Raw genomic sequence first — 144,179 nt, 5'->3', positions numbered from 1 at the left:
GGGTACAATTCTGACAGAACATTTGAGAAATTTGCAGAGAAAGTATGATTTTATCTATACTTGGTCTTCCAAGCAACTGTTTCGCAACCTTGTCTCATCTGTCCCAGTAGGACCCTATACTGTAAGTCAATTCTGGGTCACCAGAACTTCTTCCTTTCCCATTTTTATTTGAAGCCAAAAAATGTTTTAACCATAAATATGTATTTTTTTCATTTGGTCAAATAAAAAATTGATATATAATCTAGAGTAAAAGAAGCCTAAAATGATTACAATAAGCATATAACTGTAGGTATGAAGAATACTTTGTAAAAATACCTTAGAATCTAATCCTATCAATTTGTCAGCAAATATTTGTGCAATTTTGGAGGCATCTGAATCAGAAAATGATTTAAAAATTAAATCCTATATTATCATGAAAGTGATCAATGAGAAATTGAGCAGAGACATTGTCCCAAAGATAAGCTTGAATAACCATCCAATCATGTAAAAAATCATTATAAGCTAAATCAGTAACGCAAAAAGTGATTGAATTTCAATCACAACACAAGGTAATTTTTTATTGTAAAGATAGATATTTCTTTCCCTAACATCCCACAGTTTTCTTAAGTACATCAATCCCTGTCTGAAGCCGAGTGTCTATTTGAGTTTGCTCTATCCAGAGTTCATGAGAGTCTTTATGTCATTGCTCTACGAAGTGTTTTGTCTGCCAGAACATTTGTAAAGCAATACCAGCCACAGAAGCAGTAGCAACAACAGCATTAAGATTAAAAGTTACAGCTCTTACTATACCTAATATGTGCTTTGTTCTTTTCAATATCTTTTTGAAGAATTCTACAACAATATGATCTAGAGGATTTTTAGCCCCAAAACAACCCAAGTTACATGCAGCCAAATATGTGTATGCTTTGTGATATCATAAGTGATTGATATGAAGATTAAACTTAACAGAAGAAATAATACTTAAATACAATTGACAATCATAACAATTCCAATTGTAAAATTAATTCTTCCAACTAAAAATACATGTGGTAGTGACACATAAGCAATAACGTTAGTACTTTTAAGCAAGGTAAATTTATAAGTAGAAGCAGATTAGTGCTGTTGCAATAAATGAACAATTAAAAAGCTAAACAAGTGTTAAGGCAGCCATGATCTTTCAAATATGCATCTGAATTGCAATAGAGTCTGTGAGTTAGGTGATGCGATTATCACTACTTCCTCCATCTCCCCATGCCAGAAGAGAGCTTCCAGTTATAGTTTCATTCTCAGCCCAATTAATTCTGGTAACATTAAGCAAATCACAAGTGGTAATATTTCATTCAGAACTAGTGTTAATAAATTGAGTATACAGGCCCTAATTGATCCATTTATTTTGAATTATTTTGCCACATTTGCCCAAACAAGTCTTCCAAATAAATGGCTGATATTTTAAACAATAATATGTAAAATCTGGACATAAAGGCTATGATAATTCATAATTTTTAATAATATTGTGCCAGGTCTGATTAATGGACCATGCTGAAAGTCTTGAAGATGAATATGAGATCGCCCTATTTTAATACCAGGTTTCAACCAATGCTAAAATCCCATTGAAAAACAAGGACCATTTCCAAAACATATTTGCTTTCTATCATCAATATAAGTAAAATTATATGAGGTCCCATTAAAATTATTCAGATAAGTCAAGTCATTCCACAGAGGAGACAGGATACTTATAGTGGTATACACTAACAAATCAGTATCTCTCCAAAAGACAGGCTTAAACATAGGTGTACAAGGAACATAAGCACAATAACTTACAGCTGATTCCTGAAGAGAAAAGACAATTAACAGAGCACATATGGCCAGAAAAATAATTTGGCTGTAACCGTTCTTTTGGACTGCTGGACAATAATCTGACCATAGGGTACAAGAGATTTCACCTGACTCCAAGTTGGCGATCATGGTGAAGACCAATATTGTCAAGATTGCTTCCATGAATATAATTTTACCATGGTCATTATTGGAATGTCTTCTTCAGGATCCATAATTGTAGAAAAAAGGTAGGTATACATGAAATAGAGTCACCCATAGTGAGCATGAAGTATCTTAAAACTAGAGAAAGTAGAAGTACATTGGCTCATCTGGATACATAGCTCTATGGCATAGCTGTAGACATTCTCAAGGATACCCTCTGTACTAAGATAACAATTATTTTTAAGATTTACAAATGTCAAACTTTATAAAACAGACTACAGGTAAACAGAGCAATGTAGAATGATGTGTGATGGGAGTGTCCCTTCGGTATGCTGTGATTACAATGATTGAATAAAGAAACTGCTTTTGACCTATAGAAGGGCAAAACATAGGTAGGCAGGGAAAACTAAATTGAATGCTTGGAGAAAGGAGGCAGAGTCACAAAAAAGTCATGAGGTCCAGCTAGTGCCAGACAGAATATTTCCCGGTAAAACAGGTCAATGGAGATGGGGTAAATTATTATTTAAGAGCTGGTTAATAAGAAGCTAGAGCTAATTCACTGAGCAGTGATTTAATAATACAGTTTCTGTGTGATTATTTCGGATCAGAGAAGCTGGCAACAAACAAGTGTCCTTCTTTACAACAAATTGGTGTGCACGTGGCCAACTAAAATCTACTTAAAACCTGAGCGAACTTGGAAAGGGATTCTAGACACAAAATAACATGGATAATCATGGCTTCTTTTTAGCCAGCCTTTTTTTGGTAGTTTACTGCAGATCCTTTAAAAGCAGTTTTCCTGATTCAGCAATAGCAAAAACAAAACAACAACAACAACAACAAAAACCACCATTTTGAAATGTTGGCATCTGGGTCAGTACTTCTAGGGCAACCTCTGGCTCTTTCCAGAGAACAAGTATTTAAATGGTTTTTGTAAGCACTGTGTTACAAACTGCTTAATAGCTTGACATAGATAGAGTCACTGCATATTTGAAACTGGGCAATGTCAACAGCTTGCAGAGGCAGAATGTTCCTAACATATACATGAGAAAGAGAGTCTATGAAAATTAGTAAATAATAATAATAAGTCAGATATTGTTCTCTTCCCAGGATTACAGCTCTCAGGAACTTCTCCTGTCATCTGTGTAGCAAAGCATTTCTTGCTTCTGAAACTACTGGTTCTCTTTAAACATGTGACATCCCTGTATCAAGCTTGTGTGTTCTATATATGCAAGGAAGATAATTCACCACAGGGTTCAGTATCTGACAGAGACCAGGGGGATTATGCTATTTCTTCTCCCCTGGGAGATCCATTGTGGGAACTACAAAGACACTGCCATTTTAATCATGAAACCTTAGGGTCGCTTAATATTTCAACCGGTAGAATAAGTACATATTGTCCTTACTTCTACCCATGTTTCTTTATGGTTCATATAGTATAGCCTATTCATGATATCAGGCAGGTCATGGGATTTCTTGGAAACCAATTAATTTTTATGTCAGAGTTTTAATTTATACTACCCTTGAAAATAATTAAATGACCAGATTTCATTGATTTGCAGTATATCATTTTGTATGCTTTGAACCAGTGCAGATCTTACCTTTTGTCTTACCTCAGACTCTAAATTCCTATGTCTGATAATAAATCTGAGACTTGAAAACTTTGGTACTTTGGAATCATCAAGCAACTATGGATCTGTTGGAATCTTTCTGCCATCATTTATTTTTTTTAACTTTTTTTTAATTGAGAAAAGAGAAAAAAAAACAAATTTCCTCCTCCTCCCAGCCTCCCATTTCCCTCCCCCTCCTCCCACCCTTCTCCCCCTCCCCCCACTACTCTCCCCCTCCCTCTCCAGCCCAAAGAGCAGTCAGATTTCCCTGCCCTGTGGTAAGTCCTAGGTCCTCCCCCCTCCGTGCATTTCTAGGAAGGTGATCATCCAAACTGGCTAGGCTCCCACAAAGCCAGCACATTACGTAGGTTCAAAACCCCGTGCCATTGTCCTTGGGTTCTCATCAGCCCTCATTGTTCGCCATGCTCAGAGAGTCCAGTTTTATGCCATGCTTTTTCAGTCACAGTCCAGCTGGCCTTGGTGAGCTCCCAATAGATCAGCTCCACTGTCTCAGTGGGTGGGTGCTCCCCTCGTGGTCCCGACTTCTTTGCTCATGTTCTCCCTCCTTCTGCTCCTCATCAGGACCTTGGGAGCTCAGTCCAGTGCTCCAGTGTGGGTCTCTGTCTCTGTCTCCATCCATCACCAGATGAAGGTTCTATGATGATATGCAAGATATTCGTCAGTATTGCTCTAGGATAGGGTCATTTCAGGTTCCCTATTCTCAACTGCCCAAGGAACTAACTGGGGACCTCGGCTTGGGTATCTGGGAGCCACTCTAGATTCAAGTCTCTTGCCAACCCTAAGGTGGCTCCCTTAACTAAGAACCGTGCTTCCGTGCTCCCCCATCCAACCTTCCGTCATCCCAATCCTCCCCCTTTCCCAAGCCCCCCCCCATTCTCCCCCTCTCCCCCCTCTCTCCCCATCTCCCCTTACCTCCATCCCACCCCACCCCCAAGATCTCAATTTTCTCCCCGGCAATTTTGTCTACTTCCCACAAATGTATGTTGCTTTCTGCTAGGGTTTTGTTGGAGACAAGAAATATCAGAACATAGTACTGAAACAAATAAGTTTCTGTAGAATTTTGTCGACATCATTGTGTTTATTCCTAACTAGTGATTTTTAGCACCTCTTATGAGAGTCAAGTGATGCTCAAATATATGAGTATATCAATATGTCATCAGAATGCAGTTCATTTCTCCATGACTCTGTCAGAATGAGTTAAATTACTTTTCTATAAGTGTCATCACTTTGGTCTCAGGTTCCTGGCCATTAAGCAGTGAGGGGTATTCCTTCCAACTAGTCACCTTACTCATAATCCTTTAAATTACTTGATTTCTATCCTGATACTTTTGGCAACTATAAAAAATATATATGAAGATTGCTTGATAATTTGTTATCATGCATGTTGTTCATGTGATTGAGGAATTTTGTCTCTGCTAATTTTATTTTGTTAATGTATAGGATAGCTATAATTCATGTCTGATGTACTCAACTCATTAAAGGTTCTAAATAGCAGGAGATAGATTTCTGTTCTGTGATGACATAAGTATGTTTGAACTTCAATATAAGGTTATTTCCATCACATTATAAGTTGCAAGCATATTTTTGAAATGGTCTATGAATCTCTGTTTTGGCATAATATGCATGTGGTTTTCTAAGAAGCAAACTGTATAACACCTTACTGGCCCTTGAGCAAGAAAACTCTGATATCCCTAATTAATATGAATGGTTCAGTTTTCATAATACTATCTAAAATTACTATGATGCATTTCAGTCTTTCAATTATTTATATAGGTTTATGAATGTGTATATGTGAGTTTGCATATATATATATGCTTGTGTACACTTCTCATGTCATACTTTAGAATTTCAATTGTGAGTACAGTATATTATTTCATACTTCTTTCAGTTTCCTCCTGCAATAAAATATATGAACTACAAAATGTCAGAATAAATACAACTGCTTATTAGAATTATTTTATTTTGCAAAAAGAAATGTATACATAACTTATATACACTCTGTACACATTGTGGCAATTATGTGTATCCATTTTTAGCATTATCATTGTGTACTTGAAAAACTATCATTGTTATTGTATCTTAGAATCAGATTATTTTTATTCTGAATCTAGTATTTTCCTTGGCTGTTCTCCTAAGTGAAGGAAATTGAGGAAGTTCTCCATCTGTGTTGAAATTACAATTTGTGATGTCACTAGCCTCTTGGGTTTTTTTTTTTAATTTTTGTGGCATTGAAGTTTTCTAAACTTTTGATTTTTAGTACCTTGTCCTTAATAAAAGACACTAGAATCACACAGATATCCTATTTTTTATGACATGAAATTGTGTCTGACCTCTAGTAGTATTATTTTCTGACTGTAAGAAAAATGGTGATTTGTATGGTTTGAGAAGGTAGCAATGGAGGAAACATTGTAAGATTTTTGTTATTTGAAAATATGGATAATTTTGCAATATTGCTGTAATATGGGGATTTTTTCTTTTTTTTAGACAGGGTTTCTCTGTGGTTTTGGAGCCTGGCCTGGTACTAGCTCTTGTAGACCAGGCTGGTCTCGAACTCACAGAGATCCGCCTGCCTCTGCCTCCCGAGTGCTGGGATTAAAGGCGTGCGCCACCACCGCTTGTGGATATAAAATAAATATTTATAACAGAATAAGAAGCCATATTCCTTCATAGAATTTGTAGATGAAGATTCTGCTTCTTGGCTCATTAACTCCCTGGCCACATTGAATTGGTTAGCTTGTTATATTGGGCACAGAATTGCCTTCCTGTTCATGACATGTATCTGCATTACTGGAAAGAGTTAGAGTAAAAAATTTGAAGATTTATTTTGGTATCAAATAAGCCATAATGTGTGAAAGGCTAATATATTGATAAATTATGAAGAAACCCGTATACGTCACATAATTGACTTGATATTTTATAGTCCTGTTTGCTGAAGTTTTGACCTTAAAAAATGTAGGATAATTAGAATGAGATAAATATTATATTAATGGCTTAAGGAACTGTATCTAAGATACTAATAGTATAACAAACTGCTCTAAGTACCATATTTTTAAGAAGAACAATGTTATAACAAAATTTTATCTAATTCTGAGGGTTTCTATACCTGATATTCTTCAATGGGATTCTTGTTGATGTTTGTGTATCATCTTTTATTCTTATAAAAGAATGGTAAAGACACTGGCATCTGTATATTTTTAATCATTCTGTATCCAATCTAGAGTTTCTCTTTTTTGCTATCTAGATTTTTTTTTATTGAACTTATATATGGTTCTTTGATCATGAAAGACTAATTATAAATTCCCTGCTAGTTGCAGTTTAAAACTATACAGATTAACACATGTGTTGACACAAGGCATTAGTGGCTGTATCCTCCTCTCATGGTTCCCTGAAAGTCTAGCTTTATGCCTGAGATATCAGGGAGTCCTTAATGTCTCTGTAGCTAAGAGAAGGCATTGGGTTTATACAGACTACTAGTAGACTGTTTCCCATTGTTCATTAACCCCATTTAATTTTTTTTCTTTTTCTTTTTTCTTTTTTTTATTGAGAAAAAAAATTTCCGCCTCTTCCCAGCCTCCCACTCTTCCCCCCTCCCCCCTCCTCTCCCCATCCCCCCACTTCTCTACCCCTCCCTCTCAAGTCTGAAGAGCAGTCAGGGTTCCCTGCCCTGTGGAAAGTCCAAAGTCCTCCCCCCTCCGTCCTCGTCTAGGAAGGTGAACATTCAAACTGGCTAGGCTCCCACAAAGCCAGAACATGAAGTAGGATCAAAACCCAGTACCATTGTCCTTGGCTTCTCAGCAGCCCTCATTGTCTGCCATATTCAGAGAGTCCGGCTTTATCCCCTGATTTTCAGTCACAGTCCAGCTGGCCTTGGTGAGCTCCCAATAGATCAGCCCCACTGTCTCAGTGGGTGGGTGCTCCCCTCGTGGTCCCGACTTCTTTGCTCATGTTCTCCCTCCTTCTGCTCCTCATCGGGACCTTGGGAGCTCAGTCCAGTGCTCCAGTGTGGGTCTCTGGCTCTATCTCCATCCATCGCCAGATGAAGGTTCTATGGTGATATGCAAAATATTCATCAGTATGGCTATAGGATAGGATCATTTCAGGTTCCCTATCTTCAGCTGCCCCAGGAACGAACTGGGGACCTCGCATTGGGCACCTGGAAGCCCCTCTAGGTCCAAGTCTCTTCCCAACCCTAAGATGGTTCCTTTAATTAAGATATGTGCTTCCCTGCTCCCCAATCCAACCTTCCTTTATCCCAATCACCCCGTTGCCCCAAGTTCTCCCCATCCTACCCTTCTCACTTTTCTCTCCCCATCTCCCCTTACCACCCTCCCACCCACCCTTAAGATCCCGATTTTTTGACTGGCAATCTTGTCTACTTCCCCTACCCAGGATGATAGCTATATGTTTTTCTTTGGGTTCACCTTCTTATTTAGCTTCTTTAGGATATCAAATTATAGACTCACTGACCTTTATTTATGGCTAGAAACCAATAATGAGTGAGTACATCCCATGTTCATCTTTTTGGGTCTGGGTTACCTCACTCAAGATAGTATTTTCTATTTCCATCCATTTGCATGCAAAATTTGAGAAGTCATTGTTTTTTACTGCTGAGTAGTACTCTAATGTGTAGATATTCCACACTTTCTTCATCCATTCTTCCATTGAAGGACATCTAGGTTGTTTCCAGGTTCTGGCTATTACAAATAATGCTGCTATGAACATAGTTGAACAAATGCCCTTGTCATATGGTCAGGCATCACTTGGGTATATTCCCACGAGTGGTATTGCTGGGTCCAGGGGTAGGTTGATCCTGAATTTCCTGAGAAACCGAAACACTGCTTTCCAAAGTGGTTGCACAAGTTTGTATTCCCACCAGCAATGGATGAGGGAACCCCTTCCTCCACAACCTCTCCAGCAGAGGCTGTCATTGGTGTTTTTGATTTTAGCAAATCTGACAGGTGTAAGATAATATCACAAAGTTGTTTTGATTTGCATTTCCCTGATTGCTAAGGAGGTTGAGGATGACCTTAAGTGTCTTTTGGCCATTTGAACTTCTTCTGTTGAAAATTCTCTGTTCAGATCAGTGCCCCATTTTTTAATTGGGTTAATTAGCATTTTAATGTCTAGTTTCTTGCGTTCTTTATATATTTTGGAGATCAAACCTTTGTCAGTTGCAGGGTTGGTGAAGATCTTCTCCCAGTCAGTGGGTTGCCTTTTTGTCTTAGTGACAGTGTCCTTTGCTTTACAGAGGCTTCTCAGTTTTAGTAGGTCCCATTTATTCAATGTTGCCCTTAATGTCTGTGCTGCTGGGGTTATATGTAGGAAGTGGTCTCTTGTGCCCATCTGTTGAGAGGACAATAATCAACTTTATATGCAAAAACAAAAAACCCAGGATAGCCAAAACAGTCTTATATAATAAAGGAACTTCTGGAGGCGTTACCATCCCTGACTTCAAACTCTACTACAGAGCTACAGTAATGAAAACAGCTTGGTATTGGTATAAAAACAGAGAAGTCGACCAATGGAATCGTATAGAAGACCCAGATTCTAACCCACAAACCTATGAACACCTCATTTTCGATAAAGGAGCTAAAAGTATACAATGCAAGAAAGAAAGCATCTTCAACAAATGGTGCTGGCACAACTGGATGTCAACCTGTAGAAGAATAAAAATTGATCCATATCTATCACCATGCACAAAACTCAAGTCCAAATGAATCAAAGACCTCAATATCAGTCTGAGCACACTGAACCTGATAGAAGAGAAATTGGGAGGTACCCATTTAATTTTCTATCAAGGGCCTCGTAAAAAAGCCATACATGTGTTAGCAGCACTCACCCTAGAAGCCGGCTCTTATTAGAGCCATTCCTCTGTTTGACCTTACGATTGAGTTTAGCAAAGGAAAGTTGTTATCACAAAACTGCTTTTGGCTCCAGTTTTGGGTGGTTTGTCTCTTTTTTAATACTTTTTTTTATTCCTTATGTTGAATGTTTGGTCCTTAGTAGGAGTGCCATTTGTAGGTAGAATATTTTATCCCACCACATGGTCCCAAAATCCACAGAGAGACTGTTATTAATAATAAATGCTCTTTCAATGGATCAGGCTTGTTACTGGTTCCACCCTAGATTGTAAATCCTTCTTTTCTTATCTAGGCTATGCCATGTGAGTTATTAACTTTCTCAGTATAACAAGTTCATGTCCTTTCTCTGTAACACCTCACAATACTGAGACTCCTTCCTTTTTTCCCCAGGAGACCCTTAGTCTGGTTCTCTCAACTAATTTTTCATGCCTACGTATGAGCCATGAAGCTTATTTATTAAAAGGAATATTGTTCACCATGGTCCTGACTTTTTCATGCACACGCCCTTTTTATTGAATTATATTTCTAAGCCTACTGAGACATACATTTCCATTCTTGCCTCTATTTAAGAAGTTTCATGATAAAAATATGTTCATAAAAATACTTGGGTAATAATTGCTGTGTATGTTTAGTTTAAAATATCTGTAATTATTCCTTAAATATTTCATTTATAAAGCAGTGTATGCTAAATTTTGTGCCACAGGTTTAGACTCGATCTAGCTGCCTTAATATATAGCATAAAATTTAGAATATATCATATGCATTTGGAAGCATATCAACATGAAAAATTTGATATGTACTCTCAAGAGATTATAAATATGACTCTACTTTATTTGTTAATAAATCTAAAGAGTGTAGGTACCTCTGACTAAGAAGCTGTCAATGAATCAATTTCAAATTGCTTTGCAGTTAGATGCTATGCTAAGTTTCATTGAAGGACCAGCGTTTTAAGTATATCTGTAAAATTGCTATGTGTAGTTTGAACTCAGAATATAGCAACATCTAAAATAGGCATTTTATGTTTCCCAACATTTATATCAAAAGCTTTTTCTTAAAATGTCCACTAAAATTTTTACCTTAGTCATGCTGCCCCTCCCATTCTGTAATATGATATAACCACAGCAACACAATTTCAAAGAGTAAAATTCCCCTGATGATTAATATTTAAATGAAATAAAGAAAATCTGGTAACCAGAAAAATTACATTATCAAGTTTTCTATTTACCTCATTGAATTATGCAAGGAATTCACAGTTCAATAATAGTAAGGTGTATGAAATATTGCTTTTGGCTTTATGTGTGGTTTACTTGGTAATTTAAAATAACACACAGATTAACACAGGTAATAAAATTCAATATATGTCATGCCTTAGCTCCATTATTAATTGCCAAAATTTATCTGATTCTGAGTTGGCTTATAAAGGAGTTTACTTTATATCATTCTTAGTCCATTGAAGGTGTAGGGATGTTAAAGGAATAGTACTGCATTTTGCTTATTACTGACATTTGTATAGCCACTGTTCAGAAAATAGAATTGAAAGCTGGAGGAACACAGAGGACCATATAATAAATAGGAAGGAATGGTAATACAGTGAACTTTAGAGTAAAGAACAGTGTTCTATTTGGGTTATACTCAAGAATGCTACTTTATGTTTTGCTTTTAAATATTTACTTTGGATAGTAAGGCAAAGTCCAGTCTTTACTATTATTATTTGAAAATACGTAAACCTAGAATATATTTTTATAACCTTCATAGTCAAAGTCATGCATGCTGGTATTATCTGATTCCAGGACACAAGAGCACTATGGTAACAGGAAGTTATTCAAGTATACACTATCAGCTAGGCTAGATTGGCAAATCCCAGCTAAGGATAAACAAAACATATTTTAAATCTGATAGTTTTAATAAACAACTGCACCAAAGTAGTTGTAAATAATCTATTTTTGAAAAGCATCTGCATCAAATCAGTATGTTAATGATATATATGATTCAGGGTCCTGGCTGACATGTTTGTCCATACTGGAGAAAAATGGTGAAAATTAAGACAGAAATCCACAAGAGACAACAGATAGAACTGGGAGGTCATCCAGTGAATATGTGATCTGCCTCAAATATATTATTCAAAGTTTTTCTGCATGTTTGGTTTTCCACAACAGATAGTCTCCATTTGAAGGCAAGCTACATCTAGTTTACTTTTAATTCTTTGAGTTGTACTAATGGGCTCTGGGCCCCTAAATTATTATTTGTCCTGCATACATCTTTGCTCTATTGCTAATAACCCTTGTACTTTCTCTCCTCAGCAGGTACCTTCTCTGAAACTAGCTTGCTTGAGAGATACACAACAAATTCTGAGTGTTTGCACTACTCCAGGAGGTCTCTGCATCATTGCTAGATCTAAACCAGCCCTTGTGTAGGAAGAGGAGTGTTCTTTGATAATAGGAGATTTACAGAGTTTCAACTTCTGTGAACGTAATATTATTAATCCCTCAAGCTTTTTAGCTCCTGCTTAATTTTCTACCAGTTTCTACTTCTCAGCATTTTTCACCAGAAGCAAAGAACTTGAGAGTTCCTTATTCTTTTACCTAGCAGCTTCTTCCTATAGCTCTTTAGGCACAAACTGATCATAGTCAAACACTACTGTACATGTTTTCTCATCTAACAGCCCCTAAAGTAGATAGGAGTGTCCTATCTCACTTCTGACCATTGCAGGGGTAACTAATTTTTACCTATCATGGTGCAAATCCAAATTCTTCCTTGTAAGGCCCCACAAATTTATAGAATACATTGTGCTGAATCCCGGTATAATGGTCTTGGATTTTCACTTCAATTGTTCTGTTTCCAAGATACCATCCTTGGTAAATCAATGGCAGAGCTGCTCTACAAATTCTAAAAATTTCTGTTCTTGAAACTGTTACATATGAGCTACTGTAGCTTTTAAAATATCGCCAAGTAGACTTTGGGATCTCAGACCAGTGCTCTGATGTGGGTCTCTGTCTCTATCTCCATCTGTCACTGAACAAAGGTTCTATGGTGATATTCAAGATAGTCATCAGTCTGACTAAGGGACAAGGTCAGTTCAGGCACCCTTTCATCCACTATCCAGGGTCCTAGCTGAGGACATCCCCATAGACAACTAGGAACCCCTAGAGAGTCAAGCCTCTTTCCAACCCCAAAATGGCTCCCTTAATTAAGATATCTTCTCCCATGCTCCCATATCCATCCTTCCTCCATCTCAATCATCCCACTCTCCAATGCTCTCCCCAACACTCCCCTTCTCCCTTCTCTCTTCCCCTCTCCCGTTTCCCCACCCTACCCCCATCCCCATGCTCCCAACTTTTGTCTGTTGATCTTGTCTGATTCCAATTTCCAGGTGGACCTGTATATGATTTTCTTGGGGTTCACTATATTACTTAGCTTCTCTAGGATCATGAACTATAGGCTCAATGTACTTTGTTTATGTTAGAATCCACTAATGAGTGAGTACATATCATATTCATATTTTTGGGTCTGGGTTATCTCACTCAGGATATTGTTTTCTATTTCCATCCATTTGCATGCAAAATTCAAGATGTCACTTTTTTTTAACCACAGAGTAGTATTCTAATGGGTAGATGTACCACATTTTCTTCATCTATTCTTCCATTGAGGGGAACCTAGTTTTTTTCCAGGTTCTGGCTATTACAAATAATGCTGCTATGAACATATTGAAAAAATACTTTTGTAGTATGATTTGGCATCTCTTGGGTATATTCCTAAGAGTGGTATTGCTGGATCCTGAGGTATTTAACTTCCAATTTTCTGAAAAACCACCACACTGATTTCCAAAGTGGTTGCACAAGTTTGCATTCCCAACAGCAATGGATGAGTTTACCCCTTATTCCACATCCTCTCCAGAATAGGCTATCATTGGTGTTTTCGATTTTATCCATTCTGACAGGTTTAAGATGGTATCTCAAAGTTGTTTTGATTTGCATTTCCCTGATAGCTAAGGAAGTTGAACACGACCTTAAGTATCTTTTGGCAATTTGAAATTCTTCTGTTGAGAATTCTGTGTTCAGTTCAGTACCCCAGTTTTTTAAACTGGGCTATTTAAAATTGAAACGTCCAGTTTCCTGAGTTCTTTATATATTTTGGAGATCAGAACTTTGTTTGATGTGGAGTTGGTGAAGATCGTCTCCCATTCAGTAGGTTGCCTCTTTGTCTTAATGACTGAAATTTCTCAGTTTCAGGAGATCCCGTTTATTCATTGTTGCTCTTATTGTCTGTGCTACTGGTGTTGTACATAGGAAGTGGTCTCCTGTGTCAATGTATTGCAGGGTACATACTTTCCCTTCTATCAGGTTCAGTGTGGCCGGATTTATATTGAGGTCTTTAATGCATTTGAACTTGAGCTTTGAGCTTGATGATAGATATGATCTATTTTTATTCTTCTACAGGTTGACTTCCAGTTATGCCAGCACCAGTTGTTAAAGATGCTTTCTTTCTTCCATTGTATAATTTTAGCTCCTTTGTCAAAAATCAGGTGTTCATAGGTTTGAAGATTAATATCCATGTCTTTGATTAGTTTCCATTGTTCAACATCTCTGGTTTTATGCCAATACCAAGCTGTTTGCATTACTGTGTCTCTTAATATAGTTTGATGTCAGGGATGGTAATGCTGCCAGAAGTTCCTTTTGAATAGGATTGTTTTGACTATCCTGGGTCTTTGTTTTTGCATATAAAGTTGATTATTGTTCTTTCAAGGTCTGTGAAGAATTTTGTTGGGACCTTGATGGGGATTGCATTGAATCTATAGATTGCCTTTGGTAAAAATGCAATTTTTACTATGTTTTTCCTACCAATCCAAGAGCATGTGAGGTCTTTCCATTTTCTGGTATCCTCTTCAATTTCTTTCTTCAAAGACTTAAAGTACTTGACAAATAGATCTTTCACTTCCTTGGTTAGTGTTACTACAAGATATTTTATGCTATTTGTGGTAATTGTGAAAGGTGATGTTCCTCTGATTTCCTTCTCTGCTTCTTTATGCTTTGTGTATAAATGGGATATTGATTTTTGAGTTTATCTTGTGTTCTGCCACATCACTGAAGGTATTTATCATCTGTAGGAATTCTCTGTTAGAGTTTTTGGGGTCACTATGTACACTATCATATCATCTGCAAATAACAAATATTTGACTTCTTGCTTTCTAATTTGAATCCCCTTGATCTCCTTATGCTGTTTTATTGCTATTTCTAGAACTTAAAGTACTATATTGAAGAGATATGGAGAGAGTGGGCAGCCTTGTCTTGTTTCTGATTATAGTGGAATCACATTGAGTTTCTCTCCATTTAATTTGATATTAGCTGTTGGCTTGCTGTAGTCAGGACCATGAGGGATTGGTCCACCCACTGAGACAGTGTGCTTGATCTAATGGGAGCTCACCAAATCCAGCTGTACTGGGACTGAACAAGCATGGGCACAAACTGGACCCTCTGAATGTGCCTAACAATTGGGGCAGACCGAGAAGCCAATGATAATGGCACTGGGATTTGTCTCTAATACATGTTGGCTTTTTGGAATTGTAGTCTATTTGGATGCTTACCTTTCTAATCTTAATTGGGGGGGGGTCTTGGACTTCCCACAGGACAGGATACCCTGCCCTCTCTTATGATTGGAAGGGGAAGAAAAAGGGGGAGGGTAAGTGGGAGGGAAGTGGGAGAAAGAGAAGAAACAGAAATTGTTAATGATATTTTTTATAACATAAACAGAAAATAAATAATAAAAAGTTAAAATATCTCCAAGCAATTGCACAGTAAGTTAACTACTCATTTTCTGCCTCATTACAAATTGATTTACAACTACAATCCCATGTTATTCAACACATGTTCATTCTTAATTTTTTTCCAAACACTTATTTTTTACTTAACAGCTGTGGGATTCTCAACTTGCAGTATCCATAATGCTATACCACCATACTCAAGCTTCACTTCTGAGGAGCCATCACTCAGGGTCTTGGCTGAATTAATCCCAGTGGGGATTAAGATTAAGATAGGAATCAACAAGTGAAAATCTATACATTTTATAGGACATTCATTGAATACTGTTATTTGTCTCTAGTTCATTATTCATAGTTCTTATGTACCTCAATATAAAATTGGTGTGAGGCAAGACTTCTTTGCCATGATATAAAGAACAAACAAAGTAATTTCATCCACACATCTCCAAAGAGAAAGTAACCACACACTAGCCAAAATACTCTTTTTCCTTGGCACAATGTTCTGTAACAACACTTTAGGTCAAAGCATCCTAACTTATACACTTGAAGGAGCAAGAGTAGGTCTGAACTCTCTGACCTTTGGACACATTGGAAAGCATTTATATAAGCACATGTGAACTCATGAATTCCAAGTAATAGAACAAAATGCTTAATTCTTTTTCTGTATCAAAAATTCAGAAATTCCAGCATTCCTGATCCTTATTAGAGTGAGATCACTGAGAAGGAATATTAGATGTTTTTTTTTCAAGGATGTTTGCAAAAATTGGCTACTAATTTTCCAGTAGGTAGATTCATACTGAATGACAACAATTCGCTTAAATGAACTGAGTTGTTATTAAAGAGAGAAAAGAATACAATCTTCAGATGTAATAGTGATTTTGGAAATTGGGCAGTAGTTTTATAATTGGGATGTGATGGATTTTTTTCACAAAATATTTGTATATTAATATAGGAGAAGTAATTTTCAATGGTCTGAAAAGATACCAAAATGTCAACTGAGCAGGAATTATATGAGCAAGGGAGGTTGGAGATCTTCAGAAACTTACATAGAAGAGAACCAAGCTCATGGGAAATCATGAACTCTATACTAACTGCTATGAAATCTGTATTCCACAGACCTAGGCTATCTGCTTGTGGGAGATAGATGTAAAGCTTGGTCAATTTAAGGGTTCTGGGAAGGAGACCAGTACTCATTTCTGGTACAAGATCTAATTTTTAGAGACAATTACCTAAGTTTGTATATCTAACTCTTCTTGATATGGTAGGGTTTGAAGTGCCTCAGCTTAATATGTCAAGCTATGTTGCCTCCCCATGGGTGACCTATCCTTTGGGAGGAATTGATGAGGATGGACTGTGGGGAGGCAAGCATGGGGAAGAGAGTCTGTGGGAGAACTTTATTTAGAATGTACAATGAATAAAAAGTAAATAAAAAGAAAGCAATTACATAATCACATCTTATCAGAGATCCATTAATATTATCTTTTAAATTCATTACTAACATTTCAAAAAAGACCAGCAAAGTCACTGGCACATGCATATTTATAAACATACAGCAGTCTGTCTAGAGTCTTTATTTTGTCCTGAACTTTCTTTACTGCACATTTGCGTTGTTGTTGATTAGATGAGACAAATGTGATACTACAATATTAGTTGCAATTTAACACTGCTCAAAGTAAAGCATGTGCTATTGCATGGCGTTTGTAGTTGGCTCCTCACCTTTGTATGCCTCTGAGATGAGCTACATGGCTGAGGCCTCAGGGAGCCATGATTATCACTGCACCTCTGGGACATTATTGGGTCCATTCTTACACTGAGTAGCATACAGCCCACTGTTAATAAACATTATAAAGTATTTGATTGGAGGACCACTTAATAGAGCTATGCTTTCGGTAGTCACCAGCACCCAGCTCATAAAACACCTCACAAAGAGCCATTCCAATGTTTTCCACTTGCGTTTATCTTAGCTGAACAAAAACATGTATTCAGAAGACACATTTGATTCAATTTTTTTATTGCTTAGAAACTTTGAGATACCTATTTTTTTGTTTTATACTAATTAGGTTCCCTACATCAGAATGTCATTAGTAGATAGAGTTTTGTTTTCCCCAGGCAGTTCCTGAGTAACTAATGAGAAAAAATATTATTATTTCTAAACACTCAGCAAATAGCTCAGGTTATTACTAGTTTACATGTACATTTTAAATTAATTATATTTCTTATAAGTGCTCTGTCATGTGGATTGGTAGCTTTTCTCAGTATAGCAATTACATCTACTTCCCACAGTTTCTCATGATCCTGAGACTCTTCCATTTTCATAACTACTGTTTTGTCTGTTTCTTCAACCTAAACTTATCCTACTTAGACAATATCCAGGCAAAATCTTTCTTAGATCAATCACAATGACATATAATCACACAATATAAAGGAATATTCTGTAACCTGTTCTTGATTAGTTAATATCCTCTCTCTTTTTATTACATTTTATTTATATGCTGATGTAGACATAAATTGCCATTTTAGCTACCCACTTGTGAAATTTTATGATTACATTTATTCATAATAGTGTTAGTATGTATTATTTTATATGTACTCTTAGCATAAAATATCTATGTTTTTTCTTATATATTTCACTTACTCAGCAGTGATGTCATCATCATGTCTACAAGCTGAAGATCGACCACATAGACATTGAATTTAAACATGCCCAGATGATTCTTAATATCTTACCACAGAATTGGCTATGATCTACAACCGCCTTACAATATGGGATAAATAAACAAGCTCGTTTACTTAGTCAGGCTTCTCTTCCCATTTTGTGACATGACATAAGCAAACAGTACAATTTCAAAGAGTAAAAACACTGTGATTTTGTTTCCAAGGAGATAAAGAAAGCCTAGTAAAGGGAAATATTACAGTACTTATATTTTTCTGTCTACAATCCGAAATAATTCAAAAGCCAAAACACATTTAAATAAGAATAAGTCATATGTAAAGGCTCTCTTTTGCTTTTTAATGTATTTTGTTGCTTTTTTTATATATGATATACCTGGTACCTTAAAAAGACATATCACTAACACAGGCAATTTCATTAGGCATTATTTTACTTCATTTGATCATATCATCATTGCATTTTTTTTGTTCCCACTATATCTAGACTTTGCTAGATAGCATTCCAGAGAATGGGTTCCCTAAAATCAGAACATGCAGGATGAATCAATTTTGGTCCCGCTGGTCCTGGGCCCACAGTCTGCCCGAGTCATATAACTCTCTCTCACATTCAGAGTGATTAGTTTTTAGTATCCTAGTTCCCTCACTGTCAGGACAGAGATCCTAGGCTACCAATTGCTCAGGTTAGCTGTTTCAGTGGGTATTCCCATCACGACCTTGATATCTTGCATGTATTCTTACTACTCGCATTCTTCAACTGGACTTAGGAACACAGCCATGTGATCAACTGTGGATCTTTGTATCTGCTTCCATAATTTGCTGGATTTAGGTTCTATGATGATGACATTTAAAATTGTCATCAATCTGACAACAAGGAAAGGACAGTTGAAGCACCATTTCCACTATTACTTAGGGCCTAAGTTGTGGTAATCCTTGTGAATTCCTCCAATTCTAGATTTTAGCTATTCCCATAATATTTCTGTCAATGAATTTAACTTTTTACTTTTCCTTCCCCAATCTTTACAATCCTGTTACTTCCAGTTCTTTCCTCTTTATTTTTCTCTTTGTACTTACTTTTCACCACACCCATATTTTCCCATTTTTTCATGATATTTTTCTTTTTCTTCTTCCCAGGGTTATCAGTTTTTTTTTTTTTTTCACTTAAGGTTCCCCTTATTCCTTAGCTTCTCTGTGGTCCTGAGTTATAGGTTCCATATTAGATGCTTTATAGTTGTTGTTCACCTATGATTAGGTACAAACCATCCTCATAATTCTGGTCTAGGTTACCTCACTTCTGATGGATTTTATAATTTTATACATTTGACACCAAATTTCGAAATATCTTTGTTTTTACTGCTGAATAGTTCTTTATTGTGTAAATGTGCTCACATTGTTTTAAAATCTATTTTTGGCCAATGACCATGGATTTTCTTCCATGTTGCTTTTATTAAATTACATGCTTAAGGATTATAGAGGAAGAACACAGACATTTGCCTATTTCTGGACATTATTATCTACTATTAAAAAAAGATAATTTAACATTGGTATTTACAGAGGACCATATCATATTTGGTGAGTTAGTAAAATACAATGATCTTAGAGTGGTTAACTGTGTGTTCTGTAATTTATACTCATTATATTAATTTTTATGCCTTCACAGTTACATTGAAAACTGAGACAGTCGGGAATATTCTCATTTGGAAATTTGCAAACCTGGAAGCCATTTTTAGAAAATTTGTTTTCTAAAGCTGTTAAGCTGGTATTGTACAATTCCAGGACATTAGAGAAATGTGGTAACAGGAAGTTTTCTGATTATTCATGGCCAGCTAGGCTAGAATGGCACGTTTTAGTCCCAGGAAGAAATTTATCTCAATTGCACAAGTTTTAATAAATACCTGCATTAAATCACTATTGATTAAAATGTAAGCACGTTTTCCCTAATCAATTTCCAACAACTGTAACTAAATGCATAATCCTTGGATTATATCCAGTGTTCAAAAACACAGTATGCATAGAGGAAGGACAGTGAAGCCAAACCCTTATTAGAATAGCTATTTGTAGTGTTGAGCTAATTGAGAAAGAAATTTAGAATTATTATCAGCATAGCTTTCCATGTAGGGCACTCATGTACCAATATATGATTTCTAATCAATGGACATACAACTTCCTTAAATATATTCTACATACATTAAAGATTGAAAAATATGGTTCAAATTTAATAGTGATTAAGAAATTTTGAGAGGAATTCTAGTATTTGGAATCTAGTGGATTTTTAAAACAAATATAAATTTATATCAAGAGAAGATTTTATGACTATTAATTACATATGATAAGAAACATTATGAAAGTCGCTTTTTGCAAAGGTGGGGGTGTAAATACCTATAAGGACTTTAAACAGGTGAACATATATGTTAACAATATAAATATATATAATTTTTTTTCAGAAATGAATTAACGGAAATTCATTTTTTATCGTTAAGACACCGTGGGATAATTTATTACAGTCATGACTATTTCAAGAGGGCTTGAAGTCAACATTTCTTTCTACAATCCATCCATCTCCTTATACAACATTCTAATGGACTTAAATATATTATGTATTGTAATCCAACTAAATGAACCATTTTAATCATATATTTATATATTACATATAACATGCAGTATATAAAACATAATTAATTATATCTCAACTACATAAACAAGGACACATATAAAACAGACAAAAACAGATCACAAAGCATATGAAGTCAGATGCACTTGACAGTGCGAAGTCACAATCAAAGAACCAAAGATAGGAATGGAGGCTTTCATGTACACAGTTAGAATCTAGGCAAAGGCTGCTGTAATGTCGCTGTGGCAACCAGTTATAATTAGCCAGGTTTGTCTGTTGTTAACTGGAAGCAAAACAAAGGTTAAATTACATTTTATCCTGTGTTCCCTTTAAATGGCTCCGCTTCTTTTTACAACACATAGGGAGGGGGGAGACTCAGCTCTGGATGAGATCACCACGTAAAAGAAAACGCAGTCCGGTGCTTTCTTGTCCTTCATTTGAGATCTCTCTTCTTATTGGTTCCTAGATAACATAAAAAGGTCTGCACTGAGGGATTTTGCCAGCCAGTCTCCTGGCTAAAGTCCAGCGTTGAGCTGGAATTTAGTCAGGAGATTGGCTATAAACAAACTCAGAAAGAAAATCAGTTGCGGAGACCTGCAGGATACAGAAACAATAGAGACCCAGTAAAAGCAAAGAATTTCTGAGATTCCCCATGCTTCTGCTAAGAGTCACCTGTTCCTGTCTGCCATGCAGAAAATGTGCTCGAGTCTCTGAAGTCACTGCTTCAGCCATAGTATCTGTGATTTTTTCTTAGCTTTTGATTATTCATTTTCTGTAATCAAATTTTAGTTTGGGAGTCTCTTCCTGACAGAAACCGGAAATGTATTGATCATATCAACCATTGGAGGACCCACTATGATAATAGCTATATCGGAGAATAGCTTCTGGCATCTCAGAATCTGAAAATTTCAAGTGGCAGATTCCACAATCAGTGTGTTTAGGGAATAGGATATGACATTTCTGAATGTGATACCAGAGAGCTGCAATTGGCAGCGAAGAACAGTAATCAGCCAGCTGCAGGCAGAAAAGCTGGATTTCAGGAAGATAGGCTGGATACAAACCCAAGAAGTAGAATATATGATCAATTCCTAATTACCTTTCAGTGGTTTCCCCTATGATAATTGGATTCTTGTCTGAAATAAACTGCATTTTTTCCCTGTCATCCACTTTCACGTTCATTATTTCTTCCGGACCACACATTGAAATGGGAGGGAGAAATGAGTCAGTAGCTCTGATGGACATCTCCATGGTTACCACAGGATTTGTTCCTATTGGTAGAATGCAGATCAGTCTCCTCATTGGTTTATATTCCAGGAACAATTTGAAAGCACAAACTCCTGATGTCTGAGGCAAGGAGAGCTATTAACACTTTCAGCATAGCAGGTCCTTATTAGGCGTGGTCTGGCTATATTATATTTCTCAGATGCTCATCTCAGTAACCAAAACCAGATTGTATAGCACTAAGTAGTAGTCAATGTTAAACTATTACATATCAGCCCGTAGGCATATTTTGGTGTCACCAGAGATGGTCCCATTGGCTGTCACAAGTATGGGTGCTGGATATGTGAGGGAATGAGGTGTCAGAAGAAAGATAGACATTATCGGAGTCACTTGGAATCATAGCAGGAAAATTCTTGAAAGAAAGACAGCATTTGTTTGGATGCTATTGGTGCAGGACTAAAAGACAGCTAGGAAGTTCATGGAAGGTATCCATCATAAAGCAATCTAGAGGAAGACAAATTTATCCCTTGTGAGGATAAATATTTATTGCAACTTTTCGCTATGCTTTCCAATTTAACATAAACAGCCTAGGAATAACCATATCCTTATTCAGTTGTATGAAACCACCAAGAGTTGAAGAACTAAAGTTTTGTACAATTAGGACCTATGAAGAAAATAAGTAGATACTCAAGAAGTAGACGCCTAAATTCATCCCCATTGTAGTTTGAGTGTCTTAAAGGTAGAGAAGGTAGTAGTATTTTCATGTCTCATCTAAAAACACAAGTTTATGGCATAGCTGCAGGTATTCTTAATGTTATTCTCTGTACTAATATAACAAATGTGACTAAGATTTACAAAAGCCAAACTACATAGAAAAACTAGAGGTACACCTAGTGATCTAAGCATTCTGCACATATGTTATTAAAGAAAAAGAAGAGTAGCCACATCCAAATCTCTCAATTCATGCATTGGTGGGAGAAATAAGGAGTTCCATTGATGAGATCTAGGTGATGGATGTTGTTAGATTGAGTTAAATTAATTTGAATTTACACTTCTTATCAAATAGAGCATCATATTTTCATGTGCATATAACACATGAAAATTATATGTCAGAGATATAAATAGTGACAATACATAAGAACTACACATCCTCCAGAAGATCATGCCTATATAAAACTTAGTTTGTAATTAGCTTTGAATATTCTGACACTTTCTCAGAACAGGTGACTGTGAAATTCACAAATATTCACTATCTTCTGTATCATTGCAGGCCTATTTTTACTTTTTTAAATTTTATTATTATTTGATATGCATTGGTGTTTGACCCTGAGTGACCTTCTCTTCACAACACTGAGTTATTTCCCATCTAGTTTCAGAAGAAATATTTCTCGTGAGTTTCTGATGATGCACAAATATATAGGTATGAGAATATGTGATTAGGAATCAGGTTATTTCTATATGATCCCAACAGAAATAAAAAAAAATTCTGTATAATTTTGTAATCATTTCCGTCCTAGTTTCTAGTTCATTAAGATGTGTGGGTTATTCTTCCCAAACCGTGCTCTTTTATCCTCATAATTACTTCATTTCACCCTTGATTTTTGGGTCAATTTGATAAAAAAATATCTGAAGATTATTCTTGATCTTTGCTTTTGTGCCATGTTGCACATAAAAGTGAGAAATTTTGTTCCTGCTAATTTAAGCCACTATCATGCAGGTTTAACTTCAGTCATATCTCATGTATTCAATTCCTGTGAAGCTTCTAATACCAATAGAGAGATTTCTGTTCAATGAGGACATAAATGGTAGGAACATCAAAAATGGATTATTTTCCTCCTTTTTTGAGGTGCAAATCTATTTTTGAAATGCTTTTTTATCTTGAGTGTGGAATTAGAGGAATGCACTTGTCCAGGAAGCATATCTAATAACAATGTATTGTCACTTTTGTTAAAATATTCTCCTATTCTTTCATTGTACAGGAGGTACACTTTTCATAATATCTCACCAACTGTACTGTGACATTTTCAGTTCCATTCAAATATTTATATAAGTTTATGTATCATATATATATATATATATATATATATATTGGTTTCCTCATACACACACATAATTTATTTATTTATTAATGGATACAATTGCTTTATATAATTTACAATTTCATGTATAAGTGCAGTATTTATATTAAATCACAATTCTTCCTGCTACTTTCAATAAAATATCTGCACTAGAAAATGTCAAATAATACAACAATTAATAAAGTTATTTTACATTTTGTGCATACACAAATGTATACACAATTATCACAAACTGTATAAAGACTATGGTGATTGTATGTAATCATTTTAGCTTATCATTTTAAATTTTAAAACTATCAATATTATTGTAAGTAAAAGAAGATCTTTTATGATTTGTCATGTTTTTTTTATATTAATATGATCTGATGTGATAGGTGATGTATGCTGTGAGTTGGTTTATTGCCATTGACTAATTAAGAATATGCCTTCATCCAATACCTTTACAGAGTAACCCCAGGCTGAAAGAAATAAGAGAGTGAGTAGACAGATTCTGGGAGAAGCCAGTGTAGCTACTGCCAGTGGAAAATTGCTCAACTGGTGCCTACAAAAACTTTGCCAGTAAGTTATGGAAATAATGAACATTGGTTATGAATATTGGTTAATTTAGGATAAAAGAGCTAGCTACAACACACATAAAGTGGGCAATTGGGGAAATAGTGTGCAAAGAATATAGTTTCTTAGTTATTATTTAAGTAAGGGCGGTCATGGAATGAACTAGCAACTTGGTCAAGTATATGCACGTAAAACCTGAGAAGGATGAAAAAGGAATGCCAGACACAAAAAGATATATTTATGCAAGGCTTTTTGGTAGTAAAATTTTGGGGGGTGGGCTCTGTTTGCTAGTAGAAAGCAGAGGCATGATTTTTTTTTCTTTCAGAGAAGGCTTCCTGACTCAGTGGTAGCAGAAAATCTTCAAGACTCAAAATAAGCTAAAATGGTTAAGAAGACTGTGTTAAGAAAGCTTCCTGGTTCATGCTAGTTTCAGGATCAACTATAATTCTTTCTGGTGGTCTTGCTACAGTGCATTTAACTGGGGTTTGTGAGCAGAGTGCTACAACTTACTTAATGGCAACACAGACCTGGTGAGACCAAGTTTGGATCTGGGTCTCAAAGAAAGGCTCTCAGAGGCAGTAAACATGCCTTCAGCATGTTGGACTGATTGGAACTGACAGGCTAAATGGCAGAGTTAGTCCTAGCCATGCCTGCTTAACATTTAAAAATGCTTCTGGTCAGAAAACAGTTAAAGCTATAAAAAGAAACAACACATTGAAAAAAAAAAACAAAGTCTTTAAATAGACAAAGTATACATAGTCATAGATTAACTCATAATTAAGTCATATAAAGACAAAATAACTCATAATTAAGTCATATAAAGACAAAATAACACAGAGAGACTGGATTATGTATGTTATTGTGTATTATTTTCGACTGTGAATGAGCTAAGTGCAGAAATACATTTCATAGTATGTGGTGCTAATCTAAACCAAGATGCATGCTTTAAAGGTATCTTGATTTCAAAATTTGGTTCTAGGTAAGGATATGTTGCTTTGGAAAAGAGGTTCTACTTCCTTTCCAGAGACGATGAAAACCTGTGGATTTCTCAAGACTAATGTGATTCATTGGAAAAAGATACATTTAAAGTTCTAAATAAACTCCTCCAAATACTTTGCCCAATAAACAACAGGAAGAAGTTAGGAAAGAATTATGACCAAATTCAAAAATATTTTTAAAAAATTAGGTTACATTTAAAGGGTGATATGCTATAGAGATATGGACTGGTATAGATTTTGGCTTATTATTATACATTTAAGATCAATATTGTTAAATATATTTTAAATTATATGTATTTATATATACATATATGTTTCTCATCTTGATTAAGGTATTGTATTGCGCAGCTAGTTTAAAATTAATGTATTATTTTGAAACATAATTTAATATAGAGTCATCTATAATAGTTCAGTTTGTAGTCAGGTTAATTAGCTTTTCTAGAGTTACAGAGATATATTTCAGATGGATAGTTATTATTTAAGCTTGTCAAAGACTAACAGAGCATGGTATTTAAAATATTTTCAAAACCTAAGAATTTTCATGACAATGAGACACATACTTATCTGCTCCTGGCAGCACCAATTACATAAAGAGGAAGATGGGCATCCAGCAGGCTCCTTATGAAGTTTGCTCACCATTTCAGCAAGAAACTGCCTTTGCATGGACTGCTTAATCTTATATTGTATTAACCAGACATGCTGGATCCACAGAAAAATGACTGCTAAAGTTGCCTAGAGAAGGTGAGACAGTCCTTAATGGATCCTGCCTTATGAACAGGTATTCAAGACCATCTGCAGGACACAGAAGAAAATGACTGAAAAACTGTCATTAAAGGTGTAACTGTCTTTGAAATTTCCTGATATAGTATCTGAGAAATTATGGGCCAGTCAGATGAATATGGGTGCCTGCAAAGTCACAGAAAAACTTTGGGTGACTGTACAGGCAGTAAGATGACTCTCTTAATCCTAGTGTTTGGGAAGTTGCATACAATGCAATTCCTGTTAACTTAAGAATCAGGTTAATATGTCCTTTTGGAGACACTGACGAAGTTGAAGAATAAATAGTTATAATTATAGTTTTCCCTGGTTATGATAAAATATAAGATATCTATAAATATTGTAATATGCTTCTTATTAGATAACTGTTTTGTTATATGGAATTTTAGTATGTTAAAGTGAAATCTTTCTCTTTTATTTAGAAAGAAAAAGGAAGGTGATTTGGGAGGTGACGTATTTGTGAATATCTTTTATTGCCATTTCTAATAAGTAAGCTGAATCAACCAATGTCTTAGCAGAGTAAAGAAAGCCTGAAGGAGCTATATAGAAAAATTAGGAAGAGTCACTGAAAAGTCATGAAGCTGCTGCCAGAAACAGATATCTTTCCTGGCATCTGCTGAAATTTGCCAGTAAGCCACGACCTCATGGTGGTCCACAGATTTGTAGAGATGGGTTAGTTTAGGATATAAGAGCTAGCTAGCAATACTCTTAAGCTATTGGCCAGACAGTATTGTAAATAATATAGTTTCTGATTGGTTATTTCAAGTCAGGGCATCAGGATACAAGCCATCAGCCTCTGCTAACAGATCTACTCCTTATGATATGCTGTCTTCAAATGAGATATCCTTTGCTTTGGGATATAAATTGAATCTACACATGGCATGAAGTATTTTTAAGTCCAAGAATAATGGTAAGTAATATGTATTAAACAAGTGTAATTAGAAGTAACATTGTGAATTTTTAGCTCTTTGAACAACTGTGAATGATTAATATTGTTGTAAAATGATGTTTTTATGACATATAAAGCTGATGTTTAACACTCTAGTGCATATTAACTAGCATGCTTACCCTCAACATTACAATGCTGTTGCTTTCTCATGAAGACATCGTTTGTGAGAATATTTTATCTTTTCTTGTTATGGTCATACTTAAAATATTGGAATGTTCCTTGCCAAGTTATTTTTGTATTTCCCCATTTTTTTCTTTTTCTAAGTTTTATAGCTGTTTGATTATTTCAAAATCAAGCACTCCAAAACAAAGACAAGAATCTCTTCTGAAATGTAAGTGATGATGATGAAAAGCTCTATGCTAAACCCCAGGGTGAAGAAACTCATATGATGTATGACATTTTTATACTGATCTGGTTGACAGTGGGCATGAGATCTCTAACCAGATGCCTGATTTCCGGATGCTGGCTTATTTAAATGGGATTCAAGTTCTAACAAAGAACAGATATATCTAAGAAAGAGAACATTTTCAAATTTCAGTGCAGGAGATGAAGCCTTTGAAATAAATGAATAATCTATAGATTGAGCAACAGGCATCCCTATCCAAAGTTGTGTGGATGAATTCGGGCAGAAAATGTTTTTCAAAACACAAAAAAATATCTTCAGCCATGTTAAGCTAATGAAACCTTAACTAGGTTACAAAAAATAATATTATGAGTTTTAAATGGATCTCTATAGAAAGAAGCAATTTTACTTAAATGATTCCCCCCCTTAGTTGAAGACAGATTCTGAGAGAAAAAAAAGAGAAACTTTCACCTAGTTAAGCTAATAAAAATCCATTTGTTACAATGAAATCAGAACCCTGATGAAGCTCACTACTTCTCAGAACATGTCACTATCCAGTTGAGAGTGACAGGTAGAATTTCTGACAGGTAATAATGGCAGGCTATGCCTAACTGACAGGAGTAAGAAACATGCCCATTGTCACTGACACAACAAAGCACACTAAAGCAAAGGCTGACAGGTAGTAATTGAAATTTTTTATAAATTTTCATCATTATTTCTTTATAGAGCTAATCCTTATTATTATTGGTTCTTAAAAAAATAATTTTAATTTACAAGACATAATTGCTTTCTATTTTTATCTCATTTTTGTATTTTCTATTTTTTAATTATCCGCTTTCTTATTTGTGTTTTTTACCTTTATGGCATGTGAATAACGTTTATATCTATTTATATGGTCATTCATTCATTTATTCATTTAGTTAAATTTTGTTTCAAACCTGACTGCAGATCGCCCTCCATCTCTTGGCCATCTCTCTCCCTTAGCTACCTTAATCTACTCCTCTGCAGTAATCACGCAATATAGGGCAGGCCTCTCATGAATGCCAGAACATCATGACATATCCCTCTACATTAAGGCCAACACCTCCCCCTGTATTTAGCAGAGTAAGGCTATCCAGTATGGGTAGCAGGTTACAGAGCACCAGCCCAAAAGCATGGAGAGACACTTGTCCCTTTGTCAGAGGTGACACAAGTAGACAACTTTTATTAGTTAAGAGGCATTCAACTGTGTTTTAAGAATTGTGGAAAATTTATTCACAAAGTGTACAAATTATCATTGAGGATTTTATAGTAGAGTATGACAGAAATGGCATTTACCAAGGTGATTAGGAAAATTTCCAAAATGATTTTGCCTGTAAACATTATATTGTACATAAAGTATAAAAACATATTTTTGAGACTCCAATATTGTGAATAATGAAGGCTATTTATTACAGGTCTTATATTCCAAATAATTGTTGATCACAACGGACTTACAAACATCTAAATCTATAAAGAGTGCTATGATATTTACGTTTGCATTCCAAGATGAAATGAACATGTTTTCTATGATGAGAAACTGATTGATTTCCATGATATAATTGGATAACTAAAAATAAACCCTAGAAATTGCCTCAAATATTCCACTCCTTGAGCTAGACCTTATAGTTCAATAGGAACTAATGATGAATTTGTGTACATTAATCACCATGTCATAATCATTATTTGTGGATCTTATAATTATTACTTGTGGATATTCCATGTTTCATATCAATTAAGTTTTTCAAAGAAGCAAAGTTTTATTGAATTAAAAGTGTACTACAGTCAAGCAAAAATAGTATTTTTAGATCATCATGATAAATAGTCCCATAAAATTTTGGCATAGAGTATAATAAAGGATTCCTTATTTAGGAGTAGCCTCTCAAATCAACAGTCCTCTGCATGAGCAGGGAACAGGGAACAAAATCAGGCTGACACGAGGGAGAAAGTGCATGTTTCTTGATGTGTTGTTATAGTATGCCAAGACCTTGCCTAAGTGGCCCAGCATCCAAAGCCATTGTCTTAAGAAGTTCCCAGAGCACCTCTCCCTTTTGTTGAAATAAGAGAGTTTTAAACCCAATGTAAAACTATATACAATAAGAACAGATATCAAATATAAAAATTAAAGCTACCCTGTCTTGAAAACCCAAAAAATTATAGTTACACCCATCATAAACAATACGAAGAAAGAAATGTATCCTAAGCCTTTAAATAGATATCCTATCTTAAGGAACTAAGTCTTATATTAGAAATGGATTGGCCAAGTTATGAGAGGAATGTAACTATGACTACTTAGTATTCAACCCTATTGAAAACCTGAGAGGAAAATAATATTACTTTAGTAAACATGAAGGACAAAGAAGCAACTTTCAAATGTGCAATAAATGACAGAGGCAACTGGCTACGTAGGCAATCACCCAAAGTCTCCTTTTCAACACTGGAGCAAATAACATTTCCTAAGACAGAGTTACTGACAGACCATTTTCAGAGGCAGGAAAAAAATTAAATTCATCTTAACCTGTCTATGCCAAGTTTGGAAATCTTTGTTATTTGATTATACTTGTCCAGTTCAGATATTGTGCATTTTTTCAGTGTCAAGACATGAAAAGTTCTTTGTCCAAATACCAGTTTTGAAAGCTCCAAGTGGATGTCTTCAGTTTCCCACATGCTCTGGGGAATAGACTGGTGCTGTCAAAGGATACATGTTTGTTTCCATTATGTTCCCTTTGTTGCTTAGCTTGTCTGGGGTCATGGGCTATAGTTTTGCTTTATTTGGTGTTCACTGATGATGGGCGTCAAACCATCCTCATCATTCTGGTCTGTGTTAACCCACTCAGGATGGAGTTTTCTAGCTTCATACTTTTACCTACAAATTTGAAGATGTCATTGTCTTTTAACACTGAGGAGTACCCCATTGGTTAAATATAGACCCACATTTTTTATCCAGTTTTTTTGATGGGCATGGATTTACCTCCATGCTGTTCTAACTATACTATATGCATAAAGATGATAGTGGAAGAACCCAGACATTCACCCATTTTTTCACATTATCATTTACTATTCAGAAAAGATAATTTAATATTGTTTACAGAACCATATCAAACTTGGTGCATAAGCTGAATACCATGATTTTTAGAAAAGTAAACAGTGTAGTCTGTGAGTTATAGCCTTTATCTTATTTTTTTTGCTTTTATTGTTATATTGTAACCTGAGACAGGTTACAATTTGGAAATTGAGAAACCTAGAAGACATTTTCACAATACTTATTTTCTAAAGCAGTCATGCTGGTATTTCCAATTCCAGAATATTAAAGAAATGTGGAAAGAGGAAGTTCTCTGAGTATTTATGTTCAGCTAGCCTAGAAAGCACATTAGAGTCAAAGGAGAAATCCAATCTCATATCTTCTAGTTCCAATAAACATCTGCGTGAAACCAGTATTTGATTAAATTTCATTTGCCCCAATGAAATTTGAAAACTGGAAATAAATGCATTATTTTTGTAGATTATTCAGTGCTCAAAAATCCTAGCATGCCCAATGGCAAAACAAATTTTCAAACTGGCTTGCCATGAATGTGCTATGTAACAATACAGGGCTTGAAACTGGTGGACATACAACTTCTTTAAATAAATCATCATTTTATTAAAGATATATATGTATATATGTTTTATTGGTGCTTATGAGATTTAGAGAGAGCTTCTAATATTTTGAATCTAGTTGTTTCTTAAATTATTAATTGAAAAATATTATTTAGAGAATATTTATGTATATTGATTGCATTTAAGAAACAAATATATGAAGGCTGCTTCATGCAAAGGTAAATGTACAAACACCTATAAGCTTTAAAACAAGCAAACACAAATGGTAACAATTTAAAGATATGTATCCTTTTCCTGAAATCAATTAAACTGAATTCATTTTTTTTTAACATTAAGACATTAACTTGTGGGCTACTGTATTACATTAGGGTTTATATGGGAGAGTGTTTAAAATCTACATTTCTTTCGACAATCCACCCACTTCCTTGTAGAGCATTGTAATCAACTTACATATGCTATGTATTAGAATTAAACTACACAAAAAATTATGATTGCATTTTTTATTTGTATATAAGTCATAATATCATATTACATGTAACATATTTAATTATAATTTGAATGCATAAAAACAACATGTAAAAACTGAGAAAAAAATCACAAAGGATCAGAAGACAGATAAATTGGCAACAAAGATTCACAATTAAAAATCTCCAGAAAAAAATGGAGTCTTCCATGAATATAGGTAGATTCAAGGAAAAAAAAAAAACAACAAAAAAAACAAAAACAAAACATCTGCCAGCTTGTTCAACTTGTTACATTTTGCCAGTTTCGTTGGCTGTTAACTGCAGGAAAATCCCAGGGTAAATAATATTTTATCCTGTTTTCCCGTCAATTGCTTTGCTTCTTTTCAAAACACACTGAGAGGAGAGGAGGGAGACACAGATGACTCATCAGCTCTGGATGGGATGAACAAATTAAATGCAGTCCTCTGCTTTCCAGTCCTTGTTATGAGATCTCTCTTCTTATTGGCTCCTACATGGCATAAAAAGGTCTGCACTGAAAGATTTTGCCAGTGGGGCTTTGACTAAAGTCCTGCTCAAAGCTGGCCTTTAGTCAAAGCCTCACTGTAAACAACACCGGAGGAAATAATGTGTCCCAGAGACCTGCAGGATACAGAAGCAATAGGAAAAGCAAGGAATTTGGGAGAGTCACCTAATTCTGTTTGAAGTGCGGAAAATGTGCTCGAGTTTGAAGCTACTGATTAGGCGTAAATTCTGCGATTCCTAGGTTAGCTTTAGATTGTCTATTTTCTGAAATGATGATTTTCTTAACAAGTCTATTCATGACAACACTGTAATGTACTGATCTTATGCGCCAATGGAAGCCTCACTAAGATAATTGCTATGTTGGCAAATAGCCTCTGTCACCTGGGAATCTGAAATTTTCAAGTGTAAGATTCCGTAATAAGTGTTTAGCGACTCTGACATGGCATTTCTGAATGTGATACCAGGAAGCTGCAATCGGCAGCACAGAATCACAATCAGCCATCACCGGAGAGAAATGGAGAATTTTAGATAGATAGGCAGAATACAGACCCAAGATTCAGATATGCGATCACCTCCTAGTTATCTAATAATGATTTCCCTCTTGAAAATTGAATTCTGGTCCTAGGTAAACTACATTATTTCTTGCAATCTACTTTCACTTTCATATTTTTCTGACGGAGCAAACATTGAGATGTGAGGGAGAAATGAGTAAGCGGCTCTGATGCAGATCTCCAAGGTTACCACAGGCTTTGTTCCTATTGGTGGAACTGAGATCATTCTCCTCACTGTTCCCGGAAAATTTGAATGCACACACTCCTTCAGATAATTCCAAGGCAAGGAGAGCTAATAATATTGTCAGAATAGTGGGTTCTTCCTAGTCAGGTTCTGGCTATATTCCAGCTCCCAGTTGCAAATATTTATAGCTGAAATCCGAATGTACATTAGCGCAGACACAGCAGACTGCTCTTGACATCTATATGACAAAAAACCCAGGGTAATTAGCAGTCAGGTACTGGTATATTCCAGTATTACTGTTTGGAGTCACCTGATATGGTCTGTGCATCATGTCCATCCCTGCTTCTGAAACCTCTCCTTCTCTTTAAAGTTGTGGCACCACTACCTCTGTCTTGAACACTGCAGCATCTGCAAAGAAATAATTCCCTTAATGTTTTAGTATATGACAGTGTCAAGGGGAGTCATGCCGTTTCCTCTTTTCTCTGAGTTGAATTGTGAAAATTGGTATAACATTGCTGTTTTTATCTCATGAAAACAGAATCATTGATAATATTATGCAGTAACATATGAAAGCACTACCCTACCTGTCACTAAAGCCTCCTTTAAAACAATATCTATCCTGAAAGTGTCAAAATAAATCCTACTACATAATAAAATTATTATATTTTATTGTGTAATATAATTGTATACATCAGTATTCCTATTGAGTAAACACTGTTGTGATTTTCTATAACCAATTTAGCATTGACCTTTTCTAGTTCAAAGGCTAATCAAGACAACTATACAGTAAAAAATGATCCTTTTTCTCATAGCCTCCAATATTTCTCAGGGGCTTTTCTGCTGATTGTGTTACTTTTAGAGAGTTTTCCACAGTTTTTGACATTTCAATAGGGGATGTTTTTATGTTAATAATTTTTTTCTTTCTTTTAGTTAATTTTAATAGGCTTTTAAGATTTCTAAAATTCTGTTCTTTAAGACCTTACATTTATTCGTTTTATTTTATTTTTTTTTTAGAAGTTACAGCCAATGCTATTTGTGAATCTTTGGATAATATATTTAGGGCAGAGTTAGAAATTATATTCCTTCAGAAAAGTTGCATATGAAATTTCTGATTGTGCTATCACTATCTTGCTAACAATATAGAGTAGGCTCGATTGTTGCAATTGGCAGATTGTTCTTTTTTACAATTATAGAGCTGTAGTTCTAAAAAAATCAAATAGTAGAAATTTAGACATGTCTATGCATATGTAACCCGTAATACCCTCTGAAGATATATTTTGACAAATTATGACATTTGAATTAGCTGAAGAGGGCCGGGCAGTGGTGGCGCACACCTTTAATCCCAGCACTCGGGAGGCAGAGGCAGGCAGATCTCTGTGAGTTCGAGGCCAGCCTGGTCTACAAGAGCTAGTGCCAGGACAGGCTCCAAAGCTGCAGAGAAACCCTGTCTCGAAAAACTAAATATATATATATATATATATATATATATATATATATATACTAAAAAAAATTAATTAGCTGAAGAAATCATGCATTTTACCTTGATATTTTGTAGTCCTTTTAGTTTTGGGTTTGACCATTCATATTAGTATGATTGTAAGTTGAAATTATAGCTATATTAATGGTTAAAGAGACTGACTCTAAGATCCAAATAGTGTAAAATATTGATTATATACCTTATTTTTAAGATAAACAGTAAAATTTAATTTTATTAATTCTTTGTAGATTTGTATGGGAGTCTCCTGAATGTTGTTCTTCTTTGATATATGTGTGGATGATATAAAAATCACCGAGACACTTTAGTTATCCTATGGTTTTAGTTCAGGAGTCAGACAACAATTGTTGAATCTGTAAGAATGCAAAAAGTACAATCATAGGAAAGAAAGTAGTACAGTATTTGTTACATATAAAAATATTAGTGTGTACTCTAAATAATAACCCTTATGTTATTTTTGCTTTTGTGTTCAAAAAATTCACAGACTCATAAAGGGTTCTGTCCATGATCTGGTAATTTGAAATATTAACTACTAGATATATTTCTAATATATATGTGTAAAATAAATCTGATATACAAACATTATCATGTTTTCCCAGAACATTAAGCATATGCAGTGAATACAGGAGCTCTGAGATTTACTTGCCAGTTTTCATACCACATGTGGAAAATTTCAAGTCTGTGGCATCTTATTAAACGAACACATACAGAGAGTAATTTATTAGTATTTATGTATATGTACACTTTATTATTGAATTTTAATTATGTAAGTTTGCATATCTAACTGTTTCATTACAAAATCCAGAGAATATTCTACTATATTATGAGGAACATTATGAATTCAAAATATTACCAGAATGTCTTATATTATTAACAAAAATGATGGAAGGGGAAAAATAGATTTTCTCAGGTATGCTAGCTTTGAAATGATTCCCATGTGCTGGAAGAATGCCCCATACTAAAACACAGAGACACATTTTCCCTGAAGTCAGATGTCACTGAAAAGAGAGAACAGATAAATGACCCGAGGATGGAGTACTGATATTGGTGATTACAGGGAAAATCTAAAGAAGGCATTGCTGTGAATTTTATCAAAATTTAAATGTTCATATAAAAATATCTTAAAACATGTCAAAAATATTAATTAAGACTATTGCTCTGAAATCAATGTCATAAAATGTACACATAAGTAAAACACTAATACAAGCATGCACTTAATTGTGAAATTTGAAAATAATACGTATATTGTGTTTTTTCTAAATGAAAACATCAAATTATTGCTAAATTATCATGACATTGTTAGATACAATTTTGTAATTTTTGCATGTTCAGATTCGGCTTTAAAATATTGTTTTTATTTATCTTTATTATTGCATGTTTTTATGTAAAATATATACATATTGGTGTAGGTGGTCCTTCTCTACATGTGTTGCTTCCATTGGTTAATGAATAAAAATCTGCCTAGGTCTTTTGATAGAACAGAACATAGCTAGTCAGGGAAAACTGAACTAAATGCAGGGAGAAAAAAAGCAGAGGAGAGAGCTACCATGGAGCCACCAGAGTCAGACATGATGAAAATTTCCCAGTAAGTCACTGTCATGTAGCAATATACAGATTGATAGAAATGGGTTAAATCAAGTTGTGAGAGTTAGCCAATACGAGGTTAGAGAAAATGGGTTAAGGAGTATTTTAATTAACATAATTTCTGTTTTGTTATTTCAGGGCTAAGCAAGCAAGATGGCTGGGACGAACAAGCAGCCTTTCCCTGAAACAATTAGAGCTCAAAGTGATCAACTAAATCAATAAAATATATGAACTACAAAAGGTATGAATAAATACAACTGCTTATTACAATTATGTTTTTGTAAATAGAAATGTATTCATATATACTCACTCTATACACATTGTGGCAATTTGTGTATCCAATTTTATCTTCAGAGTTTCACAAACACAATTTCAGCAATCTCAATCCATTCCATCTTTGTGAGTACTAGCAGCTACAATATCATCTAGTCTGGTAATCTTCTGGTCAATCCACTACACCAAACTTTCAGGAAGCTAGTGTGGTTCATTTTCTTCCTCTAAACACATACACACACATGCACATGCTCGTTCAGTCCCAGTCCAGATGGCCTTGGTGAGCTCCCATTAGATCAGTCCCAATGTCCCTGTGGGTGGACACATCCCTCGCGGTCCTGACTTCCTTTCTAATGTTTTCCCTCCTTCCAGTCTTCATCTGGGCCTGTGCTCCAATGTGGGTCTCTGTCTCTATCCAATCCATCACCAGATGAAGGTTCTATGATTATATGCAAGGTATTCATCAGTATGGCTATGGGATAAGGCCAGTTCAGGCACCCTCTCCTCTGCTGCCCAAGGACCTAGCTAGGTAAATCCCCATGGACAACAGGGAACCCCTCTATGGCCAAGTCTCTTGCCAACCATCAAATGGCTCCCTTAGTTAAGATATCTTCTCAGTTCCTATATCCACCCATCCTCCATCTCAACCACTTTGAAAATCAGTGTGGTGGTTTCCAGGAAACTGGGAGTCAACCCACCACACGATCCCACAATTCCACTCTTGGGATTATACCCAAGAGATGCCCAATCATACTTCAAAAGCATTTGTTCAACTATATTCATAGCAGCACTATTTGTAATAGCCAAAACCTAGAAACAACCTAGGTGCCCCTCAATAGAAGAATGGATAAAGAAGGTTAGGCACATATACACTTTAGAGTTATACTCAGCAGTAAAAAGAAATTACATCTTGAATTTTGCATGCAAATTGATTGAAATAGAAAACACTTTACTGGGTGAGGTAACCCAGATCCAAAAAATGAAGATGGTATGTACTTACTCTTAAGTGGATTCTAGCCATAAACAACAGACATTGAGCTATAATTCGAGATACTACTGAAGCTAAATAAGGTGAACCCAAAGAAAAACATACATTTATCCTCCTGGATATTGGAAGTAGAAAAGACCGCTGGGCAAATGTTGGGAACATGGGGGTGGTTTGCGGGGAAGGGGTATCTTAAAAGTAGAGGGGGTAGTAGTTTTTCATGTCTTATCTGAATACATAGGTTTAGGGCATAGCTCTAGGCATTCTCACAGTTACTCTCTATACTAAGATAACAATTATTTCTAAGATTTACAAAAGCCAAACTCCATAGAAAAACTAGATATAAGCTGAGGGATCCATGCCTGATACATAAACCTAATTAATAAAACAAAGCCTTTAAATAGACAAAATTTAAATAGTCGTAGATTAAATGAGTAAAGAAAAACAAGTGATGTAAAGATGGAAAATACAAAGAGAGACTGGATTATGTACATTATTGCGTTTTCTTTTATTTCTGACTGTTGTTGCATGGAGAGTGGGACATTTTGTTCCATCCACGCTGTCCCTCTAGATTTCACCTGAAATAATCACAAAGAAACTGTATTCATTTCAACACTTCCTGGTCCATTACCTCTAGCTTCTTATAGGCTAACTCTTACATTTTAGTGTAACCCATTTCTATTAAATCTGTGTATCGCCAAGTGACTGTGGCTTACCAGCACAATTCTAACCAGCATTGTATGAGGCAGGAGATCCATGGCATCTCTCACTCTTTCCCTTTTCCCAAAATTCAGTTCTGTCTACTCCCTCCTTAACTAAGTTCTGTCCTATAAACTAGGCTAAAGCAGTTTCTTTATTCATTACTAATGAAAGCAACACACAAATAAAAAGAACTCCCACTCCAGACTGTAAATGAGTTAAGTACAGAGGTACATTTCATAGTATGTGGTGCTAATCTAAACCAGCATATATGTTTTAAAGATGTCTTGACATCAAAATTTGGTTCGAGTTGTATATTTGCATATAATTCATTCTTTCATATTACATGTAACAATTATAATCTGACTACATAAAAACTATACATATAAACAGGCAAAAACCAATCACAAACAATCAGAAAATAAGATGCTTTGGCAGCCCAGATTCCCAATCAAAAATATCCAGACAATAATGAAGGCTTCTATGTATACAGGTAGATTCGAGGCAAAAGCAGCTGCTGGCTCACTCTGCCTGTCACATTGCCAGTTTTGTAGTCTGTTAACTGGACGTAAGACCCGGTATATAGTAGATTTTATCTTGTGGTCCCCTGTCATTTTTTTTCTGCTTCTTTTCACAACACACAGGGAGGAGGGAGACACAGATGACTCATCAGCTCTGGATGAGATCACCATGTTAAATGCAGTCCTGTGCTTTCCTGTCCTCGGTTTGTGATCTCTTTCCTTATTGGTTCCTAGATGGCATAAAAAGGATGGATCTGAGGGATTTTGCCAGTGGGGCTTTGACTAAAGTCCTGCTTTGAGCAGGACTTTAGTCAAAGCCTCACTGTAAACAATACCAGTGAAGAAAATGTGTCCTAGAGACCTGCAGGATACAGAAGCAATAGGAAAAGCAAGGAATTTGTGAGAAGAGTCACCAGTTTCTGTTTGCAGTGCAGGAAATGTGCTCGAGTCTGATGCCAATGATTCAGCCGTAAAATCTGTGATACCTAGGTGAGCCTTAGGTTCTGTATTTTCTGAAATGAAGATTTATTTAAAAAGTCTATACCTGATAACTTCCGGGTTGTATTGATTTTATGCGTCTTTGGAGCCCTCCCTAAGATAATTGCTATGCCGGCAAATAGACTCAGGTACCTGGGAATATGAAAATTTCAAGTGTCTGATTTCCTCATCAGTATGCATAGGGGACTCTGACTTGATATTTCTCAATGTGATACCGGGAAGCAGCAATCCAAAGCACAGTAACACAATCAGCCATCAGTAGGAAGAAATAGAAATTTTCAGGTAGATAGGATGCAGACCCAAGAAGTCAGATATGTGATCACATCCTAGTTAACTCACAATAATTTCCCCTTTTTAATAATCGAATTCTGGTCCTAGGTAAACTACATTTTTTTCCTGTTATCCACTTTACTTTCATTTTTTTTTTTTCTGTCAGAAGAAACATTGAGGTTGGGGGAGAAATGAGTCAGCAGCTCTGATGCAGATCTCCAAGGTAACCACAGGCTTTGTTCCTATTGGTGGAATTGAGATCACACTCTTCATTGTTCATGGAAAAATTTGAATGCACACACTTATTCCGTCCGCAGCAAGAAGAGCTAATATTATTGTCAGCCTAGCAGGTCCTTCCTAGTCAGCCTTTGGAAATAACGCTATCTCTCTGCTACAAATTTTTTATACTGGAAACTGGAATGTACATTGGCTCAGACCCGGCAGACTGCTCTTGACATCTGTATGAGAAAAAGCCCAGGGAAATTAGCAGTCAGGTAATGTTTTATTCCCACTATTACAGTTCTGAGTCACCTGCTATGGTCTGTGTGTCATGTCCATCCCTGTTTCTGAAAATTCTCCTTCTCTTTAAACTCGTGGTACCACTGTATCTGTCTTAAAACACTGCAGTAACGGCAAGTAAATATTTCAATTCAGGTTTCAGTATCTGACAGCGTCTAGGGGAGTCATGCCCTTTACTCTTTTCCCTGAATTTCATTGTGAAAATTGGTTGGTATTGCAGGTTTCTTTTTAACAAAAGCTTAGACTCATTGAAAATATCATGTAGTAATCTATGAAAGCACTTCTGTATCTCTCACCAAAGACTCTGAATTTAGAATAAGGTTTCGAAGAGGAAACATACTTCTTATCATCCTATTGCTTTTTAGGTTCTCACATTCTCAAATTTGCTGTTTTGGTCAAAATAGTCTTTGTGATTTTGTGTATAAATGCTCGTGTACATGATACTTTCATACTGTAAGCCCATTCCTAATTAGGAAATCTGACAGCCTGAGCTTTTTTCGAAATCAACTCTTTATTGATGATGGTTGCTAGGTATTACATACTTCCCTTGAAAATAATTAACACAATATATTTCTTTGTTATTGTGTGTCATGTTGTTGTATGCTTTGAAAAAGTGCAGATCTTATATTGTATCTTCCTTAACACACTGTAAATGCATATATCTGCTACTAATGTTGAGACATGAAAACATTGGTACCTTAGAATCAAGATCCTCCATTTGAATCAGTCACAGTATTTCTGATATCTTTAAAATATAAATGTACAAAGCTTTCAAGTAGTTTTAAAGGCATGAAACATCAAACATAGTAACACACAGCCTCACATTTTCTATAAAAAGATCTTCCCTGTACATGTTATTTTTTTACTAGTGCCAAAGATCATCTCTGATGAGGGTCAAATAATGCTCAGATATATGAACATATCTATATTTTTAGACTATGGAAGAATAAAATATATTTTATTTATGAAAGTCTGTCACCATTGTAGTCATAGATTCCTAGCATTAAGGGCATTTGAGTTATGCCTTCCATCATATAGTTTTAATAACAATATTTACTTGATTTCTGTCTTCATTTTTTGGCTATTATGAAAAAAAAGAACTGAAGACTTCTTACTATTTTCTTATTGACTTTTAGCTAGTGAAAGAATTAATCTGCAATTTTTGCACAAGTAGTTAATCCCACTTAAATTACTCATAATTGGAGAAGTACTAACATTCTATAGTGATGAAAATACGTAGGAACTTCCAAAGCAGTTTCTTTCCATTGTATTTGCATTGTAAGCATAATTTTGAATTGTTCTGTGAATATCTAGCTTTGCACCTATAGCCATGACTTCGGCAATTATACATATGAAATAACACTACATGGATCTGAGTGAGAAACAGCTGATATGCCTCATAGTATAAGAAGTTCAGTTTTACAATCTCTTTCCTAATATACTATGAAGCATCTCAATTACTTTTCAATATTTATATAAGTTTGTATATTTGTACAAATATGAGATTGACTATGCATAATTAAATTTATACATACATATGCACGTATGTTTATACTTCCTCAATACAGTTGAGAATTTTATACACCAGTACAGCATTTATGTTAATTTATACTCAATTCTGCTTCTTTCTTTAAAAATACATCTATACTAAAATTGTCAGAATAGATCTTACTATATAATAAAATTTGCAGTGGCCCATAGGTAAATCAAATGAGATCCTAGAAGGGGAGTAAAGATGGGATGGGGCAAGAGACACAAGAAATGTAGACAAGACAGGATTCTGATAAAGTCTTGTATATTCAAGGGAATAATCCAGGTATATACAGATTAAGGGAAAGGAGGCAATTCTCCTTGTACATGGGTAACTAGGCAACTTATTGGCAACCTAACCATGATCTAATGGTCAGGCGTAAAGACCCTAAATCAACGTATAGAAAAGTCAGATTGTTCAGAACATGGGAACAATGGATAAATAACTCCTTGCAGAGTTAGTATTTGACAGATGAGAACAGAAGGCGATGCAGAGCATAACATTGTGTGGGAAAAGATTCAGGGAGCAGTAAGTCTCTCACGGGTTCCCCTTTTTATTTTTATTAATGTTTAGAATGATGAACGTCACTTGGAACTGTCTCTGTCTTAATTTGGGAGAAGATCCTGTAGTCCCACCTTTACTCATCATAGGAAGACAGACTGCTTTTGGTTCTGTTCCTGTCTTAGATGCCATGCTTAACATAGGTATACATCCTCCCATTACACGTCTCTCAGTAACCAGCCCATTGCACCAAGTTTAAAAACAATTTTCTGTGTGCCTCATGTGTTCATGATCTTACCAGATAAATATTGTCATATTTTTTTTACTGTTGTCCATGTCTACTTAAAATAATGGACCCATATAATTTTCATTTTCTTGTATAATTTACATGTTAGTTGCCACATACACCTGTTGTTTTCATTTCTTTCTTTTTATTTATTTATTTATTGAAGATTTCTGTCTGTTCCCTGCCACCTCCCTCATCAGCCCAAAGAGCAATCAGGGTTCCCTGACCTGTGGGAATTCCAAGGACCATCCACCTCCATCCAGGTCTAGTAAGGTGAGCATCCAAACTGCCTAGGCTCCCACAAAGCCAGTACGTGCAGTAGAATCAAAAACCCATTGCCATTGTTCTTGAGTTCTCAGTAGCCCTCATTGTCTGCTATGTTCAGCGAGTCCAGTTTTATCCCAGGCTTTTTCAGACCCAGGCTGGCTGACCTTGGTGAGTTCCTGATAGAACATCCCCATTCTCTCAGTGTGTGGGTGCACCCCTCACGGTCCTGAGTTCCTTGCTCGTGCTCTCTCTCTCTCCTTCTGCTCCTGATTTGGACCTTGAGATTTCTGTCTGGTGCTCCAATGTGGGTCTCTGTATCAGTCTCCTTTCATTGCCTGATGAAGGCTAATATTCAGGAGGATGCCTATATGTTTTTCTTTGGGTTTACCTTCTTATTTAGCTTCACTAGGATCACTAATTATAGGCTCAATGTCCTTTATTTATGGCTACAAACCAAATATGAGTGAGTACATCCCATGTTCCTCCTTTTGGATCTGGCTTACCTTACTCAGGATAGTGTTTTCTATTTTCATCCATTTGCATGCAAAATTCAAGAAGTCCTTGTTTTTTACTGCTGAGTAGTACTCTAATATGTATATATTCCATACTTTCTTCATCCATTCTTCCATTCATTGAAGGTCATCTGGGTTGTTTCCAGGTTCTGGCTATTACAAACAATGCTGCTATGAACATAGTGGAGCATATACTTTTATTGTATGATAGGGCCTCTCATGGGTATATTCCCAAGAGTGGTATTGCTGGGTAAAGGGGTAGGTTGATCCTGAATTTCCTGAGAAACCGCCACACTGCTTTCCAAAGTGGCTGCACAAGTTTGCATTACCAACAGCAATGGATGAGTGTGCCCCTTTCTCCACAACCTCTCCAGCAAAGGCTATCATTGGGGTTTTTGATTTTAGCCATTCTGACAGGTGTAAGATAGTATCTTAAAGTCTTGATTTGCATTTCCTTGATTGCTAAGGAAGTTGAGCATGACCTTAGGTGTCTTTTGGCCATTTGAACTTCTTCTTTTGAGAATTCTCTGTTCAGCTCAGTGCCCCATTTTATAATTGGGTTGATCAGATTTTTACGGTCTAGTTTACTGAGTTCTTTATATATTTTGGAGATCAGACCTTTGTCAGTTGTGGGGTTGGTGAAGATCTTCTCCCAGTCAGTGGGTTGCCTTTTGGTCTTAGTGACAGTGTCCTTTGCTTTACAGAAGCTTCTCAGTCTCAGGAGGTCCCATTTAATCAATGAGGCCATTAATGTCTGTGCTGCTGGGGTTATACGCAGGAAGTGGTCTCCTGTGCCCATGTGTTGTAGAGTACTTTCCACTTTCTCTTCTATCAGGTTCAGTGTGTTCGGACTGATATTGAGGTCTTTAATCCATTTGGACTTGAGTTTTGTGCATGGCTATAGATATGGATCTATTTTCATTCTACTACAGGTTGACATCCAGTTTTGCCAACATAATTTGTTGAAGATGCTCTCTCTTTTTCCATTGTATTCTTTTAGCTCCTTTATCGAATATCAGGTGTTCATAGGTTTGTGGGTTAATGTCAGCGTGTTCTATTCGATTCCATTGGTCGACTTCTCTGTTTTTATGCCAATACCAAACTGTTTTTAATACTGTAGCTCTGTAATAGAGTTTGAAGTCAGGGATGGTAATGCCTCTGTCTAGAGTCTGTTTTTGTCCTGAACTTTCTTTACTGAATATCTTCATTGTTTATTCAGATGAGACAAATGTGAAACTACAAAATTAGATGCAATTTAACACTGCTCCTAGTAATGCATGTCTTGTTGCATGGCATTTGTAGCTGGCTCCTCACCTTTGGTCCCCCTGAGATGAGCTTCATGGCTGAGGACTCAGGGAATCCTAATTATCACTGCACCTCTGGGACATTATTGGGTCCATTCTTACACTGAGTAGCATGCAGGCCACTGTTAATAAACCTTTTAAAGTATTTGATTGTGGGAACACTTAATAGAGCTATGCTCTTGGTAGTCACCAGCACCCAGCCATTCCTCTGTTTTCCATTAGCATTGATCTTAGCTGAACAAAGACATGTATTCAGAAGCTATGTTTGATTCAACCTCTTTGATTGCTTAGATTCTTTTAGATACATATTTTTATTTGTTTTATACTAATTAGGTTCTCCACATCAGAATGTCATTAGTAGACAGAGTTTTGTTTCCCTCTAGACAGTTCCTCAGTAAGCATAGAGAAAATTATTATTATTTCTAAACACTCAACAAATTGCTCAGGTCATTACTAGTTAACACATAAATTTTAAATTAAAATATATTTCTTATAAGTGCTCTGCCATGGGGATTGGTACCTTTACTCAGTATACCAATTATATCTACTTCCCACAGCTTCTTATGATACTGAGACTCCTCGAATTTCCTCACTATTATTTTGTCTGTTTCCTCAGCCTAAACTTATACTACTTAAACAATATCCAGTCTGAATCTTTCTTAAATCATTTACAATTACACATATTCAAATAATATGTAGGAATATTTTGTACCCTGTTCTTCATTAGTTAATACCCTCTCTCTTTTTATTTTATTTTATTTATATGCTGACGTTCACATAAATTGCCATTTTTGCTATCATCTTTAGAAATTTTATGATTAAATTTATTCATAATAGTGGTGGTATGTATTATTTTATATGTATTCTTAGTAGAAATTATCTATGTTTATTCTTTACATATTTCATTTACTCAGCAGTGAAGTCATCCTCATGTCTACATACTGAGTCATGACCTCATGAACATTTAATATAATCCTGCCCAGATGATTCTAAATATCTTACCACAGACTGGGCTATGAACTACAACTGTTTTACCAAATGAAATTAATAAACAGTCATATTTTCTTTGTCAGGCTTCCATTCACAGTCTGTGACATGAGATAAGCAAATAATACAATTGCAAAGAGTAAAAACACTGGGACTTTATTTCCAGGTAGATAAAGAAAGCCTAGTAAAGGAATATAGTTGAGTACTCATATTTTTTTGTCTCCAATTGAAATTATTCAAAAGCCTAATCACATTTAAATAACAATATGTTTTATGTAAAGTCTCTCTTTTGCTTTTTAATGTATTTTTTGCTTGTTTACATATGATTTACATGATATCTTAAAAAGACATCACTAACAGGCAATTTCATTAGGTATTATTTTATTTCTTATGAACATATCATAGTTGCATTTTTTATTTATTCTTAGTTCCCACTATATCTAGACTTTGCTAGAGCTCATTCAAGAGAATGGGTTCCCTAAAATCAGAACATGCAGGATGAATCAATCCTGGTCCCACTGGGCCTGGACCCACAGTCTGCCCCAGTCATTCAACTCTCCCTCACATTCAGAGTGCTTAGATTGTTAGCATCCTAGTTCCTCACTGTCAGGCAGAGTTCCTAGATACCATCAGCCTAGGTAAACTGTATCAGTGGGTATTCCCATCACGACCTTGATCTCTCTTGCATGTATTCCTAAAATTCCCATTTTTCAACTGGGCTTGAGGAACTCAGCCATGTGATCACCTGTGGATCTCTGCATCTGATTCCATAATTTTCTGGATTTATGTTCTATGATGATGACATTTAAGAGAGTCATAAATCTGACAACAAGGCAAGGACTGTTCAAGTACCATCTTCACTATTACTTAGGGTCTAAGTTATGGTCATATTTCTGAATTCATACAATTCCAGGGTTTAGCTATTTACATAATATTTCTGTCAGTGAATCTAACTTTTTCTTTCCTTGCTATCTCTTTCGCTCACCAATCTTTAAAATCCTGTTACTTCCAGTCCTTTCCTCTTCATTACGATTTTTATCCTTACTTCTGCATTTTCTTTTTACCGCATCCATATTTTCCCAAATTTTCATGATACTTGTCTTTTTCCTTTTCCCAAGGTTATAATTTTTTCCCTTAATGTTCCCCTTATTACTTAGCTACTCTGTGATTCTGAGTTATAGGTTCCCTATTCTATGCTTTACAGTTGTTGTTCACCTGTGATTAGATACAAACCATCTTCATCATTCTGGTCTAGGTTACCTCACTTTGAATGGATTTTTATGTTTTCATTCATTTGCCAGTAAATTTCAAGATATTTTTGTTTTTACTGCTGAATAGTTCTTTATTGTCTAAATGTGACCGCATATTTTAAAAATCTATATTTTGTAGAAGAGCCTGAATTTACTTCCATTTTGCTCTTATTACATTATATGCTTAAGGATTATAGAGGAGTAACCCAGACATTTTTCCACTTTTTGATATTAGTATCTACTATTAAGAAAAGATAATTTAACATTGGTATTTAAATGGGACCAAATCATATTTGGTAAGTAGAATACAATAATCTTTAGAGTGGTTAACTATGTGGTCTGTGATTTATAATCATTATATTAATTTTTATGCCTTCACTGTTACATTGAAAACTGAAACAGTAAGGAATATGCTCATTTGGAAATTTGAAAACCAGGAATTAATTTTTTGATATTTGTTTTCTAAAGCAGGCATGCTGGTATTGTACAATTCCAGGACATTAAAGAAATCTGGAAACAGGAATTTTTCTGAGTATCATGGCCAGCTAGGCTAGAACGACATGTTTAAGTCCCAGGAGGACACCTATCTCAATTGCACAAGTTTTAATAAATAACTCCATCAAACCACTATTGGTTAATATGTAAGCCCTTTTGCCCTAATGAATTTCCAACAACTGTAACTACCATAATTCTTGTAGTAAATTCATTGATCAAAAACACCCTATGCTCAGAAGAAGTACAATGAAATCAAAACTCTTATTAAAGTAGCTATTTATAGCCCTTAACTAATTTAGAAAAAAAATATAGAATTATTATCAGCGTAGTTTGCTATGTAGGGCACACATGTATCAATAGATGGTTTATAATTAATGGACATATAACTTCCTTGAATATATTCTGTATACTTTAAAGATAGAAAAATATGGTTCAGATTTAATAGGAATTATGACATTTTGAGAAGAATTCTAGTACTTGGAATCTAGTGGATTTTTAAAACAAATACCTATAAATTTATATTAAGACAATATTTCAGGTATATTAATTACATATGATAAGAAACATTATGAAAGTAGCTTCTTGCAAAGGTGGGGGTGCAAATATCTATAAAGACTTAAAAACAGACAACATAAATGTTAATAATATCAATATATTTATTTTTTACAGAAATGAATTAACTTGAATTCATTTTTTATCATTGATACACAGCTGGAATACGTTATTACAGTCAGTCCTATTTCAGTAGGGCTTAAACAATATTTTTTTCTACAATCCATCCATCGCCCTATACAACATTCTAATGGACTTAAATATATTATGTATTGTAATTCAACTACATGAACCATTGTAATCATATATTATATTTATATATTACATATTGCATGTAGTATATAAAACATAAATAATTATATTTCAACTGCATTAAAAAACACTTAAAAAAATACAGATCAGAAAGAATAAGAAGCCAGATGCACCTGACAGCGCGAAGTCACAATCAAAAAAACCACAGATAGGAATGGAGGCTTTCATGTATACAGCTAGAATCTAGGCAAAAGCTGCTACAATGTTGCTGTGGCAACCAGTCTTAATTAGGCAGGTTTGTCTGTTGTTAACTGGAGGCAAAACAAAGGGTAAATTATATTTTATCCTGTGTTCCCCATAAATGGCTCTGCTTCATTTTACAACACACAGGGAGGAGGGAGACAGAGATGAATCATTAGCTCCGGATGAGATCACAATGTAAAATGCAGTCCTGTGCTTTCAGGTTTGAGAGCTCTCTTCTTATTGGTTCTTGGTTAACATAAAAAGGTCTGCACTGAGGGATTTTGCCAGCCAGTCTCCTGGCTAAAGTCCAGCGTTTAGCTGGAATTTAGTCAGGAGATTGGCTATAAACAAACTAAGAAAGAAAATCTGTTGCAGAGACCTGCAGGAGACAGAAGCTATAGATACCTAGTAAAATCACAGAATTTCTGAGATTCCCCTAGCTTCTGCTAAGAGTCACCTGTTCCTGCTTGCATGCAGGAAATGTGCTCTAGTCGCTAACGTCACTGCTTCAGCCTTAATATCTGTGATTTTTGATTAGCCTTTTATTATTCATTTTATGTAATCAATTTTTTAGTTTGGGAGTCAATACCTGACAGAAACCGGGAATGTACTGATCATATGCCCCACTCGAGTACCCAATATGATAATTGCCATATCGGGCATACTTCCGGCATCTCAGAATCTGAAAATTTCAAGTGGCAGATTCCACAGTCAGTGTGTTTAGGGAGTATGACATGGCATTTCTGAATGTGATACCAGTAAGCTGCAATTGGCGGTGAGGAATAAAAATCAGCCATCCTCAGGCAGAAATGTTGGATTTCAGGAAAATTGGCAGGATACAGACCCAAGAAGTGGGACATATGACCAACTCCTAATTCCCTCGCAGGGCTTTCCCCTTTGATAATTGAATTCTCGTCTGAGATAAACTGCGTGTTTTATTTTTATTTTTTTTCTGTTATCCACTTTTACTTTCATTTTTTTCTGCCGAACCACACCTTGAGAAGGGAGGGAGAAATGAGGCAGCAGCTCTGATGGACATCTCCATGGTTACCACAGGATTTGTTCCTATTGGTATAATGGAAAAATCATTCTTGTCTTTGGTTCCTATTCCAGAAACAATTTGAAAAAAAAAAACTCCTGCTGTGTGAGGCAAGGACTGCTAATAACACTTTCAGCGTAGCAGGTCCTTACTAGTTATGCTGTGAATATATTCCATTTCTCAGCTGCTCATGCCTATAACAAAAACTAGATTGTATAGCACTAAGTAGCAGTCAATGTTGAATTATTACATATTGGCCCTTAGGCATGTGTTGATGGCACCAGAGATGGTCCCACTGGATGTCACAAATATGAGTGCTGGATTTGTGAGGGAATTAAGTGTGAGAACAATATAGACATTATCTGAGTCACTTGGAATCATAGCAGAAAAATTCTTGAATGGAAGACAGCATTTCTGTGAATGGTATTGTGGCCAGACTTAAGGAAAGATAGAAAGTTCATGGAAGGTATTCATCATAAAGCAATCTAGGGAAAGACAAGTTTATGTCTAGTGTGAATTATATCTGTTGCAAATTTTCACTATGGTGCCCAATTTAACATGAACAGCCTACCAATAACCACACCCTTATTCCATTGAATGAAACAACCAAGAGATGAAGAACTGAAGTTTGTACACTTAGGACCTATGTAGAAAATAGGTAGATATTCAAGAATAGAAGCCAAAAGTGATCCCTGTTTTGGAGTGAGTATCTTAAAGTTAGAGAAGGTAGTAGTATTTCCATGTCTTCCCTGAATACACAAGTTTAAAGCATAGCTGTAGGTATTCTCAATGTCATGCTCTGTACTAATATAACAAATATGTCTAAGATTTTCAAAAGTCAAAGTACAATGAAAAACTAGAGTTAACCTGAGGGATCTAAGCATCGCGTGCATATGTAATCAAAGGAAGAGGGGAGCAGACACATCCAAATCTCTGAATTCATGCATTGGTGGGATTAATAAGCAGTTCTGATGTGGGAATGTCATATATCAATTTGTTGATTTCATTGGTTAAGTAATAAACAAACTGCTTGGGCTCATAGCTTAGAGCATAGGTGGGTGAAGTAAACAGAACAGAACGCTGGGAGGAAGAGGAAGTGAACTCAAACTCCACAGCTCTCCTCTCCGGAGCAGATGCCTCAGAGAGATGCCATGCTCCCAGCTCACAGGCAGAGGCACGCGATGAAGCTCCGACCCAGGATAGACATAGGCTAGAATCTTCCTGGTAAGCGCACCTAGGGGCACAACACAGATGATTAGAAATGGGCTAAATTAATCTGTGAGAATTAGCCTAGAAAAGGCTAGATAGAAATGGGCCAAGCAGTGATTAAATGAATACAGTTTGTGTGTTGTTATTTCGGGCATAAGCTAGCCAGGCAGCCGGGGTGCTGGGGACGCAGCCCTGCCGCCCCTATTTCCTACACAGTTCCACTGATGAGATCTAGGTGATGGATGTTGATAGACTCAGGGGAAATTAATTTGAATTTTGTACATACTATCAAATGGAGCATCATATTTTCATTTGCATATAACACATATGTGTCAGAGATATAAATGGTGGCAATACATCAGAACTACACATTCTCTCAGAATATCATACCTACATAAAACTTAATTTGTAATTAGCTTTGAATATTATCACACTTCCTCAGAAAAGGTGACAATGAAATTCACAAATCCTTACTATCTTTTGTATCACTGAAGGACTATTTTTAGTTTTTTTTTGCATATACTTCAGTATGCCTTATATTTTTAGAGGATAAACTGTGTATAAAGCAGTTGAAAATTGAAAAATCCCGTAGTACATATATTCTGTTAAAAGCTAAGCATGCCTAAAATAATGTTTGTGAACAATATTACCAGGAGAGTTGAAAAATTAGTGTGACGTTTTGAATGTGTCTATCTGTTGTCTGTCCTTCCTCCCTCCCTCCCTCCCTCCCTCCCTCCCTCCCTCTGTCACTCCATCCTTTCCTTTTCCCTTCTTTCCTTCCTTCCTCCCTCCTTCCTTCTCTCCTTCCTTTTTTCTTTCCTCCCTCCTCCTCTTCCTCCCTCCTCCTCTTCCTCCCTCCTTCCTCTCTTTCTCCCTCCCTCTGTTCCTCCTTTCTTTTTTCCTTCTTTCTTTTCAATTTTGTTTTTAGCTGTTGAAAACGAAAATTTCCACCTCCTCCCTGTCTCCATTTCCTTCCCTTCCTCTCACACTTCGCCCCCTCCCCCCACACCCCTCCCCCTGACTCGCTCCCTCCCACTCCATTCCCCCTCCCTCTAGAAAATAAAAAGCATTCCAGATTCCCTGCCCTGCAGGAAGTCCAAGGTCCTCCCACTTCTATCCAGGACCAGGAAGGTGAGCATCCAAACAAGCTAGGCTCCCACAAATCCAGTTCATGTATTAGGATCTAAACCTAGTGCCATTGTCCTTGGCTTCTCATCAGCCTTCATTGTCCTGACATTCAGAAAGTCTGGTTTCATCCCATGCTTATTCAGTCCCAGTCCCGCTGGCCTTGATGAGCTCCCAATAGATCATTTACACTGTCCCAGTGCGTGGGTGCACCCCTCGTGGTCCTGACTTCCTTGCTCATGTTCTCCCTCCTTCTGCTCCTCACTTGGATCTTAAGAGTTCAGTCCGGTGCTCCAATTTGGGTCTCTGTCTCTATCTCGATCCATCGCCAGATGAAGGTTTTTTATAAGTCAAGTAATTTTTAATTTTTTTAAATTTTATTTTTATTTTTTATGAATTGGTGTTTTACATGGGCAACTGTTAAAATATCCTATTCTTTCATATTATAGGAGGTACACTTTTCAAAATATCTCACCAACTGTACTGTGATATTTTTAGATCCTTTCAAATATTTATGTAAGTTTATGTATCGCATATATTTATTTGTGTTTCCTCATATATACATATTTATATAATTTCTTTATTAATTGGTACAATTGCTTTATGTATTTTAGAATATCATGGGTAAGTACAGTAATTATATTTCTTCAGAATTCTTCCTGCTACTTTCAGTAAAATATCTGGATTGGAAAATGTCAAATAATACAATAATTATGTGAAGTTATTTGACAGTTTGTGCATACACAAATATATACACAACTATCAAAAATTGTATAAGGAATGTGGGGATTAAATATAACCATTTTAGCTTATAATTTGAATATTCAAACTATCAAAATTATTGTACAGTAAAAGCTGATCTTGTCTGATTTCGCATGAATTTTTTGTTCATGACTTTCCTGCTATGTGTGGGAATTTGAGTGTTTGAAGCTGTGTGGGCATTAAAATTTCTGATGTCACTGTGCTTACACAATTATGTATTTTTAATTATTTTGTTTAGTTTTTTTTGGAGTTCTTATTTTCAAATTATTTTTTCTCTTTATTATGTTCCCCTGAAGTGAGAGGTGATGTATGCTTTGAGTTGGTTTTATTGCCATTGGTTAATTAAAAATAGGCCTTCAACCAATGTCTTTACAGAGTAAAGTCAGGCTGAAAGAAATGACAGAGTGAGTAGACAAATTCCAGGAGAAGCCAAGGTGGTGCTGCAAGAGGCAAATGCCTCAACTGCAACCTGCCAAAACTTTTCCAGCAAGTTATTGAACTAATGAACAGATTCATGAATACTAGTTAGTTTAGGATAAAATAGCTAGCTACAACACACATAGAGTAAGCAATTGGCCAAATAGTACTCAAAGAATAAACTTTATTAGTTATTATTTAAGTCAGGATGGTCATGGAAGAATGAACTAGCTGCATGTCAACTATATCCATGTAAAACCTGAGAATGATGAAAAAGGAATGGTAGATAAAAATGATAGATTTACACATAGATTTGTTGGTAGTAGCATTTTTTGGGTGAGCTCTGTTTGCTAGTAGCAAGCGGAGGAATGATTTTTTTTTTTATTTCAGAGAATGCTTCCTGACTCAGTGGTAGCATAAAATCTTCAAGACTTGTTAAGAAAGCATCCTGGTTCATGTTCGTTTCTGGGTCAACTATAACTCTTTCTGGTGGTCTGGCTGCAGAGCATTTATCTGGAGATTGTGAGCAGAGTGCTACAACTTACTGAATGGCAACACATATCTGATGAGACACGAGCCTGGATCTAGATTGAGAGAAAGGCTCTCAAAGGCAGTAAACATGCCTTCAACATGTTTGATTGAATGGAACTGACAGGCAATATGGTAGAGTTAATCCTAGCCTTGTCCACTTAGCATTTAAAATGCTTCTGGTCAGAGAGTGGACAAGGCTAAGATTAACTCTGCCATATTGCCTGTCAGTTCCATTCAATCAATCATAGCTATAAAAAGAAACAACACATTGAAAATAAATAAAGTATTTAAATAGACAGAGAATAGATAGTCATAGATTAATTGAGTAAAGGAAAATATGTCATATAAACATGAAATATCCACAGGGAGACTGGCTTATGTATATTATTGTGTATTATTTTTGACTGTGAATTAGTTAAGTACAGAGGTACATTTAATAGTATGTGGTGCTAATCTAAAGCAAAACATGTGGTTTAAAGGTATCTTGACTTAAAAATTTGGTTATAGGAAAGGATATTTGCTTTGAAAAAGAGGTTATACTTCCTTTGCATAATGAATGGAAACCTGTAGATTTCTCAAGATTAATGTGACTCAAGGGAAAAAGATGCACTTAAAGGTCTAAATAAACTCCTCCAAATACCTATCCCAATAAACAGCAGGAAGAAGTTAGGAAACAGGAATGACCAAAAAAAACTTTTTATAAAATTTGGTTACATTCAATGCATGATATACAATCGAGATATGCATTGGTATAGATTTTGGTTTATTAATATAAATTTAATTAATTTGTTATATATATTATAAATTACATATATATATATATATATATGTTTCTGACTTGATTAAGGTATTGTATTGTGCAGCTAGTTTAAAATATAATGTATAATTTTGAAACATAGGTTAATATAGAGTCATCTATAAGAGTCAAGCTTATTGTCAGGTTACTTAGCTTTTCTACAGTTACAGAGATATATTTCAGATGGATATTTATTATTTAAGCTTCTCAACGTTTAACAAAATATAATATTTAAAATGTTTTCAAAACATAGGGCTCTTCGTGACATTGAGACACATACTCATCTGCTCCTGGTAGCAACAATTACTTCAAGAGGAAGATGGGCATCTAGCAGGCTCCTTATGGAGTTTGCTAGCCATTTGCACAAGAAACTGCTTTTGCCTGGACTGCTTCATGATATATTGTATTAACTAGACATGCTGGACCCACAGAGAAATGTCTGCAAAAGTTGCCTAGAGAAGGTGAGAGAAGTCTTTAACAGATCCTGCTTTATGAAAGGGTCTGTAGGACAATCTGCAGGACATGGAAGAAAGTGACTGACAAACTGCCATTATAGGGGGAACTGTCTTTGAAATTTCTTGATAAAGTCTGCCAGAAACTATGGGCCATTAAGATGAATATAGGTGCCTGTCAAGTTACAGAATATCCTTGGATGACTGTCCAAGCAGTCATATGACTTTCTTAATTCTAGAGTTGTGGAAATTAAATACAATGGAATTCCTGTTAACTTAGGTAATATCATCTCCTTTTGAAGACATTCATGGAGTTGATGAATAAATAGATATAATTAATTATAGTTTTCCCTAGTTATGATAAGATATAAGAAACATATCAATATAATAACTGTGATTCTTGCTAGACCAGTTTTTTATATGAGATTTTATTAAGTTAAAGTTAAATCTTACTCTTTTTTTTTTAGAAAAAAAGGATTGTTTTTTGGAAGATTATGTTATCTGTGAATATTTTTTATTGGAGGAACAGTAAAGAAGATATCTTAACTAAGCAAGCCATTTTAGGGTTGCCAATAATCTTGTCTCTAGATGGGTTCCCAGGTGTCCAAGAAGTTTCCCCAGGTAGGTCTGTGGGCAGCAGAGGAGAGGGTACCTGAACTCGCCTCCTCCAATAGCAACACTGATGAATATCTTGCATATCACCTAGAACCTTCATCTGGCGAGGGATGGAGATAGACTGAGACCCAAATATGGGCACTGAACTGAGCTCCCATAGCCCAGATGAAGAGCAGAAAAAGGGACATTGTATGAGCTGCGGGCTGTGTTCTGTCCAGCTCCCAGCCACCTGGCTAGATTATGTCCCAAAATAATTACATGGAAACTGTATTCATTTAAACACTGCCTGGCCCATTAGTTCTAGACTCCTATTGGCTAATTCTTACTTATTGATCTAATCCATTTGTGATGGAGGTGGGTTATCTTTCTATCTGTTGTTTCATTGGTTAGTTAATAAAGAAAACTGCTTGGCCTTTACTAGGACAGAAACTTAAGTTGGCAGAAAAAGCAAAACAAAATGCTGGGAGAAAGAAGCTGAGTCAGTCAGTTGCTATGATTTTCCAACCTGACATAGCAACAGGATAAGATCTTCCCTGGTAAGCCACCTCGTGGGCTATACATATTATTAGAAATGGGTTAGATCAATATGTAAGAGCTAGCCAATAAGCGGCTGGAACTAATGGGCCAAGCAGTGTTTAAAAGAATACAGTTTCCGTGTAATTATTTCAGGGCATTAGCCATGCAGGTGGCTGGGTGCTGGGGATGCAGCCCTGCCACAACCACAACACATTTCTCATATTTTCTGTAGCCCCACTAGGTGTGGCTTACCAGGAAGATCTTAACCTGCATCTGTGTCTGGTGGGAGAATCATGGAGACTGCTTTACTCGGCTTCTTTCTCCAAGCATTCTGTTCTGTTTCCTCTGCCTACCTAATTTTCTGTCCTATCAAAGGACCAAGCCAGTCTCTTTATTTAACCAATGAAATTAATACAAAACAGAAGATTCTCCCCATCATTTTTTCTGTTTAAACAGAAAAAGAAAGGCTTTCACTTTAACATAGTAAGATTACATATAACAAACATCTATCAAGCAAGAATTACAGTTACAATATTTATATCTATTTTATCTCTTATCATCACAAAGAAAAACTATATCTATAAATAACCATTCTTCAATTCCATCAGAGTTCTCCAGAAGGATATAATATTACCTAAGCAAATAAGAAGTCCAAAACTCTAGAAATGTCAGAGACATCTCGCTGCCTGGACAGTCACCCAAAGTTCTTTTGTACCATTGGGGCATCCATCTTCAGCCTACAAGCCATAGTATTCAGCAGACATTTCCATGAAGCAGGAAATTTCAAAGACAATTCAGTCACTTTCTGCCGTGTCCTGCAGAATGTCTCACAGACTCTTTCATGAATTAGGAAAGCCCGAAAGACCATCTCACCTTTACGCAAGTTCAGCAGTCCTCTCTCTGCAGGTTTTGTGTCCCGTTTATGCAACAGTCCAGACAAGAGCAGTTTCTTGGCCAAATGGGTATCAAACTCCATAAGGAGTCTCTTCGATGCATATATACCTCTTGAAGTAGATTGGTGCTGCCAAAAGCAGACGTGTCTCATTGTCATGAAAGGCCCTAAGTCATTAAAATATTTAAAATGCCATATTATGTGTCTTTGAAAGACATGAAATGCCTATCTGAAATATTTCTATTCACATCTAGAAAATCTAACATGACTACAAGCTTGACTATTATTGATAATTATCCATTAACAATTTATATTTCTAATTATACATTTCATTTTTAAATGAACTACACAATCGCAATACCTTAATCAATATCAGAAATACATATACATATAACAAAATTGACCTTAAAATCTATACTAATGCAAATTATTCATATCTAAATCATATCATCCTTTATATGTAAAAGAACATTTATAAACAATACTTGGGAATATAGGCCCCTTTTTTTCTCTCCAAACTGCTTCCTGTTGAATGGGGCCACTGTTAATCAGATCTTTCATGTTGTAACCTGTGTGCCAGGTTTATCTCAGTTGGCAGTTGAGTGAAGTAATTTTTTGAAGGTGTTCACAGCAGCCTTTCAGGAGGGCATGGTCTATCATATCATATTGGGATAGAAGCAATCCACAGGGCCTCATCCTCTGTGAAAACAAAAGAAGACCCTCTCCAAAGCATCATATCCTTAGGCCCAAATACTGAAGTCATAATACCCTTATGGTATCCATTCTGGTTCCACTTGGAATCCCATATAATGAAATGTCTCTCTACTGAGCTCAGTCACAGTCAAAAATTTTAAAGAAAACACAATAATACAAAGTATCGATATTCTCTGTGAATTTTCCATGTTTACGTGGCTCATTTTTACTCTATCACTTTATTCTGTCACTTTAAAGACTTTACACTTTTTTTTAAAGGCATTAACTTTATTTTCTATATATATAATTTTTTTTAATTTCTCTGTCCCAAGCCTACGTACACATCCAACACTGTGATCCATTTAAAGTTCTTTTATGTCGGAAATCTGTTTTATTTTGAATCTGTAATTTTTTTTTTACTATCTGGGAACACTTTGTTTTGCACCTTTAAATCACTAAGCATTTAAGAATCTAAGCTGTGACATTCCTAGGTCAAAAACAGGTACTGCCTGCTTGCCCTACCCAGTCCAACATGGTGGAGCCGCTCGTGCCTCTGAGGCACAGCATGCAATGACTTCCTTTTAGGCATACAGCTAGTCTACTTGCCATCAAACAAATCATAGCACTTTACTCCAAATGCTCCACTCAAAGACTCTGTCTCCTGCAGGAGCAAGACAGAGATCGCAATGGCAACACAGCCCAGAAATCTGGCATTTTAAAACTGAAGCTTTTTTCCTGTTGCTTGAGTGCCACTCTTCCCCCCATGGGCACACAGCAGTGTAGTTGCCATAAGCCCTCTCGGGTTTTATGTGGAGTTCATTACCACGTTGGGCGCCACTCTGTAGTAGGAAGCAGCGGGCTGCATTCCACCTGGCTCCCAGCCGCCTGGCTAACATATGCCCCGATATAATTACACGAAAACTGTATTCATTTAAACACTGCTTGGCCCATTAGATCTAGCCTCTTATTGGTCTCTCTTACATATTGATCTAACCCATTTCTTATATTCTGTGAGGCCCCACGAGGTGTGGCTTACCAGGCAGATCTTAACCTGCATTTGTGTCTGGTGGGAGAATCATGGTGACTGCTTGATTTGGCTTCTTTCTCCCAGCATTCTGTTCTGTTTACTCTGCCTGCCCAATTTTCTGTCCTATCAAAGGGCCAAGGCAGTCTCATTATTTAACCAATGAAATTAACACAAAACAGAAGACTCTCCCCATCAGAGGAAGAACATGAGCAAGGAAGTCAGGACTGTGAGGGGTGCATCCACCCACAGAGACAGTGGGCCTGAAATAATGAGGGCTCACCAAGACCAGCTGTACTGGGTCTGAACGAGCATGTGATCAAACTGGACTCTCTTAATGTGGCTGACAATGAGGATTAACTGAGAAGCCAATGATAATGACACTGTATTTTGATTCTACTGCATGTACTGTCTTTTGGGGAGCCTAGTCTCTTTGGATCCACACCTTCATAGAACTGATTGGAGGGGGCGCTTGGACTTCCCACAAGGATGGGCACCCTGATTTCTCTAATGTCTGGAGAGTGAGGGGAAGGGGGAGTGGGGGGAGTTGGAGGGAAATGGGACAATGGGATAAGATAGAAATTATAAATAAATAAACAAAAAATAGTTATGGAGTTCAGTCCCATAAATACATCTACAAGATACTATCTGAGCTAAAGTTCATGTAAAATTTGAACGTCTGATGGCGGTGGTAGAAAGATTTTTAAGAGCCAGATAAACAGGGAGTTATCTGCAAGCCTGTTTCTTTGTGTTGCATGAGTTCTCTTTGGAATTAATAATAAAAACACGGAGCCAGACATAGGGTAAATGCTGAAAGATCAGAGAGACAAAGCAGCAAGTCACAATTAACTCTTACCTTGCTAACACCTCAGAAGAAAAAGAGGCTGATCTCCTGTCTCCTCCTACCTTATATTCCTCTCTCCATCCTTTCTGTCTCTACAGGCCTCCAGACCTCTATGGTTAATTAGTAGCTAGCTCTGCTCTCTGATCTTAAGGCAAGCTTTATTTTTTTTAGAACACAAGCAAAATATCACCACACCTTTGGGCTTAATAATGTAAGTGTTCTACTCTCTTTAGTGAGTTGACAATATTGGAACTTTACAACTTATTCTAACTTTTCTTTCCTGTAGACCACTTAATTTCAATGAGTATTATCTTTGCAAACAGAAAAATACCATTAGCTTTTTTTGTTATAAAATATTGCTGACAATACTACCTGCTATTTACAATACTTTTTTAACCTTTGCATTCGAAGGTTATTTTTTCTGACTGCATTTTAGATTGATAGATTTTTGTACTTATTATCTTTGATTGCTCACATTAGCTTGTTTTGTTTTGTTGTTTAGCATTTCAGCATTCTGTTCCACTGTCTAACCTCCTGCTTCTGATGGGACTTACAGTTGTTTACCAGTATTTTCTACACATAATGTTACTATTTGTTTTGTTTCCTTTCACATTTTCTCTTATTTTCAGCAGTTTGATGAAGTTTGTTTGAAGTTATATAAGTCACCATTGTAAAACATGGCACCAAATAACAATTTACTGAACTTGCTTTGTTCCTCATATCAAATAAAAGCAATCATTTTGAAGAGCTCTTGATGGGGCAATCTTCCAGTTGAGAACCACAAAGTGATATTACTTGTGGCTAAAAGAAACAATGATACTAACTAGCCAAATATTTGTTTAGATATTATGCCTACCAAAAATAAGGGATAAAATGGTTAATCCTTTTTCCCATTATTTGACAAAAGTTGGAATAGATTTGTAGGCAAAAAATAATATTTCCTGAAGAGTAATTGATTAAATAATAAACTCCACATAATTAATTTCTTGAGATGCTGGGTAAACATTTCATAAATGCAATAATCCACTGTTTTGAGTTAAAAGAATAAGAATGATCAGGAATGCTAAACATAAAGTTATATGTCTTTAAAGACCTGAACAATTAATACCAGAATTATAACAAATAGGTAAAATTTGGTAAAAAGAGAAAAACATTTAGTATTATTTCAAATAAAGATACAAAAGATCATGCTGAAGTCTGTGAAGATCCTTCTAATTATAAATACTTCAGCATCATATTCATAGTCAGGCATGTTTTCTGAATGCAAACCCTCTAAACCATTGTCTACCCTTTGGAGAAAACGTGGAGTGGAAAGATATGAAAGTACATGCAATGGTACATTAACTTCTGTATTACACTTTTTTTGTTTCAATGGGCATACATTGTGATATTTTTATGACTTAAAATTAAGCAATGCAAACAAACGAACAGAGAATGGAACAATAAATTCATGTTTGATGCAGTCTAGACACAGAAAATGGTGGGTTCAGTAAAGTTTTTAACAGAAATCCCTGGTTTCCTACTCTGGCACCTTCTTACTGTCTCAGAGTTAAGAACGCTGATTAAAGAAATACATATCTCCTTACTTAACTTTGAGGGGTTAAAATGTGATTACACTTTTGTTTTTAAGCTGAAGTACATTTTCAAAAAAATGAATATAGAAATCTTTTCAGTGTTGTAGAGAACAAAATGATTGTGTTTTTGCAATTATTTCACATTCTCCTGTTCATCCTGGGCTTTTGAATGAGATGATTTTTTGTTGTTGTGTCCTGTAATCTTTCTATTATCTCACTTTTTTTTTTTTTAGGTTTTCGAGACAGGGTTTCTCTGTAGCTTTGGAGCCTGTCCTGGCACTAGCTCTTGTAGACCAGGCTGGCCTCGAACTCACAGAGATGCACCTGCCTCTGCCTCCCGAGTGCTGGGATTAAAGGCGTGCGCCACCACCGCCCGGCCTATTATCTCAATTTTTATTCTGCCTCTGTTCTCTCTTTTCCAACACATTCTGATTCCACAGAATAATCTACAAGGAGTGTTTTAACTAAGCATACTTCAAAACCAGAACCCTCCATGAGATCAGAGCCTCTCTGAATCAGATATTCCCTTGAAGCATTGACATCCCAGCTTTATACTCCTTTTAAAATATCGTTAACCACTGCAAGTTTTTCACATTGTATTTGTGTTTCTTTTGTGCTGTTTCTGCTCTTGGAGGTCCCAGATTAGCAAAATGGATGTTTCCTTTGTTTTGCTATGTTTCTTTTCACTCTTTTACTCAATTTTTCTTTCATTATGTACCCTTCTTTTTCCATTTAATACATCTTAAGTTTCTTACCTGTCTGTTGCTGTATATGCTATGCTAGCAAAAGCCTGTATGTTTGCAGTGACCCAAAGCTTGTCATCATTGAGTATAAGATCTTTCTATTTAACAAGGGGCTCTAGTTCTGTACTTTGTATAACATAGGCTACCTGTCCACACATTCCCCTCCCATGGTTCACACATGATCATCTTCTTTCTATCATTGGTGTACTTACTCTGTTTCTAATTGGATACATTTTCTGTAGAATATGCCCCTGTCAAACCTAATTACTGTGATGAAATGTGCTCTCTTTGTTGGCAATGTGTCAACTGAATTAGTAAGTTTGTACCTTCATTCATTAATGCAAATCTTTATCTTGTCTCCTCTTTTGTTGCATAGAGATAGATGTGAGAGACAAAAAGAACCAGAGCAGATAAAATGCTACTCTTTACATAACATACCTTCTTGTACATCTTTATGAGGAAATATATCTTGTGGAAATGATATGGTCTTAATATTGCCAACATTTTGTTATCCATAAGATCTATATAAAACTGAAATTGCTTCTCTCCTTCCCTTTGAGGATATAAAAATATCACCACAGAAATTGTGGTGGTCACCTTTATTACTGCTGATGCAACACAAAGCAGAAAGAGCACAGAGAGATGTTAAAATGATCACCACACCTAAGAGCTCTCACAGTGCTTACTTCCTTATGCCTCTGCTTAGGTGAAGCATATGCATTCAAATTAGAATCCAAAGAACTCTTTCCTCTTCTGTGACAGGTGTGATAAAACTAGAAATCCCTTTCTCTTAATCAACAGAGGCTGTGAACATTCCCTGGTATGGCCAAAAAGATGTTGTACCTACAATTATGTTCATGATTTTGAGATGTGCAAGTGATTGTGTACTCTTTAGATTAGCTATCTCAGTATACCCACAGAGGTCTTTATTGAGACGATAAGGAACCTAAAAGATAAGGTAAGAAACACAAGCATTCACTGAAAATGCCGGCAAGTCACCCGTCTATTTGTATGACATTGGTATGGACTCCTGAACAAAAGTCACAGAAGGAAAGCAGCCTGAACAACATCTTGTTGTGAGATCAGAAAAACCCATTTTGTACACTAACAATCAGGAGTATTATCCACTTGTGTTGCTTTCAAACAGCAAATGCTTGGTGATTTGTCTCTGCAGCAACAAGAAACTGATACATGATTCAAAGAGGTAGATTCGATATGATTTACTGATTTAGTACAAGGCCCCTGCTAACTTCCTAGAGAATGAAGTAGGTGGAATTACTTCTTGCTTGGACCTTTTCAAATGAGGTTCATTTTCATTTCAACAACCTAAATGTCTGTTCCCGACTTCCCCTTAGGCTGAGCTTACTTTAATATTTTCAGCTATTCATCACCGCTGCCTAGGTTTGCTAAAATGACCTAGTCATACAATACAAAAAAAGCCCTAGATGTTCCTTGCTCTATCTTCAGTAGAGCAGAATCAGTGAACATTAAGGACCTGACTTTTATTGGAACAATACATTCTTCCATCGAGATGAAGACTTATTTATGCAATCAATCCTCTTTTCAATGATGCAACATAGGATACAAAGCTTGTGGAGGCTGAGTTGTTGGAAGGATAAAATCTACATTTTCGAGTATAAGAGCATCCCTGCAAACACACGGATCACCAGAGGGGATGTCTTTCTTCCTCATTATAACAAGAGGATACTCAGGAAATGAAATGTTAGGTACTATAAAAAAAGAATCAATAGTTATAATTACAGTTTTCCTTAGTTATGATAAAATATAAGATACATATGAATATTATAACTGTGATTATTGCTAGATAACTGTTTTTATATGCAATATTATTATGTTAAAATTAAATCTTTCTCTTTTATTTAGAAAGAAAAGGGAAGCTGATTTGGGAGGTGATATATTCTGTGAATACCTTGTATTGCCATTTGTTAATAAGTAAGCTGAATCCACCAATGTCTTAGCAGAGTAAAGAAAGCGTGAAGGAGCTATATAGAAAAATTAGAAAGAGTCACTGAGAAGTCTTGAAGCTGCTGCCAGAAACAGATATCATTCCTGGCATCTGCTGAAATTTGCCAGTAAGCCACGACCTCATGGTGGTCCACAGATTAGGAGAAGTGGGTTATTTTAGGATATAGGAGTAAGCTAGCATTACTTTTAAGCTATTGGCCAGACATTATTGTAAATAATATAGTTTCAGATTCGTTATTTCAAGTCAGGGCTTTAGGATAAAAGCCATCATTATCTGCCGACAGATCTACTCCTTATGATATGCTGTCTTCAAATAAGGTATCCTTTTCTTTGGGATATAAATTGGATATACACATGGCATGAAGTATTTTTAAGTCCAAGAATAATAGTAAGTAGTAGGTAGTAATAGGGTGTAATTAGAAGAAACACTGCAAATTTTTAGCTCTTTGATCAACTGTGCATGAGTAATATTGGTGTAAAATGTTGTGATATTTACCATTGCATTAGAGGATGAAGAGAACATTTGTTAAGATAAAAACTGATTTTCATGGTATAATTTGATAACTGAGAATGTAATTTTAGAAATTGCCTCAAATATTCCACTCCTTGAGCTAGATCCTATTGTAGCAAATTTCTTATAGAATTAAATGTGTACCCCCGTAGAGGAAAAACTCTATTTTTAGAGCATCATGATAAAATAGTACCGCATCATTTTGGCATAGATTATAATAAAGGATTCTTTATTTGGGGGTAGCCTCTCAGATCAACAGTCCTCTGCACAAGCAGGGAACAGGGAACAGAACCAGACTGACAAGAATGAGCAAGAGCATGTTTCCTAATCTGTTGTTATAGTATGCCAAGACCATGTTCATGTGGTCCAGCATCCAAAGCCATTGTCTTAAGGAGTTCCCAGAGCACCTCTCCCTTTTGTTGAAATAAGAGAGTTTTAAACCCATTGTAAAACTACATACAAATAGGAACAGATGTCAAGTATCAAAATTAGAGTTACCAGAGAAAACCTGTCTTGAAAAACAAAACAAAAAGTAGAGTTACACACATCATAAACTATATCAAGATAGAAATTTATCCTAAATATTTCAATGAATTCTATCCTAAGGAGTCTAAGTCTGATATTAGTAATGGCTTGTCCAAGTCATGAGAGGAATGTAACTACGCCTACATAGTATACAAACCCATTGAAAAATTGAGAGAAAAATAACATTACATAAAAATGAAGTACAAAGAAACAACTTTCAAATGCGGAATAAATGACAGAGACAACCGGCTATTTTGGCTATCACCCAAAGTTTCATTTTAAACATTGGAGCAAATAACATTTCTTAGACATATTGTCACTGACAGACCATCTTCAGAAGCAGGAAAAAATTTAAATTCATCTTACCCAGTCTTGTCAATGTTTGGCAATCTTTTTTTTTCTTTCATCACGCTTGTCCAGTTCAGACATTGTGCATTTTTTCCAGTGTCAGGACATGGGGAGCTCTTTGCACAAAGGCCAGTTTTTACAAGCTCCTAGTGGATGTCTTCAGTGCCCCACATGCTCTGGGGAATAGACTAGTGCTGCTAAAGGATGAATGTTGGTTCCCCTTATTTTCCCCTTGTTACTTAGCTTGTCTGGCATTGGGGGCTATATGTTTGCTTTATTTGGTGTTCACCGATGATTGACTACAAAAAACCCTCATAAATCTGATCTGTGTTAACTCACTCAGGATGGAGTTTTCTAGTTTCAATCTATTGCCTGCAAATTTGAAGATGTCATCGTCTTTTCCCACTGAGGAGTACCCCATTGGCTAAATATACCCACAAATTTTTATTCAGTTTTATTCATTGGGCATAGATTTACCTCCATGCTATTCTAATTATATTATATGCATAAGGACGATAGTCGAAGAACCCAGACATTTACCCATTTTTTCACATTATCATCTACAATTCAGAAAAGATAATTTAATATTGATGTTACAGAACCATATCAAACTTGGTGAGTAAGCTGAATACCATTTTCTTTAGACTAGTAAACAGTGTAGTCTGTGAGTTATAGTCTTTATCTTATTTTTTTGCCTTTATGTTTACATTGTAACCTGAGACAGTCAACAACATGCTCATTTGGAAATTTAGAAACCCAAAAGACATTTTCACAATTCTCATTTTCTAAAGCAAGCATGCTGGTATTATGCAATTCCAGAATATTAGAGGAGTGTAGAAAGAGGAAGTTCTCTGAGTATTTATGTCCAGCTTTCCTAGAACGGCACATTACAGTCAAAGGAGAAATTCAGTTTCATATCTTCTAGTTCCAATAAACATCTACATGAAACCAGTATTTGATTAATATAAAAGAACATTTGCCCCAATGCAATTAAAAAAATGGAACTAAATGCATTATTCTTGTAGCTTATGCAGTGTCAAAAATTCAAGCAGGACGAATGGCAGGCAAAATTTTCATAGTGGCTTGCCATGAAATAGACGTAACAATAGATCGTGTGAAACTGGAAAACATACAACTTGCTTAAATAAAATCTCTTTTTAATATATATATATATAAATGTATATATATATATATATCCGTTTGAATGGTGCTCATGGGATTTAGAGAAAACTTGTAATATATTGAATTCTGTTGTTTTTTAAAATAAATAATTATAAATTATTATTTAAAAAATAATTATGTATATTGCTTGCATGCAAGGAACAAAAATATGAAGGATGCTTCATGCAAATGTTTATGTTCAAATACCTATAAACCTTAAAACAAACGGATACAAATGTTAACAATTTAAATATATTTATTTTTTTTCTGATATCAATTACACTGAATTCATTTCTTTATCACTAAGATATTGTGAGCTACTATATTACTCTTGGGTCTACATGAGAGAAGGTTTAAAATCTATATTTCTTTCTACAGTCTACCCAATTCCTCGTATTGCACTCTAGTTAAAATAAATATATTTTGTATTATAATTAAATTACATTAAAAATTATGATTGCATTATTATTTGTATATAATTCATAATATCATATGTAACATTTTTATTATAATTTGACTGCATAAAAACCACACCTAAAATCATAGAAAAAAATCACAAAGATTCAGAAGCCAGATACATTGGCAGCACAGATTCACAATCAAAAAATCCTCAGAGAGGAAGAAAGGCTCCCATGTATATAGGTATATTCAAGGGAAAAGCATCTGCCAGCTGGCTCAACCTGTTACATTTTACCACGTTAGTTGGCTGTTAATTGGAGGCAAAATGCAGGGTAAATTACATTTTATCCTCTGTTCCCCTGTCAATTGCTCTGCTTCTTTTCACAGAACAAGGTAAGGAGAGAGACACAGATGACTCATCAGCTCTGGATGAGATCATCAAGATGAATGCTGTCTTGTGCTTTCCGGTCCTTGTTATGAGATCTCTCTGCTCATTGGTTCCTACATGGCATAAAACGGACTGCACTGAGGAATTTTGCCAGTGGGGCTTTGACTAAAGTCCTGCTCAAAGCTGGCCTTTAGTCAAAGCCTCACTGTAAACAACACCAGAGAAGAAAATGTTTCTCTGAGACCTGCAGAATACAGAATCATAGAAAAAGCAAGGAATTTGTGAGAGTCACCTGATTCTGTTTGCAGTGCAGGAAATGAGCTCGAGTCTGAAGCCACTGATTCAGCGGCAAAGTCTGCGATTCCAAGGTTAGCTTTAGATTATTTATTTTCTGAAATGATGATTTTCATAGAAAGTCTATACATGACAACACAGAAATGTACTGATCTTATGTGCTATTGGAAGCCTTACTAAGATAATTGCTATGTTGCCAAATAGCCTCAGGCACCTGGGAATTTAAAAATTTCAAGTGTAGGATTCCGTAATAAGTGTTTAGGGACTCTGACACGGCATTTCTGAATGTGATACCAGGAAGCTGCAATAGGCAGCACAGAATCACAATCAGCGGTCAGCAGGGAGAAATGGAAATTTTAGGTAGATAGGCAGGATACAGACCCAAGAATTCAGATACATGATCACCTCCTACTTACCTCATAATGATTTCCCTTTTGATAATGGGATTCTGGTCCTAGGTAAACTACATTATTTCCTGCCATCTACTTTCACTTTCATATTTTTTGCCGGAGCAAACATAGAGAAGGGAAGGAGAAATGAGTCAGCAGCTCTGATGCAGATCTCCAAGGTTACCACAGGCTTTGTTCCTATTGGTGGAATTGAGAGCATTCTCGTCACTCTTCCGGGGAAAATTCGAATGCACACACTCCTTCAGAGGATTCCGAGGCAAGGAGAGCTAATAATATTGTCAGCATAGCGAATCCTTCCTAGTCAGGATCTGGCTATATGCCAGCTCGCAGCTGCAAATATTTATAGCTGAAATCCGAATGTACATTTCCCGGACACAGCAGACTGCTCCTATATGACAAAAAAACCCAGAATAATTAGCAGTCAGGTACTGGTATATTCCAGTATTACTGTTTGGAGTCACCTGATATGGTCTGTGCATCATGTCCATCCCTGCTTCTGAAACCTCTCCTTCTCTTTAAAGTTGTGGCACCACTATCTCTGTCTTGAACACTGCAGCATCTGCAAAGAAATAATTCCCTTGATGTTTTAGTATATGACAGTGTCAAGGGGAGTCATGCCCTTTCCCCTTTTCTCTGAGTTTCATTGTGAAAATTTGTATGACATTGCAGGGTTTTTTTTCATGAGAACAGAATCATTGATAATATTATGCAGTAACATATGAAAGCACTATTTTACCTGTCCTCAAAGACTCTGAATTATAATATGGTATAGAAGAATAAACCTACTTCTCATTGTCCTATTTCTTTTAAGGACCTCACAGTCTCAAATTTGCTGTCTTGAAATGTACCTGATATTTTCTCACTTTTTGTCCATTCCCAATTAGGAAATCAGACAGCATGTGCTTTTTGGAAATCCAGTGTTAATTGGTGATGGCAGCGAGGTATTGCACACTTCCCTTGAAAATCATTAACACAATAGATATCTTTGTTATTGTGTGTCTTGTTTTATATGCTTTTTAAGTTCAGCACTTATCTTGTTCATCTAGTTCATCTCAGATTCTAAATGTGTATATTTGCTAGTAATGTTGAGACTGGTAAAATTGGTACTTTGGAATCAAGAGACTCCTTTTCAATCTGTAACAATATTTCTGCCATCTTTAAAATGTACATATATGAAATTTTTGATTGTGCTATCACTTACATTATAAAGTAGGCTCAATTGTTGCAATTGGCAAATTGAACTTTCTTTCAATTATATAGCTACAGTTCTTAATAATCAAATAGTAGAAATTTGGACATGTCTATGCATATGTAACCAGTAATACCCTCTGAAGATAAATTTTGACAAATAATGACATTTGAATTAGCTGAAAAAATCATGCATTTTTCCTTGATATTTTGTAGTACAGTTAGTTGTGGGTCTGACCATAACATATTAGGATGATTATTCGAAATTATAGCTATATTAATGGTTTAAGAGACTGACTCTCAGATCCTAATAGTGTAAAAATATTGATTAAATACCTTATTATTAAAATAAACAGCAAATCTTAATTTTATTAATTTTTTGTAGATTTGTATGGGATTCTCCTGAATGTTGTTCTTCTTTGATATATGTGTGGATTATATAAAAATCACGAAGATACTTTAGTCATCCTATGGTTACAGTTCAGGAGTCAGACAAAAATTATTGAATCTGTAAGAATGCCAAAAATACAATTAGAGTAAAGAATGTAGTAGAGTAGTTCGTTACATATAAAAATATCAGTGTGTACTCTAAATAATAACCCTTATGTTATTTTCTGCTTTATGTTAAAAAAATTCACAGACTCATCAAGGGCTCTGTCCATGAACGGGTAATTTGAAATATTAACTACTGGATATATTTCTAATACATACATGCGAAAAAAAAACTGATATACAAACATTATCATGTTTTTCTCAGAACAGAAAGCATATGCAGTGAATACAGGAGCTCTGAGTTTTGCTTGCCTGTTTTCATACCACGTGACGCAAATTTCAAGTCTGAGGCATTTTATTATAGTAACAAATGCAAATAGTAATTTATTGGTATTTATGTATATGTACACTTGTATTAATGAATTTAAACTATGTAAATTTGCTTATGTATTTGTTTCATTACAAAAACCAGAGAATGCTCTACTGTATTATGAGGAATATTATGAATTCAAAATATTATCAGAATGTCTTTTATTATTTGCAGAAATGATGAAAGGGGAAAGATAGATTTTCTCAGGTATGCTAGCTTTGAAATGATGCCTATGTACTAGAAGAATGCCCATACCAAAACACACACACACACAAACACACACACACACACACACACACACACACACACACACACACACACTCACATTTTCCCTGAAGTCAGATGTCACTGAAAAGAGAGAACAGATAAATGACATGAGGCTGGACTACTGATATTGGTGATTTCAGGGAAAATCTAGAGAAGGCATTATAGTGATTTTATCAAAATTTAAATGTTCACATAAACATATATCAAACCGTGCGATGGTGGCGCACGCCTTTTATCCCAGCACTCGGGAGGCCGAGGCAGGCGGATCTCTGTGAGTTCGAGACCAGCCTGGTCTACAAGAGCTAGTTCCAGGACAGGCTCCACAGCCACAGAGAAACCCTGTCTCGAAAAACCAAAAAGAAAAAAAAAACATATATCAAAACATGTCAGAAATTTTAATTGAGAATAGTACTCTGAAATTAACTTCAAAACATGTACATTTAAGTGATACACTAATACAAGCATGCGGACAATTGTGAAATTTTGAAAATAATATATGTATTGTGCTTTTTCTAAATGAAAACATCAAATTGTTGCTAAATTATCATGACATTGTTAGATACAATTTTGTAATATTTTCATGTTAATACTCGGTTTTAAAATAACGTTCCTATTTAGAAAATGCCCTTATTTCTACATATTTTTATGTAAAATACATACATACTGGAGTAGGAGGTCCTTTTCTCTACGTGTTGCTTTCATTGATTATTGAATAAAAGTTGCCTGGGTCTTTGATAGGGCAGAACATAGGTAGGCAGGGAAAACAGCACTAAATCCAGGGAGAAAAAAAGCAGAGGAGAGAGCTACCATGGAGCCACCAGAGCCAGACATGCTGAATCTTTCCTGGTAAGCCACTGCCATGTAGCAATATACAGATTGATAGAAATGGATTAAATCAAGATGTGAGAGTTAGCCAATAGGAGGCTAGAGTAAATGGGTTAAGGACTATTTTAATTAATATAATTTCTGTTTTGTTATTTCAGGGCTAAGGAAGCAGGGTGGCTGGCTTGAAAAGCAGCCTTTCCCTGGAAAAATTGGCGCTCAACGTGATCAACTAAATCAATAAAATATATGAAATACAAAAGGTATGAATAAATATAACTGCCTATTACAATTATTTTTTAAATGAAATGTATACATATATACTCACACAATATACATATTATAGCAATTTGTGTATCCATTTTTATTATCAGAGTTTCAGAAACACAATTTTCAGCAATCTCAATCCATTATTACTTGGTGAGCACTTACAGCTACAATATCATCTAGTCTGGTAATCTTTTGGTCAGTCCACTACATCAAACTTTCAGGAAGCTAGTGTGGTTCATTATCTTCCTGTAAACACACACACACACACACACGCACACACACACACACACACACACACATATGCAGACACTCATTCAGTCCCAGTCTAGCTGACGTTGGTGAGCTCCCATTAGATCAGTCCCAATGTCCCCGTGTTTGGACACAAACCTCGCTGCCCTGACTTCCTTTCTCATGTATTCCCTCTTTCTACTATTCATCTGTGCCTTGGGAACTCTGTCCTGTGCTCCAATTTAGGTCTCTATCTCTATCCCCATCCATCACAAGATGAAGGTTCTATGGTGATATGCAAGATATTCATCAATATGGCCAGATCAGGCATCCTCTCCTCTGCTGCCCAAGAACCTAGCTGGGGAAATCCCCATGGACAGCTGGGAACCCCTCTAGAGCCAAGTCTCTTGCCAACCCTAAAATGGCTCCTTTAGTTAAGATATCTTCTTCCCTGCTCCTATATCCACCCTTCCTCCATCTCAACCACTTTGGAAATCAGTGTGGTGGTTTCCCAGGAAACTGGGAGTCATCCCACCACAGGATCGTGCAATTCCCTTCTTGTGAATATACCCAAGTATATTACTATCATACTACAAAAGCATTTGTTCAACTATGTTCATAGCAGCACTATTTGTAATAGCCAAAACCTGGAAACAGTCTAGGTGCCCCTCAATAGAAGAATGTATAAAAAAGCTTTTGCACATATACATCGTAGAGTTATACTCAGCAGTATAACATCTTGAATTACATCTTGAATTCTGGGTGCAAATGGATGGAAATAAAAAATACTTTACTGGGTGAGGTAACCCAGACCCAAAAAATGAAGATGGTATGTACTTACTCATAAAGAGCAGACATTGAGCCTATAATTCGTGATACTACAGAAGATAAATAAAAAGGTGAACCCAACGAAAAATATATATTTATCCTCCTGGATATTGGAAGTAGATAAGATCTCTGGGAAAATGTTGGGAGCACGGGGGTTGTTTTAGTTTGGGGGGAAAGGGAGATGGGGAGAGAGAATGGATTTGGTATCTTAAAGGTAGAGAGGGTAGTAGTTTTTCAACTCTTATCTGAATACTTAGTTTTATGGCATAGCTCTAGGCATTCTCACAATTACTCTCTATACTAAGATAACAATTAATTCTAATATTTACAAAAGCCAAACTCCATAGAAAACCTAGATGTAAGCTGAGGGATCCAAGCCTGGTACATAAACGTAATTAAAGAAAGAGGAGAGCTGCTAAATCCAAATCTATCAATTCATGTGTTGGTGGGAGAAATCAGGAGTTCCATTGCTGAGATCTAGGTGATGGATATTGTTAGACTCATGGAAATCTAATTTGAATTTTGCACATACTAGCAAATTGGAGGATCATTTTTTCATTTGCATATAACACATGTCAGAGATATTAATGGTGACCATAAATCACAACTACACATCCTTCAAAAGACCATGCCTTTATAAAACTTAGTTACCAATTAGCTTTGAATATTCTGATACTTTCTCAGAACAGGTGACAATGAAATTCACAAATCTTCACGATCTTTTGTATCACTGCAAGTCTATTTTTAATTTTTTAAAAGTTTTATTTTTATTTTATATGCATTGGTGTTTTACCCTTAGTGACATTCTCTTCACAACACTGAGTTATTTCCCATCTAGTTTCAGAAGTAATATTTCTGGTGAGTTTCTGCTGATGCACAAATATTTAGATATGAGAATATATGATTAGGAATCAGATTATTTGTATATGATTCTACCAGAAAGAAAAAAAAATCCTGTATAGTTTTGTAATCATTTAGTCTCAGTTAGTTTATTAAATACGTGTCAGGTATTTAATGCTCTTAATCATAATCCTCATAGTTACTTCATATTATGCATCATTATGGTGCCACTTTGATAAAAAAACATCTGAAGATTGTTCTTGGTCCTCACTTTGATGCCATGTTGCACATGAAAGTGAGAAATTTTGTTCCTTCTCAATTAAGCCATATAACGAAATTCAATTTCAGTCATATCTCATGAATTCATTTCCTGTGAGGCTTCTTTTGCAATAGAGGGATTTTTGTTCAATGAGAAAATAAGTGTGTAAGAATATTAAAAATAAGTGTTTTGCCTCATATTGGGAGGTGACAATATATTTTTGAAATGCAGTAGCAAAAACAGCAATAAGATTAAGTATAACAACTATTATTATACCGAACATGTGCTTTATCTTTTCAATATCTTTTTGAAGAATTCTACAATATTATCTAGAGGATTTTGAGCCCAAGAACGACCCAAGTTACTGGCAGCCAAATATGTGTATACTGTTGTAATATCATAAGTGATTGATTATGAGGATTAAACTTAAAAGTGGAATTAATATATAAATACAATTAACATTCACAAAAATTAATTCCAGTTGTAAAATTAATTCTTCCAACATAAATGCATGTGGTAGTGGTACACAAGCAGTAACATTACTACTTCCAAATAAGTGAAATTTATAAATAGGAGCAGATACTTGTGTTGCAATAAATGAGCCATTTAAAAGCTGAACAGGTTTAAGGTAGCCACAATCTTCTGAATTGCAGTAGCGTCTTTGAGTAAGGAATATGATTATCAGTAATTCCTCCATCTCCCCATGACAGAAGAAGTTTTCCAGTTATCATTTCATTCTTGACACAGTTCAACCTGATAACATTAAGCAAATCACAAGTGATAATATTCCATTCAGAACAAGTGATAATAAATTGACATTATGGGCGAAAAAGGATCTATTTATTTTGAATTATTTTGCCAAATTTGCCCAAACAAGTCTTCCAAATAAATGGCTGATATTTTAAACTATTATATGTAAAATCTGGCCATACAGGAAATACTAATTCATTATGGATTATTATTACTGTACCAGTCTGATAAATTTACCATGCTGAAAGCCTTTGAAGAAGAGTACAATATCTGCAAATCTTATTTCTAGGTTGTAACCAATGATGTAATCCCACTTTTAAACAAAGACCATTTCCAAAGCTTATTGGCTTTGTATCATCCATATAAGTAAAATTATAAGAGGTCCCATCAAAATTATTTAGATAAGTCAAGTCATTCCCAGGAGGAGAGAGGATACTTACAGTGATATACACTAAAACATCAGTATCTCCCCAAAAGAAGGCTAAAACATAGATGTACAAGAGAGATAAGCACAATAATTTACAGCTGATCCCTGAATAAAAGAGACAATTAACGGAGCACATACGGGCAGAAAAAATATTCAGCTGTAACTGGTCTTTTGGACTGCTGAACAATAATCTGACCATAGAGCACAAGAGATTTAGCTAACCCCAAGTTGGTGATCATGGTGAAGTTCAATATTGGAGTGGTCACTTCCATGAGTATAATTTTACTTCCATGAGTATAATTTTACTTCCATGAGTATAATTTTACCATGGCCAATATTGTCACTCATCCTGAACAAACAATACCATAAACTCTTGCTCAAACTCTTGCTCTATCCATTAGAAATGAAGACTGCCATTCAAAGTATGACTAATTAATCAAAATGGATTTTTTTCATTTTATTAGAAAATTCCACCTCCTTTCCTCCTCCCATTTCCATTACCTTCCTTCCAACCCCCTCACCCACTTTTTCCAGTCCAAAGAGCAGTCAGAGTTCCATGCCTTGTGGGAAGTCCAACGTTGTCCTCCCTCCATCACGGTCTAGGTAGGTGAGCATCCAAATAAACTATGCTCCCACAAACCAGTACATGCAGTAGAATCAAAACCCAGTGCCATTGTCCTTGGCTTCTCATTCAGCTCTCATTTCAGCCACATTCAGAGAGTCCTGTTTGACCACATGCTCCATCAGTGTGAGTCCAGCTGGCCTTGGTGAGCTCCTATTAGATCAGCCCCACAGTCTAAGTGGATGGGAGCACTGCTCATGGTCCTGACTTCCTTCCTCATGTTCTTCCTACTTCTGCTCCTCATTTGGACCTTGGTATCTCAGTCCATGTACTCCAATGTGGGTCTCTGTCTCTATCTCCATCCATTGCCAGACAAGGTTCTATGGTGATATGCAAGATATTCATCAGTGTGGCTATAGGATAAAGCAAGATCAGGCACCCTCTACTCTGCTGTCCAAGGAAAAGTATGATTATTATATCAAAAAGGAATTTTATCTTGAACATGTAGATGATTAGCATTAGTATGTAAATGTCCATTGTCGTCTTTAACAAAGGAAAAGGCTACCAATGATCCCTTTTAGCATTTCCAAATTTTCAAATGTCAGATCTCCAGACATTTTGCATGTGATCATACGTTATAACCTATTCAAAAAGTCCTTTTACATATGCTCTTTAACTACTTTTACTTTTGTCTGAACTTCTTTGTTAAGAAAATGATTTTCCAATATCCAAAGCATATTAAATCTTTTAAATTTTTATTTCAGTTTACAAATTATAATAAATGGTGGCCATAGTTTCAGCAGCCAATTGCAGTTTTATTTCAGATGGAATATTTTTTCATACTTTCCTATAACTTTTAATATTTCCTGTTTCCTGAACTGATAGCATAGCTCATTATAACACACCTTGGCATTTTTATATGCTTGGCCTTTTCAGAAGTTATTTCCTTGCTTCTTCTCCAATTACAGTTCTTTCCATTGTTTGTTTTAGTCGTACTTGGAATTCAATATAAGGCTAATTATATTTCTGGATAACTTTAATCCACGAACCACTATTCTCTCCATGGATTGAAGATGCTCCCAAGCTTCCATGCCTATTTCTCTCAGTTATTCATGTATTTCAACTGGGGAATGAGCCTGCTCATTAGGGTTATCACAAGTTCCACTTACCTTTTAACCTAGGAAAAATAACTTCCCTTAGCAGATGATTGTTGTTGACTGCATCAATTTGAGCCTTCTCAAATTTAAAAACCTGTATTTGCCATTGCAAATATTTAGGCTCCTTTTTAATGCAGTATGTCCATCTTATCTTTTAATAAGACTTTCTCTTCTATCCCAATAACATTGCAAACTATAAAATCATAATACCTCTAAAACAAAAAATTATTAATTCTAGTAAAAAAGACAGTTATAGAAACAGTTCTTGGTAAATGCTTAACAGTAATCTTTAAGAGCCTCTCTGACTCTCTATCATTTTTCTCAACTATAAAACATCTTTAATATACTCAAAAAAAATCTATACTTTAATTTTAGTATTTACCCCTCATGCCTTGAATGCATGTCTCATTTCATGCTAAGTAATTGTTTGTCCAGTGATCACTGTTCTGCTCTCCGAGGTTTAGAAGACACAGCAGGTTCCTGTGTTTTTCTTACTCTTAATTATACTTCACTTTATATGGGCCTCTCTGAACAGCTTCTTCACTGGATCTACCGTGTTACAGACACATTTTGGGCACTACTTTACCCTGGCCCTGCTGAAATTCAATAGAGTCCCTGAAGGGGAGCGAGAATAGATGGGACAAGAGACATCAGAGATGGAGACAAGACAGGATTCTCATCAAGTCTTGTTTATTCAAGAGTATAATCCAGGTAAATATAGGGAAAGGGAAAGGAGCAAAATCTCCTTGTGTACATGGGTAACTAGGCAACTTACTAGACAACCTAACTATGTTCTAATGGTCAGGCATAAAGTCCCTAACTGCAACAGGAAGAAAAGTCAGAATGTTCACACCATGGGAACAATGGAGCAATAAATCCGTGCAGAGTTAGTATGTGAGAGATCAGAACAGCATGAAGAGCCAAACACAGCAGGATGCGCAAAACTAAATCAGGGAGCATTAAATATCCCACAAAATTATGATATTTTATTGTGTAGATATGATTTTATACACCAGTATTCCATACTGAATACGCACTGTTGTGATTTTATAGAACCAATTTAACATTGACTTTTCTAACACAAAGGCCTATCAATATTTCTGTATGGTAGAAAATAATTCATTTTTCTTAGCCTCCAAAATTTGTTAGTTGTTTTCTCCTATTTGTAGAGAGTTTTCCATCTTTTTGACATTTCATAGAGGAATGTAATTATGCTAAGCATTTTTCATTCTTTCTCTGCCTTCATTAAGTTTTAATGGGCATTTAAGATTTCTATAATTTTGCCCTTTAATACCCCAATTTTATCCTGTTTTTTCTGGAAGTTAGAGTCATAGTTTCCTGTGAGTCTAGGGATAAATATTTATGACAGTTTTGCAAAATTAATTCTTTCAGAAATGTTGCAGAAGAAGTTTATGATTCTCTTACCACTATCACCATAACAATATGGAACAGGATTGATTTTTGCATTTGGCAAATTATTCCTTTTGTCAATTATATATTTGCATATATAAGAGAATCTATGAGAGAAAATTTAGACATGTCTATACATATGAAATAAGTAATAACTTCTGAAGAGCTAAATTTTGTCAATTTATGACATTTGAAGTAGCTGGAAAAATCACACATTTTACCTCAATATGTTGTACTGCTGTTAGTTGCGGTTTTGACATTAACATTTTAGGATGATTATACAAACTATAGCTATATTCATGGTTTAAGAGACTGACTCTCAGATCCTAATACTCTACACAATTATTTAAATACCTTATTTTTAAGATAAACAGTAAAACTTAATTTTATTCATTTCTAATGTTATTGTATGGGAGACGTCTGAATGTTGTCTTATTTGATGTATGTGGATTATAGAAAAACATCACATACTGTAGTGATCCTATTTTTTTATTAAGGAGCCAGACAACAATTGTAGAATCTGTATGAATGCAGAAATATAATCAGAGGAAAGAAAGTAATAGAGTAGTTACTTATATTTAAAAACATCAAAGTCTACTTTAAATTATAAACCTTATGTTATTTTCTGCTTTTATCTTTGAAAATTAACAGACTCCTAGAGGGATCTGTCCATGAACTGGTAATTTGAAATATTAACAACTGCATCTGTTTATAATATATACATGTGGAAAAAAAAGTATAATACCATTATCATGTAGTCCCAGTACATGGAGCATGAATGAAGAAATCTCTAAGATTTACTTGCCTGATTTCATACCACATATGGCACAGTTCAAGCCTGTTGTATGCTATTATACTAGCACATACAAATAGTAATTGATTGGTATTTATGTATACATGCACTTTTATTATTGATTTTCCATTGTATGTTTTTATATTTAATTGTTTCATAACGAAATCTAGAGGATATTCTACTGTATTCTGAGGAACTTTATGAATGCAAAATATTATCAGAATGGCTTAAATTATTTAAAGAAATGATAAATTGGAATGATAGATTTTCTCATGTATGCTAGCATTGAAATGATGCCCATGTCCTAGAAGAATGCCCCATATCAAAACACACACAAACACACACACAAACACACACACACACACACACACACACACACACACACACACATTTTGCCTGAAGTCAGGTGTCACTGAAAGAGAGAACAGAAAAATGACCTGAGGCTGGAGTACTGATCTTGGTGATTACAAGGAAAATCTAGAGAAGTCATTGCGGTGAATTTTATAAAAAATTAAATGTTCATATTAAAGTACCTCAAAACATTTCAAAACGTTAGTTAAGACTATTACTCTGAAATCAATGTCACAAGATGTACACATATGTGAAACACTAATATAAGCATGCAGACAATTGTGAAATTTTATAAATAATACGTATATTGTGTTTTTCCAAATGAAAACATCAAACTGTTGCTAAATTATCATGACATTTTTAGATACAATTTTGTAATTTTTGCACGTTCAGACTGGGTTTTAAAATAACATTCCTATTTAGAAAATATCCTTATTATTACATAATTTTCATGTAAAATACGTACATATTGGTGTAGGAGGGCCTTCTGTTTACATGTTGCTTTCATTGGTTAATGAATAAAAAACCTGCGTAGGCCTTTTGATAGGGAAGAACTTAGGCAGTCAGGGGAAACAGAACTGAATGCAGCGAGAAAAAAAGCAGAGGAGAGAGCTGCCATGGGGCTACCAGAGTCAGACGTGCTGAATCTTTCCCGGTAAGCCGCTGCCATGTAGCAATATACAGATTGATAGAAATGCATTAAATCAAGATATGAGAGTTAGCTGATAAGTGGCTAGAGCAAATGTGTTAAGAAGTATTTTAATTAATATAATTTCTGTTTTGTTATTTTGGGGCTAAGTGAGCAGGATGTCTGGGACGAGCAAGCCGCCTTACCCAGGAACAACTGGCACTCAACGTGATCAACTAAATCTATAAAATATATGAACTACAAAAGGTATGAATAAATACAACTGCTTATTAAAATTATTTTTTTCCAAATAGAAAGGCAAACATATAAACTCACACTCTATACACACTGTGGCAATAATGTGTATCCATTACTATCATCAGAGTTTCAAAAAAACAATTTCAGCAATCTCAATCCATTACTACTTGGTGAGCACTAGCAGCTCCAATATCATCTAGTCTGGTAATCTTCTGGTCAATCCATTACACGAAACTTTCAGTAAGGTATTGTGGTTTATTTTCTTCCTGTAAACACACACACACACATACATGAGCTCACATGCAATTGACCCTATATCATAGCGTGGTTTTGTCCTTTCCATAATACATTGCAATGAACTTTTGCTTTAAACATAAGTCTCTTCTACACCATCATACCAAAATCTATGCATGGTATAATGCTTGTGAAAATTCACATTTGAAAATTTAGAATAAAAAGTGCATGATGCAGTGAATTATGTTGTGACTGAAGGATAACTTACATTTATTTATTTATTTATTTATTAAAATTGTTTATTATAGAAGCCAGGGAGAATGGTCACCTGAGACAACACTTGACCTGCAGCAACAATATAACTCTCATTTATATATATATATATATATATATATATATATATATATATATATTTGAATTGTATATTCAAGAATCCAGGGAGAATGGTCACCTGAGTCAACATTTGACTTGCAACTTCAACATAAAACCTGGGATAGTTGGGTCACTTCTCCCAATTATCTCACTGCATTGCTCAAGATTTTCACTAGACAATTTTAAAATAGGCACAGTCCCTGAATATTTACCAGTCATTTCTGACATTTCTTCAAAGTTTCAAACTATTCATCCCAATTTCCAATTACTGAGTCTTAACTTCTTTAGGAAGAAATATATATCCTGATTGGGAAAGGTGTCTGCATTTGTATTTTTTTGGGAAATGAACTACCCATAAGGGAAAGGTTCTGCTGAAGGAGTCCAAGAATTTCAATCAAATTCCTTCATTTTTCATGGACAAATATGATCCATAATGGATAATGTAAACTTGTTGAAAATATTAAGAATATTTTGTATTGCATGAAGTACACATATATTGCATAATATTACACTGTTTGCCATGAATTAAGGTAACACTTATCAATGATATCTCCCAATTTGGTCCTTTAATTGGCCAATGGAACACTACATGAAAATCCTTGAAAATATTTTGGAACAAAAACATGCTAAAAATCAATCTATTAAATCTAAAATATTCTATAGGTACGAATTGGTCCATACCATAATGAGAAGGTAATCCAGTCTAGTCTCTAAAGTTCAACCAATGTGCACGGTCCATTAACTATTTATAATTCTTCTATCAGTTTCCACTTTACAGATTTCAATGTTGTGAGAAAACATATTTACGTGTTTACTCCGGAATAGCAGCAGCCATAATTAGTCCTTGGGTGTATGAGGTTAAAATTCCTCAACAATTTTGAATGTGATCAGAAATGGCACCTTTCTTTCTAAGACATGTCAAAGTAAGCTGATATATTACATTAGTACTCTCGTAGGATAGCTGTTTAATAATCAAAAATCAATATTCTGGATTTTTAATATTCTTATTAATGGCTGTGTAAGCGTGGAAACAGAATCCTGGAACAACTCAACAGGTAGCTGTGTTATTTATGGTAAGTCCATTGTCTGCTCTCCCAAAGAAAGAAACTTATTCCAAGAACTACTTGGTCCATATTATTCACAGCTGTGGACTGACTTTGTTCTGAAAACTCAGTTTTCCTTGTCAGGTAGCCTTTTCCTGTCAGGCACGCTTTGGTTATCTATTTCAAGTCCCTGGAGTATGGCTTTTAAATCCATATACTCTAGCAGCATGTGTAAAAGGAGAAAATTGGTCACACTGAGCTTAGGTTGCTTTAAATACTTTGCCTTGTTTTAATGGTTTCAGGTCTCGTTGTCTGAGTAGATTTCCCTGATCATCTCATTGCTCTATTCCAGAAATACTGGAAATCCCTGAACATCTTCACATCGGCTCACTCCTTCTCTGGAATCTAGCTTGCATGAAAAATGCACAAAAAAAGGTGGGTGTTTGCCTTGCTCCAGGAGATCTCTGCACCATAGATGGATCTAAACCAGCCACTATGTTAGAAGTGTAATGCTTTTATGACAGAAGATTTTCAGAGATTTCAACTTCAGTGAAATTTAAATTACTAAGTCTCTCAGGCCTTTTAGCTCCTGTTCTAGCTTTCCACCATCTTTGACTCTCAGAATTCCTAGTCAGAAGTGATTGATTTTAAAGATCCTCACTATGGTATTTGTGGCTTCTTCTACAGCTTACTAGGCTCAGACTGATTGTATCACAGTCCCATAAATACTTCTTAATCTATCAGCTCCTCTGTCTGCAGAGAGTCTTCTCTCACTTCTAACGACTTCAGGGGAGTCATCTATGCTGTTCAGGGTAGAAAGCATAACTCTCCCTTTTAAGCACCCACAAATGAAGTAATTTGTGCTGCCAGAAGCAGATATGTTTCTCTGTTGATAAAATTCTAAGTTCTTAAAACCTTTCAAATGTTATGTTCTTTAGGTCTTTCAAGTGTTAAAGATTATCTATGTAACTGAACTATATCTCTGCATATCTAGAAAAACTAAATAATGTTATTAAGATTTTGATTATTATTAATGACTATCTATTAATCTTCTTAACTATACATGATATTTAAATGATCTGCTAAGACAAAACCTTAACCAAGAGCAGAAATACATATACCAAAATCAACCTTATAAGGTTTTTTAGTAAACTAAGATCAAATCCAATGTAAATGGTTCCTGTCTATATATATTATCCCACCTTAAATAAAGATCAACATATATGATTATTTGGAAATTTGCATGTAGTTTTCTCCAAAATGCTTCTTATGCTTTTTAGGAAACTTTTTATAGGGTTTCTGGAGGTCTTCTGGGAGCTCATGCTCCTTCAAATAACGTTAGCCTGGAAACAATCCACAGGTTCTCATCTTTGGAACAAAAGCAGGACATCTTTTCAAAAGTAACATATCCACCATGTGGAGATGGTGCACACTTTTAATCCCAGCACTTAGGACTAATGAGTCAGAGTCAGGTGTGTCTCCAATAGTTTTAGTCTGGCCTGCTATACAGAGCTAGTCACAGGACAGGCTGCAAAGCAACAGAGAAACCATGTCTTGAAAAACCAAAAACTAATAGAGTATCTTTAGATTCAAATTTTTATGCATTGATAATATGTTTTCATAAACCATAAGAGCCCTTGAATCAAATGTCCATCTGCCATCCCTGTATGACACTGAGTAATATATTTTAAATTTAATTATTTTCTTTTCTTATTTTCCAACATGACTGCAGCCTCTACTCTGCCTCCTATTCCACCCCTACATTTGTACAACCTCATACTCTGTTTTTCCACTGTATTCTTACAGTATGAAGGAGGTTTCTCATTGATACCAGAAAGCTTGGCATAACAGCTTGCCATAACACCAGGCAAGCTAAAAATATAACAAAATATAAACAAATATCAATAAAATATAAATTAAAATATAAGTCCTCTATATTTATGCAGAAAAATGCAATCCTGCATGAGGAACAGGTTTCAAAGTATCAGCCAAAGCCACAGAGACAAATCATTCTCTCACTGCCAGGTGTCCCACTAATAGTTCAAGCATGACAAAAGTGACAAATAAGCAGAGGAAATACGTGGGTGTCATGATGGCACAGTGTTTGTTGGTATATTACACAGTAATTTCTGAAAGTCATTCAAAGTTTGTGATCTTTCTCTTTTAATTTCCAATTTCTGAGGCTAATTTCTTTTGAATAAGCATATATCCCCAAATATTCAAAACAGGGCTGTCTTTGTACTACTTTCACTGGGGCAATTACTAACTCTAAAAGTACAGGATTCTGTTGAAGCTGACAATATATTAGAAACTTACTTCATTCATATGGACAAGCTAGTCATCATCATTAAAGCATAATATAAAACTGTGGAAATTGAAATGTAAGATTTTATGTAGCCTGAGCCACAGATTTCTGCCATAATATAAACCTATTTGTCATACCGTGAAGCAAGATGTTCTAATTCTATTTTCTAATTTGATATTTGAAATTAACTGATGAAACACTAACTGCAAATTTTTGACAATTTCAGTGAGCCAAGGGGATGGTATGGAAAGAATCTTTTAAATATAGTACAACATTATGGGTATATTTTGGTATGGAAAAAACAGAAGGCAATGGAAGATGTAAATCTCCCATTAACTCTCATTAATGGTTTTTAAATCTTATATCAATCTCCAATTTTCGGATTTATTTGTCAGGAGAAACATCTTTAACTGTTTTTTTTTTTTCTCCTGTAACACAGAAGTTATCGCTAGGCACTGGCTATACGAGTGTCCAATATCTGAGGATATTCAAATAAAATCAGAAATATTACTCTTATTTCTAAATGGTCTCAAAGCAGACTTAAGTACCATTATAGTATTGCTGTAGGCTAGCTTTACCTCTCAAGTATCCAGTTTTGGTGTCTCCAATTAATCTGTTTGGTTACTGCAGCATCCTGAAACAATTAGTCAGGTCCCTGATTTACTTGACATTAGTCTTCTTTCTGCTCTTCAGAAGACATAAGTTTATTCCAGGCCTTCTTGTCATTGAAGTAACTTAGGCATATACTGCTATTTCAAAATTTTGATGCTGATTTCTTTTTCTATGATGTCACTCACCAGTAAGCATATGAAAAGAAAAGGGAATTTGTTGGGTCTTATTTCTCAGACCTGTGATCCAACATTTATCTTCATGTTTGTTTTCTACAGCAGATAGACTCCATTTCACAGGCAAGCTTTGTCCAATTGTTTCCATTTCCCATAGTGTAAGGCTTCTAAAATTCTGTACTCCAGCAGCATTTGCATCAAAGGAGCATTTGGGCCATACTGAGGTTGAGTTGCTTTTAATTCTGTGAGTTTTTTGAATGGGCTCAGGGCAAATAAGTTATTATTTGTCTTGCACTTATCTTTGCTCGAGAGATACACAACACAAATGGGTATTTACACTACTCCAGTTCTCTGCATCATTGCTTGATCTAAACCAGCCCTTGGGTAAGAAGAGGAGTGCTTTTGTGATAAGAGGAGATTTATAGAGTTTCCAACTTCTGTGAAGGTAAATTTGCTAAATTCCTCAAGCTTTTTAAATCCTGCTTAATTATTCCAACAGTTTCTACTTCTCAGCATTGCTCTCTAGAAAAAAAGGACTTGAAAACTCCCTATTCTTGTTCTTAGCAGTTTCTACCTATCGCTCTCACTAGGCACAGGCTGATCACAATCAAACAGTACTATAAATGTTTCCTCATCTAACAGCTCCTCTGGTAGATAGGAGTGTCCTGTCTCAGGTGTAACCATTGCAGGCAGAACTACATTTTACCTATTATGTACAAATACAAACTCACCCTTATGAGCCAGCACAAATGAAAAGAATACTTTGTTCTAATTCCAGGTTATAATGGTCTTGCTTTTTCACCTCAATTTCTCTGTGTCCAAGGGACCGTGCTTGGGAAATAAAGGGTTAGTTTCTCAACAAATTCTAAAAATTTCGGTTTTTGAACCTGATCCACCTAAGTACTCTAGCTTGTAAATTATCTCCTAGGCAATTGTATAGTCACTTAACTACTGATTTTCTGTCACAATACAAATTTATTTACAATTATAATCTCTTATTTTTCAACCCATGTTCACTTTTACTTTTTTTTTCCCAAGCACTTTCTATTTACTTTACACCTGTGGAATCATCTACCTTTTGGTATTGATCAAGCAATATGTAAATTGTCCATTTTCACTTCTGAGCAGCCATCATTAATTGTCCTGACCAACCCATTTCCATACTTGTGGAAGGGATAAGGATTAAGATAAACATTTACAAGAAAAACTATAGATATTAAGGACACACTGTGAATACTGTTATATATCTCAAGTTGATTATTCAAAGTTCATATATATCTCAGTCCAAAAATTTTTTAGGAGGCAAGATTTCCTTGCCATGATACTAAGAACAAACAAATATTCTCTCAAAATCACCAAACAGGGAGCAACCACACCCTAAGTCAAAATATCATTATTCTTCTCACAATGTCCTATAACAACACATTAAGTCAAATCATCCTAGCTTATACCGTTCAAGACGCAAGTGTAGATCTGAGGAATTGGTGGATCGTGTGAAGCCACCATGGATTTGGTATATCTCACAATAATTTCTGAAAGAAGTTCAAAATTTGTTATCTTTCTCTCTTGATTTCATATTTCTTATGATCAATTTCTTCTGGGTACAGCATATATCCCAAATATTCAAAAGAGAGCTTGTTTTTTTCTTTCACTGGGGAAATTACTAACCCTGAAGGGACAGGATTAAGCTGAAGTTGACAAGATATTTCAAACAAACTTACTTCCTTTAAAAGGACAAACAAGTAATCATCCTTTATTGGATGATATAAACTTGTTGAAATTGATCTCTAATAATTTGTGTAGCCTGAGAAACAGAATTCAAGCATAATGTAAATCTTTTTGTCATATCATGAATCAAGATATTCCAATTAAATCTTCTAATTAGATTTTAGAAATGACTGATGAAACACTAAATGCAAATCTTTGACAACTTTGAGGAACCCATGGAAAGAAAAAAAAATCTTGTAAATCTAAGACAATGTTATTGGTATCTTTTGCTGTGGAAGATTGAGAAGGCAATAGAAGCAGTATTTACTCTAATTAACTCTTCTTGAATCTTATATCAATCTCCAATTTCTAGATTTCATTGTTAGGGAAAACGTCTATAACTATTTTTTTTTCATGTAAAGGAGAAGTCATAGCTAGGACTAATTATATAAGTGTCCAATATCTTAAGATATTCAAATGTAATCAGAAATATTACCTTTCATTCTAAATGGTCTCAAAGCAAACTTAATTACTTCAAGAGTATTGTCACATATTTGCTATTCATCTCTCAAATGTCCAGCTTCTATATCTCCCGTTAATATGTTTGATTATTATGTCATCATAAACAATTCATCAGGTCCTTATTAAATTTATATTAGTCTTCATTCAGTCTGCTATCCACGAGACAGAAGTTTATTCCAGGCATTCTTTTTTTTTTTACAATACTGTTTGCTCTATCTAACTCTTTTTTTACATTTATTTTTAATTAAAAATTTCCACATTCTCACCTCCTCATATATCCCTACCACTCCCCGCATCCTCTCCCTCTCCAGTCCAAAGGGCAGTCCAGGTTCACTGCTTTTTGGAAAGTCCAAAATGCTCTCCCCTCCATCCAGGTCTAGGAAGGTGAGCATCCAAGCAGACTAGGCTCCCATAAAGCCAGTACATACAGTAGAATCAAAACCAAGTGCCATTATCCTTGGCTTCTCCGTCAGACCTCCTTTTCTGCCACTTTCAGAGAGTCCAGTTTGATCACATGCTTCATCAGTCCCAGTCCAGCTGGCCTTGGTGAGCGCCCATTAGATCAGCCCCACTGTCTCAGTGGGTGGGCGCACCCTTAGGGGTCCTGACTTCCTTGCTCATGTTCTCCCTCCTTCTGCTCCTCATTTGGACCTTGGGAGCTCAGTCCATTGCTCCAATGTGGGTCTCTGTGTCTAGCTTCATCCTTCGATAGATGAAGGTTCTATGGTGATATGCAAGATACTCATCAATATGGCTATAATATAGGGCCATTTCAGGCTTCCTCTAGTCAGATGCCCAAGGATCTAGCTGGGAACATCTCCAAGGACACCTGGGAACCCCTCTAGAGTCAAGTCTCTTTCCAAACTTAAAATGTCTCCCTTACTTAAGATATATATTTCCCTGTTCCCCTATCTGCCCTTCCTCTATCACAATGGTCCCATTCCCCCAAGTTCTCTCCATACTCCCCTTCTCATGTTTCTCTCCCCATCTCCCTTTACCACCACGCCAACACTACGCCTAAGTTTCCAATTTTTGTATTCCAGGCATTCTTTCCAGTTGAATTAACTTGGGCATATGTTGCTAATTCAAAATTTAATTGCTGATTTCTTTTTCTATGAAGTCCCTCACCATTAAGCATATGAAAAGAGACTGGAATTTGTTGGGTCAGATATCTCTCATCTGTGGCCCAACAATTTTTCTGCATGTTTGATTTTCCGCAACAGATAGTCTCCAATTGAAGACAAACTATGTCCTGGTTGCTTTTAATTCTTCAAGTTGTTCAAATAGGCTCAGGGCATCTAAGTTTTTATTTTTCCTGCACATATCTTTGCTCTATTGCTAATAACATTTATGCTATCTCTCCTCAGCGGGTACCTTCTCTGAAACTAGCTTGCTGAAGAGATGTACAACTAAATCTGAGTGTTTGCAGTACTCCAGGAGGTCTTTACACCATTGATTGCTCTAAACCAGCCCTTGTGTAGGAAGAGCAGTGCTTTTCTGATAAGAGGAGATTCACAAACTTTCCTAATTCTGTGAAAGTGATATTGCTATATCTCTTAAAATTTTTAGCTCCTGCTTAATATTTCACGATTCTCTACGTCTCAGCATTCCTCGCCAGAAGCAAAGGACTTCAGTGCTCCTTATTCTTTTACTTAGTGCCTTCTTCCTATAACTCTCTAGGCACAGGATGATCAGAATCACACAGTACTATAAATGTTTCCTCATCTAACAGCTCCTGTGGAGGATAGGAGTGTCTTGTCTCACTTCTGACCATTGCAGGGGGAACTACTTTTTACTTATCATGGTGCAAATCCAAACTCTACCTTATAATTACCCACAAATTAATAGAATAATTTGTGCTGATTCCAGGTTATAATGGACTTGGATTTTCTCTTCATTTTTTGTGTTTCCAAGATACCATCCTTGGAAAATCAAAGGAACAGCTGCTCTACAAATTCTAAAATTTCTGTTCTTGAAACTGTTACACATGATCTGCTCTAGCTTTTAAAATATCTCTAAGTGGACCTTGGGAGCTCAGTCCAGTGCTCTGATGTGAGTCTTGGTCTTTATTTCAATCCATTGACTATAGAAGTTTCTACGGTGATATTCAAGATAATATTCAGTCTGCCTATGGGACAAGGCCAGTTTACATACCCTCTGCTCCATTGCCCAGGGTCCAAGCTAACATTCCCCGGAAAACCTGGGAACCCCTCTAGAGCCAAGTCTCTTACCAAACCCAAATTGGCTTCTTTAATTAAGATATCTTCTTTCCTGCTCCCATATCCATTTTTTTTCATCCCAAACTTCCCACTTTTCCAAGCTTTCCACAGCCCTCCTCTTCTCTTTTCTCATGTCTTCCTCCCACCCCAATGCTCCCAAATTTGCCTGATGATGCCTCCTTCCAGTTTCCTGGAGGATCTGTATGTCTTTTCTATGGGTTCACATTATGACTTAGCATCTCTAGGATTGTGAAATATAGGCTTAATGTCCTTTGTTTATCGCTAGAATCCACCAATGTGAGAGTACATATCATGTTAATATATTTGGGTCTGGGTAATCTCACTCAGGATAGTGTTTTCTATTTCCTAACTTTTGCATGCAAATCTAAAGATGTCATTGTTTTTTTTTCCCATGGATTACTACTCTACTGTGCTGATGTGCCACATTTTCTTTATCCATTTTCCATTTAGGGGCATCTAGGTTGTTTTCAGGTTTTGGCAATTACAAATAATGCTGCTATACTCATAGTAAACCAAATGCTTTTGTAGTATGATTGGGCATCTCTTGGGTATATTCCCAAGAGTAGTATTGCTGGAACTGAGGTAGGTTGATTCCCAATTTTCTGAGAAACCGCTACACTGATTTCCAAAGTGGTTGTACAAGTTTGCATCCCCACAAGCAATGGATGAGTGTTTCTTTTAATTCACATCCTCTCCAGCATATGTTAACAATGGTGTTTTTAATTTTAGCCATTCTGACAGGTGGAAGATGGTATCTCAAATTGTTTTTATTTGCATTTCCCTGATCAGTAAGGAAATTGAAAATGACCTTAAGTCTTTTTCTCCATTTGAAATTCTTTTGTTGAGAATTCTCTGTTCAGTTCAGTACCCCATTTTTTAATTGAGGTATTTAGAAATTTAATGTCCAGTTTCCTTACTTATTATATATTTTGGAGATCAGACCTGTGTCTGATGTGGGGTTGGTGAAGATCTTCTCCCATTCAGTAGGTTGCCTTTTGGTCTTAATAAATGTACTCTTTGTCTCAGTTTGTATAATTTTAGCTTCCTTGTTCAAAATCAGGCGATCATAGGTTTGTGAATTAATATCTGGGTTTGATTGTATTCCATTAGTCACTCTCTCTGTTTTTATTTAAATACCAACCTGTTTTTATTACTGTAGCTCTGTGATAGATTTTGATGTTACGGATGGTAATGCCACTGGAAGTTCATTTATTGTATAGCATTGTTTTGAATATCATGGGTGTTTGTTTTTCCATATAAGCTTTATTATTGTTCTCTCAAGGTCTGTGAAGAATTTTTTTTGGGATTTTGATAGGGATTGCATTGAATCTATAGATTTCCTTTTGTAGAATAGCCATTTTTACAATTTTGATTCCATGAATCCAAGAGCATGGGAGATCCTTCCAATTCCTGGTATCCTCTTCAGTATTTTTTTTCTTCAAAGCTTTAAAGTCCATGTCAAATAGATCTTTCACATCCTTGGTTAGTTTTACCCCAAGACTCTTTATGCTATTTGTGGCTATGGTTAAAGGTGATGTTTCTCTTTTTTCCCTCACTGCTTCTTTATCCTTTGTGCATAGGAAGGTCACTGATTTTTTTTTAATTGATCTTATATCATGCCACATCACTGAAGGTACTTTTCTGCTGTAGTATTTCTCTGGTAGATTTTTTTGGGGTCATTTATGTACACTATCATATCATCTGCAAATAACAAAAGTTTGACTTCTCTTTTCCAATTTGAATCGCCTTGATCCCCTTATGTTGCCTTATTGCTACTGCTAGAATACCAAGCACTATATTGAAGAGATGTGGAGAGAGTGTACAGTTTTGACTTTTTCCTCATTTTAGTGGAATCTTTGAGTTTCTGTCCATTTAATTTGATGTGAGCTGTTGCTGTAGTCAACACAACAAAGAGTTTGTCCACCCACTGAGACAGTGTGCCTGATCTATTGAGGGCTCATCAATTTCAGCTGGACAGGGACTGAATGAACATGGGATCAAACTGGACCCTCTGAATAAGGCTGACAATTGAGGCAGACTGAGAAGCCAATGATAATAGCACTGGGATTTGTCTCTAATGCATGTACTGGCTTTTTGTCATCCTAGTCCATTTGGATGCACAGCTTCCTAAGCCTGGAGGGAAGGGGGAGGACGGGACTTCCCACAGGATAGGGAACACTACACTGTGGTATTCTCAACTTGCAGTATCCATAATGCTATACCAGCATAGTCAAGCTCCACTTCTGAGGAACCATCACTCAGGGTCTTTACTGAACTATTCTCACTTGGGATTAAGATCAAGATAGGAATTAACAAGAGCCATTGTCCTTGGCTTCTCATCAGCCCTCATTGTTCGCCATGCTCAGAGAGTCCAGTTTTATCCCATGATTTTTCAGTCACAGTCCAGATGGCCTTGGTGAGCTCCCAATAGATCAGCTCCACTGTCTCAGTGGGTGGGTGCACCCCTCGTGGTCCCAACTTCTTTGCTCATGTTCTCCCTCCTTCTGCTCCTCATTGGGACCTTGGGAGCTCAGTCCAGTGCCCCAGTGTGGGTCTCTGTCTCTATCTCCATCCATCTCCACATGAAGGTTCTATGATGATATGCAAGATATTCGTCAGTATTGCTATAGGATAGGGTCATTTCAGGTTCCCTATCAACCTACGTAATGTGCTGGATTTGTGGGAGCCTAGCCAGTTTGGATGATCACCTTCCTAGGAATGGAGGGAGAGGGGAGGACCTAGGACTTACCACAGGGCAGGGAACCCTGACTGCTCTTTGGTCTGGAGAGGGAGAGGGAGAGGAGTGGGGGGAGGGGGAGAAAAGTGGGAGGAGGGGGAAAAGGGTGGGAGGAGGGGGAGGGAAATGGGAGGCTGGGAGGAGGTGGAAACTTTTTTTTTCTCCTTTTCTCTATAAAAAATGGGAAAAAAAAGGAATTAACAAGAGAAAATTTATAGATTTTCTAGGGCATGCAGTGAATATTGTGATCTGTCTCAAGTTTATTATTCATAGTTCTTATGTACCTCAATATAAAATTGGGTGTGAGGCAAGACTTCCTTGCCATGATATAAAGAACAAACAAAGTAATTTCACCCATACATCTCCAAACAGAAAGTAACCACACACTAGCCAATATACTCTTTTTCCTTGACACAATGTTCTGTAACAACACCTTAGATCAAAGCATCCTAGCTTATACTCTTGAAGGTGCAAGATTAGGTCTGAATTCTCTGACCTTTGGACACATTGAAAAGGATTCACATAAGCACATGTGAACTCATGAATTTCAAGTAATAGAACAAACTACATAAGTCTCATGCCATATCAAAAATTCAGAAATCCCAGCATGCATAATGGCAGAATGAATGATGCCTGATCCTTATTGGAGTGAGATCACTGAGAAAGAACATTAGATGTTTTTTCAAGGACGTTTACCAAAATTGGCTACTAATGGTCCAGTAGGTAGATTCATACTGAACGATGTACAAGTTGCTTAAATGAACTGAGTTGTCAGTAAAGAAAGAAAAGAGTACAATCTTCAGATATAGTAGTGATTTTGGAAACTGGGCAGTTGTTTAAAAGTTGGGATGTGATAGATTTTTCCTATTAATATTTGTATATTAATAGAAGAGAGGCAATTTTCAATGGTCTGAAGAGATACCAAAATGCCAACCAAGTAGGAATTATATGACCAAGGGAGGTTGAATATCTTCAGAAACTTACATAGAACAGAACCAAATTCATGGGAAATCATGAACTCTATACTAACTGCTATACAGTCTATTTTCCACTGATTTAGGCTATCTGCTTGTGGGAGATAGATGTGTAGCTTGTTCAATTTAAGGGGCTGGGAGGGAGACCAGGACTCATTTCTGGTACAAGATCTAATTTTAGAGACAATTCCATAAGTTTGGATGTCTTACACTTCTAGGTAAGGTAGGGTTTGAACTGCCTCAGCTTAATATGCCAAGTTATGTTGCCTCCCTATGGGTGGCCTAGCCTTTGGGGGTAATTGATGAGGATGGACTGTGGGGAGACAAGAATGGGAAAGGAGAGTCTGTGGGAGAAATTTATTTAGAATGTAAAATGAATGAAGAGAAAGTAAAAAGAAAGCAATTACTAAAATCCCCTTTTATCGGTGATTCCTTAATATTATCTCATTTAAAAAAAGAACAAACATTTAAAAAAACACCAGCAGAGACACTCACACGTACATATCTATAAACACCCAGCCGTCTGTCTAGAGTTTTTTTTTTTTTTGTCCTAAACTTTCTTTACTGAATATCTACATTGTTCTTTGATTAGATGAGACTAATGTTAAACTACAATATTAGTTGCAATATAACACTGCTCAGAGTAAAGCAAGTCTTGTTGCATGGCATTTGGAGCTGGCTTCTCACCTTTGGGTCACTCTGAGATGAGCTTCATGGTTGAGGTCTCAGGGAGCCATGATTATCACTGCATCTCTGGGACATTATTGGGTCCATTCTTACACTGAGTAGCATACAGCCCATTGTTAATAAACATTATAAAGTATTTGGATGAAGGGACACTTAATAGAGTTATGTTCCTGGTAGTCACCAGCACCCAGCTCATAAAACATCTCTTAAAGAGCCATAACTCTCTTTTCCACCTGCATTGATCACAGCTGAACAAAAACGCTTATTCAAATCCATATTTGATTCAATTTTTTATTGCTTAAAAACTTTTAGATATCTATTTTTATTTGTTTTATCATAATTTGGTTCGCCACATCAGAATGTCATTAGTAAGTAGGCAGAGTTTTGTTTCTCTCTAGACAGTTCCTGAGTAAGCATCGAGAAAATTATTATTATTTCTAAACACTCAACAAATTGCACAGGTCATTACTAGTTACCATATAAATTTTAAATTAATAATATTTCTTATAAGTGCTCTGTCATATGGATTGGTATTTTCTCAGTATAGCAATTACATCTACTTCCCACAGCTTCTCATGATACTGACACTTCTCCATTTTCCTAACTACTATTTTGTCTGTTTCTTCATCCTAAAGTTATCCTACTTAGACAATATCCAGTCAGAATCTTTCTTAAATCATTTACAATGACATATATTCACATAATATGAAGGAACATTTCATACCATGTTCTACATTAGTTAATACACTTTCTCTTTTTATTTCATTTTATATTTATGCTGATGTCCACATAAATTGCCATTTTTGCTATCATCTTTAGAAATTTTATGATTAAATTTATTCATAATAGTGGTGGTATGTATTATTTTATATGTATTCTTAGTAGAAAATATGTTTAGTTCTCACATATTTCACTTACTCAGCAGTGATATCATCCTCATGTGTACATACATTTAAATAACAATAACAATATGTTATATGTAAAGACTCTCTTTTGCTTTTTAAGGTAAATTTGTTCCTTGTTTATATATGATTTACATGATATCTTAAAAAAACATAGCACTGACAAAAATAATTTCATTAGGTATTATTTTATTTCATATGAACATTGCATTTTGTATTTTTCCCCCACTATATCTAGACATTGCTAGATAGCATTCCAGGGAATGGGTTCCCTAAAATCAGAACATGCAGGATTAATCAATCCTGGTCCCACTGGGCGTGGGCCCACAGTCTGCCCAGTCATTCAACTCTCCCTCACATTCAGAGTGCTTAGGTTGTTAGTATCCTAGTTCCCTCACTGAGAGGCAGAGTTCCTAGATACCATCAGCCTAGGTAAGCTGTATCCGTGGGTATTCCCATCACGATCTTGATCTCTCTTGTATGTATTCTTACAATTCCCATGATTCAAGTGGGCTTTAGGAACTCAGCCATGTGATCAACTGTGGATCTCTGCATCTGATTCCATAATTTGCTGGATTTAGGTTCTATGATGATGACATTTAAGATAGTCATCAATCTGACAACAAGGCAAGGACTGTTTAAGTTCCATCGCATCTATTACTTCGGGTCTAAGTTGTGATCATCCTTGTGAATTCCTCCAATTCCAGGGTTTAGCTATTCCCAGAATGTTTCTGTCAATGAATTTACCTTTTTCCTTCATCGCTATCTGTTTCACTCACCAATCTTTAAAATCAGTTACTTCCAGTTCTTTCCTCTTCATTATTCTCTTTATCCTTACTTTCTGCATTCCTTTTATCACGCACCCATATTTTCCCATTTTTTTCATGATAATCGTCTTTTTCCTATTCCCAGGGTTACCATTTTCCCCTTAATGCTACCCTTATTACTTAGCTTTTCTGTGTTCCTGAGTTTTAGGTTCCCTATTCTATGATTTATAGTTGTTGTTCACCTGTGATTAGGTACAAACCATCCTCATCATTCTGGTCTAGGTTACATCACTTTGAATGGATTTTTATAGTTTCATTCATTTTCCTGCAAATTTCAAGATATCTTTGTTTTTACTGCTGAATAGTTCTTTATTGTATAAATGGGACCGCATTTTTTAAAAATCTATTTTTGTCCAATGACCATGGATTTTCTTCCATGTTGCTCTTATTATATTATATGTTTAAGGATTATAGAGGAATAACACAAACATTTTTCCACTTTTTGATATTATTATCTACTATTAGGAAAAAAATTAACATTGGTGTATACAGAGGACCGTATCATATTTGGTGAGTAAGTAGAATACAATGATCTTTAGAGTGGTTAACTATGTGGCCTGTGATTTATACTAATTATCTTAATTTTTGTGCCTTCACGGTTACATTGAAAACAGAAACAGTCAGGAATATGCTCATTTGAAAATGTGCAAACCTGGACTCATTTTTAGAATATTTGTTTTCTAAAGCAGGCATGCTGGTATTGTACAATTCCAGGACATTAGAGAAATGTGGTAACAGGAGGTTATCTGAGTATTCATGGCCAGCTAGTCTAGAATGACACGTTTCATTCACACGAGGAAACCTATCTCAATTTCACAAGTTTTAGTAAATATCTCCATCAATCCACTATTGGTAAATATGTAAGCTGTTTTACCCTAATGAATTTCCAACAACTCTAACTAAAGGCATAATTTTTGTAGTATATCCATTGCTCAAAAACGCACTTTGAGTAGAAAAAGGGCAATGAAACCAAACCCTTATGATAGTAGCTATTTGTAGTCTTGAGCTAATTGAGAAAGAAATATAGAATTATTATTAGCATAGCTCTTCATGTAGGACACTTATGTACCAATAGATGGTTTATAATAAATGGACATACAACTTCCTTAAATATATACAATATACATTAAAGATAGAAAATATGGTTCAGATTTAATAGTGATTATGAAATTTTGAGAGGAATTCTATTATTTGGAATCTAGTGGATTTTAAAAACAAATACCTATAAATTTATATTAAGACAATATTTCAGGTATATTAATTACATATTGTAAGAAACATAATGAAAGAAGGTTCTTGCAATGTTGGGGGTGCAAATATCTCTAAGGTCTTAACAACAAAGCCGGGCAGTGGTGGCACATGCCTTTAATTCCAGCACTTGGGAGGCAGAGGCATTCTGATCTTTGTGAGTTCGAGTCCAGCCTGGTCTACAAGAGCTAGTTCCAGGACAGGCTCCAAAACCACAGAGAAACCCTGTCTCGAAAAACAAAAAAAACAAAAAAAAAGTCTTAAAAGCAGGCAAATATAAATGTTAATAATATAAATATATTTAATTTTTTTTTCAAGAAAAGAATTAACTTGAATTCACTTTTTATCGTTAAGACAAAAGGGATACTTTATTACAATCAGGTCTATTTCAGGAGGGCTTAAAATCAATATTTCTTTCTACAATACATCCATTGCCCTATACAACGTTCTAATGGACTTGAATATATTATGTATTGTAATCCAATTACATGAACCATTGTAATCATATATTATATTTATATATTACATATTGCATGTGGTATATAAAACATAAATAATTATATTTCAACTACATAAACAAATACATAAAAATAAACAGATCAGGAAAAAATTGAGAAGCCAGATGGAATTAACAGCGCAAAGTCACAATCAAAAAACTACAGATAGGTATGGAGGCTTTCATGTTTACAGCTAGAATCTAGGCAAAAGCAGCTGCAATGTTGCTGTGGCAACCAGTCTTAATTAGGCAGGTTTGTCTGTTGTTAACAGGAAGCAAAACAATGGGTAAATTATATTTTATCCTGTGTTCCCCTTCAATTGGCTCTGCTTCTTTTTACAACACACAGGGAGGAGGGAGACACAGATGAATCATCAGCTCCGGATGAGATCACGATGTAAAATGCAGTCTGTGCTTTCAGGTTTGAGAGCTCTCTTCTTATTGGTTCCTAGATAACATAAAAAGGACTGCACTGAGGGATTTTGCCAGCCAGTCTCCTGGCTAAAGTCCAGCGTTTAGCTGGAATTTAGTCAGGAGATTGGCTATAAACAAACTCAGAAAGAAAATCTGTTACAGAGACCTGCAGGAGACAGAAGCTATAGATACCTAGTAAAAGCACAGAATTTCTGAGATTCCCCATGCTTCTGGTAAGAGTCACCTGTTCCTGTTTGCAGTGCAGGAAATGTGCTCGAGTCGCTGAAACCACAGCTTCATGCTTCATATCTGTGATTTTTTGATTAGCCTTTGATTATTCATTTTCTGTAATCAAATTTTAGTTTGGGAGTCAATACCTGACAGAAACCGGGAATGTACTGATCATATGCCCCACTGGAGGAACCAATATGATAATTGCTATATCGAGGGATACTTCCGGCATCTCGGATTCTGAAAATTTCAAGTGGCAGATTCCACAGTTAGTGTGTTTATGGAGTATGACATGGCATTTCTGAATGTGATACCAGTAAGCTGCAATTGTCGGCGAGGAATAATAATCAGCCATCCCCAGGCAGAAATGTTGGATTTCAGGAAGATAGGCACGGTACAGACCCAAGAAGAGGGAAATATGATGAACTCCTAATTCCCCCGCAGTGCTTTCCCCTTTGATAATTGGATTGTGGTCTGAGATAAACTGCGTGTTTTATTTTTTTTTCTGTCATCTACTTTTACTTTCATTTTTTTTCTGCTGGACCACACCTTGATAAGGGAGGGAGAATGAGGCAGCAGCTCTGATGGACATCTCCATGGTTACCACAGGATTTGTTCCTATTGGTAGAGTGGAAATCATTCTTGTCTTTGGTTCATATTCCAGGAACTATTTGAAAACACACACTCCTGCTGTGTGAGGCAAGGACTTCTAATAACACTTTCAGCATAGCAGGTCCTTACTAGGCATGCTGTGGCTATATTCCATTTCTCAGCTGCTCATCCTTATAAGCAAAACTAGATTGTATAGCACTAAGTGGCAGTCAATGTTGAATTATTACATATTGGCCCTTAGGCATGTGTTGATGGCACCAGAGATGGTCCCATTGGATGTTACAAATATGAGTGCTGGATTTGTGAGGGAATTAGGTGTGAGAACAATATAGACATTATCTGAGTCACCTGGAATCATAGCAGAAAAATTCTTGAACGAAAGACAGCATTTCTGTGAATGGTATTGTGGCCAGACTTAAGGACAGATAGAAAGTTCATGGAAGGTATTCATCATAAAGCAATCTAGGGAAAGACAAGTTTATGCCTTGTGTGAATAATATCTATTGCAAATTTTCACTATGCTGCCCAATTTAACATGAACAGCCTAGCAAGAACCACATCTTTATTCCATTGAATGAAACAACCAAGACATGAAGAACTAAATTTTTGTACACTTAGGACCTATGTAGAAAATAGGTAGATATTCAATAATAGAAGCCTAAAGTGATCCTTGGTATGGAGTGAGTATCTTAAAGGCAGAGAAGGTAGTAGTATTTTCATGTCTTCTCTGAATACACAAGTTTAAAGCATATCTGTAGGTATTCTCAATGCTATGCTCTGTACTAATATAACAAATATGTCTAAGATTTTCAAAAGCCAAACTACAATGAAAAAATAGAGTTAACCTGAGGGATCTAAGCATCACGTGCATATGTAATCAAAGGAAGAGTACAGCAGACACATCCAAATCTCTGAATTCATGCATTGGTGGGATTAATAAGAAGTTCCACTGATGAGATCTAGGTGATGGATGTTGATAGACTCAGGGGAAATTAATTTGAATTTTGTACATACTATCAAATGGAGCATCATATTTTCATTTGCATATAACACATATATATCAGAGATATAAACGGTGGCAATACATCAGAACTATACATTTTCTCAGAATATCATACCTACATAAAACTTAGTTTCTAATTAGCTTTGAATATTATCACACTTCCTCAGAACAGGTGACAATGAAATTCACAAATCTTTACTATCTTTTGTATCACTGAAGGAGTATTTTTAATTTTTTTAAATTTTTTTAAGCTGTTTGGAAAAAAAAATTGCCTCCTCCCCATTTCCCATTTCCCTCACCCTCCTCTGACACTTCGCCCCCTCTTCCCACTCCTCTCCCTCTCTCCCCCTCCCTCCCACTTAATTCTCCCTCCCTCTGGAGAATGAAGAGCATTTCAGATTCCCTGCTTGTGGGAAGTCCAAGGTACTCCCACTTCTATCCAGGACCAGGAATGTGAGCATCCAAACAGGCTAGGCTCCCACAAAGCCAGTTCTTGTATTAGGATTGAAAACCTAGTGCCATTGTCCTTGGCTTCTCATCAGCCTTCATTGTCTTGACATTCAGAAAGTCTGGTTTCATCCAATGCTTATTCAGTCCCAGTCCTGCTGGCATTGATGAGCTCCCAATAGATCAGTTCCACTGTCCCAGTGGGTGGGTGCACCCCTCGTGGTCCTGTCTTCCTTGCTCATGTTCTCCCTCCTTCTGCTCCTCATTTGGACCTTGGGAGCTCAGTCCATTGTTCCAATGTGGGTCTCTGTGTCTAGCTTCATCCTTCGATAGATGAAGGTTCTATGGTGATATGCAAGATACTCATCAATATGGCTATAATATAGGGCCATTTCAGGCTTCCTCTCGTCAGATGCCCAAGGATCTAGCTGGGAACATCTCCAAGGACACCTGGGAACCCCTCTAGAGTCAAGTCTCTTTCCAAACTTAAAATGTCTCCCTTACTTAAGATATATATTTCCCTGTTCCCCTATCTGCCCTTCCTCTATCACAATGGTCCCATTCCCCCAAGTTCTCTCCATACTCCCCTTCTCATGTTTCTCTCCCCATCTCCCTTTACCACCACGCCAACACTACGCCTAAGTTTCCAATTTTTGTATTCCAGGCATTCTTTCCAGTTGAATTAACTTGGGCATATGTTGCTAATTCAAAATTTAATTGCTGATTTCTTTTTCTATGAAGTCCCTCACCATTAAGCATATGAAAAGAGACTGGAATTTGTTGGGTCAGATATCTCTCATCTGTGGCCCAACAATTTTTCTGCATGTTTGATTTTCCGCAACAGATAGTCTCCAATTGAAGACAAACTATGTCCTGGTTGCTTTTAATTCTTCAAGTTGTTCAAATAGGCTCAGGGCATCTAAGTTTTTATTTTTCCTGCACATATCTTTGCTCTATTGCTAATAACATTTATGCTATCTCTCCTCAGCGGGTACCTTCTCTGGAACTAGCTTGCTGAAGAGATGTACAACTAAATCTGAGTGTTTGCAGTACTCCATGAGGTCTTTACACCATTGATTGCTCTAAACCAGCCCTTGTGTAGGAAGAGCAGTGCTTTTCTGATAAGAGGAGATTCACAATCTTTCCTAATTCTGTGAAAGTGATATTGCTATATCTCTTAAAATTTTTAGCTCCTGCTTAATATTTCACGATTCTCTACGTCTCAGCATTCCTCACCAGAAGCAAAGGACTTCAGTGCTCCTTATTCTTTTACTTAGTGCCTTCTTCCTATAACTCTCTAGGCACAGGATGATCAGAATCACACAGTACTATAAATGTTTCCTCATCTAACAGCTCCTGTGGAGGATAGGAGTGTCCTGTCTCACTTCTGACCATTGCAGGGGGAACTACTTTTTACTTATCATGGTGCAAATCCAAACTCTACCTTATAATTACCCACAAATTAATAGAATAATTTGTGCTGATTCCAGGTTATAATGGACTTGGATTTTCTCTTCATTTTTTGTGTTTCCAAGATACCATCCTTGGAAAATCAAAGGAACAGCTGCTCTACAAATTCTAAAATTTCTGTTCTTGAAACTGTTACACATGATCTGCTCTAGCTTTTAAAATATCTCTAAGTGGACCTTGGGAGCTCAGTCCAGTGCTCTGATGTGAGTCTTGGTCTTTATTTCAATCCATTGACTATAGAAGTTTCTACGGTGATATTCAAGATAATATTCAGTCTGCCTATGGGACAAGGCCAGTTTACATACCCTCTGCTCCATTGCCCAGGGTCCAAGCTAACATTCCCCGGAAAACCTGGGAACCCCTCTAGAGCCAAGTCTCTTACCAAACCCAAATTGGCTTCTTTAATTAAGATATCTTCTTTCCTGCTCCCATATCCATTTTTTTTCATCCCAAACTTCCCACTTTTCCAAGCTTTCCACAGCCCTCCTCTTCTCTTTTCTCATGTCTTCCTCCCACCCCAATGCTCCCAAATTTGCCTGATGATGCCTCCTTCCAGTTTCCTGGAGGATCTGTATGTCTTTTCTATGGGTTCACATTATGACTTAGCATCTCTAGGATTGTGAAATATAGGCTTAATGTCCTTTGTTTATCGCTAGAATCCACCAATGTGAGAGTACATATCATGTTAATATATTTGGGTCTGGGTAATCTCACTCAGGATAGTGTTTTCTATTTCCTAACTTTTGCATGCAAATCTAAAGATGTCATTGTTTTTTTTTCCCATGGATTACTACTCTACTGTGCTGATGTGCCACATTTTCTTTATCCATTTTCCATTTAGGGGCATCTAGGTTGTTTTCAGGTTTTGGCAATTACAAATAATGCTGCTATACTCATAGTAAACCAAATGCTTTTGTAGTATGATTGGGCATCTCTTGGGTATATTCCCAAGAGTAGTATTGCTGGAACTGAGGTAGGTTGATTCCCAATTTTCTGAGAAACCGCTACACTGATTTCCAAAGTGGTTGTACAAGTTTGCATCCCCACAAGCAATGGATGAGTGTTTCTTTTAATTCACATCCTCTCCAGCATATGTTAACAATGGTGTTTTTAATTTTAGCCATTCTGACAGGTGGAAGATGGTATCTCAAATTGTTTTTATTTGCATTTCCCTGATCAGTAAGGAAATTGAAAATGACCTTAAGTCTTTTTCTCCATTTGAAATTCTTTTGTTGAGAATTCTCTGTTCAGTTCAGTACCCCATTTTTTAATTGAGGTATTTAGAAATTTAATGTCCAGTTTCCTTACTTATTATATATTTTGGGGATCAGACCTGTGTCTGATGTGGGGTTGGTGAAGATCTTCTCCCATTCAGTAGGTTGCCTTTTGGTCTTAATAAATGTACTCTTTGTCTCAGTTTGTATAATTTTAGCTTCCTTGTTCAAAATCAGGCGATCATAGGTTTGTGAATTAATATCTGGGTTTGATTGTATTCCATTAGTCACTCTCTCTGTTTTTATTTAAATACCAACCTGTTTTTATTACTGTAGCTCTGTGATAGATTTTGATGTTACGGATGGTAATGCCACTGGAAGTTCATTTATTGTATAGCATTGTTTTGAATATCATGGGTGTTTGTTTTTCCATATAAGCTTTATTATTGTTCTCTCAAGGTCTGTGAAGAATTTTTTTTGGGATTTTGATAGGGATTGCATTGAATCTATAGATTTCCTTTTGTAGAATAGCCATTTTTACAATTTTGATTCCATGAATCCAAGAGCATGGGAGATCCTTCCAATTCCTGGTATCCTCTTCAGTATTTTTTTTCTTCAAAGCTTTAAAGTCCATGTCAAATAGATCTTTCACATCCTTGGTTAGTTTTACCCCAAGACTCTTTATGCTATTTGTGGCTATGGTTAAAGGTGATGTTTCTCTTTTTTCCCTCACTGCTTCTTTATCCTTTGTGCATAGGAAGGTCACTGATTTTTTTTTAATTGATCTTATATCATGCCACATCACTGAAGGTACTTTTCTGCTGTAGTATTTCTCTGGTAGATTTTTTTGGGGTCATTTATGTACACTATCATATCATCTGCAAATAACAAATGTTTGACTTCTCTTTTCCAATTTGAATCGCCTTGATCCCCTTATGTTGCCTTATTGCTACTGCTAGAATACCAAGCACTATATTGAAGAGATGTGGAGAGAGTGTACAGTTTTGACTTTTTCCTCATTTTAGTGGAATCTTTGAGTTTCTGTCCATTTAATTTGATGTGAGCTGTTGCTGTAGTCAACACAACAAAGAGTTTGTCCACCCACTGAGACAGTGTGCCTGATCTATTGAGGGCTCATCAATTTCAGCTGGACAGGGACTGAATGAACATGGGATCAAACTGGACCCTCTGAATAAGGCTGACAATTGAGGCAGACTGAGAAGCCAATGATAATAGCACTGGGATTTGTCTCTAATGCATGTACTGGCTTTTTGTCATCCTAGTCCATTTGGATGCACAGCTTCCTAAGCCTGGAGGGAAGGGGGAGGACTGGACTTCCCACAGGATAGGGAACACTACACTGTGGTATTCTCAACTTGCAGTATCCATAATGCTATACCAGCATAGTCAAGCTCCACTTCTGAGGAACCATCACTCAGGGTCTTTACTGAACTATTCTCACTTGGGATTAAGATCAAGATAGGAATTAACAAGAGCCATTGTCCTTGGCTTCTCATCAGCCCTCATTGTTCGCCATGCTCAGAGAGTCCAGTTTTATCCCATGATTTTTCAGTCACAGTCCAGATGGCCTTGGTGAGCTCCCAATAGATCAGCTCCACTGTCTCAGTGGGTGGGTGCACCCCTCGTGGTCCCAACTTCTTTGCTCATGTTCTCCCTCCTTATGCTCCTCATTGGGACCTTGGGAGCTCAGTCCAGTGCCCCAGTGTGGGTCTCTGTCTCTATCTCCATCCATCTCCAGATGAAGGTTCTATGATGATATGCAAGATATTCGTCAGTATTGCTATAGGATAGGGTCATTTCAGGTTCCCTATCAACCTACGTAATGTGCTGGATTTGTGGGAGCCTAGCCAGTTTGGATGATCACCTTCCTAGGAATGGAGGGAGAGGGGAGGACCTAGGACTTACCACAGGGCAGGGAACCCTGACTGCTCTTTGGACTGGAGAGGGAGAGGGAGAGGAGTGGGGGGAGGGGGAGAAAAGTGGGAGGAGGGGGAAAAGGGTGGGAGGAGGGGGAGGGAAATGGGAGGCTGGGAGGAGGTGGAAACTTTTTTTTTCTCCTTTTCTCTATAAAAAATGGGAAAAAAAAGGAATTAACAAGAGAAAATTTATAGATTTTCTAGGGCATGCAGTGAATATTGTGATCTGTCTCAAGTTTATTATTCATAGTTCTTATGTACCTCAATATAAAATTGGGTGTGAGGCAAGACTTCCTTGCCATGATATAAAGAACAAACAAAGTAATTTCACCCATACATCTCCAAACAGAAAGTAACCACACACTAGCCAATATACTCTTTTTCCTTGACACAATGTTCTGTAACAACACCTTAGATCAAAGCATCCTAGCTTATACTCTTGAAGGTGCAAGATTAGGTCTGAATTCTCTGACCTTTGGACACATTGAAAAGGATTCACATAAGCACATGTGAACTCATGAATTTCAAGTAATAGAACAAACTACATAAGTCTCATGCCATATCAAAAATTCAGAAATCCCAGCATGCATAATGGCAGAATGAATGATGCCTGATCCTTATTGGAGTGAGATCACTGAGAAAGAACATTAGATGTTTTTTCAAGGACGTTTACCAAAATTGGCTACTAATGGTCCAGTAGGTAGATTCATACTGAACGATGTACAAGTTGCTTAAATGAACTGAGTTGTCAGTAAAGAAAGAAAAGAGTACAATCTTCAGATATAGTAGTGATTTTGGAAACTGGGCAGTTGTTTAAAAGTTGGGATGTGATAGATTTTTCCTATTAATATTTGTATATTAATAGAAGAGAGGCAATTTTCAATGGTCTGAAGAGATACCAAAATGCCAACCAAGTAGGAATTATATGACCAAGGGAGGTTGAATATCTTCAGAAACTTACATAGAACAGAACCAAATTCATGGGAAATCATGAACTCTATACTAACTGCTATACAGTCTATTTTCCACTGATTTAGGCTATCTGCTTGTGGGAGATAGATGTGTAGCTTGTTCAATTTAAGGGGCTGGGAGGGAGACCAGGACTCATTTCTGGTACAAGATCTAATTTTAGAGACAATTCCATAAGTTTGGATGTCTTACACTTCTAGGTAAGGTAGGGTTTGAACTGCCTCAGCTTAATATGCCAAGTTATGTTGCCTCCCTATGGGTGGCCTAGCCTTTGGGGGTAATTGATGAGGATGGACTGTGGGGAGACAAGAATGGGAAAGGAGAGTCTGTGGGAGAAATTTATTTAGAATGTAAAATGAATGAAGAGAAAGTAAAAAGAAAGCAATTACTAAAATCCCCTTTTATCGGTGATTCCTTAATATTATCTCATTTAAAAAAAGAACAAACATTTAAAAAAACACCAGCAGAGACACTCACACGTACATATCTATAAACACCCAGCCGTCTGTCTAGAGTTTTTTTTTTTGTCCTAAACTTTCTTTACTGAATATCTACATTGTTCTTTGATTAGATGAGACAAATGTTAAACTACAATATTAGTTGCAATATAACACTGCTCAGAGTAAAGCAAGTCTTGTTGCATGGCATTTGGAGCTGGCTTCTCACCTTTGGGTCACTCTGAGATGAGCTTCATGGTTGAGGTCTCAGGGAGCCATGATTATCACTGCACCTCTGGGACATTATTGGGTCCATTCTTACACTGAGTAGCATACAGCCCATTGTTAATAAACATTATAAAGTATTTGGATGAAGGGACACTTAATAGAGTTATGTTCCTGGTAGTCACCAGCACCCAGCTCATAAAACATCTCTTAAAGAGCCATAACTCTCTTTTCCACCTGCATTGATCACAGCTGAACAAAAACGCTTATTCAAATCCATATTTGATTCAATTTTTTATTGCTTAAAAACTTTTAGATATCTATTTTTATTTGTTTTATCATAATTTGGTTCGCCACATCAGAATGTCATTAGTAAGTAGGCAGAGTTTTGTTTCTCTCTAGACAGTTCCTGAGTAAGCATCGAGAAAATTATTATTATTTCTAAACACTCAACAAATTGCACAGGTCATTACTAGTTACCATATAAATTTTAAATTAATAATATTTCTTATAAGTGCTCTGTCATATGGATTGGTATTTTCTCAGTATAGCAATTACATCTACTTCCCACAGCTTCTCATGATACTGACACTTCTCCATTTTCCTAACTACTATTTTGTCTGTTTCTTCATCCTAAAGTTATCCTACTTAGACAATATCCAGTCAGAATCTTTCTTAAATCATTTACAATGACATATATTCACATAATATGAAGGAACATTTCATACCATGTTCTACATTAGTTAATACACTTTCTCTTTTTATTTCATTTTATATTTATGCTGATGTCCACATAAATTGCCATTTTTGCTATCATCTTTAGAAATTTTATGATTAAATTTATTCATAATAGTGGTGGTATGTATTATTTTATATGTATTCTTAGTAGAAAATATGTTTATTTCTCACATATTTCACTTACTCAGCAGTGATATCATCCTCATGTGTACATACATTTAAATAACAATAACAATATGTTATATGTAAAGGCTCTCTTTTGCTTTTTAAGGTAAATTTGTTCCTTGTTTATATATGATTTACATGATATCTTAAAAAAACATAGCACTGACAAAAATAATTTCATTAGGTATTATTTTATTTCATATGAACATTGCATTTTGTATTTTTCCCCCACTATATCTAGACATTGCTAGATAGCATTCCAGGGAATGGGTTCCCTAAAATCAGAACATGCAGGATTAATCAATCCTGGTCCCACTGGGCGTGGGCCCACAGTCTGCCCAGTCATTCAACTCTCCCTCACATTCAGAGTGCTTAGATTGTTAGTATCCTAGTTCCCTCACTGAGAGGCAGAGTTCCTAGATACCATCAGCCTAGGTAAGCTGTATCCGTGGGTATTCCCATCACGATCTTGATCTCTCTTGTATGTATTCTTACAATTCCCATGATTCAAGTGGGCTTTAGGAACTCAGCCATGTGATCAACTGTGGATCTCTGCATCTGATTCCATAATTTGCTGGATTTAGGTTCTATGATGATGACATTTAAGATAGTCATCAATCTGACAACAAGGCAAGGACTGTTTAAGTTCCATCGCAACTATTACTTCGGGTCTAAGTTGTGATCATCCTTGTGAATTCCTCCAATTCCAGGGTTTAGCTATTCCCAGAATGTTTCTGTCAATGAATTTACCTTTTTCCTTCATCGCTATCTGTTTCACTCACCAATCTTTAAAATCAGCTACTTCCAGTTCTTTCCTCTTCATTATTCTCTTTATCCTTACTTTCTGCATTCCTTTTATCACGCACCCATATTTTCCCATTTTTTTCATGATAATCGTCTTTTTCCTATTCCCAGGGTTACCATTTTCCCCTTAATGCTACCCTTATTACTTAGCTTTTCTGTGTTCCTGAGTTTTAGGTTCCCTATTCTATGATTTATAGTTGTTGTTCACCTGTGATTAGGTAAAAACCATCCTCATCATTCTGGTCTAGGTTACATCACTTTGAATGGATTTTTATAGTTTCATTCATTTTCCTGCAAATTTCAAGATATCTTTGTTTTTACTGCTAAATAGTTCTTTATTGTATAAATGGGACCGCATTTTTTAAAAATCTATTTTTGGCCAATGACCATGGATTTTCTTCCATGTTGCTCTTATTATATTATATGTTTAAGGATTATAGAGGAATAACACAAACATTTTTCCACTTTTTGATATTATTATCTACTATTAGGAAAAAAATTAACATTGGTGTATACAGAGGACCGTATCATATTTGGTGAGTAAGTAGAATACAATGATCTTTAGAGTGGTTAACTATGTGGCCTGTGATTTATACTAATTATCTTAATTTTTGTGCCTTCACGGTTACATTGAAAACAGAAACAGTCAGGAATATGCTCATTTGAAAATGTGCAAACCTGGACTCATTTTTAGAATATTTGTTTTCTAAAGCAGGCATGCTGGTATTGTACAATTCCAGGACATTAGAGAAATGTGGTAACAGGAGGTTATCTGAGTATTCATGGCCAGCTAGTCTAGAATGACACGTTTCATTCACACGAGGAAACCTATCTCAATTTCACAAGTTTTAGTAAATATCTCCATCAAACCACTATTGGTAAATATGTAAGCTGTTTTACCCTAATGAATTTCCAACAACTCTAACTAAAGGCATAATTTTTGTAGTATATCCATTGCTCAAAAACGCACTTTGAGTAGAAAAAGGGCAATGAAACCAAACCCTTATGATAGTAGCTATTTGTAGTCTTGAGCTAATTGAGAAAGAAATATAGAATTATTATTAGCATAGCTCTTCATGTAGGGCACTTATGTACCAATAGATGGTTTATAATAAATGGACATACAACTTCCTTAAATATATACAATATACATTAAAGATAGAAAATATGGTTCAGATTTAATAGTGATTATGAAATTTTGAGAGGAATTCTATTATTTGGAATCTAGTGGATTTTAAAAACAAATACCTATAAATTTATATTAAGACAATATTTCAGGTATATTAATTACATATTGTAAGAAACATAATGAAAGAAGGTTCTTGCAATGTTGGGGGTGCAAATATCTCTAAGGTCTTAACAACAAAGCCGGGCAGTGGTGGCACATGCCTTTAATTCCAGCACTTGGGAGGCAGAGGCATTCTGATCTTTGTGAGTTCGAGTCCAGCCTGGTCTACAAGAGCTAGTTCCAGGACAGGCTCCAAAACCACAGAGAAACCCTGTCTCGAAAAACAAAAAAAACAAAAAAAAAGTCTTAAAAGCAGGCAAATATAAATGTTAATAATATAAATATATTTAATTTTTTTTTCAAGAAAAGAATTAACTTGAATTCACTTTTTATCGTTAAGACAAAAGGGATACTTTATTACAATCAGGTCTATTTCAGGAGGGCTTAAAATCAATATTTCTTTCTACAATACATCCATTGCCCTATACAACGTTCTAATGGACTTGAATATATTATGTATTGTAATCCAATTACATGAACCATTGTAATCATATATTATATTTATATATTACATATTGCATGTGGTATATAAAACATAAATAATTATATTTCAACTACATAAACAAATACATAAAAATAAACAGATCAGGAAAAAATTGAGAAGCCAGATGGAATTAACAGCGCGAAGTCACAATCAAAAAACTACAGATAGGTATGGAGGCTTTCATGTTTACAGCTAGAATCTAGGCAAAAGCAGCTGCAATGTTGCTGTGGCAACCAGTCTTAATTAGGCAGGTTTGTCTGTTGTTAACAGGAAGCAAAACAATGGGTAAATTATATTTTATCCTGTGTTCCCCTTCAATTGGCTCTGCTTCTTTTTACAACACACAGGGAGGAGGGAGACACAGATGAATCATCAGCTCCGGATGAGATCACGATGTAAAATGCAGTCTGTGCTTTCAGGTTTGAGAGCTCTCTTCTTATTGGTTCCTAGATAACATAAAAAGGACTGCACTGAGGGATTTTGCCAGCCAGTCTCCTGGCTAAAGTCCAGCGTTTAGCTGGAATTTAGTCAGGAGATTGGCTATAAACAAACTCAGAAAGAAAATCTGTTACAGAGACCTGCAGGAGACAGAAGCTATAGATACCTAGTAAAAGCACAGAATTTCTGAGATTCCCCATGCTTCTGGTAAGAGTCACCTGTTCCTGTTTGCAGTGCAGGAAATGTGCTCGAGTCGCTGAAACCACAGCTTCATGCTTCATATCTGTGATTTTTTGATTAGCCTTTGATTATTCATTTTCTGTAATCAAATTTTAGTTTGGGAGTCAATACCTGACAGAAACCGGGAATGTACTGATCATATGCCCCACTGGAGGAACCAATATGATAATTGCTATATCGAGGGATACTTCCGGCATCTCGGATTCTGAAAATTTCAAGTGGCAGATTCCACAGTTAGTGTGTTTATGGAGTATGACATGGCATTTCTGAATGTGATACCAGTAAGCTGCAATTGTCGGCGAGGAATAATAATCAGCCATCCCCAGGCAGAAATGTTGGATTTCAGGAAGATAGGCACGGTACAGACCCAAGAAGAGGGAAATATGATGAACTCCTAATTCCCCCGCAGTGCTTTCCCCTTTGATAATTGGATTGTGGTCTGAGATAAACTGCGTGTTTTATTTTTTTTTCTGTCATCTACTTTTACTTTCATTTTTTTTCTGCTGGACCACACCTTGATAAGGGAGGGAGAATGAGGCAGCAGCTCTGATGGACATCTCCATGGTTACCACAGGATTTGTTCCTATTGGTAGAGTGGAAATCATTCTTGTCTTTGGTTCATATTCCAGGAACTATTTGAAAACACACACTCCTGCTGTGTGAGGCAAGGACTTCTAATAACACTTTCAGCATAGCAGGTCCTTACTAGGCATGCTGTGGCTATATTCCATTTCTCAGCTGCTCATCCTTATAAGCAAAACTAGATTGTATAGCACTAAGTGGCAGTCAATGTTGAATTATTACATATTGGCCCTTAGGCATGTGTTGATGGCACCAGAGATGGTCCCATTGGATGTTACAAATATGAGTGCTGGATTTGTGAGGGAATTAGGTGTGAGAACAATATAGACATTATCTGAGTCACCTGGAATCATAGCAGAAAAATTCTTGAACGAAAGACAGCATTTCTGTGAATGGTATTGTGGCCAGACTTAAGGACAGATAGAAAGTTCATGGAAGGTATTCATCATAAAGCAATCTAGGGAAAGACAAGTTTATGCCTTGTGTGAATAATATCTATTGCAAATTTTCACTATGCTGCCCAATTTAACATGAACAGCCTAGCAAGAACCACATCTTTATTCCATTGAATGAAACAACCAAGACATGAAGAACTAAATTTTTGTACACTTAGGACCTATGTAGAAAATAGGTAGATATTCAATAATAGAAGCCTAAAGTGATCCTTGGTATGGAGTGAGTATCTTAAAGGCAGAGAAGGTAGTAGTATTTTCATGTCTTCTCTGAATACACAAGTTTAAAGCATATCTGTAGGTATTCTCAATGCTATGCTCTGTACTAATATAACAAATATGTCTAAGATTTTCAAAAGCCAAACTACAATGAAAAAATAGAGTTAACCTGAGGGATCTAAGCATCACGTGCATATGTAATCAAAGGAAGAGTACAGCAGACACATCCAAATCTCTGAATTCATGCATTGGTGGGATTAATAAGAAGTTCCACTGATGAGATCTAGGTGATGGATGTTGATAGACTCAGGGGAAATTAATTTGAATTTTGTACATACTATCAAATGGAGCATCATATTTTCATTTGCATATAACACATATATATCAGAGATATAAACGGTGGCAATACATCAGAACTATACATTTTCTCAGAATATCATACCTACATAAAACTTAGTTTCTAATTAGCTTTGAATATTATCACACTTCCTCAGAACAGGTGACAATGAAATTCACAAATCTTTACTATCTTTTGTATCACTGAAGGAGTATTTTTAATTTTTTTAAATTTTTTTAAGCTGTTTGGAAAAAAAAATTGCCTCCTCCCCATTTCCCATTTCCCTCACCCTCCTCTGACACTTCGCCCCCTCTTCCCACTCCTCTCCCTCTCTCCCCCTCCCTCCCACTTAATTCTCCCTCCCTCTGGAGAATGAAGAGCATTTCAGATTCCCTGCTTGTGGGAAGTCCAAGGTACTCCCACTTCTATCCAGGACCAGGAATGTGAGCATCCAAACAGGCTAGGCTCCCACAAAGCCAGTTCTTGTATTAGGATTGAAAACCTAGTGCCATTGTCCTTGGCTTCTCATCAGCCTTCATTGTCTTGACATTCAGAAAGTCTGGTTTCATCCAATGCTTATTCAGTCCCAGTCCTGCTGGCATTGATGAGCTCCCAATAGATCAGTTCCACTGTCCCAGTGGGTGGGTGCACCCCTCGTGGTCCTGTCTTCCTTGCTCATGTTCTCCCTCCTTCTGCTCCTCATTTGGACCTTGGGAGCTCAGTCCATTGTTCCAATGTGGGTCTCTGTGTCTAGCTTCATCCTTCGATAGATGAAGGTTCTATGGTGATATGCAAGATACTCATCAATATGGCTATAATATAGGGCCATTTCAGGCTTCCTCTCGTCAGATGCCCAAGGATCTAGCTGGGAACATCTCCAAGGACACCTGGGAACCCCTCTAGAGTCAAGTCTCTTTCCAAACTTAAAATGTCTCCCTTACTTAAGATATATATTTCCCTGTTCCCCTATCTGCCCTTCCTCTATCACAATGGTCCCATTCCCCCAAGTTCTCTCCATACTCCCCTTCTCATGTTTCTCTCCCCATCTCCCTTTACCACCACGCCAACACTACGCCTAAGTTTCCAATTTTTGTATTCCAGGCATTCTTTCCAGTTGAATTAACTTGGGCATATGTTGCTAATTCAAAATTTAATTGCTGATTTCTTTTTCTATGAAGTCCCTCACCATTAAGCATATGAAAAGAGACTGGAATTTGTTGGGTCAGATATCTCTCATCTGTGGCCCAACAATTTTTCTGCATGTTTGATTTTCCGCAACAGATAGTCTCCAATTGAAGACAAACTATGTCCTGGTTGCTTTTAATTCTTCAAGTTGTTCAAATAGGCTCAGGGCATCTAAGTTTTTATTTTTCCTGCACATATCTTTGCTCTATTGCTAATAACATTTATGCTATCTCTCCTCAGCGGGTACCTTCTCTGGAACTAGCTTGCTGAAGAGATGTACAACTAAATCTGAGTGTTTGCAGTACTCCATGAGGTCTTTACACCATTGATTGCTCTAAACCAGCCCTTGTGTAGGAAGAGCAGTGCTTTTCTGATAAGAGGAGATTCACAATCTTTCCTAATTCTGTGAAAGTGATATTGCTATATCTCTTAAAATTTTTAGCTCCTGCTTAATATTTCACGATTCTCTACGTCTCAGCATTCCTCACCAGAAGCAAAGGACTTCAGTGCTCCTTATTCTTTTACTTAGTGCCTTCTTCCTATAACTCTCTAGGCACAGGATGATCAGAATCACACAGTACTATAAATGTTTCCTCATCTAACAGCTCCTGTGGAGGATAGGAGTGTCCTGTCTCACTTCTGACCATTGCAGGGGGAACTACTTTTTACTTATCATGGTGCAAATCCAAACTCTACCTTATAATTACCCACAAATTAATAGAATAATTTGTGCTGATTCCAGGTTATAATGGACTTGGATTTTCTCTTCATTTTTTGTGTTTCCAAGATACCATCCTTGGAAAATCAAAGGAACAGCTGCTCTACAAATTCTAAAATTTCTGTTCTTGAAACTGTTACACATGATCTGCTCTAGCTTTTAAAATATCTCTAAGTGGACCTTGGGAGCTCAGTCCAGTGCTCTGATGTGAGTCTTGGTCTTTATTTCAATCCATTGACTATAGAAGTTTCTACGGTGATATTCAAGATAATATTCAGTCTGCCTATGGGACAAGGCCAGTTTACATACCCTCTGCTCCATTGCCCAGGGTCCAAGCTAACATTCCCCGGAAAACCTGGGAACCCCTCTAGAGCCAAGTCTCTTACCAAACCCAAATTGGCTTCTTTAATTAAGATATCTTCTTTCCTGCTCCCATATCCATTTTTTTTCATCCCAAACTTCCCACTTTTCCAAGCTTTCCACAGCCCTCCTCTTCTCTTTTCTCATGTCTTCCTCCCACCCCAATGCTCCCAAATTTGCCTGATGATGCCTCCTTCCAGTTTCCTGGAGGATCTGTATGTCTTTTCTATGGGTTCACATTATGACTTAGCATCTCTAGGATTGTGAAATATAGGCTTAATGTCCTTTGTTTATCGCTAGAATCCACCAATGTGAGAGTACATATCATGTTAATATATTTGGGTCTGGGTAATCTCACTCAGGATAGTGTTTTCTATTTCCTAACTTTTGCATGCAAATCTAAAGATGTCATTGTTTTTTTTTCCCATGGATTACTACTCTACTGTGCTGATGTGCCACATTTTCTTTATCCATTTTCCATTTAGGGGCATCTAGGTTGTTTTCAGGTTTTGGCAATTACAAATAATGCTGCTATACTCATAGTAAACCAAATGCTTTTGTAGTATGATTGGGCATCTCTTGGGTATATTCCCAAGAGTAGTATTGCTGGAACTGAGGTAGGTTGATTCCCAATTTTCTGAGAAACCGCTACACTGATTTCCAAAGTGGTTGTACAAGTTTGCATCCCCACAAGCAATGGATGAGTGTTTCTTTTAATTCACATCCTCTCCAGCATATGTTAACAATGGTGTTTTTAATTTTAGCCATTCTGACAGGTGGAAGATGGTATCTCAAATTGTTTTTATTTGCATTTCCCTGATCAGTAAGGAAATTGAAAATGACCTTAAGTCTTTTTCTCCATTTGAAATTCTTTTGTTGAGAATTCTCTGTTCAGTTCAGTACCCCATTTTTTAATTGAGGTATTTAGAAATTTAATGTCCAGTTTCCTTACTTATTATATATTTTGGGGATCAGACCTGTGTCTGATGTGGGGTTGGTGAAGATCTTCTCCCATTCAGTAGGTTGCCTTTTGGTCTTAATAAATGTACTCTTTGTCTCAGTTTGTATAATTTTAGCTTCCTTGTTCAAAATCAGGCGATCATAGGTTTGTGAATTAATATCTGGGTTTGATTGTATTCCATTAGTCACTCTCTCTGTTTTTATTTAAATACCAACCTGTTTTTATTACTGTAGCTCTGTGATAGATTTTGATGTTACGGATGGTAATGCCACTGGAAGTTCATTTATTGTATAGCATTGTTTTGAATATCATGGGTGTTTGTTTTTCCATATAAGCTTTATTATTGTTCTCTCAAGGTCTGTGAAGAATTTTTTTTGGGATTTTGATAGGGATTGCATTGAATCTATAGATTTCCTTTTGTAGAATAGCCATTTTTACAATTTTGATTCCATGAATCCAAGAGCATGGGAGATCCTTCCAATTCCTGGTATCCTCTTCAGTATTTTTTTTCTTCAAAGCTTTAAAGTCCATGTCAAATAGATCTTTCACATCCTTGGTTAGTTTTACCCCAAGACTCTTTATGCTATTTGTGGCTATGGTTAAAGGTGATGTTTCTCTTTTTTCCCTCACTGCTTCTTTATCCTTTGTGCATAGGAAGGTCACTGATTTTTTTTTAATTGATCTTATATCATGCCACATCACTGAAGGTACTTTTCTGCTGTAGTATTTCTCTGGTAGATTTTTTTGGGGTCATTTATGTACACTATCATATCATCTGCAAATAACAAATGTTTGACTTCTCTTTTCCAATTTGAATCGCCTTGATCCCCTTATGTTGCCTTATTGCTACTGCTAGAATACCAAGCACTATATTGAAGAGATGTGGAGAGAGTGTACAGTTTTGACTTTTTCCTCATTTTAGTGGAATCTTTGAGTTTCTGTCCATTTAATTTGATGTGAGCTGTTGCTGTAGTCAACACAACAAAGAGTTTGTCCACCCACTGAGACAGTGTGCCTGATCTATTGAGGGCTCATCAATTTCAGCTGGACAGGGACTGAATGAACATGGGATCAAACTGGACCCTCTGAATAAGGCTGACAATTGAGGCAGACTGAGAAGCCAATGATAATAGCACTGGGATTTGTCTCTAATGCATGTACTGGCTTTTTGTCATCCTAGTCCATTTGGATGCACAGCTTCCTAAGCCTGGAGGGAAGGGGGAGGACTGGACTTCCCACAGGATAGGGAACACTACACTGTGGTATTCTCAACTTGCAGTATCCATAATGCTATACCAGCATAGTCAAGCTCCACTTCTGAGGAACCATCACTCAGGGTCTTTACTGAACTATTCTCACTTGGGATTAAGATCAAGATAGGAATTAACAAGAGCCATTGTCCTTGGCTTCTCATCAGCCCTCATTGTTCGCCATGCTCAGAGAGTCCAGTTTTATCCCATGATTTTTCAGTCACAGTCCAGATGGCCTTGGTGAGCTCCCAATAGATCAGCTCCACTGTCTCAGTGGGTGGGTGCACCCCTCGTGGTCCCAACTTCTTTGCTCATGTTCTCCCTCCTTCTGCTCCTCATTGGGACCTTGGGAGCTCAGTCCAGTGCCCCAGTGTGGGTCTCTGTCTCTATCTCCATCCATCTCCAGATGAAGGTTCTATGATGATATGCAAGATATTCGTCAGTATTGCTATAGGATAGGGTCATTTCAGGTTCCCTATCAACCTACGTAATGTGCTGGATTTGTGGGAGCCTAGCCAGTTTGGATGATCACCTTCCTAGGAATGGAGGGAGAGGGGAGGACCTAGGACTTACCACAGGGCAGGGAACCCTGACTGCTCTTTGGACTGGAGAGGGAGAGGGAGAGGAGTGGGGGGAGGGGGAGAAAAGTGGGAGGAGGGGGAAAAGGGTGGGAGGAGGGGGAGGGAAATGGGAGGCTGGGAGGAGGTGGAAACTTTTTTTTTCTCCTTTTCTCTATAAAAAATGGGAAAAAAAAGGAATTAACAAGAGAAAATTTATAGATTTTCTAGGGCATGCAGTGAATATTGTGATCTGTCTCAAGTTTATTATTCATAGTTCTTATGTACCTCAATATAAAATTGGGTGTGAGGCAAGACTTCCTTGCCATGATATAAAGAACAAACAAAGTAATTTCACCCATACATCTCCAAACAGAAAGTAACCACACACTAGCCAATATACTCTTTTTCCTTGACACAATGTTCTGTAACAACACCTTAGATCAAAGCATCCTAGCTTATACTCTTGAAGGTGCAAGATTAGGTCTGAATTCTCTGACCTTTGGACACATTGAAAAGGATTCACATAAGCACATGTGAACTCATGAATTTCAAGTAATAGAACAAACTACATAAGTCTCATGCCATATCAAAAATTCAGAAATCCCAGCATGCATAATGGCAGAATGAATGATGCCTGATCCTTATTGGAGTGAGATCACTGAGAAAGAACATTAGATGTTTTTTCAAGGACGTTTACCAAAATTGGCTACTAATGGTCCAGTAGGTAGATTCATACTGAACGATGTACAAGTTGCTTAAATGAACTGAGTTGTCAGTAAAGAAAGAAAAGAGTACAATCTTCAGATATAGTAGTGATTTTGGAAACTGGGCAGTTGTTTAAAAGTTGGGATGTGATAGATTTTTCCTATTAATATTTGTATATTAATAGAAGAGAGGCAATTTTCAATGGTCTGAAGAGATACCAAAATGCCAACCAAGTAGGAATTATATGACCAAGGGAGGTTGAATATCTTCAGAAACTTACATAGAACAGAACCAAATTCATGGGAAATCATGAACTCTATACTAACTGCTATACAGTCTATTTTCCACTGATTTAGGCTATCTGCTTGTGGGAGATAGATGTGTAGCTTGTTCAATTTAAGGGGCTGGGAGGGAGACCAGGACTCATTTCTGGTACAAGATCTAATTTTAGAGACAATTCCATAAGTTTGGATGTCTTACACTTCTAGGTAAGGTAGGGTTTGAACTGCCTCAGCTTAATATGCCAAGTTATGTTGCCTCCCTATGGGTGGCCTAGCCTTTGGGGGTAATTGATGAGGATGGACTGTGGGGAGACAAGAATGGGAAAGGAGAGTCTGTGGGAGAAATTTATTTAGAATGTAAAATGAATGAAGAGAAAGTAAAAAGAAAGCAATTACTAAAATCCCCTTTTATCGGTGATTCCTTAATATTATCTCATTTAAAAAAAGAACAAACATTTAAAAAAACACCAGCAGAGACACTCACACGTACATATCTATAAACACCCAGCCGTCTGTCTAGAGTTTTTTTTTTTTTGTCCTAAACTTTCTTTACTGAATATCTACATTGTTCTTTGATTAGATGAGACAAATGTTAAACTACAATATTAGTTGCAATATAACACTGCTCAGAGTAAAGCAAGTCTTGTTGCATGGCATTTGGAGCTGGCTTCTCACCTTTGGGTCACTCTGAGATGAGCTTCATGGTTGAGGTCTCAGGGAGCCATGATTATCACTGCACCTCTGGGACATTATTGGGTCCATTCTTACACTGAGTAGCATACAGCCCATTGTTAATAAACATTATAAAGTATTTGGATGAAGGGACACTTAATAGAGTTATGTTCCTGGTAGTCACCAGCACCCAGCTCATAAAACATCTCTTAAAGAGCCATAACTCTCTTTTCCACCTGCATTGATCACAGCTGAACAAAAACGCTTATTCAAATCCATATTTGATTCAATTTTTTATTGCTTAAAAACTTTTAGATATCTATTTTTATTTGTTTTATCATAATTTGGTTCGCCACATCAGAATGTCATTAGTAAGTAGGCAGAGTTTTGTTTCTCTCTAGACAGTTCCTGAGTAAGCATCGAGAAAATTATTATTATTTCTAAACACTCAACAAATTGCACAGGTCATTACTAGTTACCATATAAATTTTAAATTAATAATATTTCTTATAAGTGCTCTGTCATATGGATTGGTATTTTCTCAGTATAGCAATTACATCTACTTCCCACAGCTTCTCATGATACTGACACTTCTCCATTTTCCTAACTACTATTTTGTCTGTTTCTTCATCCTAAAGTTATCCTACTTAGACAATATCCAGTCAGAATCTTTCTTAAATCATTTACAATGACATATATTCACATAATATGAAGGAACATTTCATACCATGTTCTACATTAGTTAATACACTTTCTCTTTTTATTTCATTTTATATTTATGCTGATGTCCACATAAATTGCCATTTTTGCTATCATCTTTAGAAATTTTATGATTAAATTTATTCATAATAGTGGTGGTATGTATTATTTTATATGTATTCTTAGTAGAAAATATGTTTATTTCTCACATATTTCACTTACTCAGCAGTGATATCATCCTCATGTGTACATACATTTAAATAACAATAACAATATGTTATATGTAAAGGCTCTCTTTTGCTTTTTAAGGTAAATTTGTTCCTTGTTTATATATGATTTACATGATATCTTAAAAAAACATAGCACTGACAAAAATAATTTCATTAGGTATTATTTTATTTCATATGAACATTGCATTTTGTATTTTTCCCCCACTATATCTAGACATTGCTAGATAGCATTCCAGGGAATGGGTTCCCTAAAATCAGAACATGCAGGATTAATCAATCCTGGTCCCACTGGGCGTGGGCCCACAGTCTGCCCAGTCATTCAACTCTCCCTCACATTCAGAGTGCTTAGATTGTTAGTATCCTAGTTCCCTCACTGAGAGGCAGAGTTCCTAGATACCATCAGCCTAGGTAAGCTGTATCCGTGGGTATTCCCATCACGATCTTGATCTCTCTTGTATGTATTCTTACAATTCCCATGATTCAAGTGGGCTTTAGGAACTCAGCCATGTGATCAACTGTGGATCTCTGCATCTGATTCCATAATTTGCTGGATTTAGGTTCTATGATGATGACATTTAAGATAGTCATCAATCTGACAACAAGGCAAGGACTGTTTAAGTTCCATCGCAACTATTACTTCGGGTCTAAGTTGTGATCATCCTTGTGAATTCCTCCAATTCCAGGGTTTAGCTATTCCCAGAATGTTTCTGTCAATGAATTTACCTTTTTCCTTCATCGCTATCTGTTTCACTCACCAATCTTTAAAATCAGCTACTTCCAGTTCTTTCCTCTTCATTATTCTCTTTATCCTTACTTTCTGCATTCCTTTTATCACGCACCCATATTTTCCCATTTTTTTCATGATAATCGTCTTTTTCCTATTCCCAGGGTTACCATTTTCCCCTTAATGCTACCCTTATTACTTAGCTTTTCTGTGTTCCTGAGTTTTAGGTTCCCTATTCTATGATTTATAGTTGTTGTTCACCTGTGATTAGGTAAAAACCATCCTCATCATTCTGGTCTAGGTTACATCACTTTGAATGGATTTTTATAGTTTCATTCATTTTCCTGCAAATTTCAAGATATCTTTGTTTTTACTGCTAAATAGTTCTTTATTGTATAAATGGGACCGCATTTTTTAAAAATCTATTTTTGGCCAATGACCATGGATTTTCTTCCATGTTGCTCTTATTATATTATATGTTTAAGGATTATAGAGGAATAACACAAACATTTTTCCACTTTTTGATATTATTATCTACTATTAGGAAAAAAATTAACATTGGTGTATACAGAGGACCGTATCATATTTGGTGAGTAAGTAGAATACAATGATCTTTAGAGTGGTTAACTATGTGGCCTGTGATTTATACTAATTATCTTAATTTTTGTGCCTTCACGGTTACATTGAAAACAGAAACAGTCAGGAATATGCTCATTTGAAAATGTGCAAACCTGGACTCATTTTTAGAATATTTGTTTTCTAAAGCAGGCATGCTGGTATTGTACAATTCCAGGACATTAGAGAAATGTGGTAACAGGAGGTTATCTGAGTATTCATGGCCAGCTAGTCTAGAATGACACGTTTCATTCACACGAGGAAACCTATCTCAATTTCACAAGTTTTAGTAAATATCTCCATCAAACCACTATTGGTAAATATGTAAGCTGTTTTACCCTAATGAATTTCCAACAACTCTAACTAAAGGCATAATTTTTGTAGTATATCCATTGCTCAAAAACGCACTTTGAGTAGAAAAAGGGCAATGAAACCAAACCCTTATGATAGTAGCTATTTGTAGTCTTGAGCTAATTGAGAAAGAAATATAGAATTATTATTAGCATAGCTCTTCATGTAGGGCACTTATGTACCAATAGATGGTTTATAATAAATGGACATACAACTTCCTTAAATATATACAATATACATTAAAGATAGAAAATATGGTTCAGATTTAATAGTGATTATGAAATTTTGAGAGGAATTCTATTATTTGGAATCTAGTGGATTTTAAAAACAAATACCTATAAATTTATATTAAGACAATATTTCAGGTATATTAATTACATATTGTAAGAAACATAATGAAAGAAGGTTCTTGCAATGTTGGGGGTGCAAATATCTCTAAGGTCTTAACAACAAAGCCGGGCAGTGGTGGCACATGCCTTTAATTCCAGCACTTGGGAGGCAGAGGCATTCTGATCTTTGTGAGTTCGAGTCCAGCCTGGTCTACAAGAGCTAGTTCCAGGACAGGCTCCAAAACCACAGAGAAACCCTGTCTCGAAAAACAAAAAAAACAAAAAAAAAGTCTTAAAAGCAGGCAAATATAAATGTTAATAATATAAATATATTTAATTTTTTTTTCAAGAAAAGAATTAACTTGAATTCACTTTTTATCGTTAAGACAAAAGGGATACTTTATTACAATCAGGTCTATTTCAGGAGGGCTTAAAATCAATATTTCTTTCTACAATACATCCATTGCCCTATACAACGTTCTAATGGACTTGAATATATTATGTATTGTAATCCAATTACATGAACCATTGTAATCATATATTATATTTATATATTACATATTGCATGTGGTATATAAAACATAAATAATTATATTTCAACTACATAAACAAATACATAAAAATAAACAGATCAGGAAAAAATTGAGAAGCCAGATGGAATTAACAGCGCGAAGTCACAATCAAAAAACTACAGATAGGTATGGAGGCTTTCATGTTTACAGCTAGAATCTAGGCAAAAGCAGCTGCAATGTTGCTGTGGCAACCAGTCTTAATTAGGCAGGTTTGTCTGTTGTTAACTGGAAGCAAAACAATGGGTAAATTATATTTTATCCTGTGTTCCCCTTCAATTGGCTCTGCTTCTTTTTACAACACACAGGGAGGAGGGAGACACAGATGAATCATCAGCTCCGGATGAGATCACGATGTAAAATGCAGTCTGTGCTTTCAGGTTTGAGAGCTCTCTTCTTATTGGTTCCTAGATAACATAAAAAGGACTGCACTGAGGGATTTTGCCAGCCAGTCTCCTGGCTAAAGTCCAGCGTTTAGCTGGAATTTAGTCAGGAGATTGGCTATAAACAAACTCAGAAAGAAAATCTGTTACAGAGACCTGCAGGAGACAGAAGCTATAGATACCTAGTAAAAGCACAGAATTTCTGAGATTCCCCATGCTTCTGGTAAGAGTCACCTGTTCCTGTTTGCAGTGCAGGAAATGTGCTCGAGTCGCTGAAACCACAGCTTCATGCTTCATATCTGTGATTTTTTGATTAGCCTTTGATTATTCATTTTCTGTAATCAAATTTTAGTTTGGGAGTCAATACCTGACAGAAACCGGGAATGTACTGATCATATGCCCCACTGGAGGAACCAATATGATAATTGCTATATCGAGGGATACTTCCGGCATCTCGGATTCTGAAAATTTCAAGTGGCAGATTCCACAGTTAGTGTGTTTATGGAGTATGACATGGCATTTCTGAATGTGATACCAGTAAGCTGCAATTGTCGGCGAGGAATAATAATCAGCCATCCCCAGGCAGAAATGTTGGATTTCAGGAAGATAGGCACGGTACAGACCCAAGAAGCGGGAAATATGATGAACTCCTAATTCCCCCGCAGTGCTTTCCCCTTTGATAATTGGATTGTGGTCTGAGATAAACTGCGTGTTTTATTTATTTTTTCTGTCATCCACTTTTACTTTCATTTTTTTTCTGCTGGACCACACCTTGATAAGGGAGGGAGAATGAGGCAGCAGCTCTGATGGACATCTCCATGGTTACCACAGGATTTGTTCCTATTGGTAGAGTGGAAATCATTCTTGTCTTTGGTTCATATTCCAGGAACTATTTGAAAACACACACTCCTGCTGTGTGAGGCAAGGACTTCTAATAACACTTTCAGCATAGCAGGTCCTTACTAGGCATGCTGTGGCTATATTCCATTTCTCAGCTGCTCATCCTTATAAGCAAAACTAGATTGTATAGCACTAAGTGGCAGTCAATGTTGAATTATTACATATTGGCCCTTAGGCATGTGTTGATGGCACCAGAGATGGTCCCATTGGATGTTACAAATATGAGTGCTGGATTTGTGAGGGAATTAGGTGTGAGAACAATATAGACATTATCTGAGTCACCTGGAATCATAGCAGAAAAATTCTTGAACGAAAGACAGCATTTCTGTGAATGGTATTGTGGCCAGACTTAAGGACAGATAGAAAGTTCATGGAAGGTATTCATCATAAAGCAATCTAGGGAAAGACAAGTTTATGCCTTGTGTGAATAATATCTATTGCAAATTTTCACTATGCTGCCCAATTTAACATGAACAGCCTAGCAAGAACCACATCTTTATTCCATTGAATGAAACAACCAAGACATGAAGAACTAAATTTTTGTACACTTAGGACCTATGTAGAAAATAGGTAGATATTCAATAATAGAAGCCTAAAGTGATCCCTGGTATGGAGTGAGTATCTTAAAGGCAGAGAAGGTAGTAGTATTTTCATGTCTTCTCTGAATACACAAGTTTAAAGCATATCTGTAGGTATTCTCAATGCTATGCTCTGTACTAATATAACAAATATGTCTAAGATTTTCAAAAGCCAAACTACAATGAAAAAATAGTGTTAACCTGAGGGATCTAAGCATCACGTGCATATGTAATCAAAGGAAGAGTACAGCAGACACATCCAAATCTCTGAATTCATGCATTGGTGGGATTAATAAGAAGTTCCACTGATGAGATCTAGGTGATGGATGTTGATAGACTCAGGGGAAATTAATTTGAATTTTGTACATACTATCAAATGGAGCATCATATTTTCATTTGCATATAACACATATATATCAGAGATATAAACGGTGGCAATACATCAGAACTATACATTTTCTCAGAATATCATACCTACATAAAACTTAGTTTCTAATTAGCTTTGAATATTATCACACTTCCTCAGAACAGGTGACAATGAAATTCACAAATCTTTACTATCTTTTGTATCACTGAAGGAGTATTTTTAATTTTTTTAAATTTTTTTAAGCTGTTTGGAAAAAAAAAATTGCCTCCTCCCCATTTCCCATTTCCCTCACCCTCCTCTGACACTTCGCCCCCTCTTCCCACTCCTCTCCCTCTCTCCCCCTCCCTCCCACTTAATTCTCCCTCCCTCTGGAGAATGAAGAGCATTTCAGATTCCCTGCTTGTGGGAAGTCCAAGGTACTCCCACTTCTATCCAGGACCAGGAATGTGAGCATCCAAACAGGCTAGGCTCCCACAAAGCCAGTTCATGTATTAGGATTGAAAACCTAGTGCCATTGTCCTTGGCTTCTCATCAGCCTTCATTTTCTTGACATTCAGAAAGTCTGGTTTCATCCAATGCTTATTCAGTCCCAGTCCTGCTGGCATTGATGAGCTCCCAATAGATCAGTTCCACTGTCCCAGTGGGTGAGTGCACCCCTCGTGGTCCTGTCTTCCTTGCTCATGTTCTCCCTCCTTCTGCTCTTCATTTTACCTTAAGTGTTCAGTCCAGTGCTTAAATTTGGGTCTCTGTCTCTATCTCGATCCATCGCCAGATGAAGATTTTTTATAAGTCAAGTTATTTTTAATTTTTTTTTAATTTTATTTCTATTTTATATGAATTGGTGTTTTACATGGGTAACTGTGTTAAAATATCCTATTCTTTCATATTATAGGAGGTACACTCTTCAAAATATCTCACCAACTGTACTGTGATATTTTTAGTTCCTTTCAAATATTTATGTAAGATTATGTATTGCATATGTTTATATGTGTTTCCTCATATATACATATATATATATAATTCATTTATTAATTGGTACAATTGCTTTATGTAGTTTAGAATATAATGTGTAAGTACAGTATTTATATTACTTCACAATTTTTCCTGCTACTTTCAGTAAAATATGTGCATTGGAAAATATCAAATAATAAAATAATTATGTGAAGTTATTTTACATTTTTTGCATACACAAATATATACACAACTACCAAAAATTGTATAAGGAATGTAGGGATTATATGTTACCATGTTAGCTTATCATTTGTATTTTCAAACTATCAGAATTATTGTACAGTAAAAGCTGATCTTTTCTGATTTTGCATGAATTTTTTGTTCATGACTTTCCTGCTATGTGTGGGAATTTGAGAGTGTTTGTAGCTGTGTGGGCATTAAAATTTCTCATGTCACTGTGCTTACACAATTTTGGATTTTTAATTAATTTTGTTAATTTTTTTTTGTTGGAGTTCTTATTTCCGAACCTTATTTTTTTCTCTTTAATATGTTCTCCTTAAGTGAGATGTGATGTATGCTTTGAGTTTGTTTTATTGCCTTTGGTTAATTAAAAAAAGGCCTTCAACCTATGTCTTTACAGAGTAAAGCCTGGCTGAAAGAAATGACAAAGTGAGTAGACAGATTCCAGGAGAAGCCAAGTAGCTGCTGCAAGAGGCAAATGCCTCAACAGCAACCTGCCAAAACTTTTCCAGTAAGTAATTGAACTAATGAACAGATTTATGAATACTAGTTAGTTTAGGATAAAATAGCTAGCTACAACACACATAGAGTAAGCAACTGGCCAAATAGTACTCAAAGAATAAAGTTTCTGAGTTATTATTTAAGTCAGGATGGTCATGGTGGAATGAACTACCTGCATGTCAACTATATCCTTCAACACCTGAGAATGAAGAAAAAGGAAAGCTAGATAAAAAGGATAGGTTTACACATAGATTTTTTGGTAGTAGCATTTTCTTGGGTGGGCTCTTTTTGCTAGCAGCAAGCAGAGGAATGATTTTTTTTTTTATTTCAGAGAATGCTTCCTGACTCAGTGGTAGCATAAAATCTTCAAGACTTATTAAGAAAGCATCCTGGGTCATGTTAGTTTCAGGATCAACTATAAATCTTTCTGGTTGTCTGACTGCAGAACATTTATCTGGAGTTTGTGAGCAGAGTTCTACCATTTACTTAATGGCAACACATATCTGATGAGACACAAGCCTGTATCTGGATCTGAGACAAAGTTCTCAAAGGCAGTATACATGCCTTCAACATGTTTGATTGAATGGAACTGACAGGCAATATGGCAGAGTTAATCCTAGCCTTTTCCACTTAGCATTTAAAAAGCTTCTGGTCAGAAAACAGTTATAGCAATAAAAAGAAACAACTCATTGAAAGTAAATAAAGTATTTAAATAGACAGAGTATAGACAGTCATAGATTAAATGAGTAAAGAAAAATAAGTCATATAAAGATGAAAATACACAGGGAGACTGGCTCATGTATATTATTGTGGATTATTTTTGACTGTTAAGTACAGAAAGACATTTCATAGTATGTAGTGCTAATCTAAACAAAATGTGTGCATTAAACTTATCTTGACTTAAAAATTTGGTTATAGGTAAGAATATTTGCTTTGGAAAAGAGCTTATACTTCCTTTGCAAGGAGAATGGAAACCTGTGGATTTCTCAAGATAAATGTGATTCAAGGGAAAAAGATGCACTTAAAGATCTAAATAAACTCCTCCAAATACTTAGCCCAATAAACAGCAGGAAGAAGTTAGGAAACAGGTATGACCAAAAAAATTTTTTATAAAATTTGGTTACATTTAATGCATGATACACAATCGTGATATGCATTGGTATAGATTTTGGTTTATTAATATAAATTTAATAAATTAGTTATATATATATTATAAATTACATATATATATATATATATGTATATATATATATATATATATATATATGTGTGCGTGTGTGTGTGTGTGTGTGTGTGTGTGTGTTTCTGCTCCTGATTAAGGTATTGTATTGTGCAGCTAGTTTAAAATAGAATGTATAATTTTGAAACATAGGTTAATATAGAGTCATCTATAAGAGTCAAGTTTGTTGTCAGGTTACTTAGCTTTTCTACAGTTACAGAGATATATTTTAGATGGAAAGTTATTATTTGAGCTTCTCAAAGTTTAACAAAATATAATATTTAAATGTTTTCAAAACTTAGGACTTTTCATGACATTGTGACACATACTCATCTGCTCCTGGTAGCATCAATTACTTCAAGAGGAAGATGGGCATCTAGCAGGCTCCTAATGGAGTTTGCTAGCCATTTGTGCAAGAAACTGTTTTTGCCTGGACTGCTTAATGATATCTTGTATTAATTATACAATATTAGACATGCTGGACCCATAGAGAAATGTCTGCTAAAGTTGCCTAGAGAAGGTGAGAGAAGACTTTAACAGATCCTGCTTTATGAAAGTGTCTGTAAGTCAATCTGCAGGACATAGAAGAAAGTGACTGACAAACTGCCATTATAGGGGGAACTGTCTTTGGAATTTCTTGATAAAGTCTGCAAGGAACTATGGGCCAGTAAGATGAATATAGGTGCCTATAAAGTTACATAATATCCTTGAATGACTGTTCAGGCAGTCAGATGACTTTCTTAATTCTAGAGTTTTGGAAATTGCATACAATGGAATTCTTGTTAACTTAGGTAATATCATCTCCTTTTGGAGACATTCATGGAGTTGAGGAATAAATAGTTATAATTAATTATAGTTTTCCCTAGTTATGATAAAATATAAGATACATATGAATATAAGAACTGTTATTCTTGTCGGGCAATGGTGGCACACGCCTTTAATCCCAGCACTCGGGAGGAAGAGGCAGGCGGATCTCTGTGAGTTTGAGACCAGCCTGGTCTACAAGAGCTAGTTCCAGGACAGGATCCAAAGCCACAGAGAAACCCTCTCTCGAAAGCCCCCCCCCAAAAAAAAAGAACTGTGATTCTTGCTAGACCAGTTTTTTTATAAGAGATTTCATTATGTCAAAGTTAATCTTTCTCTTTTATTTAAAAAAAAAGGGAAGGTGTTTTGGAAGGTCATGAATATTTTTATTCATCTGTGATATTTTTTATTGCAGGAGCAGTGAAGAAGATATCCTAACTAAGGAAGCCATTTTAGGGTTGGCAAGAGTCTTGGCTCTAGAGGGGTTTGCAGGTGTCCAAGAGGATTTCTTCAGCTAGGTCTGTGGGCAGCAGAGGTGAGGGTACCTGAACTCGCCTTCTCCAATAGCAACACTGATGAATATCTTGCCTATCACCATAGAAACTTCATCTGGATAGGGATGGAGATGGAGACTGAGACCCAACTTGGGGCACTGAACTGAGCTCCCAGATCCCAGATGAAGGGCAGAAGGAGGGAAGTTGTATGTGCTGCGGGCTGTGTTCCATCCGGCTCCCAGCCGCCTGGCTAGCTTATGCCCCGAAATAATTACATGGAAACCGTATTTATTTAAACACTGCTTGGCCCATTAATTCTAGCCACTTATTGGCTAACTCTTACGTATTGATCTAACCAAATTCTGATGAAGGTGGGTCATCTTTCTATCTGTTGTTACATTGGTTAGTTAATAAAGAAAACTGCTTGGCCTTTAATAGGACGGAAAATTAGGTAGGTGGAGTAAACAGAACAGAATGCTGGGAGAAAGATGCTGAGTCAGTCAGTCGCCATGATTTCCCATCCTAAACAGCAGCAGGTTAAGATCTTCCCTGGTAAGCCACCTCGTGGGCTATACAGATTATTAGAAATGGGATAAATCAATATGTAAGAGCTAGCCAATAAGAGGCTGGAAATAATGGACCAAACAGTGTTTAAAAAAATACAGTTTCTGCATAATTATTTTGGGGCATAAGCCATGCAGGCAGCTGGGTGCCGGGGACGCGGCCACGCCACTCCCTCAAAACATTTCTGATATTCTGTGTAGCCCCATGAGGTGTGGCTTACCAGAGAGATCTTAACCTGCATCTGTGTCTGGTGGGAAAATCATGGAGACTGCTTGACTCGGCTTCTTTCTCCCAGCATTGAGTTCTGTTTACTCTGCCTACCTAATTTTCTGTCCTCTCAAAGGACAAAGCCAGTCTCTTTATTTAACCACTGAAATGAATACAAAACAGAAGACTCTCCCCATCAGAGGGAGAACATGAGTAAGGAAGTCAGGACTGTGAGGGGTGCATCTACCCATGCAGACAGTGGGCCTGTTCTAATGAGAGCTCACCAAGACCAGCTGGACAGGCTCTGAATGAGCATGTAATCAAACTGGACTCTCTTAATGTGGCTGACAATAAGGATTAACTGAGAAGCCAGTGATAATGACATTGGATTTTGATTCTACTGCATGTACTGTCTTTTGGGGAGCCTAGTCTGTTTGGATGCACACCTTCCCAGATCTGATTGTAGGGGGGCTTGGACTTCCCACAAAGCTGGGCACCCTGACTTCTCTTATGTCTGGAAAGGGAGGGGGAGGGTGTGTAGGGGAAGCTGGGGGGAAATGGGAGGATGGGATGAGATGGAAATTATAAATAAATAAATAAATAAATAAATAAATAAATAGGCTAAAAAAGTGTTATGGAGTGCAGTCCCCATAAATACATCTACAAAATACTATCTGAGCTAAAGCTCAGGTAAAATTTGAACGTCTGATGGCAGTGGTAGAAAGATTTTTAAGAGCCAGATAAACAGGGAGTTATCTGCAAGCCTGTTTCTTTGTGTTGCATGAGTTCTATTTGGAATTGATAATAAAAACTCGGAGCCAGACATAGGGTAAATGCTGAAAGATCAGAGAGACAAAGCAGCAAGTCACAATTAACTCTTACCTTGCTAACACCTCAGAAGAAAAAGAGGCTGATCTCCTACCTCCTCCTACCTTATTTTCCTCTCTCCATCCTTTCTGTCTCTACAGGCCTCCAGACCTCTATGGTTAATTAGTAGCTAGCTCTGCTCTCTGATCTTAAGGCAAGCTTTATTTTTTTAGAACACAAGCAAAATATCACCACACCTTTGAACTTAAAAATTTAACTGTCGCCGGGCGGTGGTGGCGCACGCCTTTAATCCCAGCACTCGGGAGGCAGAGGCTGGCGGATCTCTGTGATTTCGAGACCAGCCTGGTCTACAAGAGCTAGTTCAAGGACAGGCTCCACAGAGAAACCATGTCTCGAAAAAAACCAAAAAATAATAATAATAATAATAATTTAACTGTCCTACTATCCTTTAGTGAGTTGAAAATATTGGAACTTTACAACTTATTCTAACTTTTCTTTCCTGTAGACCACTTCTTTTCAATGAGTATTATCTTTGCAAACAGAAAAATACCTTTAGCTTTTTTGGTATAAAATATTGTTGACAATATTTTCTGCTATTTTCAACACTTATTTGACCTTTGTATTTGTAGGTTATTTTCTCTGACTGCATTTTAGATTGATAGATTTTTGTACTTATTATCTTTGATTGCTCACATTAGCCTGTTTTGTTTGGTTGTTTAGCATTTCAGCATTCTGTTCCACTGTCTAACTTCCTGATTCTTATGGGACTTACAGTTGTTTACTAGGTTTTTCTGCACATAATGTTAGTGTCTGTTTTGTTTCCTTTCATATTTTCTCTTATTTTCAGCAGTCTGATGAAGTTTGTTCGAAGTTATATAAGTCACCATGGTAAAACCTGGCACCAAATAACAATTTACTGAACCTGCTTTGTTCCTCATATCAAATGGAAGCAAACATTTTGAAGAGCTCTTGATGGGGCAATCTTCCAGTTGAGAACCACAAAGTGATATTACTTGTGGCTAAAAGAAACAATGATACTACCTAGCCATATATTTTTTAAGATATTATGACCACCAAAATAAGGGATAAAATGGTTAATCTTTTTACCATTATTTGACAACAGTTGGAAAAGATTTGTCGCCAAAAAACAATATTTACTGAAGAGTAATAGATTAAATAATAAACTCCACATAATTAATTTCTTGAGATATTGGGTAAGCATTTCATAACATGCAATAATCCACAGTTTTAACTTAAAGAATAAGAATGATTAGGAATTGTAAACATAAAGATAAATGTCTTTAAAGACCTGATAAATTAATACAAGAATTATAACAAATAGGTAAAATTTGCTAAAAACAGAAAAACATTTAGTACTATTTCAAATAAAGTTACAAAATATCATGCTGAAGTCTGTGAAGATCCTTCTAATTATAAATACATCAGCATCATATTCATAGTCAGGCATGTTATCTGAATGCAAACCATCTAAGCCATCGTCTACCCATTGGAGAATATGTGGAGTGGCAAGATATGGAAGCACGTGCAATGGTATATAAACTTCTGTGTTACACTTTTTTGTTTCAATGAGCATATATTGTGATATTTTTGTGACTTAAAATTAAGCAATGCAAACAAACAAACGAACAGAGAATGGAACAATAAATTCATGTTTGATGCAGTCTAGACACAGAAAATGGTGGGTACAGTAAAGTTTGTAACAGAAATCGCTGGTTGCCTACTCTGGCACTTTCTTACTGTCTCAGAGTTAAGAACGCTAATTAGGAAGAAATACATATCTCCTCACCTAAATTTGAGGGATTAAAATGTGATCACGCTTTTTTTTGTTAAGCTGAAGTACATTTTCAGAAAAAAAAGAATGTAGAAATCTTTTCAGTCTTGTAGAGAACAAAACGATTGTCCTTTTGCTATTATTTCACATTCTCCTGCTCATGCTGGGCTTTTGAATGAGATGATTTTTTTGTTGTTGTGTCCTGTAATGTTTCTATTATCTCATTTTTTCTGCCTCTGTTCTCTCTTTTCCAGCATATTCTGATTCCACAGAATAATCTACGATGAATGTTTTAACTCAGCATTCTTCAAAACCAGAACCCTCCATATGAGATCTGAGCCTCTCTAAATCAGGTATTCCCTTAAAGCATTGACTTCCAAGCTTTATACTCCTTTTAAAATATTGTTAACCAGTGCCAGTTTTTCTTGTTGTAATTGTGGTTTTTTTGTGCTGTTTCTGCTCTTTGAGGTCCCAGATTAGCAAAATGGATGTTGCCTTTGTTTTGCCATGTTTCTTTTCACTCTTTTACTCAATTTTTCTTTCATTATGTACCTGTATTTTTCCATTTAATACATCTTAAGTTTCTTACCTGTCTGTTGCTGTATATGCTATGCTAGCAAAAGCCTGTATGTTTGCATTGACCCAAAGCTTGTCATCATTGAGTATGACATCTTTCTATTTAACAAGAGGGTCTAGTTCTGTACTTTGTATAACATAGGCTACCTGTCGACACATTCCCCTCCCATGGTTCACACATGATCATCTTCTTTCTATTATTGGTGTACTTACTCTGTTTCTAATTTGATACATTTTCTGTAGAATATGCCCCTGTCGAATCTAATTACTGTGATGAAATGTGCTCTCTGTGTTGGCAATGTGTCAACTGAATTAGTAAATTTGTACCTCCTTTCATTAATGCAATTTTTTTCTTGTCTCGTCTTTTGTTTCATAGAGATAGATGTCAGAGAAAAATAGAACCAGAGCAGAAAAATGTTACTCTTTACATGACATACCTTCTTATACATATTTATGAGGAAATGTACCTTGTGGAAATGATTTGGTCTTAATATTGCCAACATATTTTTAGCCATAAGATCTATATAAAACTGAAATGGCTTCTCTCCTTCCCTTTGAGCATATAAAAATATCACCACAGAAATGGTGATGATCACCTATATTACTGCTGATGCAACACAAAGCAGAAAGAGCACAGAGTGATGTTAAAATGATCACCACACCTATGAGGTCTCACAGTACTTACTTCCTTATGCTTCTGCTTAATTGAAGCATATTCATTCAAATTAGAATCCAAAGAATTCTTTCCTCTTCTATGACTGGTGTGATAAATCTAGAAATCCCTTTGTCTTAATCAATAGAGGCTATGAACATTCCCTGGAATGGCCAACAAAACTTTGTAGCTACAATTATGTTCATGATTTTGAGATGTGCAAGTGATTGTGTACTATTTAGATTAGCCCTCTCAGTATACTCACAGAGGTCTTTATTGAGATGATAAGGGACCTAAAAGATAATGTAAGAAACACAAGCATTCACTGAAAAGGCAGGAAGTCACCCGTCTAATAATATGACATCCGTATGGACTCCTGAACAAAAGTCGCAGAAAACAAGGGGCTGAACAATACCTTGAACAACATTCTTCCATCGAGATGAAGACTTACTTTTGCAATCAATCCTTTTTGCAATGATACAACATAGGATCACAAAGCTTATGGAGGCTAAGTTGCTGGAAGGATAAAATCTACATTTTCGAGTGTAAGAGCATCCCAGCAAACACACGGATCACCAGAGGGGATCTTTCTTCCTCATTATAACAAGAAGATACTCAGGAAATAAAATGTTAAGTACTATAAAAAGAATAAATAGTTATAATTATAGTTTTATTTAGTTATGATAAAATATAAGATACATAGTTAAGATAAAATATAAGATATCATAACTGTGATTATTGCTAGATAACTATTTTTATATGCAATATTAGTATGTTAAAATTAAATCTTTCTCTTTTATTTAGAAAGAAAAGGGAAGCTGATTTGGGAGGTGATATATTCTGTGAATACCTTGTATTGGCATTTGTTAATAAGTAAGCTGAATCCACCAATGTCTTAGCAGAGTAAAGAAAGCCTGAAGGAGCTATATAGAAAAATCAGGAAGAGTCATTGAGAAGTCATGAATCTGCTGCCAGAAACAGATACCTTTCCTGGCATCTGCTGAAATTTGCCAGTAAGCCACGACCTCATGCTGGTCCACAGATTAGGAGAAGTGCGTTATTTTAGGATATAGGCGTAAGCAGGCTGTACTCTTAAGCTATTGGCCAGACATTATTTTATATAATATAGTTTCTGATTGGTTATTTCAAGTCAGGGCTTTACGATACAAGCCATTATTATCTGCCGACAGATCTACTCCTTATGATATGCTGTCTTCAAATAAGATATCCTTTTCTTTAGGATATAAATTGCATATACATATGGCATGAAACATTTTTACATCCAAGAATAATGGCAAGTAGTAGGTATTAATAAGGTGTAATTTTTAGCTCTTTGAACTGCATGAGTAATATTGGTGTAAAGTGCTGTGATATTTACCATTGCATTAGAGGATGAAGAGAACATTTGTTAAGATAAAAAACAGATTTTCATGGTATAATTTGATAACTTTTTCCAGTGTCAGCACATGGGGAGCTCTTTGCACAAAGGCCAGTTTTTACAAGCTCCTAGTGGATGTCTTCAATGCCCCACATGCTCTGGGGAATAGACTTGTGCAGTCAAAGGATGAATGTTTGTTCCCCTTATTTTCCCCTTGTTACTTAGCTTCTCTGGCATTGGGGGCAACAGGTTTGTTTTATTTGGTGTTCACCGATGATTGGCTACAAACAATCCTCATTATTCTGATCTGTGTTAACTCACTCAGGGTGGAGTTTTCTAGTTTCAATCTATTGCCTGCATTATTCTTGTAGTTTATGCAGTGTCAAAAATCCTAGTATGCCTAAAGGCAGGACAAATTTTCAGAGTGGCTTGCAATGAAATAGATGTAACAATAGATGGCTTGAAACTGGTGGACATACAACTTCCTTAAATAAAATCTCTTATTAATATGTATATATATATATATAATTTTTAATTTTGTGTATGGTATTTAGAGAAAACTTCTAATATTTCAAATCCAGTTGTTTTTTAAAATATATAATTATGAATTATTATTTAAAGAATTATGTATATTGTGTGCATTCAAGAAACAAAGAAATGAAGGATGCTTCATGCAAATGTATATGTCCAAAAAGCTATAAGCTTTAAAACAAACAGACACAAATGTTAACAATTTAAATATATTTATTTTTTTCTGAAATCAATTACACTGAATTCATTTCCTTATCACTAAGATATTGTGAGCTACTATATTATACTGGTGTCTATATGAGAGAAGATTTAAAATCTACATTTTTTCTACAGTCCCCAATTCCTCGTATAGCCATCTAATGAACTTAAATATATTGTGTATTATTATTAAACTACATGAAAAGTTATAATTACCTTTTTATTAGTATATAATTAATAATATCATATTATATGTAACATATTTATTATAATTTGACTGCATAAAAACCACACCTAAAAACATAGAAAAAAATCACAAAGATTCAGAAGCCAGATACATTGGCAGCAAAAAAAAAAAAAAATCCTCAGAGAGGAAGAAATGTTCCCATGTATATAGGTATATGCAAGGGAAAAGCATCTGCCAGCTGGCTCAACCTGTTACATTTTACCACGTTAGTTGGCTGTTAATTGGAGGCAAAATGCAGGGTAAATTACATTTTATCCTCTGTTCCCCTGTCAATTGCTCTGCTTCTTTTCACAATAAAAGGTAAGGAGAGAGACACAGATGACTCATCAGCTCTGGATGAGATCATCAAGATGAATGCAGTTTTGTGCTTTCCGGTCCTTGTTATGAGATCTCTCTGCTCATTGGTTCCTACATGGCATAAAAAGGACTGCACTGAGGAATTTTGCCAGTGGGGCTTTGACTAAAGTCCTGCTCAAAGCTGGCCTTTAGTCAAAGCCTCACTGTAAAAAATACCAGAGAAGAAAATGTTTCTCAGAGACCTGCAGGATACAGAAGCAATTGGAAAAGCAAGGAATTTGTGAGAGTCACCTGATTCTGTTTGCAGTGCAGGAAATGCGCTCCAGTCTGAAGCCACTGATTCAGCCGCATAATCTGCGATTCCAAGGTTAGCTGTAAATTATTTATTTTCTGAAAAGATGATTTTCATAGAAAGTCTATACACGAAAACACTGAAATGTACTGATCTTATGCGATATTGGAAACCTCACTAAGATAATTGCTATGTTGGCAAATAGCCTCACGCACCTGGGAATCTGAAAATTTCAAGTGTGAGATTCTGCAATAAGTGTTTCGGGACTCTGACATGGTATTTCTGCATGTGATACCAGTAAGCTGCAATCGGCAGCACAGAATCACAATCAGCCGTCAACAGGGAGAAATGGAAATTTCAGGTAGATAGGCAGGATACAGACCCAAGAATTCAGATACGTGATCACCTCCTACTTACCTCATAATGATTTCCCTTTTGATAATGGGATTCTGGTCCTAGGTAAACTACATTATTTCCTGCCATCTACTTTCACTTTCATATTTTTCTGCAGGAGCAAACATAGAGAAGGGAAGGAGAAATGCGTCAGCAGCTCTGATGCAGATCTCCAAGGTTACCACAGGCTTTGTCCCTATTGGTGGAATTGAGATCATTCTCGTCACTGTTCCCGGGAAAATTTGAATGCACACACTTATTCAGAGGATTCCCAGGCAAGGAGAGCTAATAATATTGTCAGCATAGCGTATCCTTCCTAGTCAGGCTCTGGCTATATGCCAGCTCTCAGCTGCAAATATTTATAGCTGAAATCTGAATGTACATTTTCCAGACACGGCAGACTGCCCCTATATGACAAAAAACCCAGGATAATTAGCATTCAGGTACTGGTATATTCCAGTATTACTGTTTGGAGTCACCTGTTATGGTCTGTGCATCATGTCCTTCCCTGCTTCTGAAACCTCTCCTTCTGTTTAAAGTTGTGGCACCACTATCTCTGTCTTGAACACTGCAGCATCTGCAAAGAAATAATTCCCTTAATGTTTTAGTATATGACAGTGTCAAGGGGAGTCATGCCCTTTCCTCTTTTCTCTGAATTTCATTGTGAAAATTGGAATGACATTGTTGTTCTTTTCTCATGAAACTGAATCATTGATAATATTATGCAGTAACAAATAAAAGTACTACCCTACCTATCACCAAGCCTCTGAATTATAATACTCTTTAGAAGAGTACACCTACTTCTTTTCATCCTATTTCTTTTAAGGTTCTCACAATCTCAAATTTGCTGTTTTCATTGATATAGTCTTTGTGTATTTGCATATAAATACTCTTGTACTTGATATTTTCTCACTTTTTACCCATTCCCAATTAGGAAATCAGACACCATATGCTTTTTAAAATCCAGTGTTTATTGGTGATGGCAGCGAAGTATTACATACTTCCCTTGAAAATCATTAACACAATAGATATCTTTGTTATTTTGTACCTTGTTTTATATCCATTAAATGTTCAGAACTTATCTTGTTCATCTCAGTTCATCTCAGATTCTAAATGTGTATATCTGCTAGTAATTTTGAGACTGGAAAACATTGGTAATTTGGAATCAAGAGCCTCCATTTCACTCTGTAACAATATTTCTGCCATCTATAAAATATACATATATGAAATTTCTGATTGTGTTATCACTTACAATATAAAGTAGGCTCAATTGTTCTTTCTTTCAATTCTATAGCTAGAGTTCTAAAATATCAAATAGTAGAAATATGGACATGTCTGTACATATGTAACCAGTAATACCCTCTAAACATAAATTTTGACAAATAATGACATTTGAATTAGTTGAAGAAATCATGCATTTTACCTTGGTATTTTGTAGTCCTGTTAGTTGTGGGTTTGACCGTAACATATTAGGATGATTATTAGAAATTATAGCTATATGAATGGTTTTAGAGACTGACAATCAGATCCTAACAATGTAAAATATTGATTTAATATCTTATTTATAAGATAAACAGTAAAACTTTATTTTATTAATTTTTTGTAGATTTGTATGAGTGTCTCCTGAATGTTGTTCTTCTTTGATATATGTGTGGATTATATAAAAACCGCACAGACACTTTAGTCATCTTATGGTTTCAGTTCAGGAGTCAGACAAAAAGTGTATGGTATTTGTAGCTTCTTCTACAGCTTACTAAGCTCAGAATGATTGTATCACAGTCCCATAAATACTTCTTAATCTATCAGATCCTCTGTCTGCAGAGAGTCTTCTCTCACTTCTAACGATTTCAGGGGAGGCATCTCTGCTGTTCAGGGTAGAAAACATAATTCTCCCTTTTAAGCATCCACAAATGAAGGAATTTGTGCTGCCAGAAGCAGATATGTTCCACTGTTGAGAAAATTGTAAGTTCTTAAAACCTTTTAAATGTTATGTTCTTAGTTCTTTGAAGTGTTGAAGATTATCAATGTGACTGAACTATATCTCTGCATATCTAGAAAAACTAAATAATGTTACCAAGATTTTGATTATTATTAATGACTCTCTATTAGTCTTCTTAACTATACATGATATTTAAATGATCTGCTAAGACAAAACCTTAACCAAGAGCAGAAATGCATATACCAAAATCAACCTTATATGTTTTTTAGTAAACTAAGATCAAATCCAATGTAAATGGTTCCTTTCTATATATAATATCCCACCTTAAATAAAGATCAAAATATATAATTATTTGGAAATTTGCATGTAGTTTTCTCCAGAATGCTTCCTATGCTTGTTGGGAAACTTGTTATAGGGTTTCTAGAGGTCTTCTCGGAGCTCTTGCTCCCTAAAATTCGTTGGCCTGAAAACAATACACATGTTCTCATCTTCTGTGGAACAAAAGCAGGATATCTTTTCAAAAGAAACATATCCACCATGTGGGGATGGTGCACACCTTTAATGCCAGCACTTGGGACTCGAGAGTCAGAGGCAGGTGTGTCTCCATTAGTTATAATCTGGCCTGCTTTACAGAGCTAGTTCCAGGACAGGCTGCAAAGCAACAGAGAAACCATGTCTTGAAAAACCTAAAAACTAATAGAATATCTTTAGATTCAAATTTTTATGAATTGATAAGATATGTTTTCATAAACTATCAGAGCCCTTGAATCAAATGTCCATCTTCCATCCCTGTATGACAATCAGTTATTTTTTTAATTTAATTATTTTCTTTTGTAACTTTCCAACATGACGACAGCCTCTGCTCTGCCTCCAATTCCACCCTTACATTTGGACAACCTCTGACTCTGTTTCTCCAGAGTCACACAGTAGGAAGGAGGTTTGTCATTGACACCAAAAAGCTTGGCATAACACCCAGGCAAGCTAAAAATATAACAAAATATAAATAAAATATGAATATATATAAATATCAATAAAATATAAATAAAAATATAAAGTCTCCCTATATTTATGCAGAAAAATGCAATCCTGCATGAGGAACAGGTTTCAAAGTATCAGCCAAAGCCACAGAGACAAATCATTCTCTCACTGCCAGGTGTCCCACAAATATTTCAAGCATCACAACAGTCACAAATAAGCAGAGGAACTAGTTGGGTGTCATGAAGGCACAGTAGTTGTTGGTATATCCCACAGTAATTTTTGAAAGTCATTCAAAGTTTGTGATGTTTCTCTTTTAATTTCCAATTTCTGAGTCTTAATTTCTTCTGAATAAGCATATATCCAAAAATATTCAAAAGATGGCTGTCTTTGTACTACTTTCACTGGGGCAATTACTAACTCTAAAAGTACAGGATTCTGTTGAACCTGACAATATATTAATAAACAAACTTACTTCATTTATATGGACAAGGTAGTCATCATCATTAATGCATAAAATAAAACTGTGGAAATTGAAACATAAGATTTTATGGAGCCTGAGCCACAGATTTCTGCAACAATATAAAACTTTTTGTCATACCCTGAAGCAAGATATTCTATTGCTATTGTCTAACTTGATATTTGAAATTAACTGATGAAACACTAACTACAAATTTTTGACAATTTCCGTGAGACCAGAGGATGGTATAAAAACAATCTTTTAAATATAGTACAACATTATGGGTATATTTTGTTATGGAAGAAACAAAAGGCAATGCAAGATGTAAAGCTCCCATCAACTCTCATTAATGGTTTTTAAATCTTATATCAATCTCCAGTTTTCGAATTTATTTGTCAGGAGAAACATCTTTAACTGTTTTTTTCCTGTAAAATAGAAGTCATAGCTAGGCACTGGCTGTACGAGTGTCCAATATCTTAGGATATTAACAAAAAATCAGAAATATTACTCTTATTTCTAAATGGTTTCAAAGCAGACTTAAATACTATAATAGTATGGTTGTAGGCTAGCTTTACCTCTCAAGTATCCTGTTTTGGTGTCTCCAATTAAATTGTTTGATTACTGCAGCATCCTGAAACAATTCATCAGGTCCCTGATACTTGACATTAGTCTTCATTCTGCTCTTCAGAAGACAGAAGTTTATTCCAGGCCTTCTTGTCATTGAAGTAACTTAGGCATATACTGCTATTTCAAAATTTAATGGCTGATTTCTTTTTCTATGAAATCATTCACCTGTAAGCATATGGAAAGAAAACGGAATTTGTTGGGTCAGATTTCTCTGATCTGTGACCCAACATCTTTCTTCATGTTTGTTTTCTACAGCAGATAGTCTCCATTTGACAGGCAAGCGTTGTCCAGTTGTTTCCATTTCCCATAGTGTAAGGCTTCTAAAATCCTGTACTCCAGCAGCATTTGCATCAAAGGAGCATTTGGGCCATACTGAGTGCGAGTTGCTATTAATTCTTTGAGTTTTTTGAATGGGCTCAGGGCAACTAACTTATTATTTGCCTTGCACTTATCTTTGCTCAATTACAAATAACATTCGTACTTTCTCTCCTCAGCAAATACCTTCCCTGAAATTAGCTTGCTTGAGGGATACACAACACAACTGTGTGTTTACACAACTCCAGGTCTCTGCATCATTGCTTGATCTAAACCAGCCCTTGTTTAAGAAGAGGAGTACTTTTTTGATAAGTGGGGATTTACAGAGTTTCCAACTTCTGTGAAGGTAATATTGCTAAATTCCTCAAGCTTTTTCGATCCTGCATAATTATTCCACCAGTTTCTACTACTCAGCATTGCTCACCAGAAGCAAAGAACCAGAATCCTCCCTATTCTTCTTCTTAGCAGTTTCGACCTATCGCTCTCTCTAGGCCTAGGCTGATCATAATCAAACCGTACCATAAACGTTTCCTCATCTAACAGCTCGTGTGGTGGATAGGAGTGTCCTCTCTCATTTCTAACCATTGCAGGCAGAACTACGTTTTACTGAGTATGTGCAAATACAAACTCACCCTTATGAGCCCCCACAAATGAAAAAATACTTTGTGCTAATTCCAGGTTATATTGGTCTTGGTATTTCACATCAATTTTTCTGTGTCCTAGAGATCATGCTTGGGAAATCATAGGGTAAGTTTCTCAACATATTCTAAAATAATCGGTTTTTGAAACTGATCCACCTATGCTTCTCTAGCTTGTAAATTACCTCCTGGGCAATTGCATAGTCACTTAACTACTGATTTTCTGTCACAGTACAAATTTATTTACAATTATAATCTCCAATTTTCAACCCATATTCACTTTTAATTTTTTCCCAAGCACTTACTCTTTACACCTGTAGAATCGTCTACCCTTTGGTATTGATCAAGCAATATGTCCATAGTCCATTTTCACTTCTGAGCAGCCATCACTTATTGTCCTGACCTACCCATTTCCATACTTGTGGAAGGGATAAGGATTAAGATAAAAATTTACAAGAAAAACTATATAGATATTAAGGGCACAGAGTGAATACTGTTATATATCGCAAGATTAATATTCAAAGTTCATATATATCTCAGTCCAAAAATGATTTAGGAGGCAAGACTTGCTTGCCATGATACAAAGAACAAACAAAGTAATATTCTCTCAAAAATCACCAAACAGGGAGCAACCACAGCCTAAGTCAAAATATCATTATTCTTCTCACAATGTCCTATAGAAACACCTTAAGTCAAATCATCCTACCTTATACGCTTCAAGAAGCAAGTGTAGATGTGAGTAATTGGTGGATGCGGTGAAGGCATCTTGGATTTGGTATATCTCACAATAATTTCTGAAAATAGTTCAAAGTTTTTCATCTTTCTCTCTATATTTCTGATTTCTTATGATTAATTTCTTCTGGATACAGCATATATCCCAAATATTCAAAAGAGAGCTATTTTTTTCCTTTCACTGGGGAAATTATTAACCCTGAAGAGACATGATTAAGCTGAAGTTGACAAGATATTTCAAACAAACTTACTTCCTTTATAAGGACAAACAAGTAATCATCTTTTATAGGATGATATAAACTTGTTGAAATTGATCTCTAATAATTTGTGTAGCTTGTGAAACAGAATTCAAGCATAATGTAAATCTATTTTCATATCATGAATCAAGATATTACAATTATATTTTCTAACTGGATTTATGAATTGATTGATGAAACACTAAATGCAAATCTTTGACAACTTTGAGGAACCCAAGGAAAGAAAAAAAACCTTGTAAATCTAAGACAATGTTATTGGTATCTTTTGCTGTGGGAGATTGAGAAGGAAATAGACACAGTTATTACTCTAATTAACTCTTCTTGAATCTTATATCAATCTCCAATTTCTAGATTTCATTGTTAGGGATAAAGTCTATTTTTTTTCCCATGTAATGGAGAAGTCATAGCTAGGAACTGATTATATAAGAGCCCAATATCTGAAGATATTCTAATGTAATCAGAAATATTACCTTTCATTCTAAATGGTCTCAAAGCAAACTTAGTAACTGCAATAGTATTGTCATATGTTTGCTATTCATCTCTCAAATGTCCAGCTTCTGAACTCCCGTTAATATATTTGATTACTATGTCATCATAAACAATTCATCATGTCCTGATTAAATTTATATTAGTCTTCAGTCTGCTATCCATGAGACAGAAGTATATTCCAGGCATTCTTTTTTTTCAATACTGTTTGCTCTATATAACTCTTTTTTAAAATTTATTTTTAATTAAAACTTTCCACATTCTCCACTCCTCCAATTTCCCTACCCTTCCCCGCATCCTCTCCCTCTCCAGTATGAAGAGCAGTCCAGGTTCCCTGCTTTTTGGAAAGTCCAAGATGCTCTCCAACCCTTAAATGGCTCCTTTACTTAAGATATATACTTCCCTGCTCCCATATCCACCCTTCCTCTATCACAATGGTCCTATCCCCCAAGCTCTCCCCATCCTCCCCTTCTCATGTTTCTCTCCCCATCTCCCTTTACCTCCACACCAACACCACCCCCAAGTTTCCAATTTTTGTATTCCAGGCATTCTTTCCAGTTGAATTAACTTGGGCATATGAAGCTATTTCAAAATTTAATTGATTTCTTTTTCTTTGAAGTCCATCATCATTAAGCATATGAAAAGAGACAGGAATTTGTTGGGTCAGATGTCTCTCATCTGTGGCCCAACAATTTTTCTGCATGTTTGGTTTTCCACAAAAGATCGTCTCCATTTGAAGACAAACTATGTCCTGGTTGCTTTTAATTCTTTGAGTTGTTCAAATGGGCTCAGGGCATCTAAGTTTTTATTTTTCCTGCACATATCTTTGCTCTATTGCTAATAACATTTATGCTGTCTCTCCTCAGCTGGTACCTTCTCTGAAACTAGCTTGCTGAAGAGATATACAAATAAATCTGAGTGTTTGCAGTACTCTAGGAGATCTCTACACCATTGACTGCTCTAAACCAGCCCTGTGTAGGAAGAGGAGTGCTTTTCTGATAAGAGGAGATATACCAACTTTCCTAATTCTGTGAAAGTGATATTGCTATATCTCTTAAAATTTTTAGCTCCTGCTTAATTTTTCACCATTCTCTACATCTCAGCATTCCTCACCAGAAGCAAAGGTCTTCAGTGCTCCTTAGTGCCTTCTTCCTATAACTCTCTAGGCACAGGATGATCACAATCACACAGTACTATAAATGTATCCTCATCTAACAGCTCCTATGGTAGATAGGAGTGTCATGTCTCACTTCTGACCATTGCAGGGGGAACCACTTTTTACTTATCATGGTGCAAATCCAAACTCTACTTTATAAGTACCCACAAATTAGTAGAATACTTTGTGTTGATTCCAGGTTATAATGGTCTTAAATTTTCACCTCATTTTTTGTATTTACAAGATACCATCCTTGGAAAGTCAAAGGCAGAGATGATGTACCAATTCTAAAAATTTCTGTTCTTGAAACGGTTACACATGAGCTGCTCTAGCTTTGAAAATATTTCTAAGTGGACGTTGGGAGCTCAGTCCAGTGCTCTGATGTGAGTCTCGGTCACTATCTCTATCTATCGCCTATAGAAGTTTCCGTGATGATATTCAAGATAGTAATCAGTCTGACTAAGGGACAAAGCCAGTTTAGACACCCTCTCCTCCACTGCCCAGCGTCTTAGGTGGACATCCCCATGAACACCTGGGAACCCCTCTAGAGCCAATCCTCTTGCAAACCCCATATTGGCTCCCTTGGTGAAGATATCTTCTTACCTGCTCCCATATCCATTTTTCCTTCATCTCAAACATCCCACTTTTCCAAGCTTTAAACAGTCCTCCTCTTCTCTTTCTCACATCTTCCCCCCACCCCCACCCCGCTGATCACCAATGTGGCTGTACAAGTTTGCATCCCCCCAAGCAATAGATGAGTGTTTCTTTTTATTCACAGCCTCTCTAGCATATGTTAACAATGGTGTTTTTTATTTTAGCCATTCTGACAGGTGGAAGATGGTATCTCAAATTGTTTTTATTTGCATTTCCCTGATCACTAAGGAAATTGAACACGACCTTAAGTATTTTTGGCCATTTGAAATACTTCTGTTGAGAATTCTCTGTTCAGTTCAGTACCCCGTTTTTTAATTGAGGTATTTAGAATTTTAATGTCCAGTTTCCTGAGTTATTATATATTTTGGAGATCAGACCTGTGTCTGATGTGGGGTTGGTGAAGATCTTCTCCCATTCAGTAGGTTGCCTTTTTGTCTTAATGACTGTGCTCTTTGCTTTACAAAAGATTCTCAGTTTGTACACTTTTGGCTTCTTTGTTTAAAATCAGGTGTTCATAGGTTTGTGGATTAATATCCAGGTTTTGATTCTATTCCATTAGTCACTGTCTCTGTTTTTACTTAAAAACCAACCGTTTTTCATTACTTTAGTTCTGTGATTGAGTTTGATGTCAGGGATGGTAATGC

General features: G+C 36.0%; 1 long non-coding RNA gene across 1 annotated transcript; it reads left to right on the top strand.

The window, feature by feature from the left end:
- Nucleotides 1-39,419: 39,419 nt before the first annotated feature.
- LOC121449370 lies at nt 39,420-127,536 on the top strand. Its single transcript, XR_005974522.1, has 7 exons — nt 39,420-39,551; nt 70,311-70,412; nt 78,824-78,919; nt 80,912-80,994; nt 124,724-124,834; nt 125,743-125,912; nt 127,263-127,536. It is a non-coding gene; the product is annotated as an uncharacterized LOC121449370 (long non-coding RNA).
- The last annotated feature ends 16,643 nt before the right edge of the window (nt 127,537-144,179 follow it).

This window comes from Microtus oregoni, unplaced genomic scaffold (genome assembly GCF_018167655.1).
Source record: "Microtus oregoni isolate MIOR12 unplaced genomic scaffold, Mior012 000000F_ref0000247, whole genome shotgun sequence".
Classification (NCBI taxonomy): Eukaryota; Metazoa; Chordata; class Mammalia; order Rodentia; family Cricetidae; genus Microtus; species Microtus oregoni.
This window is presented reverse-complemented; position numbering and strand designations above follow the sequence as displayed.